General features: G+C 36.8%; 4 protein-coding genes across 10 annotated transcripts; 1 reads left to right on the forward strand and 3 right to left on the reverse strand.

Annotated features, from left to right (window-relative positions):
* Positions 1–5,964: 5,964 nt before the first annotated feature.
* On the reverse strand, positions 5,965–28,547 carry LOC117416689 (phospholipid phosphatase-related protein type 4-like). Its single transcript, XM_034028043.3, has 7 exons — positions 28,035–28,547; positions 24,406–24,591; positions 18,543–18,672; positions 17,696–17,891; positions 13,035–13,092; positions 12,546–12,719; positions 5,965–10,690 (listed from the first exon to the last, which is right to left on the reverse strand). Exons 1-7 carry the CDS (start codon positions 28,110–28,112, stop codon positions 9,347–9,349), a joined length of 2,166 nt encoding a protein of 721 aa, XP_033883934.1. The 5' UTR covers positions 28,113–28,547; the 3' UTR covers positions 5,965–9,346.
* Positions 28,548–31,582: 3,035 nt separating this feature from the next.
* On the forward strand, positions 31,583–79,842 carry LOC117416690 (phospholipid phosphatase-related protein type 5-like). Of its 4 annotated transcripts, XM_034028044.3 has the most exons (8): positions 31,590–32,015; positions 37,092–37,178; positions 51,395–51,583; positions 60,248–60,380; positions 63,918–64,168; positions 73,278–73,454; positions 75,631–75,768; positions 77,583–79,842. In XM_034028044.3, the coding sequence occupies exons 2-8, from the start codon at positions 37,116–37,118 to the stop codon at positions 77,610–77,612; spliced, it is 981 nt and encodes a 326-aa protein (XP_033883935.1). In that variant the 5' UTR covers positions 31,590–32,015; positions 37,092–37,115; the 3' UTR covers positions 77,613–79,842. The 4 variants fall into 4 exon arrangements, with proteins under 4 accessions (XP_058890847.1, XP_058890845.1, XP_033883935.1 ...); XM_059034864.1 differs by lacking the exon at positions 51,395–51,583 and having other exon boundaries at positions 31,583–32,015; XM_059034862.1 differs by lacking the exon at positions 37,092–37,178 and having other exon boundaries at positions 31,589–32,015.
* A 152-nt stretch (positions 79,843–79,994) lies between these two features.
* Positions 79,995–84,527, reverse strand: LOC131739972 (uncharacterized). Its single transcript, XM_059034155.1, has 5 exons — positions 84,473–84,527; positions 82,307–83,298; positions 81,238–81,309; positions 80,578–80,735; positions 79,995–80,172 (listed from the first exon to the last, which is right to left on the reverse strand). The coding sequence occupies exons 1-5, from the start codon at positions 84,525–84,527 to the stop codon at positions 79,995–79,997; spliced, it is 1,455 nt and encodes a 484-aa protein (XP_058890138.1).
* A 6,849-nt stretch (positions 84,528–91,376) lies between these two features.
* LOC117416490 (sorting nexin-7-like) lies at positions 91,377–108,452 on the reverse strand. 4 transcript variants are annotated; one of them, XM_059034859.1, is made up of 12 exons: positions 108,138–108,270; positions 107,331–107,551; positions 105,880–106,059; positions 105,369–105,479; positions 103,861–104,025; positions 103,368–103,566; positions 102,564–102,763; positions 102,063–102,149; positions 96,478–96,630; positions 95,669–95,751; positions 94,329–94,410; positions 91,377–91,618 (listed from the first exon to the last, which is right to left on the reverse strand). In XM_059034859.1, exons 2-12 carry the CDS (start codon positions 107,457–107,459, stop codon positions 91,544–91,546), a joined length of 1,464 nt encoding a protein of 487 aa, XP_058890842.1. In that variant the 5' UTR covers positions 107,460–107,551; positions 108,138–108,270; the 3' UTR covers positions 91,377–91,543. The 4 variants fall into 4 exon arrangements, with proteins under 4 accessions (XP_058890842.1, XP_058890843.1, XP_033883489.1 ...); XM_059034860.1 differs by lacking the exons at positions 94,329–94,410; positions 108,138–108,270 and adding an exon at positions 108,378–108,451; XM_034027598.3 differs by lacking the exons at positions 94,329–94,410; positions 95,669–95,751; positions 108,138–108,270 and adding an exon at positions 108,378–108,450.
* Positions 108,453–144,179: the final 35,727 nt, after the last annotated feature.

The following is a 144,179-nucleotide window of genomic DNA, read 5'->3' on the forward strand; positions in this document are numbered from 1 at the left end:
AAAGAAAGCAATTTACTGTAAAAATGGGGTTCTGCAATGATGACTGCTGTATATTTCAATGTACCGGTTTTGGCAGCGAACATTTCAAAGTATTGTGGGTAAAAATAAATATGTAGGCCCTACAGTACAAACCACATAGTCATTCTTTCGAGGTGTAATATTTGGGGTGGCTTGCTCATTAGAATGTTTTGAATGTATTTTAATTGACAACTATCTATTCATTTTTAGTGAGCATGAGGTCTGTGTGGGGTAGAAAAGGCAGCTGATACCCAATACCAGCTGTTCTAGTGCATGTACTCATTGTCCCAATGCTTGTTGGAGGCTAGTGTACTTTGCAGTATAGAATGGTTTTGTTTCGTCTTTTGATTTTACACACAATTGTCATCTCCATTATCATTCCAGAGCCCCTAATGGGGATGTTTCCTTGTTAGAGAGATCTATTTTAAGGTTGCTGCAGCTCTTTCAAACTGGGAGGTCCTAACTGATTGACATCTGAGAAGACACTGGGCTTCATATACTGCTGGATCATAGCAATCCCATCAGATCAGAGGATTTCTTTTGACAAAGTCCTGGAGGGGATTTCTTGTAGAGACTCTTCTAACTGGAAAAGCTCAAATGCATGTCAATCTGAGTAGCACATTTAAAACTAATTTTTGATTTTGATTTTTGGAAAATGTGTTTAACAATGTGACGCATATATTAACTAAGGAATCAGATTATTTTTAAATAACTACAGCATCAGTGCAGCACTGAAATGCCAGTGCAATTGATCCATGCATTTAATGAGTCCTCACCATGAGTGCCGTGATGCCTTCTGGCAGCAAATGGCTTTCAATAAGGAACTGCTGGGAGGCTCAAACCCCAGTCTCCAGATTCAGAGACCAGCAAGCAGTCTGATAGCAATAAACAAAGATTCATTTACAAAGCAGATACATGCATCTTTATTCAACTCAGTCAGCAACTGGAGAGAGTTCATCAGTAATTGGCAGGGCCAATTGTGTGTTGTTACAATCACTTTTCTGTGCGCAGCATCTTTAAACAATATCATCTGTAGCACTAAACAACATACTGAAGACTAGTGTTGTTTCAAGATAGTTCTCACATTAAAAAAAAAAAAAAACAGAGGCAAAGTAGAAACAATCAATAAAATTGCAGAAGTGGACCAACGTAGGATTAGATACACATGGAAAAAACAAGAATGTGGCAACAGATAAGTTAACTTCTGAAAATATACCTCATGGGAGCTCCATTAAAGGTGAAACAACTCCCATGCTAAATAAGTAATGCTAGCTGTCATGTATAGGCACAACTCCCAGGTCAAAAGAATAAAATAATACAATTAAACTGAAAAAAAGAGTTTTATCCTACAGTACCTGGGTGGAAGAAGGATGTGGTTAAGACACAACAAGGAAGCCTCACTGACAGTATGATCAATTAAAAACTCACAGTATAAATGATTAAAACAACACTCCAATTTCAACACGTCTTTTCAGACCCTGAGCACACTGTATTTCAATTACTGTTGCTTTGTTTGATAAGTGCGCTGCACTTAAGTTACAACCCCAGAGCGTAGATGGCTGTTATACTGCTATTCGTAAAATAACTGGCAACTCAGATTAATAGCATCCTAACGTAACTGAATCTCTGCTACATTACACGCAATGTAGGGCACAAGAAAAATACATTCAGCCCATTAAACATTGATAAGGTCATCTGAGGTATTTAAATCTATTCAGTTGTATAAACCCTCAACTTACCAAAATGCAGGAAGTATATTTTAATGCCAACACATGGGCATGTGAAAGGAAACAATTAACAGCATAACAAATCTAAAGCTATGGTCTCTGAGGGACAAGGTTGTTGATCAAGGTTTAGAATCAGTATATTCTTTGAAACGCATCCTTCACCTGCCAGTGTAAAACAAGCACTGGAAACTACTGATACAATTTTAATTTCCAATGTATATTCCCTTCTTCGTTGTGCTAGCATGTTTTGGCAGTGTCTGCTAATTGGAACAAGCAGACCCATCATTCTGTATCACTGGGGAGGTAATCAGCTTGGCAACTAGTTTACAGGCTTTCTCTGCAGACAAAGTTTAATGTTCTGTTCATTGTGTTCCTTTAAAAAGGATGAGGCTGCATATTAAATTTGATATTAATAGAATATCAGTCAATTATAAGTAAAGTATAAAATACATGTTGATTGCTTTACAATTCCCATCTGGGGGGTGGTGTTATAAAAGGGCTGTACAGGCCACTGGTCATAGGAAAGCCATACTACTTGTATTTGGTAATGGTACATCAAAGCCCTGAGATAGTCTTGAATGTGAGTGTTTTGGAATGTTACTGCTGCGCTGAAGACAGACCTACCTCGGGAGTTGTAAACAAACATTTTCCCACAGAATATTTACAAAATAAGAGAAATGGCGACATGGAAGACACAAGGACCTATTTTCCGATAGATATACATTTGTTTTTCATGTTTGTGATTCAGATGCATGAGACCAGAGCAGTTTAGGGTTATGTTGCCCTTATCATCACCATTCAAGCCACAGTGAACAGCCCCATCTTGTGCCACATGATCAGGGTGCCTGGGACAAATAATTTGAATGTTTTTTTTTTTTGTTTGTTTTTCTTTTGCACATTTTCAATGAATCAGTTTTTTGGTTGCTTTTGGTCCTTTTTGTATATGTGGCCATAATTCCTTTATTTATTATCCAATTTGTTAAAACATTAAGCTAGCCATGCTTTTTTCTAAAAAGCATCTCTCTTTTTCTGTGGTTTTTGTTATCTGTATTCAACAGGGTGAGTTTCAGACTATAATTAATCACTGTGTTTGCCTTAGCAGAAAATAGTTCACTCCCTAAGTATGTATAACCAGCCAACAAACTTGTCTCAAAGGAAAAGCTTTGTGATTCTTTGTCATTACATTTTCCAAAAATAAAACCAGGTTCTAATTCAAATATACTATACTTTAATCAATCTATTTTATTGAAATGTAAAACCCTTCAATTATTTAGAATACCACTATATATTATTTAGAGGTACACATTCCGGCTACCAAATACTTCATTCACCAAGGACGGAATGTTACCAAATTATTTAAAGGAGTATTAGATACTGTTCTAGTTTGCAGGCCTATCCTGGTGTTTCCCTCATTTTCAGTGTGTTCTCTAAGATGATGCTGAACAGGGAAGAGCAGACTGTATAGAAAACTCTTTTAGAAGATGCAGTTTTTTTTTTGACTGGCACAGAAAAAAAAGAAACTTCTATCTATTAAGACAAGAAGCCCTCAGCCTTTTGTAATACTGATAACCAAAATGCAGCATATTCAGAAAAAAAAAACCTCTTTAATAAATTTAAAATGATTAGATGAAAATGATTTTGCCATAATTTCTATTATTTTTCAAAATATTGTTTGTTCAAATTGTAAAATGTCTGCTCTGGATGTTCTGTGGTGGAACAGTCTAAACCTTAGAATAAACAGTTAACATAAACAATACAATATACACCCTACAGCGTATCCCATTCATTATGAAACTATAATTTCCCAACTATGAATGATCTTTATAGAAAACAAATGTCTACGATGGAGCGCCTTCATTTCAATATTTTAGTACTGTTGCTGAAACAGAAGACAAGGCATATACTATCTATTGAGATTACCAAACTAGTCCAACAGTTCCAGCTTCAAAACAAAAGCCTAACAATAATATTTTTTACATTCTTAAGACAGGTGTGTGTATGTTGGAATACATTTCAAAAATAGTGTGTCAGCTCCAGAAACGTTAACTGGTTGAAAATGGTACCAGTGTGTCAGAAAATGACTACGCTATTTAATAATGTTTTTCATTTACAGAATATTATTTTGTCCCTTTTTTTCTGAATAAAACACAGTTTGATATTCATGAAATTTTTCTTTAAAAAACAGACTTTTAAAAACATCATTTAAAGTTGAAGCTTTGTAATATAGGGTCCAATGAGAGAGACTGCTTCACTTTAATGTTGTTTAATGTGATGTTTTATGACTTCTATTGTGGAAACATTTTATCATAATTAATTTTTTAAAAAATCCATTAAAACAGTTATGACAGTCTTCTTCATGCTGTGTGATTATGCAGGTTCTGGCTTAATATACTGTAGATGTCATTGGCACTATCGCAGTGGTGGAATGACCTTCCTACAGATGTCAGGACTGCCCAGTCCCTGACCACGTTCCGGCGCCTCCTTAAGACTCACCTCTTCAAACAGCACCTGTAGAACTCCTCTGTTTGTATCCTGGGACACTATCACCCTTCATGTAAATGTGCTTTATGTTGCTCTTATCTGCCCCCTATTTTACTGCATTTAATCCTGTACTTCAGAATACTGTAATCTGCCAAGTGTTTAACCTGTAGTACTTTGTATTTAATCATATCCTGATGTAACTATCACTATTTAATCATATCCTGATGTCACTATCACTATTATCTGCTGTACTATTGAATTGTGGTTTGTCACACTTGTACTTTGCTTGAACAAAAGTTATTGTATTTCTTGCTCTTATTGTATTACTTGTATTGTAACACTTGAAATGTATTTGCTTACGATTGTAAGTCGCCCTGGATAAGGGCGTCTGCTAAGAAATAAATAATAATAATAATAATAATAATAATAATAATAATAGCATTACCTGGGCATACACTCTGCAGCACCATTCAAGCATGAAGCGACAGTATGTACAGAGTGATTATACTTCTAAGAACCTGCAATCCTAAATGAGACTTCCCTGCTGCTCAGACATGATTAATCAACAGTGGATTGTGAGCTGTCTTTTGGTCTGCAGACAACTGTTTCAGCTAGAAGTACTCTCATGCAATATAGGTCAATCCTGTAACCTACTTTAGTCTTCATGATGATAATTACACTTGGCAATGCAAACAGAACCTTTTTTTGTCTTTTAATTAAAAAAAAAAATCCAGACACTGTCACTATTCAAAGGGTAGTTTTTGATGGCAGTAACTTACTTTACACTTGGTTTGGCAACCATGAAGCAGTATACAAAATAGGCAGAAATGTGGTCATAAACATAGTATAGCTTCTGTTCACATGGTCATCTAAAAACGGAGACAGTGCGCTACAGTGTAATGAAAGAGCCAGGCAGCTGATGAAAAGCAATATATACTTTTAGTTGCAAAGCCCCCTGCTACACACAAAATAAGGGTTTACACTAACCAATCTGACAAAAACGTAAAACAATTCTTCAGATCGAGAAGCTTTTTCCAGATTCCTTTCTACAGTATATTGAAAATACAGCGGCCCGAACAAAGGTGTTGCATCATCCCAAGTGGTTTGTTGTGCTTGGGGGTGGGACATTTACTGTCCAAGCTGGCGAATTATCCTAGTATTTTACAGCTGTTCTGCCCTAATGCTATTGTACATTACTACTATATTACAATAGTTATAATAGTACACTTCTGTGTGACAGTGTGTTTCAGTGTGACAAGGGGGCAGTCGTGATGTCACAATTACCCTTTTACAATTAGTTTGCTACACAGTTTCAAACCAGCTAGAGTTTACATTGGGATTGCCTTTCTCTGTTCTGAAATTAGTATTAAAAACCAATAAATGCATTAAAAGAATATAAGAAGGTATTTACTATTTCTGTATGTATAAGAAAGAAAAACAATAAAAAGGGTGAGCCTTTTTCATCTCCTGTGTGTCTTATATCTCTGCTGCATTATAAAATCCCTCCAGGGGGATCATGAATTTCATGGAGGTTACAGAAGATACCAATAAAATACCGTGGAAGTAAATGTGGAATTGATTATCAGCTTTGAGTGTAAAACAATACTGTCTACATTATTTTTCACACATTTTACAGTTGAATTATCTATATGTTGCACAGAAGGCAGACAAGCTATCCAGTTATGTACACATATTTTTCCAAGCCAGCCCGAAAAGAAGGACCATGTTTTCATTTTAATATCAAACATTTATTTCAATATTCAGACAAAGCACAATTTTGACTTTAAATCCTGAAAGAGCTTTTTCGACTTAATCTTTTATTGTCACACAGATCTAGGTGTCTCGTTCCCCTCCAGGATATTTTAACAGGATTGTGTTTAGTACAGTACAGTGCTCACTTACATAGGCATAGATTGATACACATACTAATCAAGTTAACATTATACAGATGTTCACTGTCAAAACATTGCATAACATTTTCCTACCATACAAACTGAAGGCATTTCCCACTTTGCATGCATAAACCCTGTTTGACTGCATGTGCTGTGTCCATTTGTAGCGAGATCACATTTTTAAATAATTTTCAGATACATTTATTCTTATCTGGCTAATTATAAAGAAGTATTTACAGTGGTATAAATGTGCATTAATTTGTCAATTAATATTATTTGGACTGTTTAAACCAATCATATAATATACCAGAAAACAGGCATCCTATACATTAACAAAAAGTTAGTAACCATTAAAATAGCCTTTGGCACACATATTCAAAAAATAATGATTGAATGTGTTACTCTTGGTACTACTATATCTAAGATAATCACAAAAATAATGAATAATGTAAATTCTCTATAATAAAAAATCTACTGAGCAAAATTTAGTAGAATACATTCCTTTACCATCCAAGTTAACTGAAAACTAGCTTGTTAAAAGCTCGATGTCACATTTTTAAAACAACTCAAGCATCTAAACCACACAATACTGAATATTGTTGTACATGGCATAACCTTTATTCTGAAGTCTTTACCATCTGTTTCATTATAGGGATGAATGTTGCAATAAACAACCAAAAGCAACCAAACAGTACATACTAAATAGAAAGTTGTTTTTATTATTCAAGATCTTAAATGTTAATGCACCCTGCAAAAGCTATTAAATTAATTACATTATTTGGCAGTGAGAGTTCTTAAAAATATATTTAAAAAAAAAAAAAGTTTACATTAAGTAACAGGAGGAACACAACTGCTGTTTCCATATAATTTCCATTGATCAGTTGCCATACCCAGGTAGAATAGAGTTGTGTTTACATGTACAAATAAAATTGTATCTTTATTTTACATTTTAACTTGTAACATTCTGTTTAAATAACCGCACAAAAGAAACTCAATAATAATTATCTTAAACATTTTAACTTCTGTCATTGTTAGGTATACATTGTCAATTGCAGTGTACAATATTACATAGAATGAACTTCAACCTTTATATAACTAAATAAGCAAACTCATTTGTTCTAAGGCAATGCTTTCATATAATTTCTTTTTCCATAGAAAATAGTAAATCTTCATATAATAGTTCATTCTTTTAAGCTGTACATGCATAAAAAAAAAATCTTGTTCACTTTATATAGAATAAACTAAGCCAATGGATGGGGCAACTAATGGTTGATATCTTCTTTCCTAGCCACAATCATAAAACATTATTATGCAGTAAGTGCATTGATCTACTGTAGCGTTTGTGACAGCACACTGAGGAATGTATTTTGTGGCTGCTTTGCACAGCCACGATGCAATTGTTTAATTGTTTTATTGAGCCAGGATGGGAATCACCTGGCACTAATTCAATGAGGGACACCTACCTTGTAATTGGACAGGCAGGTATATAAACCAGGTGAAATGTTTGTTTGGTTATCTGCGTTAAGGCCTGGAGGAAGCCTGTGTGGGCAGACCTGAAAGGGTATTGTGAAACTCAAAAAGGATAAGTGTTTTAAGTGACGGTTAAATTGCTTAGCTGTCCACTTTATAGTTTATGACATGAAAAGATGAGTTTAACACTCCTAGAAGGAGTTAGGCTTTTGTTTTGTGTTTAAAATAAATATACAGGCACCACCCTGTTTCTACCCTGTCTGCTGTTGTGAAAGTACTTCATTTTCACTAGAAGACAGTGCTAAAGGTCCCGAAGCGTCCCACATTCCAATTCTTTATGATTATCTACAGATATTTCAAACATACCGAAATAAAGCTGAACTAACAAACTCAGTTTGCTGTCTATTTTTTATTTTCAATGTTATTTCTGTGGTGAAAGAGAAATGTGTACTGTATGTGCAAAGGAATATTTGTTACCAACTTATACTAGTTTTTGTGTAAAGGCCATTGCTTGAGGATAAACACTTTTACAGTATTTTAAAGTTATTTCTTCATATGTTACAATAAATTGAAGATTAATTAACATCCCTATAAATATAAATAATTCATATTCTGCAACTCATTTAATGTTAGTATCCTGGATTTTCTTGGATACACACATATTAATATATTTTTTTTACATTATTACCTTAGCTTTTTAAATTCCTATCGCTTTCTATATTACAATATTTGTACAGTTATGAACATTCCAAACCGTGCCGTGTCTTACACTAGTAGTTATGCAGTTATAATGTGATCAGCCCTCAACAAAAACATTATTTTTTAAATAATATTATAATATTATATTAAGTTGGGGGGGGGGGGGGGTTATTGTGAGGCAATTTTGCTTTAGAATCTATTCTTTGAAATCAAATAGTCCTTTGATAAGTGATGATGATGCAAACATCATCAAACATCCAGTTAACAACTGTGTTCGAGTTAGAGCCATTCTGAAATAAGATCCCCTGCTAAATCCAGGATACCACCTTTAGACATTTATAAATGCATGAAAATCAACAAATTAACATTTTAGGACTATTCCTCTTTCATTACATGCCATTTAAGATGGCTGCAAAACATTGCCCCTCCCGTTTTGGAGAACTAAAGAGGCATCAATTAATACATCTGAAAGCACTTTTATACTCATTAGTTTTCCTTGGTGTAATAGCACCTGCTGTATAAATATGTATGTTGCACACAACACCATGTAACTCTCTAAATCTCAAGAGTGATTTCCATGATATGAAACTTTTTTAAAAGACCACCCACTGGTGAATATGTAAGGTACCAAATAGTTTAGAACTCTATTTATAAAAGCTAATATACTAAAACAACATGAAATACTTCTTCATGAGCATATAAATTCAGCTGTGGCTTTAACTTTTCAAAAAGTTGGCACGTTTCAACACTATTATTATTTTGTTTCTTCCGGGGGCCCATATGAATACCATATTCAAAAATATGAAAAATGAACAAAATGAAATATATAGAGCAAAAATTGTCACAATACACATGACTTTGTGCTTTTTTTGTATATGTAAAAATGCATGCACAATACAGCTTCTTTTAAAAAGTAGCAATATTCATCCAGTTAGGCTGATGGGCAATGGATTGGCAATACACAAAACACTCTTGATTAACCGTGGGAAAAGGACAGCACTAGCTTCATCCAAATCTTTTAATGTTAGTACACAGAACAAGGCCATACAATGGAATACCTCACTCCTTGAAAGCCCGGGTAGGTGAAGTCCCTTTGTAAAAGATGTTTCTGGTGTTTTCTGGGCTGTTGCCTCTTTCCGGGATAAGAATGATGTTACCTTTCCTCCTGAGCGTAGAGTCACGGCTGGAGGCTATGGACAGGGTCTCAGAAGCAGCATCACTCCCCTCCACCGGGGTCACTCGTATGGTAGTTATCCCATGATGGTGGTGGTGCTCACTACCGCTCTCTGGATTGCCTCTCTTCCTTTCAGTGGAACCATAGCCATCCTTAAGGGACTCACAGCTTTCAGAGTCCCTGTTCAAATCGTTTAGCTCATATGTCTGACGGATGCTGCCTTTCTCCTGTGCCTTCCACTTCCACGAGCCAGTCCCATCGTTTGATGGAGCTTGAACGACTGGCCTGTTATTCTCCGGGTGTGCCTCTACCCTGACAATGTTGGCAGGTTCCTGATCCGTCAATGCTTTGTATCTTATGGATCCTGTGCAGCTGACAGTACTGCCATCCAAACTCTTAGGGCTGCTTTGCAGCATCCCCTGTTGCTTAGACATAGCTATAACCTGCATTATTCTTGGCTGGTTGTTAGTTCTGCAGGCTCCAGTCTTTTCTGCAACCTTGAGCCATTTTGATCTAGCGGAGCTGCTCTTGGGTGACGTGTTGACATGCTCCTGGGTTTCTTCTGGAATATGAACCAGCTGTGAAGAGCCAGGTCGTGATTGGATGGACACCCTCGCTCCTCCTGTAATAACACTGCTGTTGTTAGTCAAAGGAGTGCTGCCAGGCCCGATCTTTAAGTACTGGCCAATAGGACCTTGATGTTCTCCACTGACACCCACCCTGAAAGGCTCAGAGCTTGACCTCATTTCCATTGTTCTCTGTGGTGAGTGGCCAGCTTCGGTCTCTATCACTTGTAGGGACAACTTCCGGCTCTCGTTTTTGTTCTTCCACTGCGAGAGCAGCTGTTTGGAGCGTGCTGAATCCATGGAGGCATGGATGGTGGCATTTCTTCTTGTTGGATCCTCCAGTGCAGGTGTGTTCGCCCTGGGGAGTGTGTTGCTGAAGGTCACCATGGTCTCCTTGTCCATTGGGCTCCGCGGACTAATGATCTCCACCTCAGTGCTGGCTCTCTTCAGGTTGGTCAGCGAGCTGGACTCCCTGTGATTGCGGTTCAGGATACTTTCAGAATGGTGGGAGGAAATCCCGTCACTGCTGCTGCCATTCTTGCCTGGCAGGTGTCTGCTCGTGTCCTGGCTAAGATCTGTCAGAGACCTCAGGGGCTCTCTGTTCTGGGCATGTTGATTTGTACTATCTTCACTAGGCTGGAAATTGCCAACGGCATATAGTCCCTAGAAACAAAACAAACCAAACATCACTACCTTGGAAGGAAAGGAAATATGATCTACAGCTTCTCACATTTTATTGTTAATTCCACAAGCTGTTGTTTCAGTTCCCAGTAGGATATCTTACAGTATGGAAACAGCCTTCCTTCCATCCTTAGGATCGTACACAACCAATAACCATGTAAGCCGATTTAGACTTTCAACAGCACAGTATCACATTGAATTAGAGAGCTATTCAACCAATGTTTAAATTATAATCAACATAATTAAAATGGGACCCATCTGGAAACTTTGCCAAATTGCTTCTTCAATTTTTGTCAGTTTTTCATTAAGTATATGGAAATCTACAAAGCGGTATGTAATTCAATATGTTAACGTAACATTATTCAGCATGTTTCATTCGACTTTATGAAGCAAAGTTAGTTAATTTGTCCAAAAACTTTGTCCATAACTGGATGTCACTCAACAATGATTGCAGACGGTGCCGCCCACAGAAATTGACAGGCCCGGGATGAGTTTTTATGTCACACATGAGACAAAATTATTTTAATGTCATTGCTTTTATTCCTTTTAAAAGCTTGCACACAACAACCACACTTTCTTGGAATATAAGGGGTAATTCATATCTGCATTCATTTTTCCTCCCCTGTGGGTGCCACTGGTTGCAGTATATTCTGAATGTCTTAAAGTCAGTTATGATTAATTAATTTTTTTACTCTTTTACTTCTATTAATGATCCCAACAGGGGTGGATCCCGTCTAAATACTGACACCTTTTAAATTTACAGTAAAATTAGAGTCTAATTAGAAAACTTGATTTACACATTTTTAGATCAGTATAATAGTTAATTTTTATCAGGTAATTAATTGGAAGGTGCAAACAAACCTTAATAACACATGTGCAGTGAAGCAGAGAGAGCACTATTTACAGTATAGTCATGGGGGAGCTTTTTAATAGTGTTATTAACATAAAATATGCTGTATTACAAAATGTGCTGTGAAAACTGTAAGGCTACACTGCTGCCTGGCAGCAAAGCAGAACCAGGCACCAGGCACCTGTAGGGATTTCACTAACAGCTGTCTGTGGACGTGTCTGAATCAGGCATTCATGACAGTAGAAAGCTGGGAAGAAGCATGTGCAGTCTTGGCTAAAACAGTTTACCTGGTTTTCAATTATCTCTAGACTCTCTTGTATACCTACATTATCAGTCTTAGGTGCTGATAAGGCCAAATGCAAATCTCATACTGTAGACAAGGTGATCTTGTTTCTTCATCTCAAATCTTTGACCAGCTCAAAGATATTACACACAAGAGTAATGTATGCACAGGATATGCTGCTAGTTAAAAAGAGATGTCATACATTAACAGTCTGTACTGTATGTTACTGGTAGTGCAGTTTGGCACTTGGTGGGCAATGTACGCCACATCTCTAAAGAAGCACTTTTGAACCCAAGATGATATGTTCTCTGTTAGAACGTGGTTCTTAGTAGCTGGTAGCCTGGTTTGTTAAGTCAAAGTCTTAAAGGATCACCGTGATTCGATATCAACAACACGGCTAGGTAACACAAGATGGCTAAGTATTGAACTGCATGAGAATAGCTGCTGGTAATCATGCTAAACTTTAGGTAGCATTACTAAACATTACTTTTCATTTTATGATTATGACAGTTATATTAAATCCCTATTTTATATAGCATACATTTCATTAATAATCCATATGCAATTAATAATACATCAATAAAATAAAAAAGTACATACTATTGAAAGATAATAAAGCCCAATAGAGAAGATAACCTCACACAATACCATACAGAAAGACCACATTCCATACTGATTCCATACTGATTGTTGATGATACTTACTAAATATACCGCTATTCCCCCACCAAGGAGAAAGCCGCAGTAGACGTCAATAGGATGGCTCTTATACTGTATGATCCGGGTCAGACCACAGATAATTGCACAGATGATGAAGGAAAAAACCAACAAAGGTTTCAGAAGCTTAGAGGAGTCAGTCAAGGTGGCATTAAAATACATCTAAAAAGAGAGAAGAATAACTGTTAGCAAGAACAAAAAGGACAGTTACAGAACATCACAATAATCTGACTTACGTTTAATAAAGTCACAAGCATATTTTACCTTGAGCAAGGTGCACACAACCCAGAAGGTAACATACGCTGATGACTTTATGAAATAAAACAAATATCCATGAGCAGTGACACAGTAATACACTTTGATTAAGAACACATGTTATGGAATAATAAAGAGGTACAACATACAATATTTTGCAAATTCAGAGTTGAAGGAATTCCTTTAACTAGGAACCCTTATAAACAGTGACAGATTACTTACAGAGATGTACACAGCTGCAAATGCTGCGAGAGTGGCATGTTGGGACGGGAATGACTTTCTAAAAAGGAAGGAGAATTGAATTACTTTATTGGTTTAAATGTTTTTAGAGCTCATTGGAGTCTCAAGAGTGTACACTTTCTACATCTAGAGGCCAAAGGCAATTCAATTGATTTTTACAGTCTTTCCAAGTACACTTTGCATTTTCACATTTTGCAAAAAAAAAAAAATTATATATATATATATATATATATATATATATATATATATATATATATATATATATATTGTGGGGCAGTGAGGGCTAATAAGTATGTCAGTCTGAGGCTGACAAGATCTATGCTCCCCTGTTAAGGTGAAAAACTTGTAGTTCATGATAGGCGTCATGGCCGAAGTAGCTGGGGAAACTACATTTCCCAGAAGCCTTTAGGGCTGATGGTATTCAGCCAGAAAAGGGAAACACCTGGCTAATTGGGTAGATAGGGTGTTGATTGTCTGAGTGTTTGCAATTATCTGTGCTATATAAACTGTCCTTTTGTTCTTAGTGTAAGAAGGAGGTGGCAGGAGTGTTGAATGTGGAGAACGTAAGTGCAGAGTGATTAAAATAATTGATAAACTAGATTTAAGACAGGGAAACAGCTTAGCTGTCCTGTGTGAGTTAGGGACTTCAATATAGTGAAGTTAGTATCTTCAAGTGAAGATAGGCTTTTGGTTTGTTCTGTTTGTAAAAGGGTTTATAGTATTTTGGTTCAAATATTTACTTTGTTCCTGTGTTTTGTTTTATTTGGTGAGAATAAAAGTGTGCCAAGGCGCTGAACAATAACTCTGTCTGTGGGTGTTTGCTGTTCCTGCCGCTAGTCAGTCTTGACTGCCCGCCACGCTACCACAATATATATATATATATATATATATATATATATATATATATATTGTCATTTGTCTAGTTGTGCTTATACAAATGACCCAATTTTCCACTGTGTGGCTAATTAACTTCCTTTGTTACATGACAATTTACCACTCAAATACACATGGTTTGGATATCCAGCTTAAATATGTTATCAGAGGCTGTTATTAATCAGTGCACCCTAAAGCTGCTAAACTTACTTTTTATAGTAGTTGTATTGTTTCTATTGATGTTAATGTAACGGGCAGTGTAGTATGGTGGTGATGTTAAAAGCTCTATAACCACAAATGCAGAAGAGCCTCGTATTGTTTGCATAGTGGTTATGAAGCCTGCTTGCACTGTGCGGGGTCGCCAGTTCACACACATCTCTCAAACATACTTCATTTATTTCTAAAGCCTAAAGCGATTCACATAAAACAACACTGTGATCTAAAGTATTAGTAAATGGGTGTTCACTGCTATTTTGTTTTCAGATTTTAAGGATTATTTTTATTTTCTGTTTGACACAAATACTGGCACTGGAGCAACTTTACAGTATGTGGGTTTTGACCAATGGCTAAGTTCTCCCTGAAATGATTTCTACACCAAGAAGATTCTTAATTCTACTGACTGATGGTTTCAAAGAAAAAGTTATATGTACATGGCATTTAATAGTTATTGCAATTGTATGGAATATAAACCAGAAGTAGATTCATGAGTAGATTATGTAACCATTGTCAAAAGTAACTCACAATAGTAACTACAGTGTATATATTTTTTTTTTATCAAAACATACATTTCACAGGGGAAGCCACAGAGCATCCAATCATTTCCACTGCTTTTGTGAAAATGCAGGACATCCTCATTGAAAATAAAAAAGACCTGCAATTAAATACAAACATCTTGTTCCAGAGACTCGCATACTGAGTGACAATTGGAAAGCTAGTATGCATTTAAGTATTTTGTTAATCATAGAAAAACAAGAACTTCATATCTGGATACCACACAAACATATTTTGGGCTCTGTGTCAAATCAACTCATGTATTGCTGTTGTGTCATCTAGAGGTGCATTCAGTAACAAACAAAGTGCTTTATTCAATGGTACTAAGCTACACACACCAGCATCAGCAAAACTGCAAAAGTCCTGTGTCAGCAGCCAATACCCACATATAATCGTGTTCTTCAGTTTAAGAGTTTAAAACTGGTAGCAAGGACTCGATCCGAAGCGTTATTGATACTTATAATTCTTATGTATCCCCTGGGGCAATGGAGGAAAATTGCTGACTCAATAAGCCATCCTAGTGTGTGAAGGGGAAATCACTGGGAGAAAAAAGACTGCAGACGCTACTAGCTATCTCTGTATATGCACACATCATCAAAGAGCAACTGAGTTAACATATGCTATAAAACATTACTACACAACAGGCAAAATAAAAAAATTGCATACGCCTGGCACTATTGCCATTTCAGTATATTTTTAATATGTTTGCTTTTAGTTTAATGGTGTGTTTCATTCTGGGCTTCTTTTTGAGCATGTGATTCTATTTCAGTTTATGTATTATGTACTTAGAGAGAAAGATGGATGAAAAACAAGTGATTGGACAATCAAGGGTGATTACATGGTTTATAGAAAGATTGCACTCTCTAAATTGTAAAGAGAAAGCACATGACCTTTCAAATCCTGGGTGTATCTTAAGAGAGAATGTAATATCAGAAATATTCCTATAAATAAGCATGATATTATATTGACATTCCGGGCTATAAACTGTTTATATTTCACTCTTTAAATGTGGGACAAATGGTGGATAGTTATATTTTGGTATACTTTGTTCATGGATGCTATACATATATATTTTTCTGCCGTTTTCTAGATGATGAAGGTGCAAAAAAAAAAAATGTAATGCATTTTGAATTCTGTTTACAAAACAAATTGTTGCTGTGAAGTTAAAATTGAATCCAAAATCAATTTTTTGCAAACCATTTCTCTGTCATTTAATATTAATTAACCACCAGAAGGTAATGCATTTTCTTCTTTTTTGTAAGGATGACGTTTTGCTCTGGGCTGCTGAGACAGTAACACAAGTAGACAAACAAGAGGCAAAAGCCCCAATATACTTTTAGAAAAAAAAATGTATGAAACTTTCTACAAAATGCAAGTACACTTAGTGCCTAAATGTAAGTATATAAGGAGACTCATAACAATTCCCTCATAATTTGCTCTGACTCACAAGTATAATCCAATCCTTTACATCATCTGTACAGCTATGGCCAAAAGTGTTGCATCACCCTATAGAATTCTTTGATTACATGATGTTAACTAAAAGATCTAAATTATGTTTATATAGATTTTTTAAATGATATCTCAATCCTAAAATTCTAGGTAATGCAAAACTTGTGGACATAGCTGTATACATCTGATTAATGTGATGTTAGGATACAAACTCCCTGCATTGAACACACAATGGCAAACCTCCTCCTGATGGTCAGGAAGGTGCGATTCCAACAATTCTATTTTTATTGTTAGTAGTTTATTTATCTCATTGTGATTATTAACCCTGTAATGCCCATTTCTGTATCACATGATGCAATGCTCAGCCACCCCTCTATTATTATTTTTTAAATCCATCCTCAGAAGCTAGAGTCCTGCATCGGGTCGGGGGCCCGCAAGTGACCTGCAAAACGGGTCGGTTTTGGGTCGGTATGAGAACTTTTTCGAGGTTTGAGGTTCAGGTGCGAGTTAGAAAATGTCCTTTCAGCGTACTCGTCTGTAACCCTTTCCTAAATAACATATTAGAAGATAAATGTATTTCCTTCACCAAAGCAGGAGGTGATTAGGGAGGAGTCAGCTGACTAAGCAGTGTACTCAGTTTGTTTTTACGCTTGTTTTATATGTCACAAGATCCTTTTATCATGTCTGTTTGGTGATATTAAGAATGTCTGTGGACGAGGTGAAATAAAAGATTGCGCAGGGTTTATATCATGTAGTGGATAATAGTTCTAGAGGTAAATCACAAGTGTGGAATTCTTTTGGAATCATAGCGAATTAAAATAATGAACATGTGACTGGATTCGTTGTTTGAGAAACCTGTCATTATGTTTTTGTAAATGAGTGCCACAAAACTGGTACATCATCTCTGCGAAAGCACAGGTGTAGCTCCCTTTCAACTGGTGGCATGAAAGGAATATAAAGGTATTTTATAGTAGAGATATTTAATGTGTTACTATGTTAAAATATATCCAGACTACTAAAGCTACCATGCTGTATAGCCTATTTTATAAACTCAATCTGGGGATAATGGTAGATATCTGTGTATGAATGTGAGAGTGTGAGAGAGTAATAGATAAAGGACAAACACTTGTAGGTTGGAGTCGGGTTGCAGGTCTTATTAAAGCGGGTCAGGTCAGGTTGCAGGTAAGACGACGGTGTTGCAGCGGGTTGCGGGTTCAGGTCAGAAGCGGGTCTTAAAAATTGGACCCACCCAGGACTCTCTCACAAGCTAAAACTTTTCATATGCAGTACATTATGTGTTGCTGGAAAGGGGAAAGAAATGTAATCTAGTTAAATAAATGAAGTAACTTTTCTCATTTCAAAAACACTTGAGCAATACAGGGTTAAAAGTTGACTGAACTATCAGCAGATAACAGTGATTACTTTGTAAACCTTGAATAGACCCTGATAGAATGGGTTTTCATTCTATTGCTGACAGCATCTCTATGTTAAGAAACTAGATAAAAGATGAAACTTTGACACCACTTCTATATATGTACAAAATGCCTTACCTTCCAGCATTCATAAAAACAGAGTCGGCTCCTGAACAGATATCCTCCACGATGAATGCGTTTTCATCGCAAGAGGTATTCAGTGAGGTGTAATTAGGTTTGCACACAGTCAGAAAGTATGGAGCGTGGTAGCCGGTTGACAACTGGATAATATCAGTGATAAGAGCGGTGGCACAGAGTCCAAACACATGAACCCCTAGCAGGGAAAAAAAGGAGTGAAAAACATAACATATCACATTGAAATGATTTACATGCCAGTTCTCATTGGTATTTTACAGGTAGTCGTAATAAATCTCACAATCCCAATCTCTGAATTGCATTTAAAACACTGTAAACACTACTGGATAACTATCATGTACTCTACAATTCTATTTGGATTCATAGTGTGTATTAAAAGCTACCCAACTGGCTTTACAAACTCAACTTGGTTTGAGTTGTCCTGGGCAAATAAGTCCTAGATTAACAGTTGACAGAGGTCCATTAAAAGAAGAGCTATTAAAGCAGTTTGGTGTTCATGTTTTGTTTTAGGTGAAGTACTAACAGAAGTAGGTACACTCAGGCTCAGCTTGGATGGGTGCTAATGTAGCCTCCCTTCTACAAATCTCAAAGCACCTCACTTCTGACCAGAACAATCACCCCTGCTGTTCATTACTGGACCTCTTGCGAGCAATCTGTCAATTTGTGGTGGTCTTGGGTTGTGGAATATTATTGAGATTACAAAATGAATCAAAAGCATTGAATTAAACTACATTCCAGTCAAAGCTTGTGTATTTATGTGATGGTGCCACCAGGCTATCTGCCTGAATAAAACAATTCCAGAAAGTCAGATTTGTTGCTTGAGACCTACCAACAAATCTGACAGCCCTTCTGAGGAATGAGTTGAAGTTACAGCCTCCTGCGTTGATGTTCAGCTCGGATCCAACCCCTTTTCTTCTCTTGGAAAGGCAGCAGTAAAGAATACCCTCTCCAACCATAATCTAATGGAAAAACAAATGGACTTCAACAAAGGGCTGCAGCAGCACCAGTATCAAAGAACCCGGCTGAGGGATGCTGGGATTGCACTAGCTTGAAGGGTCCTCAAAGCCTAAGGCTCTAAGTGCTTGCTCCTCGTTCACTGGTGTGAAGTAAGCTGCCTCTCACTTCACCCCATGGGAGGCTAACCAGGCTCTCCAGCACTAAGAAGTGCGACTGCCTACCACATGTGAACAAGATCAGGCAATTCACCCCAAAATCCAGGCAGGAACGGCAACTCACAGCCTTCTCATGTCGAGGATCAGCACACCATCTGCCTAACATGGTAACTGGAACACCTCTTGATAATATCTAATCAATGCACATACAGCTCTCTGTTCAGTTTCATTCCACTCTTCAGCCTTTGTAGCACTCAGTGATTACAAAGCTTCTTTTGCCTAGAATCCACTGTTAGAGCCAAAAACTGTAGTCTACAATCAAAGGCATCAAATGCTGGCAAGGAATTATCTAAAAACTGCATGCTGCTGACCTTCAACCATTTTTAACAATTCGCTCTGTACAGTACCATTAAACAGCCATACAGTAAAATGTCCTCAATCTGCTAACTTCTGCATCTGTTCCCAGCAGTTCCCAGTAAACAGTATTAGTTACAGTGGTTTTAAAGGGCCCAAGTTTGCAGTGCAGTACCGGAAACAGAGGATTCCTAATGAAAGGAGATACACTGGAGGAAACGTAGGTAAAATATGTTGATGTTTTATTGATGATAAAGAAATAATAATATGAAGGGATTTCTCTTACAAGGATTGAAGGCTTACAGGTAGAGGAAGGTACACCGAGACTGACTTTGATCTAAACTGGAAGACAGTATTTATGGCAATCAAATCTAACTGAAATTGATAAAGCAGCTAATAAGTGTGTTTAACAGGCACGAAAAAAACCTTAGAAAAATGCCCTGCGATAAAGGAGAATGCTGCAACATTTGTAAAACAAACAAGCAAGGTATGAAATAGGGTTTCCAGATATTTGAATTGATAATTACTGGGAAAAAAGTACCATACATTACTTTTATCATACACCATCCTCCAAAAATCAGACAAGGAGGTCTGGATTGAATTATTTAAGCGCTTTAATGGAAAACTACTGTATAGGAATGTATGTATGTTTGTCACCGGTTGTATGAAAGAGAACCTTGTGGTGGCAGTGTCACTTTGAGAACGAAAAGCAGCCTTTCTACCAGTGAAGTTAAAATGCTGCCCTAAAAAGGCCAATAGGTAAATTACAGTTGACACTATAAAGATAACAAAATCTGCAGCAGAGACACAACAGGACAGAAGACTGAAAATTGAGGCTTTGTGGTTCTGAAAAATGTGAACTGATTGAATGAGACACTTACATACGGTGATAACGGTACAGGTAAGCCCAAGTTATAAGTCAGTCAATAAAAATGATCAGTGTCAATTTACCACTGAAACCCACCACTAATTAATAACACTAAATATAAGTATGGTAAGTTGTCTGTGTTACCATGGACAATGTAACTTAAGTACATTTTCACACAACAACCTAAAACTTTAGATAAAGTTAGATACAGTACAACCAAGTCATAAAATGGGTTAAATCCAGTAAAACAGAGGACCGTTACTGCAATATGTTTTTAGAGCAGATTTCCACAAAATAACATGACATTTGGTAGAAAGCAAAGTCCAGAATGCTATTTAAAAGCAGCTGCATCACAGATTTCTACATTAAATTGATAAAATGTACCAAAAAAAGGGGCAACTCCTTTTTAAAGGATAAAGATCCAAAGTGACCTTGACTTGAGGAATTCAATCTGAATCCAGCTTTTGATGTGCTAAAAGCACCCGAACATTGAGATTGGTAAAGGCACTCCGCATTGGAGTGCAGGATGCGCCTGATAGCCTGGACATCGCCGGTATATATATATACTGTATATATATATATATATATATATATATACTTTCTACAGCCTACATCACCTAGCGACTGTAGTCTTTCTTTTCTTTCTTTTCTAACCTTGCAGCTTGCTGCCTGTGTCTATCTTTCATCTGCCTCACTTTTTTGAAAATCAACAGAGAGAAAGATGTTTCCTCCAGCGAGACCCAGCTCTGCTGTGCCGTGAAGTATTCTGGCCTACCTCGGCATGCACGCTCACTGTGCACCGCCTAGTCTGCCCCTACAGGTTGTTAGTTACTATTGAAATTACTGCTTCGCAGTTTAAAAAAAAAAAAAAAAAAAAAACCCTTACACTCCAGCTTGCTGAACTGTCTTCGGCCTTGGGGACCCCGTTCTCCCCCCCTCCACCTGCCTTCGAGCCCTGCGCTGAGCATACCATGTACACAGACTCCAACCCCTCGAGCTCCCAGCCACTCAAGCTCTCCTCCAAGGAGCAGCAAGCGGTCGAGGCATTCGAGGCAGGCCAAGGACATTGATGACCTGAAGAGCCAGATGGCTCAGGTCCTAGAGTTCCTGGTCAGACAGCAGTCTATTGACTCTGCTCCTGCCCCAGCTCCGCCTCTGGTACTTGCCTCAGCTACCCTGGTGGTTACCCCAGTCGTCTCATAGCGAGACGAGGCGATGAGCGTAGGAGAGCACAACGCCATATCCATTGAGGCATCCTAGGATGGAGACTCGATGGGACGTCCAGAACCAGAGGTCCAGGAGACGACCCAGTTTGCCTCAGAGACTGATGCGGCCCCTCCCTCAAGTTCATTTCGGGCGATCATGGAGCAAGCCTGAATTTCCTCCAGGTTCCCTTGAAGTCAGTGCCTGAACAGCCTGAACAGCACCGGTCTATTTACAGTGCCTTGGTGCGAGCCCACCAACACTAGTTGGCAGCAGTGAGACATCCCTCATATTCTGTCCGCTCACACTCCCTCACGTCGGCTTTGTTATACTTTTCCCAAAAGTATGGTTGGTGGTCATCTTCGAATTGAAAGCGAAAGGTTCCCTGAAAGAGAAGACGTCCACCAAACCTTGAGAAGTCGCATCACTTGCATTAGCGGGTTCGATGCAAAAGAGAACCAGATCTCCGCGGAGTGACTATTTAATACCTTGGCAGGCGGGACCGAGGATGTCACTCCACGGAGGGGCCTATCAGCAGCTTTGATGCTCAGTGAATACCTGACCTGTGGCAGGCAGATCCCAAAAGTATTATTATTATTTGTTTATTTAGCAGATGCCTTTATCCAAGGCGACTTACAGAGACTAGTGTGTGTGAACTATGCATCAGCTGCAGAGTCACTTACAATTACGTCTCACCTGAAAGATGGAGCACAAAGAGGTTAAGTGACTTGCTCAGGGTCACACAATGAGTCAGTGGCTGAGGTGGGATTTGAACCGGGGACCTCCTGGTTACAAGCCCTTTTCTTTAACCACTGGACCCCACGGTTGGTGGTCATCTTCTCTTTCAGGGAACCGGGGTTACATCCATATCGATATATATATATACACACAGAGGATTTGCTTTATTTATTTATTTATTTATTTATTTATTTACTCTGGTTATTATTCTACTGTACATTTGTTTACTGTAGGCTCTGTTGACAATGTGCTTGGATAAACAGGGGCAACTCCTCTTCAATCTGTCTCCTTGTTATAAGCGTGCATATCTGTGTGAACACATTGCACTGAATTAAGACCCACTGTTGGAGAAACATGCACTTTAAGAAATGATAAGATTAACTGTTTAGTTTTAGATTGAGTTTGTTAAAAGACAGTTTGGGTTTAATCTTAAGTGATGCAGCCAAATGGCAGATGGCATGGAAGTTCTTAGTGGACCCTAAATTTTATGATAGCTGGTGGGACCTCATCTTTAGAGGGGCATGTGTACTGATGACTGCTGCATTTTTGTCAACTTTATTGATTTGTTGTTATTTGAAATGTTTGCTCAAGAGCTACAGATCGGAATTGAAGTACTGTACGTGCGACTCCAAGCACTGAATGAGTACATGCCATTGACATACACACAGAAGGAGCAAAGGAGTAGAAGGAGAGAGATAGGGGAATTGTACATAAAGGTTTATTTTACTATTTTTGTAGCTTGAAACACAAGAGACACATAACTACCACGCATGATAAATACTTACACATATTGTAATGACCATAGCATGATAGTTTGGACATACGGAGTTCATACCCAGCGAAGAGGACATCGGGTGGCTCGGGGTATCTCGTGGGCGACCCTGTCACGGTAGGACCATCTCTCTTTATTTCTAAAAGTGGCGTATGTAAGATACACGTGTTTGCAGGTTTGTACACTCTGTTAGTTTTAAAAGGAGATTATCAGAGGAGGTATAGTAACTGGTAAATGCGAGATTGCAAGATTTCATTTAATTGCACTGACAGCAACCGTCTGACTGCTGGAATAAACACAATAACACAATCGCACATTGCTGGAGGAACCAATGCACTCAAGAGATAACATAGGTTAAGCACAAAGTTCAAAGGGCCCCACCAAGATAACACCATCTTAGGCAGCATAAAGGACCAAAGGGCCACACCAAGATAACACCATCTTAGGCAGTCAAGAGATAACACAGGTTAAGCACAAAGTTCAAAGGGCCCCACCAAGATAACACCATCTTAGGCAGCATAAAGGACCAAAGGGCCACACCAAGATAACACCATCTTAGGCATTGTGAGGCAGAACCAGTTTTCTTTACAACACAGACATGAGACTCTCCACAGTGAGTTGCCCGGGGTGATTGAACCCACAAAGAGAAGGAAGGAGGATGGGGCTGAGGTCAGTGGCTACTTAATCAAGGTGCACTCAGCTCAGTTCACTTCTCTCTTTCATTAAGACTAGTATTGGAGACTTGTCGATTGAGTCCTGGAGAATCAAACCTACAGTATTGCATTATATTATTTTGTTCTGTTATGTTTTGATCTTCAGTTTTGCACCATGCAGTTTGCATATGAAAGTGTGATCTGTACTGTTTTGCTTTGAGAGTTCTTTTTGTTTCCTGAATTAAACCTGTATATATTGAATAAACCAAATTAATATCTGAAGAAAAGGACTGTGCATTTCTTTCATCAAGAAACAACTACTCACTACTTAAAAAAAAACTTCACCCACAAGCATCTACACAATCTCAAAGTATCATATTCCATATCTGAAAAAACAAAAACAAATAACAGAAATATACGTCCACACCACCAGCTCTTTACAATAAACAAACTATTCTACTATAATCAGCACTCTCTTGGTTTGCAGTGGAAAGCAAGGTATGCATGCGTTAATGGCATAAAAGGAATATTCCGTTTACCAGAATATGAAAGGAATAAGAGAATTCCGCCTGCATGTATATAGAGCATTTGGATTATTCTAGTATTCCAAATATTTAATATTCTGAATTATTGTGCCATGTAAACATACTGATTGCTGGTGTGCTAAAACCCACAAAAAAAGCAAACGTATTTGACTCAAAACCTATTCTGTTGTAGTTTATACTAATAGAATAAGTTGTGAGCATCACTGATGTGACATAGATTCAATCCAGACCTTACTTAACTATGTCATGCCTTTTCATTAACACATGATTACTCATTACACATATTTACACATGTATAGTCATTCAATATTTTTTAACCAAATCCTAAAAAGCTTAATTATTGAAATTATTGTTATAGGAACATCATTTGAAGTATAATTATGGTGCAATCTATGCAAGTTGCTGCAGGGAATTATGATTAATTTAATCAACATGGAGTACACTGACCATGGCTGCAGGTCCAGCGAATATCAGGCTGAGTAGCATCAGGAATGGGATCACCTCATGGGCTGGCTCGATAAACGGCATGCTGAGGCTCCGGTCATTGCAGATGAACCCAGAGCGCACAGGTTTAAACACATCAGTGAGCTCCAGGAAGTAAAGGCTGACGACCGAGGAGGCCAGGATCGGGAGCTGTGAAAAAATGTAAAAATAAATAAAAAAACAAGGATATGGAGTGCAGGATGCGCCCTATAGCTTGGAGATTGCCAGTTCAAGTCCACCTATACGACCGTGGCCGGGAGTTCCCAGGAGGTGGTGCACAATTGGCCAAGAGCTGCCCAGACGGAGAGGGTTTAGGTCAGCTGGGGAGTCCTTGGCTCACTGCACACCAGCGACCCCTCCTCAGTCACTGTAGTTCTGTAATGGTTTAATGGCGGGCTTGCAGTGCAAAAAAAGCAGATGGCTTGTCTTCGTCTCTCCTGAGTTAGTGCGGGGGTTGCAGCGGTGAGCCGGATTGAATAATTGGGCATTCCAAATTGGGAGAAAATCGGGGGTAAAATAATTGGCGAGTCCAAATTTAAAAAAAAAAACAAAAAAACAGGGGTACAATATTCTAAACAATAAACAGGAAGATGAGGCTAGTGTCTACTTTTTAGTATTGTGCATTTTCTATAATTTGTCTTTTTCAGTGGGGTAAATTCTAATACATTTAAATGTAATAGAAAGCTGAACAACTGTGTTGCAAATCTATAAATTATCAGAGCTAACTGGTTCAATTCTTCTGCTCCACTCATTTTTATCATGCAAATTTTAAATTCTCATGCTGCAAGGCAATTATTTTAAAGTGCTTGGAGTGTATGGTTTCCTTAGAGACGGTCATCGCTGGAAATTACAGTTTTATTTTCTCAGTAATAGGATAACGTGTGGTTGGGATGGGGGCGGATGTGGCAGAGGTGTAGGCGGTGCAGGCTGAAGTTTTTATTCTGTTTGTACCATTGCAAAATGTGCTCCCATTTGCACCTACTGTACATATAAAGATAAATAAAATAAGGCCATTCATATTATGGAATGCCTCTAATTGTTTGTCTTGTTAATGAAATGAATTGTACCTTATCTGCATTTTGAAATTCTTTATTATATTAATGTGATGTTGTGTGAGATACACCACAGGAAGTGCAGGAGTGCCACGGACAGGCTGATCCATGCAGGATAAGTGAAACACAGAATATATGCAGCTATATGGTGGTGGTTCATGAAGACTGGCACTTCCTGGAATGCTAGTTTTCCACAGCCACAATCAGCCTCTATCCCAAAACAAGAAAAAATATGCTTGGATTTTTTCTTGAGCTTTTATTGTGAAAAGGTAGGTGATACCAGAGAAAATAGCATGAGTAATTCAAGATATTCATATAATTCATTCCAGAGATGATTAACCTCACTTATATTTGGACAGAAATATAGGTCAGCTGTGCCACCTCAGTAACAAAGTGCCTTGCAGACCTTTCACAAGCTGCTGAACATGTATGCCTGTATTCTTCATATATGAGTGCATAATTGAATTGATACTTAAACTGTTGGCTGCACTTTGTCAATATAAAACAGATTTCTGTAGAGTTGTGGAAAATGTTCCATTCTCTGTGTGGTATTTATATGAATACAGGCATTTTTTTTCTAGTTTCACGGGAACAGATTACAAATATAGACTATTGCTTCGGTCACTGCAGTTCAATTACATATGTATGAAAATGGCAGACAGTTTGCATCAGTGGTTACAAATAGAGCATATGGGCATACTGAGTTCTAAACTAGGCAGAAGTTTTATCCCACTGGATGTAAAACAGATACACCTCACGTAGTTCTTATTAAATATGTCATGTTGTGTATAAAAGAAAATGACATTCAATCTAGCAGAGCCCCCAAGGAAAGCAACGCTTAAGCCAAATGTCCTATACGCTTGATTCACATGATTTGAAAAATGCCTGTACACCAACTCCCTGGGTTACTGGTTAAAAATGGGGCCTAGAGGTTATTACCCAAGAAGGATTAAGGATGGCATTTAGTCAAATTTCTTGTTAACCTTAGCCTTGACTTGAACTACAGTCTTCAAACAATTCCCAGGTGTGCCTTTGATTCAGAGTACAAGAATAAAGCTGCAACCATCTAATTCCAACACCAGGTGTTGTCTGCAGGGTAGAATTCCACTGGAAACCCAAACAGCTGAGTCAGCAGGTCTTCAGGTACTGTAATTACAGCCACCTGCAGGTAATTCTATAATGTAACCCAAGCTGCTTCATGCATAATATAAATTGTGATAGTGGTCGGTGTCTGCAAAACGAATCCATGATTGGGTGTGGTCAGTCTATAGACATAATCTACATTTTTACAAATGATACATGACTTCTACAAAGGCTGCTTCTCTTTGACAATGAGTATATGCGTGTTGGTTGGTGTACAAGTAAATCTGTGTGAAAACAAACACAAACCACTACATTTCAGTAACATAGGCTACATTCTCAAAAACTTTACATCTTACACAGCTAGGATTGAAATAACGCTACATGAAAATGAGGACCCTGCTGAATGACAGGACTCTTCCCATTATATTGTTTTGATTGCACAGAGTTGGTCAAAATATTACCTCATGATGTACCTCCATTGGACTCTATCTGTATGTGTGGAAGCAGTTACCTTGTTCCACTAGTCCACTAGTATGATTATTCAATATTCGTATTACAATAAAGGTTAATGGGGTTCAGGGAATTGGAAACTTTTAAGTATTCATAGAAATACTAAACAAATATTTTGTGGAATTATACACACCTCACACACTGCTCTAAGTTTAAATAAATGTGTTTTAAAAGTAATTATGAAAAATAATGGTGAAAATAATACATTATATAATAGCCTCATCCAAATGAATTACTGAGACCTAGGATGTGACCTAATTAAGGACAGTGAGCTTTTGTCTGTATGGTACATAATTGTTGGAGATGTTAGATCACAAAAATATGTCAAATATGCCATGTTTAAGAAGCAACTTCAAATTCATATAGTGGGCACCATAGTTGCAATACGAATTTAATACTTCATTGTTGCTGGGCAACTTGTTATCAAGAGATCTATTTGCATTTTAGAGTTTAAGCAACATACAGTAACATTATACGGACAGTGGATACAGTATGTTTTAACCATACCATGTTTCAGTCCTTATGATGAAATGCTGTGTATAGTCTTACTTTGTTAAACTTGCTGCAGCCAGCATCGCTATCAACAAAATAATGCGTCTCACAACCAGAGCAAAGATTGGTCATACATACAGGTAATAGAAAGACAGCTTGGGAAGATAGTTAAAACCATGAGTAAGTAGAAAAGGCACAACAACAACATCTGGCTACAGTACTTCAGCAATGCCAACGGTCGTTGATACACATTTGATCATACGTGCTTCTCATATAGATTAAGGAGGTTAACCCTTTGAATCCCCACAAAAATGCTTCAATTGCTGCATCTTCAACACACAATATATCACATCCTTTATATTATTGCTGGCTACGTATCCAAGGTACATATTACCCGTTTAAAAGCAGCAGACCCGCTTGTTTAGCTTCACAGATGCAAAATGCAAGCACACCTACCTCCACGAAATAGAAGCAAGGCAGTAAGGTAACGCTGTCTTTGGTCACCTTCCCTTTTTGTCGGTCCTTGCCCGACATGTTGGCTCTTTCTCTGTCCTTTTTTAACACGTGAAATAATAATAATTACTTTATCCAAGTTGATGTCGCCTGTAGAAATCCAACAATTACAGCTAGTGCTCCATTCTCAAGCGTTGCAGTGGATGGAGTGTGCAGTTTCTCTGCGGCTCACCAACCAACCACTAACCAAGTACAGTGTTTTTCCAAACAAGAGGAAGCCTCTGAATTAAGAGAGCGGTGATGGCTGATTGAGTACAACATGTACGCATGAATCAAACCAGCGGCTATTCTGCATTTCCTGTAGATAATATTTAAAAATCGCTAATCTTCGCTCTATAGAGAGACTTGCTAATTGAACCGTGCATTACACAGGATAACTCAAAGGAACCTGACGTCAGAACTGGGCTGTAGCAGATTCACATTTACACCAGCAAGTTTATATTCTCATACCACTGCACTGTACATAATCGGCATTTGAGTATGATCAGAAGTAGCAATTAATTTTTAAGAATCTGTCACCATCAATCTTGAGTTCTGAGATGATTTGCATAAACAGCCCTGCATACATGATATATGAAAATAACACCTCCTCGTATAAAAAGCTAATTGGCCTGCAGCAGCATCATAACATTCTACGTATATAATATGTTTAAAATGACAGCCCGTTAGAAAACACATAATAACTAGTTTTTTTGTTTGTTTTCAATGCTACTGTGCTTTTTATTGTTAATATAACAGAAATAAGTTCCTTCGGTAATTTTAGTAAAGGACTGACGTCTGACACATTTTTTTTTGTTGTTGTTATTTTTCGTGTAGGTATTATTATGATATAAGCATGTATTAAAATGACTACTTTAACCCTAACCTTGAGACAGTGGTTATAAAGGAATACACTGAAACTGAAACTGTAACTTGGCATCAGTTCAGGTGCACCTCTGTCCATATTAGGTTAAACTGAAAAGAGCTGTGCACAGTCAGTATCACATTCATTTCTACTGCCTCTGAATAAACTTTCTAGGAGGCAATCTCTCTCAGTTGAATGTAAGAGGGTTACAAATAGAAACTTATTATGTTGGTCTTTAGCATTATCTTTAAACACGTATTGTGTCAAACCATGGTAAAAGCATACATAGTGCATTGCGCATATTTACCATAGGATTAAATTGGATTAATAAGAGGTGATGTTTTTACGCGTTAAGCACTGACCTGCCTGTATTTTAAAAGCAACCTTTTTACAATGTTTTGGTAATAGCTACAAGATGATTCATATGATAGAATTGTCAGGTCACATGAGTTCTACATGTTGCTCTAATGAGGACTGGCGTGCCACTGTAGGTACACTGTATGGCAGGGTCCTGTATTAATTCCAAATGAAATCATTTCTAAAACCCAAATCTAATAACTCAGATCAAGAGACAATAAAACACATTACATGAATTACTATAATAAAAAGTCACTTCTACACTTATAGATTGTAATACTGTACTCTATATGGTATAGTTTCATTATCTAGGGTAATAGGATCTTATGACCTAACATCTACAGCATCCTTCATATTTTAAATTAGTTATAACTTAATTCAGGTTATTTTTACTACAGCTATTATTAAAGATTATAATTAATTGGACTCCCACTGGTACGTCTAGATTGATATCCAGTTTGTGTCTTGTACATGGGGAAATGAAGATCAAAGTACCTCTAATTTAATATGTAGAAAATACTCAAATAAATCTGTCAAATTCTTTGACAAATGTTATGACATTGATAACAACTATTTGTGGAAATTTTTGTCAAATACTTTTACTAGTTTATTTTAGTAGGCTTTAATAACATTTTGTGATGGAGGTTAATGCAGGTTCTGATTCTAATATTTGTTGTGTACCCTATGTGACAAAACCAACATCTTTCTGTTGTTCAGATAGCTATAACTATCAGTCTGATGAGTGAATACATTTATTATACAGTGCTATGAAATATTAATAATGGCAAACTGCATGGCTGCTAAGGTAAGGTAAGGTTAGATAATACAGCATCAGTTTTGGTATAGCATGTCACTGTACCTGTATATCACAGACATAAAACAGGACAGCAGTTTTTTGTTTTTTGCTTTTTTTACTGGGTTTCCTAATCCATCATGGTTGTTTTTTTAATATTTGTGGTGCACATTTATATAAATTTACAGTACAGTAATTGTGCACCTAAAATTTGATTTGTTGACCTCTTTATGTTGATTTAAGACATCATGAGGCTGCAGAGTGCTGAATAATATATAAAGACACTGGCTCCATCTTAATGATGTAATCTGTGGCATATATAAATACCTTCACTCTTTAACTGTACATTGCCCCCCTTATTCATGTAACAAGGTGGAGGCTGTGTGTGAACTGGCGACCCCGCACACAGCAAGCAAGCTTCATAACCGCTATGCAAACAATACTAGGCTCTTCTGCATTTGTGGTTATAGAGCTTTTAACATCACCATACTACACTGCCCGTTACATTAACATCAATAGAAACAATACAACTACTATAAAAAGTAAGTTTAGCAGCTTTAGGGTGCACTGATTAATAACAGCCTCTGATAACATATTTAAGCTGGATATCCAAACCATGTGTATTTGAGTGGTAAATTGTCATGTAACAAAGGAAGTTAATTAGCCACACAGTGGAAAATTGGGTCATTTGTATAAGCACAACTAGACAAATGACAATATATATATATATATATATATATATATATATATATATATATATATATATGGTGCATATTGTTAAAAAAAATAATTATACATATCCAATATAATAATGAATAATTCAAAATACTTTTAAATGCACTCACACACTGAAACAGGCAAGGTCTGTTATATAAATTCCTCCTAATTAATTTGCAGTGGTGTGTCTTTTATCTTTTATCCTGCAGCTCTTTTGTTGATTATATAGCTCTGTTCTGTAAACTACAAAGCTCAGCAAATTGAAATAATAAACTCTAAATGTTGTTATCTAGTGGTTTCAAAATCAGTGCAGATGAAAATATTAGCATAATCCTTTAATTGGCAAGGGTTTTTTGGCATTGAAGGCCCAGTGCCTAGTTAACGTTTTTTAAAAGTTATACATTTAAGAAATAACAAGGAGCAATGTACAGCTGATTCACCTAAAACAACCACCAAAGATGTTATATAGAGACACTGGTTCACTCCTAAAAATAGGTGTTTGATGTAATCCAAGTGGAGTCCCTGGTAAATCCAGCTGTAACTTATCCCAGTGAGGTATACGTTGTCGAACCATCATTATTCAATTTAGTGTCTAGTTTCTTGTCATCAATTATCCACATACCCTGCTGTTGTGCTAACATTGCAAGCAGTATGGCATCAATACTATTTTAAAACCAAGGGTGTCTTTATTGAACTGTGTACAAATACTGGTATTGGAACTGTAGGACTTTAAATAGAGATCTGCAGTACTTTAATTTATTATGGCAACATATCAGCGATTTCAGTACCTGTAATTAAGGCTTGGAAGGTTACCGTGCACAACGGGTTAAGCCAGATAACACCAAGCACAAGTATATATTTCAAACATGCATTACAATAATACAAAAGTCCTACACCGGCACCTGTACTTGTTGAAAGCTTTTTGACAAAGTGTGGCATTTTGAGTGGCGCATGCGCACTACATTGGAGAGACCGCACAGCCTGAAGTAATTTGTTAAATTAAAAGAATAACAGGTTTTAGGTGACACACAAGTGTAAGGGAAGTTGTCTGCAATCTTTTAAACAGGTGTGCAAATGTAACGTTAATAATTTTTACTAAGATAGCAGAAGAGTTTGAAACACATTCAAAACAAATAAACAAGTTAGCTGTGCAAGAGGTTTGTGTACCTCCCTGTTGTGGCGTGTGAACGTGAAACGGCTGGCGCTGTCCAAGGTATGGTGTTTCTACTTTCTCGTTTCTTTTGTCGACTTAACTGAAGTAACCATGGTTTTATATCTTGTAACCTCATAATCGTTTGACGACCCCGTTTTAAAAGACGTGCTAAGAATGAAAAAAATACTGCACTGCAGTGCTGTATTTTTTTCATTGTAAAGTAACAATACTGGCGTAAAAAGCGTTTAACTATTTAAATGACGGGCTGCATCTGTTGTAAACAGCAAGTGTATTATTTAACAAAAGTTAATTCATTGGGGATACTGTATAAGGCCAAATACTGTAGATTACAGTTTTAACACAATGTGTTGTATTTTGATGTAGATGTATAAACATAGTTCAATTTGTTAGTTGTATGTTTTATGTACTGTGTCTCTTGGTCGAACTTTTGTGAATGACACTTTTAAACTATCAGTCGTTGTTGCATAAATTTGCTTCGTATGAATTTTACAATTGTTATTGTACTTTCATTATGTTATAACTGTTTTCGTCTTCTTAATCAATTTACATATGCACATTCCAATTAATAGTTATCTTTTATTGCACATAAACAACATTGATTTCTATGTTTTGGGTAATAAATGTGCTAATAGGCTACACAGAATATACAGTGTCCAGTAACCCCCACCCCCTGACAGGACTAGCCCTTATTTTCCAGCTTTAACACAGCTGAACATTTCCATGAATAAAGTACAAACACATTCCATGCCAACTGTAACCTAGAGTGTGTTCTTGTGTTGATTATTGGCTATTGGAACAAATATCCATTCAACTCAAAATGACTGTGTACCATAGCTCATATCAGGAAGATGCACAAATCTGCCAGACCCGACAACTGATACAACTGAATTGTGTGAAACAGCTGGTGATTTACCCCATTGTGCAAAGCCCAGGCACTTCTGTATCATGCAGAGTGCTGTGTTAAGCACCCACTATTTACACCAGCAGGGCTTCTGCCCTGCCACAGTATCACTGTTAGTAGAAAATCCTGGTTTCAGCTGGCCGGAGTTCTGGTATAGATAATGGTGGTATAGATAACTTGCATTTAGTATTTCCTTTTACTATCCTTGTTGGAAGTTATTGTAAATTTAAGAAATACCTTTTATTACTAAAAAATATAAAGGTACCTTTTGTTATTCAGTGCCATTTTCACTGCTCCCCTTACTTGATAGATGACCTTCTCATTTCTAATATATTTGTTTCAAAGGGAGGAGACTTGTGTTCTTTACTTTTGTGTTTTAAATTATTTTAAACTAAGGGGACAGTGAAGTGTACACTTAAGCTAATAAAAGGTATTACTTTATTTACAATAAGTTCCAGAATTTTGCATTACCTAGTGCGACTAATCACAGACAGATATTGTAACCATGGTTCGTTTGCCTGAGAATTCAGTGGCAAGGGCATCAAATATAAATAATTATGTCTAAGTAAATTGTTTTAAAATTCTTAACCTGCTTCAACTTTATAACCTATTCAGTTAAAATATGCAGGGCTTATACACATGATTTTATGAATGCTTGCAACATAATATCATGGTGTGTTATGTGGCATTCTCTTTTGTGAATTGTATGTCTCCTGGTTAAAGTCAGTATACCTTGTAGGTAGTATGCACTAAAATGTGTTGTCCAGTGTGACTGATCTGTTTCACAACATTTATTTTGAATTAAAGCAGTTCAGCTCTGTTTTCAGAAACCACATGTTGACATTTTGCTTCTGTTTTTGCACAGCTATGTTAATTACCTCGTAATTTGTCACCTGTATCTTCTCAACCATGCACACATGTTCTAAGGTTACTTGTAAATCACTGAAACCAAACACTCACAGCCACAGGGTGCCTACATACTGTACATATGGCACTACACAGAAAACAGGATTATACAAGTCAATTGAAAAGACAAAATTGGTGTGCTGCAGTATTGTATTACCTTTCAGGGCAGTCATTTTTACATCCCTTTGTATATACTTGAACTTGAATAAAATGCTTATAGAGATTGTTCCCTATTTTTAATTATGCTTTAGATTCAGTCCTCATAGTTGTATAAATCCTGAATGCTGTGTGAACATGGTTATATCTTCTAGCATATATGACATAACATGAATATATATATATATATATATATATATATATATATATATATATATATATATATATATATATATATATATATCTATATATATATATATATCTATATATATATATATATATATGGTTTTCGCATCTGTTTATTCTTCATGCAAAACTCCATGAAGAATAAACAAATAATCCTTTCAGTTTTAATTGAATCAGTGCTGTGACAAAGTAGATGGGCAATGCATATATAGCTGTATGTCCAAATGTGTTTCTTATCAACCTTTTTTTCCACCTGCAATGAGGTGGCCTAACTTAAGACATTCTTAAATTAGACCGAGGGGGAATAATGACCTAGATGTCGTAATCCCTTTGGAAAAACATATACTTGCTAATTTTTAAATGTTAAGAACTACTGTATGTTGATGATTACTTGGTGGATTTCAATACTAGCACACAAAGCAGTGCATTTGTTTTCATGATTATACTACTTACTAATATCTATTATTCAGAAAGCAAAATGTACATATTGTTTATTTATTGGGGTGTCTGGAGGAAAGTCTTTTAAATTCACATAAAAATACATTTTGTATACATTTGTATAAATGTCAATATTATAAGGGTCAACAACACAATCCACATTGGTTGTATAGCTGACTAAAACCTTTCCAATAATATATAGAATATGGACACCTTGCTCCACAGTTAAGCAGGGTTCCATTTTGAAAACAAGAGTAAAGCTTGTGGAAAAGCTTGTGACAGTCACCTGTTGCCTAATTCAATTCAAGTTTTTATTTGAATACATTGCATTGTGCACTTCTGAAACATGGTCCTATTTAATAAATGTGGTATTTTAATATTTGTTTGAATTTGTATGTCAATAGTGGTACTGGTGCTACATTGCTTTTTTTAAAATCAATATTACAGTCTTGAAATGTTTGCCATCTTGTGGCTGTTTGGAACAACTACAGTACATGGGTTTAGAAAAGATCATTAAACCATTAACTGACATATTGTTAAATACTGGTATTGTGTTTGTGCTCCAAGTGACTGTAAAAAGTAATCAAATTGATGTTCCGTCTAAGTGTAGTTAAAGTTAATCAGTTTAACTAATGAATTAAGCCTAGTGGGGAAAACAGGCAACTGAGATTCACTGTGACATATCCACTCCATGGATACAAAAATAATATAAATAAATAAAACTGGGTGAGTGCAAAATGTCAAAACACCCACACATCCACGGTCAATTAAAATCACTCCACTGTAGTTATTCCTTTGGGTGATAAAATAATCATTTAATTGTTTAAACTGCAGAGAGTGAAAACGTTTTTAGATAGAGCATTGGTAACTTCTTGCTTATGATGATCCAGAAATTCTGGGTTGTTTTTTTTTTCATTTGTATTCATCGAACTTGACTGCAGTTACAAAAAGAATGCTAAAGAGATAATGCCATATTAGAGGTGTTAGTACCATGAGAAAGTAGGTCAGTATGACCCTCATCACATCTGTGATCTGGGAGCATTTGTGTGTTTTTTTTTTGTTTTGTTTTTTTCCAGAGGAAGGCAGGTGCTTGCAATTATCCCCGTCGGGCAACTTCAAATAAGCCTTGGTTCTCAACTGATAGTGCAGCTGTAAAAAAAATGTAGTGGTACATTTCAATTTGGCAAGACCACAGCTTTGCATGATGACTGAAGTAGCTCTGAATGATAATTTCAGACTTATAATGTCATAATCCCTTATTTCAAACCACAAGCTTACACAAATGCATGTTAAAAAAAAGAATACTGAAAAATATGTTTTGCATTATTTATATATATATATATATATATATATATATATATATATATATATATATATATATATATATATATATATATATATAGGGTCTTTTTATATAGTAATCAATTATTATTATTATTATTATTATTATCATTATTATTATTATTTATTTCTTAGCAGACGCCCTTACCCAGGGCGACACTTTTAATAATTGATTCATGTGGCATAATACATAGAGAAAAGAACCAGGTCTCTAAAGTGAACTAGCTTGGAATTACCCCTTGTAAGAGCCAATTTCAAGTGAAAAGCTTAAGGAAGCGGCATATTTAAAACAAAAATGATAAAATCAATTAAAATTAAAAAAAAACATTTTACCAGCAGTTCACAACAAGATATTAACCTAATGGTATTGGCACAACATGTGGGTGAGCACAGAAGTCCATGCATTATATTATTTCCTTACAAGACAACCTTATGAAAATGTAAAATAAAAGAAGATTAAAGGAGCTTTTCAACTGTATCTTGAAGTTTGAGATCTATAGCTTCACAGCTATGTGTGCCATCACGTATATTATTATTATTATTATTATTATTTATTTATTAGCAGGTAGTATACCACTACCATGATGGATATGCATCACAGAATAGATGACAACATTTACATATGTTTGCTTATAATCTACAAGGTTAAAGATTTAAGGATTCACGACTATGGTGGATTCTATGTTTCTATTCCAATCTGTTTTCTTTGCATATTTCAGAAAACAATGCATTTGTACAATCTGTTTTTGTTTCATACAAGAGCTAAGCTACTCAACAATTGACAGCTAGGGGGCAGACATGCTTGGGGAAAAAAAGAGGTAATATTGTCAGAGGATATTGCTCCTGAAAAAATAGTTGATTCAGAATTATTGTATCAAATTCTAGGTACCGGTATAAAGATATTTCAAAATGCCTATTGTCATTACAAACAAAAGCAATACTTTTCCCCTCCTATTTAAGAATCTCAGCCTCTTGCTCTACTATTACATGACCTTGTTCATGGTGGGTTTTCTCTAGATTTGCATGTGTGTATACAGCTCTGGCATTGGAAATCAGCATGCTGACAGGTGACAGTAAACATGCATACAATATGGTTTAATGATAATAATATAAGTAAATGTTGGTATGCAATTGATAAACAGTAATGAAAAAAGCGAATTTTATATTTTATCTTCTTATTATTGCAGGTAATAAACACACAAAAAAGTAAAATGCCGCCTGAAAGGGGATTGCACAGAAGCTACACAATAATCCACTGTTTTGTTCTTGTAGAGGTGAGTTTGTCTTAATTATTCACCCAAGGAAAAAAATGCATACCAGTTTAAATAACTTCCAATAAATACAAACTTCTCTACATTGGGGGGTGAGTGGATGAATCTAAAGCTGCCTACCATTTACTGACACTAAATAGACAATGAATTTAAATTGATGAAATGAACATATTTCTAGTGGGATTTTCACTGACTGGGAAATGTACCTAGAATTTGCCCATAGTGGAAAATTATGGGGAGCGATATCTGGTGCACAGGGTAAAAGAAAGTTATCTGTTTGCTTGCTTTTTATTCAGAAAGCTGTATTTCACTTCCTAAGTAAACATAGTAAAGGCTGCAAAGGATGTCAATAGGGGGAGAGCTGCTAGTTGGTTAATGACATGCATGAATGTATTGAAGGGGAGAGAGCAATCCTTGAAAGTGCTATAACATGTGTTTCTTTCAAAACTGCACATTTGAAAACAAAATAGTGAATGGAAGTGTATGGCTTAGTGCCAGTATTCAAATTATAACAGAGCCGTGCATGACGTAACATGTCAAGAAGTAAGCATGTGTCAAATGTATTTAATCAAGCAATATTCAAATCATTGACTAGTTATTGCAATTAAGGCCACTTTACATAGAAATAGTACATAATAATGTTTAAGTGAAACATTTACAGGAGAAAGTTAGAAACCACTGCCATTAACAGTAATGATGACGCTTTTTATTGGCTACAAAGCATGTCAGTCCGTAGGGGGGAAGCAGCTGGTTGGTTAATGACAGACAAGAAGGTATTGAAGGGGAGGGAAATTTCACTTTCTAGGTTCTAAAAGTTCTATAATATTTGAAATGTAAATAGTGTATGGAATCACTTTAATAAGACTCCTCTTAAAGGGAATGTCAGGGGGCTAAAGGTTAAAGAAAAGGGCTTGCTACCGGGAGGCTCCCGGTTCAAATTCTGGCACAGTCACTGACGCACTGTGTGTGATCCTGAGCAAGTCACTTAACCTCCTTGAGCTCCGTCCTTTGGCTGAGACATAAAACCAAGGCTCTATTATAAGTGACTCTGCAGCAGCAATTGCTAATGCACAGTTCACCTTTTAGTCTCTGTAAATCGCTTTGGATGTCTGCTAAATGACTAATTAATAATAACTCCTTTATACTTTCTTACAGTAAATGTGTTGGTTGTTCGTTGGCTGACGCTACCCAATTCATGCGAGTCAAATGAAACCTGCTGAATAATGTTACGTTAACATATTAAATTACATACCGCTTTGTAGTTTACCATATACTTAACGGAAGTCTGACAACTGCAAAATGTGACATTTCAAAATCTAACATGAAATACTGTACTACTATTATGGCTTACGGTAGACTTTTGCGATCTCATTTTGTAGTTTCTTTGATTACATGATGTTGAAATTTATTTTCTTTCCTTCTTTTTTTTTTTTTAATAATGTCTCAATCCTAAAATTCTAGAAATGTTTGGCCATAGCTGTATATTTAATAGACATTTGCAATCAGTTCCTGTTCTGTGATGTTCCCTCCATTGAACTGCTAATAGAATTTAATGTGACTGCCTTACCTTTCCATAGAGAGCACAACTAAAATGCACTATGGATGTTTGACCCCAACGAGGGAAAATATATCCCTTCCAAGGAGAGCATAGTTGACACACCCCTGTGTACGTATGTCTCTGTTTCAAAAACTCTCATCCTCTTATGTTTTGGCTTTGTAGTGTTATCTTCATAACCATTGCCCTCTGTTATACATTTTCAGTGTTAAAGAAATGATTTGCCCGTGACATGCAAACTCACAACCTGAACATTTCTGTAGCCTCAGGTAAGCTCCCTGAGACCACATTACCAGTTGATAATTTAAACTAAAGCCCAAGCTAATGATTTTTCTCTATTGTTAGAGCTTTTCTACCAGCCCTTCATCTTGTATGGCTTAGTGCCAGTATTCCTCAAATGAACACAGAGCCATGTATAGCTTAATATGTGGAGCATTGTGCACATGTCAAATGGATTTAATCAAACAATATTGGAGAAAGGAGTTGAGAATGTACCTCAAGGCTAGCTAACCATGTGACTTATTAGACCATTAAGACCACTATACCTAGAAATAGTACATAATACTGAAAATGCTTCATTATAATTGGCATTAACATTTAAACTTAACTTAATCTTAATCTGCCTTTCTGTGTCTCAAATCCTGTTTGCAGTATTGTGCACATTATTCTTATTTCAGTTCATCTTGCTTTTTCGTTTTTTTGCCTCAAGTCCATCCTTTCTGTTACATGCAAGGTTCCTGGCCCTTTTTACTTCTGACGGTCCTGTCCCCTCTAGTTATGTCTAGGATACATCTAATCTTTTAGCTGTTTGTAGTGTCTACTCCTTCAACCAGTTTTCTTTTACTTCTCACTGTGTTGTTGTATACTAAGCAGTGCAAATAATGAAGGAATTTTGACAGCATTTGTCTTTTGTAATAGTTCGTTGTTGTCCCTCCCTTCGTTGCTGTCCATGTGCAAAGTTCTTAGAAACACTCTATTGCATGGCTTGCAGGGTTATTGTGTTTTACAGTAGATACTGCATATGAGTGTATCAATTTAATTTCTTTTGAGAAGTGACTTAACAATGGAAGGATAATTACTGACTGTGTTAAAAAGATTTTATTTTTAGTTGCTAGGTTAAAAAGATCTTAGTTGCTAGGGTAAACTCTTTATCAACATATTGCCATTGTGTTTCGTGGCGTGCGTTTTACATTAAAAGACTATTTATTATACTTAACATTTGAGGAATTTAGATTCAACCTTCATCATCTAGGACATAAGGAACCAGTGTTACTGAATCTTACCCCTCCACTGTACTGTCCCTCTCGGGCAAGCACACACATCTGTTGGTGAAAGTATCAAAGTGAGAGCCAGATATACAGTCAGGTGTTCCTATCCATCTGGGGACCTGAAGCACTTAATTATTTGTATGTGTTTATTTAGCAGACGCCTTTATCCAAGGCGACTTACAGAGACTAGGGTATGTGAACTATGCATCAGCTGCAGAGTCACTTACAATAACGTCTCACCCGAAAGACGGAGCACAAAGAGGTTAAGTGACTTGCTCAGGGTCACACAATGAGTCAGGGGCTGAGGTGGGATTTGAACCGGGGACCTCCTGGTTACAAGCCCTTTTCTTTAACCACTGGACCACACAGCCTCCTAATTAATGTATTAGTACATAATTATTAATCCAAGAAACAAAAAACAAAAGCAACTGTAAAGCCAGTTTCAATCAAAATGGTGCCCCCTCCTATTAATATAAAGAACTGCTTTATATTATGCTTTTACTACAGTTCACTATACTGTTTACTGTGATTTTTACCATACTTTATGATACTTGTTAAATGCTTAAAATGCATTATCTTGAATTTACTGTATTGAGATATGTTTTTACCATTGTATACTACAGTAAACTATTTATAAGGGCTAAGCCTAATTTGAGACCAAGTAATGGTAAGAATTCAACTCATGGCTTCTCAATTCAGATGGTTACTATAGCACACTGCTGCTCTGTAGCTTTGGAAATATCAGTTCGCCTAACGTTTCCACAAGGGTAATAATTAACGAGAAGCACAGATGTCAGGCGCACTATTTAAATTAAAACATTTAATGCTGTTGTCAGAGTGCAATGTTCTGAAGAATTGCAATCTGAAATTGCAGATTAAATACTGTATGATTAAATTAAATATGTTGTAATACTGGTTTTGTTTGTTTATGTTTTGTATTATTTTTATTTTGAGTGATATTATTTTCAGATGACAGTTCTTGATGCCTCAAATGGCACGACTGTATCTATTCCTGACTCTGTCCTCTGGGGTTCCACTGAGAAGAGTTTAATCTTTAAAGTGCTACTTTATGTTTCTAATACCAATGAGGCCGTAAACCTCCTGATTAGACAATAATGTCAATTTTATTGATTGTACTTTCACCGTTGGAGATGTGTATTGTTTTAGAGATTCTGTTTTTCTCTTGTGAACTGGTACTGTATGTTAACTATAAGGGTAGACACAAATCAGGATGTCTAACTGCATGAAGGTAAACCGAAAAGACAATGATGAGGAAGAAGCCACCCAATTATAAATGCAAACAGTGTTGACTGCAGTTACTCTGCAGTACTAAGTGGAGCATAACTGTGCTGCCACAGTCCGAATAAAAAGAATTGTTTGAAGGGCTGGATATTTCCCTCGAGACAAATAAATGTGCACCGTGGAAAGCAGGATGTACAGAATCAGCATCCGTGGTTATTTCAAATGGGTCACATCAGCGATTTGGAAGTCCTGCTTGTGTGTGACTGCAGATCATTTGCGATTTGAGTATCTGCTTTTATTGTGTCTGAGAAACACAAGCCAAGTTAGTAGAAACAATTGGTGCAACCTTGACCCCACCGCTTTTACAGTTGTGCCTAACAATTGGGGAAACTTTGCCCCCCCATCGGTCGCGGGCGGGAGAAGGCAGGCAGACTGAGACTGGAGTGGTTGCTGTGACTGTGAGGGCCTCGCCTGAGAAGCCGTGAGACGAACCCGAAGTGTGTCTGAGAAGAGAAGAAGCAGTGAGCGCGAGTGCGAGAAAATAAAAACGAGTGAAAGAGCAGTGAGTGAGGGCATTAGTTTTATTTGATTATTTTGGCGTGAACCCCGGCCCAAACAGGGATTCACTGTTTGTTTTAAGTTCAGTTATTAAAAGCAGCAAGTTCGAATCCCATCTGGTCTCCCTGAGTCTTGTTTCCCTCACAACGCGTTCGCAGTTACAGTATGTATGTTCAATGAAAGTGTAATTCATATCAACTACATTTTTTCACATTAAAAATGTGTTTGTTACACATAAATAAAATACATTTATTTTTTAAAGTTTGCAATATAAACCCTGTGTGGAAATTGAACCCAAGCCATGTGTTGAATGCAGCTTGCAATGCAGACGCCCTAGCTTTCATGCCACAAAATTTGTTCCATTTTGCAACATTTGCAAGTAGTATTGCAGTAAAGTTACAGTTTTTAACAAGTAACGAGACGAACAAGATTTTGTAAATAATGATTATGTATTATCCCGATTGTATTGAAAGCTTTCATCTGATTTTGCAAACTATCAAAATAAGTTTGATCCGTTCATTTAGTGTACTGTACAGTGCTCAAGTCCTGTTACGGCGTTCCTGCACTTTTTTTGGGAGCTGGAACGAAGTTCCACCACTTTTTTTGGAACCTTTTTGAAAATAAATAGAAATCTTTTCCAGCAAATTATGTTCGAATTTGACCACACACATGTGAAAAAGTATCAAAAAATATCACGTTCGCCTCGTTCTGGACGTTGAGACAGCAAACTCACGTTAGTGCGGTCACGGACTCACATCAACCTCTCTGCATGCTCATTGAAAAAGACAATAATGGTGGGTGGGCAATAACAATCAATCTGTTCATGTTTATTTGTTCAATCTATCTGCTCAACTCCACCAAACTTTTATTTACCACTACACCACTCATACTAATGTCTGATAAAAAGTGTACTGGAAAACTGTCTTACTTTTCTGTCGTTAACAAGAAGCCTAAAAACAACTTTGACAGGTAAGTGTACATTACTGTATTTATTAACAATAAATACATAAAAACAGCAGGGGTATAACTCTTACAGTATTGAAGCGGCCGGGTTGTCCAGATAATTACGAGGTCGGGACCACATTACTTTCTGCAAATATCAAAATCTTTATTTTTCTTTTTATTAGTTACAGCATTAATGACCCACTCTAGCAGTGTATCACCTCCCCGAATCCCAGCCTAATTCTGCCCACTCTCCCTATAGGCGTCCTGGCTCTTTCCTTTTTATCCCCCTCCCCCCTGGGAGTCATACTCAGAAAACACCCCTTGGACCCCTAAGCTGCCAATCATCTCTGGAACATTATTATTGCTCAGGAACTAGTGGATCCCCTGCTGGGGTGCTAAAGCTACAGTATGTACACTTTAGCGCTGTATGGTATGTGCATGTTTGTATATAAATTCATGAAGACCTTTTATTTTTAGTTAATATATGTTTGAAACACTAGCCTTACCATATATTAAAGTTAAGAAAAGTAACATTTATTTTGGGTTCATGACCACTGATTTCACCGTGTAACAATTTTTTTTTTGTTTGTTCCTGGGTAGTAAGTGTTATTTCCTAATTGCTTATGCCTCAAAAGTATAGAAAATGGCTATTATTCCCCACAAACTTTGCTTTTGTGACCAGGACAGTGATATTTTGAAATTTACCTATTTTCCAGAACATTCCAGATCGATTCAGTGCTGAGTAAACTTGGAGTAACTTCTAGAACTTTCTAGAACTTTCCAGTAATATAAATAGTAGTATAAATACAGGGGCCTTAAGCCCACCAGTTCAGTTTAGTTCCAGCTGCCTAAGTGGATACATATCTGCATTTTTCTGAGATGGCATCAATGTGACCAGTCTGTTCGAGGCAATCGGAATCGCCTGTAACCAGAATGAGTGGCGCCTCTTCATTGACAGCTCATCCAGGAGCCTCAAAGCCGTGCTGCTCCATAATGGTAACAAGTACCCGTCTCTTCCCCTGGCTCACTCAGTGCACCTCAAAGAGGATTACAACAGCATCAAGACCTTGCTGGACGCCTTGAAGTATGATGAGCACGGCTAGGAGGTCATAGGAGACTTCAAAATGGTGGCATTCCTGATGGGTCTCCAAGGCGGTTTTACCAAGTTTCCCTGCTATCTTTGCCTTTGGGACAGCAGGGACACCAAGGGGCACTACCACAGGCGGGACTGGCCACAGCGGACCGAGTTCTCTGTGGGGAGGAACATCGTCAAGTGGGAGCCACTGGTGGACCCCCGGAAGGTGCTGATGCCACCACTGCACATCAAATTGGGCCTTATGAAACAATTTGTCAGAGCTCTAGATAAGGAGTCGGCAGCCTTCAAGTACCTTCAAGACTTCTTCCCTAAGCTGTCTGAGGCAAAGGTCAAAGCCGGTGTCTTCGTCGGACCACAGATAAAGATCCTGGAGTGCAATGAATTCCCCAAGAAGCTCACTAGTAAGGAGAAAGCGGCTTGGAACAGCTTTGTCGCAGTGGTTCGGGGCTTCCTGGGCAATCACAAGGCCGAAAACTATGTGGAGCTGGTTGAGACTCTGGTGAAGAACTACGGCACAATGGGCTGTAAGATGTCTCTCAAAGTCCATATCCTTGATGCTCATCTTGATAAATTCAAGGAGAACATGGGAGCGTACTCGGAGGAGCAAGGCGAGCGCTTCCACCAGGATATACTGGACTTTGAAAGCCGCTACCAAGGACAGTATAACGAGAACATGATGGGAGACTACATTTGGGGGCTGATTCGTGAAAGTGATTTACAGTATAATCGTAAATCTCGAAAAACTACTCACTTCTAAATCTTTTGTAGTCATTTTTGTATTACTTTAGTATAAATACATGTTAATTTGGATTCATATCTTGTTTTTTTTCTGACTTTATGTGAACGAAAAGACACAAATTCGCCCGTTTTCTCATTGGAAATAGGTAAATTTCAAAATATCACTGTCCTGGTCACAAAAGCAAAGTTTGTGGGGAATAATAGCCATTTTCTATACTTTTGAGGCATAAGCAATTAGGAAATAACACTTACTACCCAGGAACAAAAATTGTGTTACATAATATTTAAAAATTACAAAAGCAAATGTAAAAAAACCCGATAAAATATGAATTTATTTAACTTTTACTCATTATATACTGTGGGAAGAGGGATGTTATTTTTGTTTATATCCTAGTAAGTGCTAACCGTGATTTACACTTACAGTCGCTTCCACATATGCTTCAAGTTCAAGTTCTTATCTGCAAATGCCTGGTCTGGGGTTTCGTGCCTAGTAATTGTTGCCTGCAGATCTTTGCCTAGCCATGTTATATAATCTTCAATACCGTTTTTTTTTTTTAATTCAGTAAAAACATTTTACGTTGTATGAAAAGTTAAAATAGTAAATGTGAATTTATTGATAAGAAACGTAAGTTACAGATTACAGGTGGAACCCTAGTTAGACAGGCTGTTAAGAAAGACGTGATACTGTATTATAGCTTATTTAATTTAAAAAGTCATAAACTATGTTCATTGTTGTTTTGGTGTTGAATTCTCAAAATGTTTGTTTTATTTGAAACTACAGAGAATTCCTGACAAACTGAACAGACAACAAGTCCTGCAACAAAGCAATTTATTTTTGTTTCATACAGTATCGTTTCATGCAGTATTAAATGGCAGTGTTTATATCTGATAGTGAAATAAATAAATAAATATCAAGATAAAGAAAAATAAATGCCAGTATTGACTTTTGTATTAATTTATTTCAATATTTATTTATTTATTTATTTATTTATTTATTTATTTATTTGTGTTTTACTTTTATCAAATATATAGGCTATCCTTCAGCATTAGTTAATTCTCAGAAATTAACGTTCCTTTTTGTCCAGTTGGAACCACAAATAGTGTCACTCTCATCGAATAGTATCGAGAGGAAACCGTACTTCCTTTCGCCAATAGGGACCACAATGAGCGTTACACTGATAGGAAACCAACATTTTTCAGAGATCAAGATCACAGTCTCAGAATGATGATGATGATGATGATGACGATGATGATGATGATGATGATGATGGTGATGACTTGAAAAAATCTCCAATATAAGAGTCCTAAGAATCTCAGCTGACTGACTTCATCTTTCAAAATACTGCTTGTTTTCAACTAATCGTATCTGACAGTTAACACAACATGCTTGCAAACTGCAGGTTATAGGTTCAGATCTAACATATACCTGATCTTTTTTCTAAATGTGTATATATATATATATATATATATATATATATATATATATATATATATATATATATATATATATATATATATATATATTTTAGCTCAGAGCCAGCTGCAAATATTAAATTTTAAAACAGAAATAAATCATGTAATATAAATTATAGAGACATCACAATAAGTGTGTTCCCTAGTATATTTCCATATTGACAAAACAAGTTAATTGTCGTTAAACTCAGATGTCCTGTAATATACATACGTGTGGATGAAAGTGCCTGGGGTCTGCAAAAAAATACGTTGGGAGAAAAAGGAGAAGGACATTTTTACCTTACTTTGGCGACTTATTTCTCTTACTATATGACAGGTATTGACTTTTTTCCTACATTTTACCTAAGAGTGTTGGGAACTACAAATTAAAAGTGAAATTGTGCTTTTGGCTGATTTACTTTTGCTGCGCCAATAACTTGAAAACACATAAACTATCCTTGCTGTATAGAGAGTCTGGCAGTTCTTGTGCTTCGCTGATATTTAACTAGCGTTCCTCTCAATGATCAGACCAAGGTGTCCTTGTGCAACTTGACCATTTTACTATTATATCTCAGAATCTTAAAATCAAATGCTTAGAAATACTTTTTTAAATTACCGATTCTCATTAATAAAAACCCAATATATTCATCAGCACCATCTTTGAAGGATGTTGGTTGTGTTAAAACCACAGTGCAAACAATTATAATTGTATGTAAATACTCATAATCCACAAACTTTTGTAAATAGACATGGGTTATTAAGACTTTGTTTGCAAAGTGTGACAGCTTAATTTGTTTAGGCTCATTTGTGTTGAGCTAAGGGAAAACAACTAATGAGTCACAGTGACACTAGTGTCTCAATTTTTAGAGAAAATGATTTGTTGTGTACAAAGATCGATGTTGCTTTCTTCTGCACATTTTTTAAGCAAATTGATTCTTGCAGACACTGATAAAATATTTTAGATACAATTAGGAAAACTGTAAACCAGGTCAGGGCCTTTTAAAACATCAATGTTGGGACTGATCTATGTTGTTGTAGTACTGGTACATAACTAACAAAAAATGGTTATGTTTGCAATTTTTATTTTACCATTTTTCTTCATTACAGCTTTGCTGACCAAAAAAAACCAAAAAAAAAACCCCAAAAAAACCCATCCCTGTCAAAACTCGTCTCTACATTATAGAAAAAACTGGATTTACAATTGGTTCCGTAAAACTCCCAGAAATAAATGTCCATCAGAAGGTTTTTAGTAGAATGGGAGCTATGTGACCATGGAAGATGAAGACAATAATCTATGTGCTACTGTAAGTGACTGTTCACTTCCTATTAGAGGGTTATTATTATGTATTCCTTAGACTATACGATCGAATAAATGTGGGTTTGTTATTGCAAGGAAAGTGGGGCAATCAAAATATATTTCTTGTAAAGTAAGTATTCCTAATTGCAGTTTTCACAGTTGTTTATCCAGGACATCAGGCTCAACCTTTTGAGTCTTTTCCCCCCAGATGCATGAAAGTAATTTAAATAGTTAACAGAACAATTCAATATTTAGGTCTCAAGTGTGCAGTTTTGAAAGAACTATAAAAAACATGTGTTTTAATTCTCGGTTAAAGAAAACTGGTTGCAAGTCATGCTTTTAGACCATCTAGTACTTGTACTGTACTTTTGTGTCATTTCATTTGAAGAGTGAAACTGTCCCCACCCCTTCACTGACTTCTTTCCTGTTATTTACCAATCCGCTGGTTGAGTGACATGCTAACAGCCAGTAACATGTTTTGACCCAGAAGACACTGCTGAGGTGAAATGACCCAGCTTGTCCAAATGCAATCAGTTAACCCAAGAATAAGGGATAGAGCTTCCTTTAACCTACAGTACTGTAGTTTCAGATATTGTGTTTTAAAATTAAAATACGTGTGTGCTGTACTAACATGTGTTTCTTTTAAAAACAGCATATTTGAGACCTATGTAGTTTGTTAGCTACAGTTACTTTAAATGTGGGCATGTTGCATACATCCCTGCCACATGTATTTCCATGAACTCTAAAATGCTCTACATTTGATTTTATGTATTTATTATTAAATAAGTCACAACAGGGTGTGCACTTCTTTAAAACAATAGCGCACATCTGATGCATTGTGAGACACAATACTATGCAATCCCATTTATAATCCCATAAAAATGAAAAGTAAAAAAACAAATAACAAAAAATGTGACATGTTGTTTGAATCCAAAACCATAGTTGTCCGAATGTTAAAAGTGATAGCTTAATTGCTAGATTTGAGAATGATTTTCAGTGTGCTACAAACATTTTGTTTTTATTACTCCAGAAGTTTTTAAATCTTCAGGGGTATAAGGAACACAGTACATGCATTTCTTATGAAGCGTGACACTAGATAAACCTATGCTGCTTGAAGCCTGCTGCTTTGAAGTTCACCATTTGTATTTTTCCACCCTAAACGGTGCTGCATACTGAAACTGAAATTCTGGATCATTTACTAGTAATGTCTTTATGCAGGAAAATATGGTACTGCTTCTTTGTCATTAGTTCAGGTCAGAACAATACACTGACAGTACCAGTCACATACTCAGAATATCCAGTGGTTCAGCGGGCAAACACAAAACAAGAATTGCAAAAATTCTGTATTTTTATTTAGTTACGTCATTGATAGAGTAGTATAAGTTATGATGCAATATGATTGATATTCCAAATAACATATTTTTTTAAAATTGTATTTATTGGTTTCGCAAGAAATAGTTTGTTATAATAGACTGCTATGTTTGAAAAGCCTGGTTTATTTAGGATTGGTTCCTACAAATGGATACTGAGGCAACAGTTTTTCCGGTCATACCTGATACTAACTTTGTAATGTTTTCTTTGATCTGTATTTTTGTTCATATTTTCTGTGATTTTGTTTGATATCTATGTTTAAAATATTTTATTAACCCCATTAGACCGGAGTGTTGCGTTTCTTTTGTGCATCGGTATTTGTATATATATATATATATATATATATATATATATATATATATATATATATATATATATATATATATATATGAAAGAAAAGTTTTTTTTTAAATGTACACACATTTTTTTTTAAAAGGCTATATATATGTGTGTAATTAAAAGGCAAACGGAAAAGGTTAACACATGAACTAAAACAGTTTCTAAAACATGTAACTGGTAATATTTAATGCAATAGTACATGTATGCGTACAGTAGTTATAGAAGGGTTGTCACTGTTACAAAAATAGGTTGCTCTATGAAACACATGCATTGATATTTGAAATTAAAGGTAGCAAGAATGGTGTTTAGCAGAACAAATTGACTTATTTAACCTTTAATGTATTTAAGGTTTGTAGGGAGATTTCCATGTATAGGACACAAACTTCCTTCTCCATTGAACTGCGATTGTCCCTGCTGTCCATGTATGCTAATCTGTGATCTAAATACAGCAGACAGGCTCCTGCTACTCCAGTGCTAAATACAGCACACAGGCTCCAGCTACTCCAGTGCTGAATACAGCAGACAGGCTCCAGCAACTCCAGTGCTGAATACAGCAGACAGGCTCCAGCTGCAGAGCATTCTAATATCATTTCAAACAAAGGTTGTTTTTTCCCCTTTGTCAATTTTACTGTATAGAACAGCACTGTATTTTAGAGAGAATCGGAGAGATGTGTTTATCCCTTACTTAACTAGATTGCCAGCAGTAAATGCAACACTGTTTATATTACTATTATTATTATTATTATTATTATTATTATTATTATTATTATTATTATTATTATTATTATTGTTGTTGTTGTTGTTTTAAAATGAAGATACTTCTGCTAGGTGAACTCATAGAGATGAAAGCATCTCGTTTTTTAAGGGAGTCTTGGGACACATCAGACTGACTGGAGCTTACTTGACCCACTGCAGTCAAACCAACGTCAAAAAAACAATGTTAACATACACATCTGGGGTTTCAAAACAACCACACACTTTTAAAAAGCCAACAGGGACACTCTGCAGAAATACCTTGCAGTACTGAAGAAAGTACTGAAGACCATTTAAAAAAAAGAATGTTTAGGAGTTGCATAATGTATTAGATGAACTCCATCCCTCCATAGACAACCAAACTAAACACATAGTATTGCAATGTAAAACGCCAATGATACACTTTTGTTTTTATTATCTACAGCAGAACATAGTATATATTTTTTTATCCTATTATTTTACTGGAAGAAAACAAATTCGAGTTTCATTTTCAAGGGGATCTCACCCACAGGGCTGCCCGGGGGTAGTCCATCGTCGTTTGGCACAAGCAGCTGCAGTGTTGGCAAAGCCACTCTGCACTGACTCACCCAACAGGCATGCCTGACAAAGAACCCCCGCAGCAAAAGAGATTGGATAAAGCTAGGCTCCAGGCTGCAGGCACTTTATGGTGTAGCCAACAACACGTTTGTGAAGCATAAGCCATAATGGGAGCAAGGTTGGGAAGATATTTCACAAAGACCCCAAACTCTGTTTGGCTGAAACTTCAACAAGCCTACAAAAAACAAAACAAACAAACAAACAAAAACGGTTTTATGCATTTTGTGTACGTGATGGATTTTTGTTTTTTTATTTAAAATATAAACACGGAGAACAGTGTTGAAATAGAATAAACAACAAGGGTTTATGGGTACAGCCATTGTTCTGTTATAATCTTTTATCTTTTATTGTCACAATGTTTAATAACTATATGCTGCAGAGTTGAAATGGGTGAAATATAAGTGAAGAAATATACATAACAAAGTGGAGAAACTGTATGATTTCGCCAATTTGTCAAAGGGATGTCATTTTAAATTGTCCCATTTTGAAACGATATAGCTTAATTGGATGCAACCTGTGTCCCACCCCTAGACAAACTACATCAGACATTAGTTTAAAGTAAATAACAAACTCTAATCAAATAAAACGAATGTTGATGAAAAGACATAACTATTTATTTGAAAGTCGGGTAAAGCCATTTGGTGAGTTACGACTAAATGGAAGGGGCTGGAGCTCCGCGTGCTCGTCAGTCAATCCTTCTGTGCTGAAAATCAAGTTGCATCTGACATGACTAACAGAGGATCTCTAGTCTAGACCACCGTTTTTAGTCGCTGTGCACTGTTTAGCTACAGCCCCTTTAGCAGTGACGGCAGAAAAGCACATTTTGCAAGGCATTCAGTGTTTTATGGATTAGCTTTCCAATGAGCTCTAGATGCAAAAAAAAGACACGGAGCTGGAGAGAAAAAAGCCCCTGTTGCGTTAGGGGAGACAGTGGTGCCTTTTGATGAGAGGGGATCGTGTTGTTAAATGTTCATTCCCTTTTCGTTAACGATCATGCTTTATTTTCAGCTGGTGATAATGGCAGGGACTGTCATGCTGGCTTATTACTTCGAGTACACCGACACTTTCAACGTACACGTTCAAGGATTTTTCTGCTATGACAGCTCGTACACCAAGCCCTATCCTGGACCCGAGGAAATAAGTGCGATCCCTCCAGCCCTCCTGTATTCAGTGGTTGCGGGAGTCCCAACTCTGGTTGTAAGTTACCTATCTAGCTACTATTTTTGAGTCTTTATGAGTGTCACAATTGTGTCTTTATCAAATGTCATGTAAGTTAACAAGCTTAGTACCAGGCGGTTGTTTTCTGCGCAGTCTTGTTGCCAGGAACCTCAAGCAAATGAGATATGGATCTTGGATCTGCATCTTTGCTTAATTATTGGTATCGACAAATTATTATTATTATTATTATTATTATTATTATTATTATTATTATTATTATTATTATTATTATTATTATTATTATTATTATAAGCGATCTTCAATGGTCCTGTTGTCGGTATACTGTGGTACGGTATTGTATTTTAAAGAAAACATCTCAAGAGATCATGACCGCTTCCTACTTCATAATTTTTAAACACATATTTTAACATGCATTTCTAAAAGTAAGCATCATGCTTTTAATGTACCCTTCACGTATTGAAAATGTATATATTGACGTGTTTTATATGGATGCCGACATCTGTAGATATTATTTTGACATCTGTAGTTGCAGCTGGATTCAATTAATCATAACGATCCTAACCACATAACGAATGTGTTTTACATAGATGGTATGCAAAAAGTATCTGTACAGTAGTGAAATATGGAAATTAAAATGCCAAATACAGTATTCTGTATTACAGTAATGATTAATCACAAGCAGGACTAGACTGTTCCTTGTTATGCTGGTACTGTACAAATTGGTTTCATGTTTTTGAAGCATTCAAATCATAAATTATCCTGCTTTCCACACAGCTTCAGTGTTCATTTTCACATAATCTTAATCATCTTAATTCATTGTGTTTGTATGACTGGGTACAGACAATCCTGTTTATTATTATTATTATTATTATTATTATTATTAATAATAATAATAATAATAATAATAATAATAATAATAATAATAATAATAATAATAATAATAATTTAACTGGAATCACACACTCAACATATACAGTTGCTGTACATTTCTGTACATTGCATGAATAAATGAAATATTGTTGGTGTGTGGGTGATTTTTACTTGCCCACCAGATCTGCTATGGTATTCAATATGCTGCCCTGAAATTATTCTGAACCTGTTGGCAAAATATCAATAGGTTTGTATAACATGTTTAGTATTGATATTGATATTTAATCTCCACGAATAACAATGTCCCAGCCTGGACATGCAAATGAAGAACTGGGTTTATCCTGGACATTTGAATAGGATCTCAAGGTTAGGTACAGACCAGACTAACTGGAAATGCTTCAGGTGTATTGAAACGTTATACACCTAGACTGAAGTGAATGAACCCACAGCAACAACAAAATAACAAAAATAAAAAACCAACAAAATAAAAAACCAAAAGTCCAAAACACCTAGCAAGTGCTTTTCATGTCACTATAACTCCAATGCATGTTTATTAAATCCTGTTTTCATGTCAAATTCTCAGAAAATGAACATGTACAGTATTATCTTCTTCCCCTGAAAGATCAGTGTTCTAACTTTATCTCAATAGAAATAACACCCACACAGTCTCCCCTCCCCACAATTATCTGACTGCCAGCATAATAAAGCCAGGTTAAAGAGAAGTCTTTAGTCCTGATCTGAAGGCGACTTTAATAGTCTTGTGTGCGCTGCAGTTTAGAGCCTGTTCATTTTGGAATGGTTGCTTTTGTATTATATTTCCTTTTATAAAAGACTTCTCAAACATTTGTCAAAATGTATCACTTTTAAGTAATGTACTACTGTTAGCCAGTAAGTCCCTGGACTAAGACAATCAGAGATCTCTTGTTACAGTCTACTTCAGTTTGCTGCGGAACACAAAAAGCAAAGTGCAGTCATAAATAGTTAAGGCATAGAGCACAGCATGATTTTTAAAGCCACTGCTGAATATAATGCATCGTAAGAGCGAAAGAAAGGGAAAATGTTATGCTTATTGAAGTTGTACAGTCAGTGCAAAACCAAGCAACTACAACAATACAGTGTTATCAATTCTTCAAAAAGGAAGGGCTGTAAGGGTATCTTTGCCTTTGCAGGTGTCCCCTAACCTAACCATGTGGAACATTCCCCCTAGGTAGAACACAGACTAACATTATATATGCAGTATATGGGCAGCAGTGTGGAGTTGTGGTTAGGGCTCTGGACTCTTGACCGGAGGGTTGTGGGTTCAATCCCAGGTGGGGGACACTGCTGCTGTACCCTTGAGCAAGGTACTTTACCTAGATTGCTCCAGTAAAAACCTAACTGTATAAATGGGTAATTGTATGTAAAAATAATGCGATATCTTATAACAATTGTAAGTTGCCCTGGATAAGAAATTAATAATATCAATCAAGTAAACTGCAGGAAGGTACCAATGAATGACACTATAAAGAAAGGTTTGTTTTTTTCTGTAAAGGTTATACAGTAGTTTCCACATTAAGGGTGTGATGTAAGGATACACGCAAAGTGATTTGTGGGTGCAAAACCCCCATAATGCTGCCGTAAATTGCGTTTATCAGCTGTAAAGTCTGATTTTACCGGTCGCTAAAAATGCAGCGTATGTAAAGAATGGTGTTCATCTGCTGTTTTGCACCTGCTATCAATTTTGCACTTTGCCATCATGAATCCATTAAAATTATATTGAAATTCATTCAAATTAAGAAAAGAGCATGGAATTGGGCAGGATCTGGATACTAAGCGGGCGCAAATATTATAATTTGATGTAAGGATTTTGCCTTGCACTTAGGCAATTGCTGACCCCCCAAAAACTTTACACCTCTTTTTACAGAGGTGTAAAATAACTAAGAGCTGTATAAAAGCACACACCTGCAGAGACCTGTCATTGGCTTCAGGATGGCTACTGTGGTACACTTCCTGATGCGGTGACACTTAGCTCTGGAGGAGAGGCAGGAACACGTTCGGACGAGAAGGGTAAGACTAAGAAGACCCTGCATATTCAACCCCAGTGTCACTTTGTTTGGGAATGAATGTTATCATCTCACTCTGCAGGTCATCCTAGACCTAATAGCTGAATTGAGGGATGAGCTAAACCCCAATCTAGGGACCACTAACCCTGCACATGAGAAAGTGCTGTGTTCTCTGCATTACTTAGCCTCTGGTTCTTTTCAGACCACAGCTGGAATGTCTGGAGGGATAGCCATATCTTTTTCAGAGTGCTAGGCAAATTTCTGGATGTCGTGCTGAAAGGTCAGGCCAATACATATCATTTCCTACAGATACTAGCATAACTGATGTTGGCTTAGGCTTTTCCAAACAACTCTGTTTCATGCTGAGTGACCTCAGCCGTAAGGACTCTCAGCTCCTTCTCAGAAAACTTTAATTTTCATTTCCGTGCGCCAAGAGGACTTTGCAGCCCTTCCTCTGACATATGAGACCCTCATTCTCATAATTGCGGATTATTATTTGTGTGTGTTGAGTAATTTGCATTGCTCTTAAGCTTACATAGGGCGCAGTGCGAAATAATTGCTTGGCTGCAATGCAATTTGAGTTTTGCATCTGCAGTTATCTGTGCCTATACATACATCACCCCCTTAATGTTATTTCACCACAGTAAAATGTATTAAGGAAATGCCATAACTTTTGTATTTCCTTAAAAATAGAACCATGCAAGCATTATAACTTGTTACCTTGTCATGATCCTGAGCCAATGGAGAGCCAGGGGAAAATGATTTCTGCAGTAGTGTATGTTTCTGACTTAACACTGTAGAGTGAAATTGTCCCCACATCTTCAATACTTTCTCTCCTGTCACTAGTCCACCAGCTACCCCCCAATGACTTGACATGATTTCCAGCCAGCTACCCTAAAACACGGCTGAGTTAGAATGACCCAGAAAAGAGAAACAGCAACAGATTACCTGAAAGGAAAGCATGCAAACCAAGAACTTTCTTTTAGGTGCGTAGTATGTGTCTTTCAGAACTGCACATGTGAGACTTACTGTATAGCAAATGTAAGTGGAAAGAAAAATAAATAAATGATCAAATCTCAGAATCAAGTATTTGTACTACACTCATACAAACATAATATGTATTTTTACAAAAATCTAGACTATGTCCCATCTGGTCTGTTCGTTAATTCTTATCATAAAATTAAAACTGCCTCTAGCTGCTCTCAGCAGAACAGAAAGCTTCCTTGTAAAGATCTGATATTATTTGCATCTGTTCTGTTTTCATGAAGATATCTACAGTCAAACCTTCTGTCAGTGGTGCTAAATCTGTATTTCATTTTAATGGACTGAACAAGTTTATTTAAAGGTAAGACATATACTTGTCAAAGAGAGTTATTTAAAAATAATAATACAAATTGAGAATTAATTCAATTGAAAAAATGTCTCTTCAGCAGATTGTTCACTAACCATAAATCACACTGAACAGTGTGCCAACTTTAAAGACAGCTTGTACCCTGTCATATATATGAATTATGCCTCATATCATCTTTCCTCTCAGAAACAGACCAAAAAATTAAGATCTAAAAAATGTAAATACAGCTCTTGAAGTCTGGCATTCATTCAAATTGTTTAAACATTTCAGTTTAACCAAGTTAAATATTTTTAACCGTTCATTAAAAATGTGGACATGGTTGGTAAAAAGTGCTTGGAGACATAATATTCACATTTTACAGTTTCTGTTTTGTATACAAATTTGCACAACCCACTTGCCTAACGCAGAATCACTTAAATATTAAATATACATAGACAGTCCATACTGTACATATAGTTATGCTTTGTCAATGTTACGTTAGTAACACACCTTTTTAAGACAACTGTTGCATGAACCTAGTTGCTGGCAACTTCCATGCAACACCAGGCAACATTCATTTGTTTAACTTGTGTGTGTGTGTGTGTGTGTTGTGTTTTAGACAGGTTTGCTTATTTATATATATATCAACAAATCAACAGTAGGCAATTCCTTTAAGCCGTGAGGTATATCTTTTAAGTGTACTATTAACTGGTAATGTGCATTGTTTACATGGTCATTTTGCTGATATTGTGTAGCTATAGCTGTTGTCTAGGTAACCAGACCCCTGTGTTTTATTCAAACTGCTCAGAATTGTATTGATTGGCATTCATGATTTTCAAGTCAGTGGAGCCCATTAGTAGATAGCTCTTCACCAGTACTGCTCATTCTTAAATCCAGTGCATTTTTCATTGGAATATGCTTTTAATATAAGGGACTATGGGGTATTGTGACATGTCTGAAGTAATCATGTTTCATTTGAACATGTCTTATATTTTCTTTTATCAAGTGCTGTTATTTAGAATAAAAAATAATAGTTCTGCACACTTTTATAGATTAATGTAACACTTTAAAATTGTGTTCCTTTTTACATGTTTTATTATTGAGCCATGTTAAAATCTCTATATTTTCACTGATGTAAAATATCACTTGGCCAAAGACATTCTCTTCCCCGCAGAGGCATATGATTCTCTCACAACCGTGCACATCATAGCTTATTATTTAATGAATCATCTTTCTGGTCTAATTGAATTAACACTTATTTCAAAATTAAATTATAAAGGATTTGTTGCAATTATCAATATAGTTTTACTGACTGAGATACTGTCACTTATTACAGTTGAAAAACATTTTCACCTAGAAATTTCATTAAACATAGTCAGATGACTTGAAATAAAGAGGTAGTGTATTGTACAGCTAAAAGTTGAAATTAGCTATATGGTACTCGACATTAAACAGCAATTGTAATCAATTCAAAATGTTTAAAAACTGTATTTCCAAGATTGTTATCCATGGATTCCTTTTTTTAACAAACTGTGATACACAGTTTTTTTTAAGGAGATTGGCCATATCATATACAGTACAAAGATTAAAATAACTGAACAAATAGGTAAAAAGGAGAAAATAGTTAGCATATTCAAATTCTAGAATGGAATGAAAAACTATAAAACAAGTCTTCCCAAAGTTTAGCTTAAAGGACAGTTTTTGGTCCTATTTAATCCACGGGACTATAACGGGGCGTGAGCTGGGGGGTGTAAGGATAGGGCAGCAGAACAGAAAGAAGCAGTTAGTAGGATATAAATTGGTCACTGACTGAGGGCGACACATCCCAGGGGCAGAGGACCCAGCAACCAAAACAGGATAGAAAAATGGTCACTGAGGGCGACGATGCCGACACTTCCCAGGGGCAAAGGAGATGAGAGAGAGAGAGAGGTACCCAGCATCTGAGACTTCTGTAAAGGGGCGCTCGTTAAACCACCGATTGGCCGAGACTTCACGCTGCCTGGGACCTGAAATAAGGACAAAGCATAGTATGGGACTCGAGCACGAGTGGCCACCTCCCGAAAGAAAGGCAGAATAGAACAGATCCTCAAGTGAGGTAAGATAAGCGCAGGAACTGCGACAGGACAGAGTGTGGTCGGGGGTCCGCTCTGAGTCGCATGGTGAGAACCCCCCTGATGGTAAGGGAGGCGGATGCCTAACCATGAGGTCGGGGAAGTTAGACTTACTTGCCCCCCCCAGATACGAAGGCATGTATGAAAGGAGGGGAGGAGGAGGAAAACGAAACACTAGACAGCAAGGGTGCAAGTGATCAGGGCTTAAATAGAAAATAGATACGAATTGACAGGAAATTAGAAGTCCCCAGCTCCACGCCCTCTGAACCACGCAAGCTAACATTTAAATTACCATTAAATAGTCTAAAGCGTGACTCTTATGTTAACTCTTCAGGCTGTTGTGACAAACTGTGATAAAGCCTGAATGCCTCTCAGATTCACAGAGCTCATGGGTAGCATGTATACATAAAGAGAAAAAAGGTCCGCACACCGAAGTAGACAAGGTGCAAGTTCCCAAGGCTGACGCTATAAATCAATATAGAAAAAGAGAGAACCGCACACTCAGTTGCGCTCCAAAATTGTATATCTTTAATTCATAAAAACATATCACTGCTGATATGTTTTTATGAATTTAAAGATATATAATTTTGGAGCGCAATTGAGTGTGCAGTTCTCTCTTTTTCTTTTTTTCTATAAAGCATGTATATAGTAACGTTTAGCAAGCGCAGGGTCGCTGGTTAAATCCCTGTCATCTCCATTTGGAATACTTATTTACAAATAAAGGATAATTACAATTTATGATATTTGTTTTTTAAATGAACCCTAGATGGTAAGATTTTAAATGAACCGTAAATGTACTGTATCCTAGATGGAGGGTACAGTACATTTAACATTTTTTAAGATCTACCATTTTATTGTCCTGCTTTAATTATTCATTGTAGTGTAAAAGTAATACATTTTATATGTTTTATATTTAAACACGCTTGGATGAATGTTTAAAAAATGCACATTCCTGTGCTTAATTAAAAAACAAAAAAAACAAGAATGATTTGATGATAATGTCTATCTTTAAAAAAACCTACATGAGCACTGATGAAATTCACTGTACAGTTTTTTTTTTTCCTGGTTATAATCCCTTTGTCTGACTGGAGTTAGAAATAGTAAATAAAAATAGTGAGAGTCAATGAGAAGTCCCCACAAATATTGGAATGCAAACGTGTGTGTGGGGGGGTGGAGGGGGGGGGGGGGTTGCACAGTGACTAATACGTTGTTTTACAAAACTTGTTTTTAGGATTAAAAGTATCCATGTCATCAGAATAAATAAATCTAAAATGTAAGAGGGGTGGGAATCATTATGCAGAAAGTGAAACACACAACTCTGCACATCCATAGGGCAGCCACAACCACCTAATCCAGTTTGTGCTACTTGCTAAATTGTTATCAAATGGTACTGCTTGTGATTTATCATCTAAAATACAGAGAAAAAAAAATGAATTCAGAGGCTGAACAGTACTGTGGAAACTGAAAAAAAAGAAGAAAAAGCGGCAGGAGTTTTGGGCAGAATTGAAATTAAGTTCTGGGAAAACCTGATTCTTTACTGACAGTTAAATACAGATTCAGTGATTATAAGAGACACAACAGCCCACCTCTCATACTCCACAGGGGCACAGATGTGGATAGTCCAGCTGACAGGCTTACAGCTCTGTCCTGATCAGGCAGCCAGGCCAGCTCTAATAGAGCAGTAAGATGCCAAAGAATTACAAGATAAAAGTCTATTTTTACATACTCACGTCCACACTTCTCCACACATTCACATTGACGCCATGCCTTTTCTTTGTATATGTGGCATTATTCTATTATGAACTCATAACACAAGCATATGTTAAGGTCTGCACACATACACAAAGATCCATCATAACTTAGCTACAATAATATAAATGAACTCCAATAATGTATTATAATTTAGTTCCAGTGGAAAGAAAAATATGTTTTCAAAATGTTTTATTAGAATATGTATATTTTTCATTGTCAGCCTGTGCATTTCCATATATTTTAAAATATTTAGACTACTTTGTGTGATTCAATATAATATTATAGATATTTTACTATATGCACTTGTTATACCAAATATAATAGATTAGCAGTTAGCCTAAAATGACGTCAAACTGCACTGAACCTGAAAGTGGATTGAATGGGCCAAACAACCAAAGATACACGTTACTCAGTACTAAATAAATAAGTAAATAAAGACAAAGCTTCATCTTGGGGGTTTCCATCTCACTCAGTTGGATTTTTGAATTAGGGTATCCAAGGCATCTCAGTTTGGTTTAAGTGGAAAATGAACTTGTAAACTTTCTAACTATTTCTTTTTTATTCTTCTTTTTACTAGATCTTTATTACAGAATGCGTGGTGTTTTTCCTTCAGATTGCCACAAAAGATTTTGAAAACCGTGAGAAGACAATAGTAACTGGAGATTGCTGTTACCTGAACCCACTGGTGCGCAGGACGGTCAGGTTTCTTGGTACGATCAAGGAGTTTTTATTCCATGCCTGTTCTTGAACACCACCTTATTTGTACTATAACTGATGCTGTAACATACTGTTAATCTCTATGGTATATTTTAACAATATTTTTTGCTCTTAAAAAACAGGAACTCATTAGTACACTGCACACACACACAAGGTAAGTATTTCTTCATAAGAACACGTAACATCCTTATTGGGAGAGGTAATAAACACTCTAAAAGTCCAGCAAATGAAACAACTAATGTAGAGCCGCAACACTACCAGAGCACACACAGGGTACAGTTTGTTCAATTTGTAGGTTTTTATTTACCTATTTGTCTGGTTAATATTTCATTACAGGGATTTATATTTTTATGATGTCTTAAAATGTACACCAAATGTGTAACAGTTGAATACAGACCATAGAAATGCATGGGATGTTTCTTGAGAAGTCTGCTGTTGGTTCAGTTATTTGTAGTATACAGCAGTACAGTCTATCCTCTTGAGATTTTCATTTGTTATGTGCATAGTTGGGATGGGAATACCATAAGGATTTTTTCTCTGATCCATGAAGGCAGTCTGCTGGAACTGCTGTTGAATCTTTATTTCTTTCACCAGAGTCTCATCCATTTTACACATCCAGATTGCATTTCCCTCAGGATCCTGCCACACAACCATATGTTGAATGAGCATAGAAAGTCAATGTAAACTTCATCCCCACAAATTAATAATGAATTACAATATAAAATAACAGGGATAACAGGGATTCTGTTGAAGTTCTTAGGATTTATAGCCATCTTAGAGTAAGTGTTTCTTTGTTTATATATATATATATATATATATATATATATATATATATATATATATATATATATATATATATATATATATATACAGCTCTGGAAAAAATTAAGAGACCACTGCAAAATTATCAGTTTCTCTGGTTTTACTATTTATAGGTATATGTTTGGGTAAAATGAACATTTTTGTTTTATTCTAAAAACTACTGACAACATTTCTCCCAAATTCGAAATAAAAATATTGTCATTTAGAGCATTTATTTGCAGAAAATGACAACTGGTCAAAATAACAAAAAAGATGCAGTGTTGTGAGACCTCGAATAATGCAAAGAAAATAAGTTCATATTCATTTTTAAACAACACAATACTATTGTTTTAACTTAGGAAGAGTTCAGAAATCAATATTTGGTAGAATAACCCTGATTTTCAAGCACAGCTTTCATGCGTCTTGGCATGCTCTCCACCAGTCTTTCACATTGATGTTGGGTGACTTTATGCCACTCCTGGCTTGTGACCATCCATCTTCCTCTTGATCACATTCCAGAGGTTTTCAATGGGGTTCAGGTCTGGAGATTGGGCTGGTCATGACAGGGTCTTGATCTGGTGGTCCTCTATCCACACCTTGATTGACCTGGCTGTGTGGCATGGAGCATTGTCCTGCTGGAAAAACCAATCCTCAGAGTTGGGGAAGATTGTCAGAGCAGAAGGAAGCAAGTTTTCTTCCAGGACAACCTTGTACTTGGTTTGATTCATGCAAAGCTGCCCGATTCCAGCCTTGCTGCAGCACCCCCAGATCATCACCGATCCTCCACCACATTTCACAGTGGGTGCGAGACACTGTGGCTTGTAGGCCTCTCCAGGTCTCCGTCTAACCATTAGATGACCAGGTGTTGGGCAAAGCTGAAAATTGGACTCATCTGGGGGTGCTTCATCAAGGCTGGAATCGGGCAGATTTGTCTTTGTGAAGGACGCATGAATCAAGCCAAGTACAAGGTTGTCCTGGAAGAAAACTTGCTTCCTTCTGCTCTGACAATGTTCCCCAATTCTGAGGATTGGTTTTTCCAGCAGGACAATGCTCCATGCCACACAGCCAGGTCAATCAAGGTGTGGATGGAGGACCACCAGATCAAGACCCTGTCATGGCCAGTCCAATCTCCAGACCTGAACCCCATTGAAAACCTCTGGAATGTGATCAAGAGGAAGATGGATGGTCACAAGCCATCAAACAAAGCCGAGCTGCTTGAAGTTTTGTGCCAGGAGTGGCATAAAGTCACCCAACATCAATGTGAAAGACGCATGAAAGCTGTGCTTGAAAATCAGGGTTATTCCACCAAATATTGATTTCTGAACTCTTCCTAAGTTAAAACATTAGTATTGTGTTGTTTCAAAATGAATATGAACTTATTTTCTTTGCATTATTCGAGGTCTCACAACACTGCAGCTTTTTTGTTATTTTGACCAGTTGTCATTTTCTGCAAATAAATGCTCTAAATGACAATATTTTTTATTTGGAATTTGGGAGAAATGTTGTCAGTGGTTTATAGAATAAAACAAAAATGTTCATTTTACCCAAACACATACCTATAAATAGTAAAGCCAGAGAAACTGATAATTTTGCAATGGTCTCTTAATTTTTTCCAGAGCTGTATATATATATAAAAAAATAAGGTATATTGACAAAATGTTTTTGGTTTCTTTTTAATCATTCGATCATTCATCCTTGACCATGACACGCTTGAGTGACTATGACTGAAACATATGCACTTAATCACCTAATTAGTGAGACAGTTGATTGGACACTGGATATGGAGTGATTTCAGCTGTTGAATTGCAAACTTGAATAAAAGCAATAAAGAAAATCACAGAAAAAAAAAACAGTATGCCACATCTGTCCAGAGAGAAGCGCCTTCGTGCAATCGGCATGTTGGAGGCTGGACTAGGGCAGCATACTGTGGCGCGCCGTCTTGGGTGCTCACTGCCTGTATGGAAATCATTTTCAGATAAGTATTTTTGGACTGAAGAAACAGTCAAAGGATTTGTTTGCAAAGCTGATTTTGTGAGCTACAACTGTGCTTTATTGCTTTGGAAAAATTTTGATTAAAGCAGGTTAAGGGGTGAAAGGCTTAACGCTTTATAGATCACTACTTACTGTTGCTGCCATCTGTGTATTATGAAGAAATAACAAATACAACTTGTAAAAGATGTCTTGTATCACTCTCCTGAAGTACTGTAATAATAGTCTGTGTTTGTGGGGATTTGCTGCTTTATAAGTACATTGGGTTAAGATGTGGTTAATGCAGAGCAATTATTGGAGCATAGTAACATTATTGCCATAATATAACTTTATTTATTTATTTATTTATTTATTTATTTATTTATTATTCCTATAAGGTAGCAGACCAATAAATAATAATAAAAAATACAATATTTTGATATCATGTGATGTTCAGAAATAGTTTAAGGGTAGAATGCTAAAATAGCTTAACAATATTGCTCAATACTGTCCAGTGCTGTCATTTATACATTCACACATACAGTATGAAACTGTACTATATTCACTGACTGTGTGAGTATTTCACCTATTAGGAACATCATATCACATCAGCAATGATGACACAGTGATGACGGCTAAAGTCTCAAAAAGTAGAAACAGTAGTTGTGTCATTTTGGCATACAGTGTACCACCCTCAAGCTGTGGATTTCACAATAATAATGCTATACATTTCATTACATGTTTTTCACCTTTCTTTCCAGGAGTATATACATTTGGACTTTTTGCCACTGATATTTTTGTAAACGCTGGGCAAGTGGTGACAGGGAACCTTGCACCTCACTTCCTTACAGTGTGCAAACCTAATTATACAAGCCTAGGCTGCCAGCAGACCATTCGGTTTATCAGCAACCAGGAGGCCTGTACTGGCAATGTGGATGACATCATTAGAGCCAGAAAAACCTTCCCCTCCAAAGAGGCAGCTCTCAGCGTGTATGCTGCACTCTACCTGGCTGTAAGTACAACAAACCCTTTTAAATGCTTGCTATTTCCATGTACTGTACATATTTTTAATGTGCACTTGTAAAGCACATCATCACATACTCTTATTAACCGCCCCTCTGTCTCCAGTATCCATGAAATACAGCAATGCTCATCGGCAGCATTGTGACAGCTCATTTTGTGTTTCACAATCTGACTTTGGGTGCTTATGTTTATTGCCTCACAGTTCTCTGATCTTGCATGAACAATCTATCATAGCTGTATTCTCTGTTAAGCTCGGGTGATCATCAAAATGGGATGGCAGTGCTCATGGTCTGGAATAAGTCTCAGAGCATCTCTTTGTCCAGAGTAACGTTCGAAACTTAAACAAATGAGGGCTGGGATCAGAACCCAATCCAAGAGGCAACCAACAATATTATAGATTACAGTTTCTTAATGTTTTCTTCAGTGTTCCTCTATTGCACTGGGAAGGGAATAAACTTTGTCAAGTGTCTCGACATATTTTGGAAATACTGCCATATTAAGCAACTAAAGTAGGTAACACTTAGACCATACACATTTTGCCATGTGGATTCATAGGGACTGATGTAAGGATACATGCAAAGTGATTTGCAGCTGCAAAACACCCATATTGCAGGCCAAAATGCGCAAACCGCATTGTGCAGCCGCAAAGTGGCACTTTAGTGGCCACTAAAAATGTGGCGTATGTTTTTCACCTGGCGTTTTGCAGCCGCAATTGTTTGCACTACGCCTATCCTTATATATATACAAAATATAAGTTTTTAGTAAGTTAATTTTTCAATAACAGATATAACCATTACATTAAAGAGTAAGTACTTACTCTTTAACAAAAGGGACAATATTAGTTCGAACCGTGTAATTTCAAACCCATGGAATATCAGTAGTCATGCTTCCTAAAGATGATGTAATTGAGGGCTGCAGAACAGTTAGCTGTTTAAAACTGCATGATATATGGTTAACTAATTACTATCATATATCTCAGAATGTTTTGAAGTTGTACAATATAATACACTACCCACAAATAAATAAGCTAGTGCTAAAATCAGATGCAAAAAATAAATACATTCAAAATAATGGTATGAAATTGTAAAGGATACTTGAATAGGTAGCCTGATAATACAATTTACATCTGAGCTGCAGATACAATGCCCTTGTTCCTTATGCACCAGTGTCACAGATACTGTTTTTTGCTGTGTAATTTTAAGCGTAGGCTAACACTATGTAAAATTTTAAATGAAGGATGTTATACATTGAATTGGCCTGTAGCTTGAACAGCAATTGCTACAGTAGCTTGCTTCACATCAATTGTAAAATGACTAATAAGCTCTGTGGAGGATCATTAAAATGTGCATGACTGTGAGAATTGGCTTCAGTTCTGAGCTTCCTTATCCTTGACTTCATTAATGTATCTATTTAAAAATGTGACATTAACAAATATATTAGCTTCAGCTTTGGCTTTAGATTATTATATATATATATATATATATATATATATATATATATATATATATATATATATATATATATATATATATATATATATATACAGACGTGCTCAAATTTGTTGGTACCCCTCCGCAAAAAACGAAGAATGCACAATTTTCTCTGAAACAACTTGAAACTGACAAAAGTAATTGCCATCCACCATTGTTTATTCCATATTTAATAGAAATCAGACTTTGCTTTTGATTTTTTATTCAACATAATATTGTAAATAATAAAACAAATGAAAATGGCATGGACAAAAATGATGGGACCGCTAACCTTATATTTTGTTGCACAAACTTTAGAGGCAATCACTGCAATCAAACGTTTTCTGTAGCTCTCAATGAGACTTCTGCACCTGTTAACAGGTAGTTTGGCCCACTCTTCCTGAGCAAACTGCTCCAGCTGTCTCAGGTTTGATGGGTGCCTTCTCCAGACTGCAAGTTTCAGCTCTTTCCATAGATGTTCGATAGGATTCAGATCAGGACTCATAGAAGGCCACTTCAGAATATTCCAATGTTTTGTTCTTATCCATTCTTGGGTGCTTTTAGCTGTGTGTTTTGGGTCATTATCCTGTTGGAGGATCCATGACCTGCAACTGAGACAGAGCTTTCTGACACTGGGCAGTACGTTTCGCTCCAGAATGCCTTGATAGTCTTGAGATTTCATTGTGCCCTGCACAGATTCAAGGCACCCTGTGCCAGGCGCAGCAAAGCAGCCCCAAAACATAACCGAGCCTCCTCCATGTTTCACTGTAATTATGGTGTTCTTTTCTTTGAAAGCTTCATTTTTTCGTCTGTGAACATAGAGCTGATGTGACTTGCCAAAAAGCACCATTTTTGACTCATCTGTCCAAAGGACATTCTCCCAGAAGGATTGTGGCAGTTATCCTTGGTTCTTTTTCTACCATTCGCACTATCCTTCTGTTCAATCTGGGGTTGATTTTCCTCTTGCGGCCGCGCCCAGGGAGGTTGGCTACAGTTCCATGGACCTTAAACTTCTTAATAATATTTGCAACTGTTGTCACAGGAACATCAAGCTGCTTGGAGATGGTCTTGTAGCCTTTACCTTTACCATGCTTGTCTATTATTTTCTTTCTGATCTCCTCAGACAACTCTCTCCTTTGCTTTCTCTGGTCCATGTTCAGTGTGGTGCACACAATGATACCAAACAGCACAGTGACTACTTTTCTCCATTTAAATAGGCTGAATGACTGATTACAAGATTGGAGACATGTGTGATACTAATTAAAGAAACTAATTAGTTTGAAATATCACTATAATCCAATTATTTATTATCTTTTCTAAGGGGTACCAACAAATGTGTCCAGGCCATTTTAGAATATCTTTGTAGAATAAGCAATAATTCATCTCTTTTCACAGCTTCTTTGCTTTATTCTATGACATACCAAAGGCATGCAAGTATACATGATAAAATAGCTTTTAATTTCATCACTTTTCAGGAGGAATGAAGCATTATTTCAATGAGCTGTAAGGGTACCAACAAATTTGAGCACGTCTGTATATATATACAACAGAATAATTATAGAAAGAGAGGACAGTAATGGGGAGTTCAAATAATGTAATATATAGCAGAAAGACCCTAATATTGATATAGCCATTTGAAATTTCTTTGTATCAAATGCAAATTATGTCACTTTGAGATGAGCTATTCTGAATAAGTATTCTTATTTAACTGTACTACTCTCTATCTCTATCTCTATCTCTATCTCTCTCTCTCTCTCTCTCTCTCTCTCTCTCTCTCTCTCTCTCTCTCTCTCTCTCTCTCTCTCTCTCTCTCTCTCTCTCTCTCTCTCTCTCTCTCTCTCTCTCTCTCTCTCTCTCTCTCTCTCTCTCTCTCTCTCTCTCTATATATATATATATATATATATATATATATATATATATATATATATAGTATAAGGTACTGTGCAAGATACAAGCTGATGTTCACCCCATTCAAGGTCAGAGTGGCCTGTAAGGCACTAATGCTCCACTTGGGATGGACATCAATTTGTATCATACAACAACCTATACAGTATTCCATGTATTAGACAGATTTTTCTGAAAACTTTTATGATGGCTTAGCAAGCCTATTCTTGTAGAACTCCTGAAAATGAAATTTTTCAACTCAATAAGTTTACCTGCCAAATATGTTTTGAATGTATTAAACAATTAGCCTTTATTTACTAAATATTGTACGCCTAATTCGGGAGAAAGATCAACATAGCTTTTAAATAATATCATTTGACAAAGCAATGGAGGAGAGCAGAACAAAGTCAGAACTCAGTCTATTACAAAGGGTAATTAAAGGTAAGCTTGCAACATTGTGCAGAGCTGAGCGCCTACGGAAACACTGCAACAAGTAGGAGCGTGCGAGAACTAACTTTTATTAAGACCCATTAAAATTTGCAAAGAATTTATTCACCAGGGAGAAAAATGGCACACTAAAAGCAACTAAGTCTGAGCTGGAGAGATATCTTGAGGAAACACACACAGATTTAAAAAGGCAGGAGCCTATGTCGATTCCTTCAGCCATCCCACCTATCAATCCACCAGAATACCAAATGGAAGACTGCGTACCTAAGTGTAAAGAAGTAGAGCAAGCTGTGAAAAAGGCAAGGGCGTCATCACCTCCTGAGCCTAATGTAGTTCTGTGAAGAGTGTACAAGAGTGCCCCTGGTGTTCTATGAATCCTGTAGAAATTGATGAAAGTAGCATGGGAAAAACAGGTTGTACCAAGAGCAGGTGGTCTTTATACCCAAAGAAAAAGATTCTCAGAGTGTCAGTCAGTTTCACCCTATATCCCTGTTAAAAGTGGAAGGCAAGATTTTCTTCAGCGTTGTTGCTCAGAGATTGTCAGCTTACCTATTGAAGAACTGCTTCATTGACACTTCAGTACAGAAAGCCGTTATTCCAGGTTTACCAGGATGCTTAGAACACATCAGTGTGATCTAGCAGCAAATTCAAACAGCTAAAAAGGAGAGGAAGAAGCTCCATGTGACATTCCTGGATTTAGCTAATACATACGGTTCAGTACCACATGAGCTTCTTTGGGCAGCATTTGAGTTTTTCAGTGTACAGAGGACAATAACAAACTTAGTGAAAGCCCACTTAGGAGATTTGCAATTTTAGTTTTTCAATTCACCAATACATGGCAATGTCTAGAAATTGGAATAATGTCAGGATGCACCATTTCTCCAGTGGTTTTTACCATGGCAATGGAAGTAATGGGTAGTGGGAGGAGAATGCCTAGCTTCTGGCCACCAATTAGTAGGGGTGGGTTAGAGTAAAAATGTAAAGAATATCTCTTCATGAATGTAAGTTCAATATATTGTAGCGACCCGGTCACAGTTCAGGTCGGCAAGACTTTTGTTTTGTCTCGTTTGTTTGTCTTGTTTCGTCTGGTCCTATGCCTTCACGTGATCTGTATTGTTCTGTGTATTGTAGTGTGGGTATGTGTGTATGTGAGCCGTTGTTGGGTGTGGACCATGTCATCTAGGGCCCCCCTCCCCCCGGCCCCTCATGAGTGTGTGTGTGTGTGAAGTGAGCAAGTTTTTAGGATAGACAGCAGGAAGAATTTATTGCTTTTGTGGTGTGGTCCTGACCCAAAAAAGGACCCTGTTTAATTAATAAAGTAGTTTTGTAAGCCCCTGAATCCCGTCTCCGTCTCCTACTTTGAGCCTCAAGACTAGGGGTCGTTACAATATTTTATTCACATATACCACCTTAACACAGCAGGCTGCTGCAGCTCAACCTGGATTCTGTGCTGCGAATGACACACACGCAAGAGATAAACATTAAAAACTACTTTTACAGTGCTTTATATGTGGTAAGTTAAAAAAATAAACCCTTTTATGTTTATGTTCATTTAAATGTGGCATTTCAGCTGTGCAGATGTTTGATATTATGTGCTTGAATAAAACTTTTGAGTTGTATCCGATAGTTGTCTTTCATTTTAATATTGATGTTGTTTAAAATGTACCGTCATAATGACTGCTGGCGGCGGTTTTAGGTATGAGTATCCACAGCGGTTCTAGTGTTAACTTTGGTCATTTTTGTGGTGCATATGTAGAATAATATTGTCTGGCATTAGGTTTGAGTACTCGAGTACCTGAAATTTTTAACGCTCGAGTACTCAAGCACTAAATTACTCGAAATTCCCATCCCTACCAATTAAAGCATACATTGATGACATGACAATCATGACTACAACAGTAGCCTGCACTAATCGGTTATTGGGCAAACTAATCAATAACATTGAATGGGCACGAATGCAATTCAAGCCCACTAAGTCAAGGAGCATCTCTATAATTAAAGATAAATTAGTGGATAAGAGGTTCTACATTAACAGTGAGGCAATACAGTGTCTGAGAAGCCTGTGAAAAGTCTTGGAAGATGGTATGATGGGGACCTTAAGGACACAGTTTGTGTGGGAGAGGTGAGACAACAAGCAGTGCAAGGGTTGAAGAGCATAGACAGCAGCGCTTTACAGGGCAAACTCTGGTGCTTTCAGTTTGGTCTACTGCCAAGACTTCTGTGGCCACTCATTGTGTATGAGGTTTCTTTGACAACAGTAGAGAAGCTAGAAGTGTTAATCAGTTCATATGTTAGGAAATGGTTAGGAGTTCCACGCTGCCTCAGCAGAGTGAGACTGTATGATAAAGGGATACTGCAGCTACCAGTCTCAGCTCTAACCGAGGAGTTTAAGTGTGCCAAGGTCTGATTGGAAATTACATTGGTAGAGTCACATGACGAATGTGTGAGGGAGGCAGCACCTGTGTCGAAAACTGGAAGGTGGGCGGCAAAGGAAGCTGTGGAAGATGCAAAGTCTGCCCTTCATATATCATGGTACAAGTACAGCATGGAAGAGGAGGCTTTGGTCTCAGTTCAGCTCCTCCTACATGGCACAAAGTAGCCCCAGCTCAACGAGGTGCAAAAGCAGGAGGAGAGTTTGAGGTGCATAAATGCAGTTTCCCAGGCTAAGCAGGGAGAATGGATGAGATGGGAGAGTGTGGAACAACACAAGATCGGCTGGTGAGATCTATGGATAACGGAACAGAGCAGGATCAGTTTCCTCATCAGGTTAACATATGATGTTCTCCCATCACCACAGAACCTTAATCTGTGGGTAGGAGAGGATCCATGGTGTCCTTTGTGTTCATCACCAGCTACATTAAGACACATTTTGACAGGATGTAAGGTGGGTCTTAGCCAAGGACAGTTTACTTGGTATCATGACCAGGTGCTGTGATGTTTGGCCTTAGCACTGGAAGACAAGCACAGCATGACCAACAGGTTGCCACCAATGCCAGCAATATATGACACACGAAGAACAACATTCCTCCGTTCAGGGGAGCAACCTCCAATGAAATGTATTAAAACCAAAACATCTAGGACAACTGGAAGCTGCTAGAGACTGGAAATGCTGGCAGATGTTGGGCAACGGCTTATTTACCCACCTGAGATTGCCACCACTAACCTTCGACCTGATATTGTCTTGTGGTCTGGATCAGCATGCCTTGTTCACCTGGTAGAGTTAACAGTTCCATGGGAAAATGCTGTGTATGAGGCATATGAAAAGAAGAAACTTCGGTACGCTCATGGGTTGTCAAGGATTTGTGGCGTGCTCCACAACCCGGTTTCTCAGAGACATCGGATTCAGTGGTCAAGAGTTTCAACGCATAGTGAAGAACTTATCTGAAGCAGCACAGAGGAGCAGCAACTGGCTCTGGTTGAGACGAAAAGATTCTGGTTGGGGACCTCAAGCACAGTAGAAATAATAAAAAAAAAAACGTTGATGTAAAGGAAGGTAAGTAAGCTGGGCTTAGCTGAGTGGGGGTGGAGGGGGGTGATGCTGGGATGCCAGAATCACTGTCGGGCCCTCTTTGAGGTGGTGTCGGCTAGTCGACGAAACACCAAGGATGGAAGGTGTCCACTTGAAGACCCCAGAGAAGTACCCTACTCAGCTCAGTCCAGACGGTTGTCATGCTGATGCGCTAGGGAGACCGCACTGTGGTTCATCCATGGAGCCAGCATTGCAGCCGTTGTCTGTACTGATGTGCCAGGGAGGCAAAATAGGCTGATCTCTGGAGCCAGCATTACATTTCAGCCATCAATACCAGGCAGAAGGATATCTACATCATCAGATGGAAGATGCAGATGGATCACATTAGTTTACAGTAAAATAAGCTATGTCTTAGTTGGTGCTTACCTTGGCGAGAACTGAGTCTAATATCAGCATGAAGTTTTAACACCTACTTTCATGGAAACCATGGATTATTTTTTTTTTTTTAGAAAGACTTGCAGTAAAACCGAAAACACTTTACTAACCTTATCTGCTCAAACTAATATTGTGTATATGTGCTATGTTGTCTTCTTGGCTCAGTGTATTTCCTTTACTTACAAAGATACCTTTTGAAGCAGTCTAACTATGGAATCAGCCTCCAGCCCTTAAGGATCAGCAACTTTGCTGTCTAATGCATACAACAACTGTCTCTACCATCCCCCATCCCAGCAATGCCAGCAGTTACAGCCTCTTACTCCCATTGCACTGAAAGATCACTATCTACTCCATAGCCCTTTAACATGCTCGCCTTTTACCTTTCTAATGATGTATTTCCAAGTCCATCCATCAAAACCAACACAGAATAAAGCATTGTGATTTAACAGTACATACATTTGTATTGATATATATAGGAGGCATTGGTAAGAGCCTATTTTAAGTGTCATTACAATTTACACATGTACAGTGGTTGTGCAGTGACTATTAAGGCAGTCCTAATCATGTATATTACTCCAAAGAGCATAGTTCACAGACTATTACAGAGCTTATTAGGTCAGTCCGAGTACATGAGTCTCCTGCATGAGAGTATAAATCCTTATCAGAAACAAACCAGAAAATACCTTGCATAATCTAACCTTACACTACGCTGGGGCGGAGAATGTGTTGCAAAAACCTTAAGACTAGCAAAATCCTGTCCTTGTGCACAGAATACCCAGTGTACATCAAAAGGGAGAATTTAGGCATTTCATTGTTGAAGGATAGGTAATCCAGCAGTTCATGATAGTAATAAAAAACATGTGTGATATTAGTATCTTCTTTTGTTGTTTTATCAAACCAGCCCATGTCAGTCTGCTTCTAGTTTCCTCTGCTGTAGGCAGCTTATTTATATTTCATTCAGCTTTCCCTTTTTAATTTAAAGTCATCACCAGATGCACTTCTGATTATTCCCATAAAAAATGAATCTTATTAAAACAAGTATAAACCACCTCTATCATTCGGATTAAAGATACAGTATGAATCATTATTGCTAATGCTTTCTGAATGCACTGCTCATTATACCAAGCATCAGCAACTTCTAAATACTGCACTACAGTGTCTTCAGGGGAAAAAAAAGCACATCAGTAGTTTCTTATGAAGAGAATGCTTCAGATTAAAATGTTGCTTGAACACAGAACACAGAATGGAATGTGTTTTTGAAAGCTGATAATTTTTTCCAGCTACAGTCCAACTTTTTTTTTTTTTCAATATAAAGTCACAGGCTCAAACTGTGTTCTATAATATTGTATCAGGGCTTACAGAAATTGTTCCCTTTTTTTTTTTTTTTTTTTTAGATGTACATCACTAGCACAATGAAAGCCAAAGGATCAAGACTTGCAAAGCCTGTGCTATGCATGGGTCTGATGTGTATGGCGTTTCTCACTGGAGTGAACAGGGTAGCTGAATACCGGAACCACTGGTCTGATGTGATTGCAGGATTTATAATCGCCGTGGCAATAGCAACCTTCCTGGTAGGCATCCACCAATACCACTATTTTGTTTGTGTCTGTATTGTACTAATGCAAATACTGAAATGTGTCTGTGACACGAAGTTTATACTTTAAACCCCTGTAGGTGGAAGGCAAGTTGCTTTGATAGAGAGTAAATATGTGTCATGCGTAAACTAACTATATGACTAAAACACCAGGAAATCACCTGCTTTAAGCACTTCAAAATAAAACACATGCTGTGTTAACTGCGTTCATTTAAGCACCCCATGGATTCTGAAATGGTTGTTTGAACTTTTGATCCTTGCCTGAGGTAACACATGTCGGAGGCCTGTACTGACTGGCTTAGCGGCAGTGGGGGCACTGCGTAAGCAGAACCTTTATTTAGTAGTTTTATTACTGTGTTTTATTTTCCCTTTTCATTTCACCTTTTGTTTTCATCATTATTTTGAGCACCTGTGAGTGTGCGAGTGTGTCTACTCTTTACCAGTTTTGGTATTCCTGTGGTCCTGTGTACCATTGTCAGTACCCAGGCCACGGACAACAGCGCCCTCTGCGGGCTAAAAGACAAAATAGCCGAAATAATAAAACTGGGCACCAGTGCGGTGTTTCCAAATAAAACTTCTGTCTCCCATGTGTGTCAGTGAATTGCCCAGCACCCTTCCACATGTACTTATTGATATAAAGTGAAGGCAATTTAAAAACGGACTACATTTGTATACTGTTAGACCTACCTGTTACTATAGGAGTGTAATGTATCCAAAATATTAATATAATCTGTTTGTACATGTGTGGGTGTATGCTATAGGGCCTATTTTGAAGAAGTATACAGAGCTATGAAAGATACTGTCAGATCTGAGTGAATTGAATAGCATCTTAATGCCAGATACTGTGGTGAAATTAGATGCGGAATATGTCTGTTCTGCTATTTAGATTTACTTTTAGCATCCTTGTCAGGCTTCATTTTTATATTCGGATATAAAAAGTCAGTTTATTTACTGTCTTTTTATACTGTATTTTTTAGTTTTTCCCAAGACTAACAGAATTTCCCTGAGACATACATGATTCAGAATACCAAGTCATATATATATATATATATATATATATATATATATATATATATATATATATATATTGTAATGGCCTCTTTTTTCAGTCTTTATCTGGCTGTACATTATTCTGCTACATGGGCTTTAATTTGTTTGTTTAAGGACTAAAGAGGGGAAAATGTTGTGACTTGTCAGTAAAATAGCTCTCTGGAGACTGACAAATTATTTCAGACTTTCAGTCCTTGCTAATAGGGTTTTTTGAGAGTGTACAAACTGTGATGTTCTTTTTGGGTTAATTAACAGGAAGCACCTGTCATTGATTTAATATCATTATGTGAAACCGATGACACTTTGGTACATGTTCAGTAGCAAACCAATTTTAACCAATATTTGTGAAGCATATATTTTAATCAAAGTACTTTTAGGTCTAGAAAATATGATTAAAGTTAGAATACCATTGAATTTGAAAGCAATCGTTACTGAATTACATCGATCTTGCAATTATATCATGTGCAATAAAAAGAAGATTTTGCTTCTTGGTTAGGTGATTGGATTCCCGGGACATGTAAGGAGAAAAAATGAGGCGTGAAGGAAGGTTAAACTGTGCATTGGAGAGGTTCTGCTGATCATGAAACAGTTTATTGCTGATGCATATATTGAGCATGTAATGGAATCTGAAATGTTCTTGCTTGCTCTTTAGTATGTCTGACAGACTGGCACATCAAATTCTCTTTAATCCCAGTTTTAACAGTTTCTATTAGCATTTGTAAGGCTCCTTATATATGTCTGTAATACACTTCCATATTTTCTTTCCTTAATTCAGGTGAATACATTTTAGGAACTGCTACATAAGTACTACTATATTATAGTACATGGTGGACGGTACCTATTGTAACTGCAGACCCCTCTAGAAGTAGAGGAAAGATAACTCTATTCAAAACAGTTCGACTGTAAACTAATCTAACAGACTACTCTGTATCTATGTACATGTTAAATGTGCCCAGTGTTTCTGTAAAGCTACTTCATTAAAAGAGTTAAGGCAACAACACAATAGCAGTAAGCATATATTGTTTATGTGAGAGTTTGTGTTTAAAAACTAATAATCTTCTTCAATCGATTATTTGTTTTTGTTCCTAAAAAAACTTCCAAAGGCGGTGTGTGTGGTGCACAACTTCAAGCGAAGGCATTCAGAAAGTGAAAAAACTCAGCTGGACAGCCTGCGTAATATACCTATGATCAACCTCCCAAGAGTAGAAAGCCCAATGGAGAAATATCCGCCGGCAGTACAGGTAAATCATTATATATATTACAAAAATAAATAAATAAGTAAATAAATAAAAATTTTACTAAGTGAAAATAGTGTTTATTCATCCTGAACATGCTTTTGTATTGAGTGCAGTAGTTCTACTGCTGAAATGTATTTTAAAGTTTGTACTTAGTTTCTATAATGAAATGTTTATCATCTGTGATGTTATGCATGCTGTAGGTATCACACAATTGTCTTAGAGAAACTTCCCAGGAAGAAACACCACACACCAACTCTTTTAAAGTCCGCCTTGCAAGATTATTTTCCTGGATTACTGGAATGAACAGCTTTGAACACCTTCATGACACAAGGCAATAAACGCATGTGCGCTACACACCTGTGTGGAGGACATAGGGCTGCTACCTTTGAATGTCCAAAATTAGAAATCATTTGGTAATCTGGTAAATCCAATTGATTTACAGCGATTAGTAATCCTATCAGTCCCATGCAGGGACAACAAAAGCCATGTGTATTCTTCCAGTTATTTTTTTAAGTAATTGCTCCTAAAAACTGAACAATTCTTTAACAGTCATATCAGGTGGCACCCCTGTGTTTTATAAAGGACAGATATGTTGGCAACTTTAGCAGCAGGTTTTGAGATTATATATATAGCAAAGTCTTGACTGAACGATTTTCTGAAAAAAACTCTCACAAGTTTTTTTTTTGTTTGTTTGTTTATTCCTCAATAAGGCATATTGTAGAATAAACCCATATAAATCCAAAAGGAAATCCTAGGTGAATTAGAAAGAATGATGGTATACTCAGTACAGACAACACTTTTTGTCTGTTCTATTGAAAATAAATAATGATGTATATAATATTTTTTTTTTAAACCTGCATTTAAGGCCTAACATTGGCCCTTTATAAGCACTCAATGATGCAGATTGTATTGTTTCTTTGCTGTGTTTACTTCACCTTTAGTGTGTGATTTAAAACAATTTCTACTGGTTTTGGAGTGTCAGATAAAAAGCATGTACTTATATTTAAGGACTTAGAAGTGTATGCATGTGTGACAACTGTGAAGCCTGCATTGAATTAAAACTGTTTTTTTGTATCTCTAACATAGGGAATGGAGAGCACATACATTTATTCCAGTGTCGTGCTGTGCTTGTTTAGTAAGAGGATACCTGGAACTGAAAGTTACTGTAAAATACCACATGATTAAAATGGGGGAAAAGTTATATAGCACTATTATACTGCCTCTCCCTTATAAACATTTAACACTGTATGTATGTACAGTTTTACTATGCCCTTCTCATGGTTTTACTATGCATTCACCATAGTTTACCATGTTTATTAATATTCTTTACCATACCTTGTTATTCTTTGCAATGCTTACCTATGCTTCACCATGCTTTCACTATGCTTTATATAATATGTTTTCTTGCTGTTTTTAACAGGGTAGACTTTTATAGGGGCTCTGGCATTATGCAGAAGGACAAGCAGGGACTACAAATGTGTAGATACTGTTGAAATGATCCAGTTTATCTATAACAATTACTCAAGGGATGATTTAATATGCACTCAATTTAACATAGCATGTAGACTACTGGGTGGTCATGAGACAGATTAACTAATAAACTCGTACTCCATTGGTCAATTTGTAGTGTGTATGCTTTTTCTGAATAGAAACAAAAACTTTATTATTATTAAAAAATAAAATAAAATTATAAATCCATGTGATTTCAGATCATTTTTTGGAAATACAGCAATACATAATTGAAAACTGGTACTTGCTTCTCTTTCTAAAGCACAGTATGATCTTACATTTCTAAATCTCGTTTCTGTCTGTTTCAGAATCACATCACCTTTGCCGAAGTCACATGACGTTGAAGAAGGAGTCCGTTCTACACATTGGTCATCCTCCCTATTCACCGTTCAATCATCATAATTGGAGTGAAATACTTAACCTGAGGTTATCTAATTGTTTATGATCATGGTATCTTCAAACACATCAGCAAACAATCTCTCAAATTCAGACCGAAAGCTGAAAAGCACCGAAAGAGACTATCTGCTTTTAACCAGTTGTCTACAGAATCATTGACTTTTTATTTTATTCAAACTTCTCCTCATGATTGCTATCAAACATGCCACTTCTTCAGAAGGAATTCAGTATATGGAATTCATCTAAATGTATTGCCCAGCCCCAAAACTGCAAATGTTGTATAACACTACTATACCTTTAGTTAAATGCATTTATTTATTTATTTATTTATTTATTTATTTATTTATTTTACAATTACAATGTGAACAACATTTGGACATACATATTAAAATATACAGTGTATACTACATTTAATAAGATATATCTTAAAAAAAGACTTTATATTCATGTAACACTTGGAATTGAATTAATGGGTGATTGTAATGAATGGTTCTGTGTGAGGTCACATTTTTATCAAACTGGCTGCATATTACACAGCATACAGTAACATCAACTTTTGCTTTAGATGGATGTTCTGTGTAAGCATAGTAACAAATACATAATGTATATTTCATGGTTACGTTATTGCATAAGCTATGCAAGAATATTGACACTCTTAAATTATACTTTCAAGGATCTATTTTGAAAATAAAAATGCAAAAGAACCAGAAAAAAACCCTGTTCTCTCAATCAACACCAACAAGGCTTCTGTGCAGATTGATAACCAGAGACCTTGAAATGAATTTACACACACACACACAAAAATATGATCTTTCTCTAAAAACAAATCTCACATTTCTCCAGAAAGGACATATAAAAAATGATTCTTAAATAATGCAATGTTAGAGTGTTACAGCTATAGCATGTGTCTACCTGTTGCTGCTTTCGCTTTATTCAAATGTTTTTATTTGTTCTTTGTTCTTTTGAAGTTGATCATGTTTCGTGCCAAGTGACATACCCCAATCAGGCACATAAACCTGCTAAAAAGCTTAACTTGCAACTTGATAGTAGAAATACAATATTAGAAATGCTGAAACAATATATTGCATAAGGTTTATATGGATACAGCAGAAGCAATACATTTTGTAAATACTACATCTTGTTTCTTAGCATATGATATTTTGAAAATTGGTCCTTTGTTGTTAAGCTTCTTAAGAATATTATGCAACACAAAACCAAATTCGCTTGATATTATAACATTAATCTGCAAAGCAATAACACAATTTAATTTGCTTCTGTCCCAGCTATGTAAACAAATGCAGGATTTAGCTGAGTTTACAGGATATCAGAATTCCTTGAGGGGTTGTTTGACCAGGAATATAATCTCTTTAATTAAACATATCTCACTAGGTGGGGAATAGAATGAAGACTGCTTTATGGGATCATTAATGCAAGTCTAATCCTTTCTGGTCCTGCTGCTGTATCGTATAGTTCAAGTAAAGTACATATTACAATTATAACATTATATGCAGGTATTAAAAAATGCTTTTGCAATTGTGTCACTCCATATTAAAGTCTTGGTTTGTAGAAAATGGCATTTTACCATTTATTTTCTGTTCTACAGGACTTTGCAGTAATATATTGACACATGCTTTGCTTCTTTTTGAAAATGCAGAAATGTACCTTTTTACTTTCTTTAATCACATCCTTTTATTTTAATACTTAATTGTGGTAGTAGTCGTGAATATAAATCGTTGATTATGTGGCAGCTTGTAATTATGTTATTCTGTGAACACAGTTTTACCTTCTCTTATGAACGTTGTATTAAGACAGCTAAAGCAATAATGGAAAGCTGAACAGCTTGAATTTGAATCTTTAATGATTTTGGTTACTAGCTCAAAGCATTCTTGCAACCTGTTCAGTAACTTTGAATAGCTTAGTTTTGTAGCATCTTCTGAATATTGTTTTCTTACATTATTTAAAACTTCACTGTATATCTACTGGACTTCAAGATTTTTTTCCCGCACTGTATGTATGCTACATGTTTTGGTCCTGAATTATCGTTCATTCAATATGATCCCTTACTCTAAAATTATGCTCAATCTTACTGTTCGTTTTTTACACTGTAGATAACAAATTGATATTCCATAGTTTCAAGACCTTTTTTTAAATAAAAAAGAAAATGTAAATAAACAGATCTCGTCCATTGTTTGTAGACTGAATTCACCTGTAGAAATTAATTGCAAAAACTGATACATTTCCAGTTTATTGTTTAAAGTGCATAGGCCAAAAAGTAGCAGCTTACAGAAGCTGCACATTTAAGTGAATTTTTTTTATATATATAGCTAAAAGTTTTGAATCACTTGTCTTTCTTTACTGGAAACCCAGGCACTCCACAGGCTTTTATGCTTATTCTTGTGGCTGAGGGACAGCATTCTGCTTGTGATGTAGCACTGCTGGTCTGGAGTCATCCTCTTTAGAGCAGGTTTGTGTACAAGTGTATTCTTTACTTTTGCACCTTTCCTAAAATGTGAATTATTATTAGTATATTCATAAACATGTTTATATTGCATTTATTGTCAAGTCACTAGTATGTAAATTCAATAGCCCTCAGTAAAATAAATGTGATCGTTTGCTTTAGACCGATCATTATGCTTCAGGAACAAAAAAACAAAAGAAACAAAAAAATCAAGGGTCAGGCTTTGGAATGGAGTTACAAAGTTGATTCCTGACTCTTCCCACTGTAAAGCTTCATGACAAGTACAGAATTGAACTACAGCACACTTAAAGGTTGCCAGGTTCACCTTCTTTTAAATATCAGAGGGAGGAAGGAATGAAGCTACTGTAGGCTGACTTGAACTGCTGCTAATATAAGATTGCAGTTATGTTAAAAGCTAAGTAAAGAAACAGTGGTAGCAGTACTCATACCATTTGATTTTGACAGGGTTCCTCTCAATGCAGGTTTGACTCAATCCCTCGTCAGAGGCATGGAGTATGGTAGACAATGCAACATTGCCCTCAGTCATTTCCATCACTGCTTCTGGAGGATGTGGGAAGTGTTGGTACTTTGGAGCAGATTGAGTTCCCTGGACAAATTCAAATAAAACAGCAACATATTTTAAAGCAATTGTATTAAGACTTTACATAAATAGACTGTTTTACTGCCAGCTGCAAAACATTTTGGTGCAGCTTACATACCAGTCTCAAGGGATCAAATGTTTGCAAACCAAAAAGGAAGTGGAATTATTATGGTTATTTAGATCATAGTTTAGAAGATGTCTTAAACATGAAATGACTTGTTAAATTGTTTGTGCATTTTATTTTACAGTACTTACAAACTCTGGCCTCATGCAGCCCTTTCTAAAAGATGAGAACATCTGAACAGCTTCAAACAACAAGTGCTTGTTTTGATGATCACATCCCTTGCTGTATAAGACATCACTGTATGACATGTTGCAAAAAGGACTATGAGAAAATACTTTCATACGTTAATAGTACAACAGATAGCTGATATCTTCTATTTGTTGTAGAACAGAAACACATGTTTATAATACAAAAACACATTTTTTTTTTGTATTAACCCTTTACCTTTGATTCTCTTGTCCGATAGAATGCAGCATTCAAAGGGTGTGCTCGAAAGGCAGGGGTATATGCGTGTACCTTTTAAAATGAAAAAAAGTTTAATAGACACCTTCCACAGAAATGCAAGCATAGTTCAATGTATATATATATATATATATATATATATATATATATATATATATATATATATATATATATAGTGACAAACCGGGGTAAGTTTGCCACATGCAGGACCTTTTCATACTGTGTTCTTATAAAAGGAACAGCACTCAGGTTTTTAACAGGACTGGTCTGTATATGTATTTATTTTCACAAAAACAAAATCAAACAAAACAAAAACCTAACTCCTTCCAGGAGTTCTAACTAAACTTTGCAAGTTTTTAACTATCACCGGACAGCTAAGCTATTTACCGGTCGCAAACACATATACTTTTTACGGTGGCCCAAAAATGCTAGTTAGTAGCATCTTAAAAAGTGCAGGCGAATCTACAAATATGCATGTCGAATTCACAGAGAAGGGTGGCGAATACAGAAAAGCATGACAGAAATAAAAAGTGACAGCATTTTTTTTCCAGCATGCTTTTCTGTACGTTTCTGTACTACATGTTTTTTGAGTTTGTATTTCCAAATCATTCTAAGTTTTGGCAGTCACTCAAAGCAATCATGAAAAGCCCTACTGTGCTCAAAACCATTTAAATTTAACTTACCCTTTGAGTTTATAAAAGTGGTTTCTTATTTTCCTTTAAATTAGATTTGATCGATTACCCACTGAGATACTTTTCATGAACCCAGTTGTAAAGCTTGCTTGTCAGCTATAACAGGACTAAATGTATTTATAGACTGAAATAAAGAGAGAGCAACAACCATTTCTGTCTACATTTTACATGTTTACATTTATTTGTGCAAAATGTCCAACAGTGACCTAATGGGGCAGCCCTGTTGGCCTGTGGCCACATGCAGTATAAATGTCCATCTCCTAAAATTGCTACATTTGACTCAGATAAACTTGGAATTTATCAACAAATCTACTAAATGTTACACTTCAATCAGTTCCTGTTGAACTGCAGGTGTTTACCATAGATTGAGGGTGCAGCTCATCCAAGTGTCCTGAGAGTTTCGCTGATCCACGTTGATCTCTTTGCAAAGTAATTTTGGCCACACGATAATTTTGTCGTCTTAATTTGGCACAGTCTGTTTCCAAGTTCTGAAGCAGGTCCTCACAGTCATAGGGACTCTTGATCATTACCCTGGCTGAAGGCAGTGAATGTGATTTGTGTGGAACACAACAGTCTTCTGATGAGGCTTCAGAAACTCCTGGGCTCCTATCATCTGAGACTTCAGTGCTAGTGGGGCTATTGTCACAGCTATACTGGACTCTCCAAGCACCATTAGCATTCTTTCCAGAGTGATCAAAGCTATACCATTGTGTTTTATTAATGGACATGTTCATTTCATTAGTTATTAAAGAGCTGCTTAACGGAGACTTGAAGCATGTTCTATTGGTAGATTGGTTCTTCTGGCTGTCTTTCATCTTAATACATACTGGTGAGGGAGTTTCCTTTCGACGTCCTGGCCTGAATAGTTCAAGCTTACAATCAGCGTAAACGTTTTGACGAAGTGTCACTGTATGTTCAGTTTGTGTGATGAAACTAGATTGTACGTTTTGCTGTTTAAATGTTGTTGGTACACTACCATGTGCCAAAGATATAAGTCGTTTTGATCTTGCAGAATTAGAAGAGGTGCTGTTTTGAGTTTTGCTGCACTGTCCAATTGCAGGTATGTGATTTGTTGACTGTAATGCCTTCTCTTTGGCTACAGTTTGTGGTGTAATGTCTAACTGCTTACTGGAGCAGGTAGTTTTACTGGAAGATAATTGGAATTTGAAACATCTTACAGACTGCTGGACTGTCTCTCTGGTGCCCTTCATGTGAGGAGCTGCCTTGCTGCTGGAGGAAGGATTCATGGTCGATAAATGAGATGCTATCACTATGTTGTTCTTATCAAGGCTTCTGCATTTCTGCTTCTCTGCAGATGAAGGGTTTTGGCTTTCATGGAGATCAATCTCACCTGAAATAAAACGCAGAAAGTTTTATTTGTTTGTTTCATAGAATCACCCAGGACTGGTTTGATTGCACAAGGCTATGAACTTTCTAGCATTAGCATTTTCATAAAGATACAAGTTAAAAACATGTGTAAAGGAATGCAAACCAATGTAATAAAACCCTTTTTTATTTCTCTTTAAGCTCTAGAATCCTTATCATTTCTTCTTTTGAAAATGTAACACTGTAGATGCTTCCTGCTATCTAATCACTTTGTGATGTAGTTCAAACACTCAGATGGTCTAGCCAACCAACAGACCTTGTGACCTTCTGCACAGGTACCAGGATGCAGAAAAAAATAAAGTAAAAAAAGAGGTGAACCAAAACTACTATATATAACTTAAACATACTGCATACTTTTTGACTAACTCTATCAATCAAAAGTTAAAACTCTGAATTTATCTTCCCCATAGCACTATTTCTGAATACTTTATCCTTTTAGAGCTATAGGGTTAAAGGATGGCAGCAATTCTTTTCTAGTTCAGAGGAGTTCCAGAGCAAGCACATTGGAACTGCTGAGCTGGGTTTGCCTTGCCAAGGCCATATCAACCAGAAGCCATAACTAGAAATGTCAGATCCAGTAACACCCCAGTAGACACAGATCAACAGATACTGCCAGCTGCCCTCTAGTGCATTGACCCCTACTGTTATACATGAAAATTAAAGAGAAACATATATTCTCAGAATATAATAGGAATGTAACATGCAGTGCTGTAGTTTTTTTTTTTTTTGCCTATAACATAATACATTACAAATGAAGACTTTCACATATCTCTGGTAAACGAACAATATAAAAATGTGTAGTGTAAAATAACTGTATTTTTGTATACTACTGTGTTATTTACATATGTAAAAATATCACAAATATTCACTATTTTATTTATTTTACATAGAGGACTTAAACAATCTGTTAGTGCACCATTTACATAAATTTTATTTAAGTGGAATTATAAAAATGTAAAATGTTAACATTCAAATTTGATAACATCAATAAGGGCAAGCAAAGACCAACTTTATGTAATGCATGGCTTTCACAGAGATCTAACCAGAGTGCACCTGCTTAGAATATAAATGGATCCCAATGAATTAAAACAGAGAGATATTATGTATTCCAACCAAAGACAACAGTTTTAATGACTCACCTATGGAATCAGTAATATTCTTTATCTTCCATCCAGTATACTGAATTGTATCCATTCTGTAAACAGATTAAACATGTTTTTCACTTCTTCACATCATACATTCTATTGCTTTACTGCAATGGTTTAATAAGCAGCACATCTTTATTCCCTTGAAAGGAATCCAGTTAACCCTGCCATATTATTAACAATACAATACACGTATGTAATTTCCACAAGGCCATGCCATTTGGATCTCTTGCACAGCTCATAATACTTTCCCTTAGCCAAGTCATGTATCTCTCTTGCACCAGTGTGGTGGTACCACTGTTGGTAGTGTTAAAGTAAACTAGCACTGTTATACAGAATACCTTGGGGGGGGGGGGATTGCATATCCACAGTGATTTTTAAGGTTCATATCACATTATTATAATATTGGAAACTATTATTAGTCAAAACCTAATACAACTATGGATTCTGAATGAAAAAAAAATATTTAGTAAACCTAATTCCTGTATTCTCTAAGATGAGGGGAATGAAGACAAGGTTATTTATATTATTATTATTATTAGTAGTAGTAGTAGTAGTAGTAGTATTGTTATACTAAACCATTTTAGAAATACCAAAAAGGAAAACACAACCTTTAAAGCTACCAAAACACAAATAAAGAATGTATGAATGTATTAGTTTTAGATTTGCAAGGGGTGTTTTTTTTTCTTTTCATAAAAAAAAAAAAAAATCAAGCTAATAACATTATGTAGTAAAAAGAGGCCCAATGTGTACTACAGGTGTTGCAGCTAGAAGGCAGGTACAATCCTCAGTTTCAGAAACAGAAATATTTCATCAAAATCAAACTGCCAAAAAAAATAATAAATCCTCTGAAGCTTAAAATGTTATAGTTCAATAAATTACTAGAAAAATAAAAATCTCACAACAGTTTGCAAAAGTATTTTAAATGTTCAATGCTTTGTAGCAAGAGTAATTCAACACTTACAGTAAACATCTTGCTTTTAGACAGAATGTCACTTACAGTTCCGTTGCAATTCAACACTATGTTTTGCTGCAGGTCCTCTTCTGACTAATGACTACTGTCTCCGCTTGATTTAACATTTCATAATATTTGCATGCACATGAAATATTTCCAAAATATACTGTACAATAGATTTAAAAAAAAAAATCGAATTACAATTTAACAAGCGATAAATTCTCATTCTCTCTCTCTCTCTCTCTCTCTCTCTCTCTCTCCTCTCTCTCTCTCTCTCTCTCTCTCTCTCTCTCTCTCTCTCTCTCTCTCTCCTCTCTCTCTCTCTCTCTCTCTCTCTCTCTCTCTCTCTCTCTCTCTCTCTCTCTCTCTCTCTCTCTCTCAATCATTTCAAATCTCCACCAGTAATTCAGACCCAATACCGTTTAAGTACAGCAAACAATTGACCAGGAGCCTTATTTTTTGCAGCCTTGTGTTATTTATAACATCCACCAGGACAACACCTCAAGTTATTTCACCTAAAATATATTGCATTAGTAAAAACAAACAAAAAAAAAATCCCAAACAAGCCTATGCTCAATTTATTCCAATGGGCCAGGGTGCAAAAGCGCCCTCTCACTTTAAATGAACTGCATCAAAATCCCAAGAATCCCACAGCACAAGTAGAACAGGAGTACCTGTTTGGTGCAGATGTCAGCATTTCAGTATAGAGTCTCTCCGCCATACCCCTTGCTCTCACCAAGAAGAACAGGAGAGTTACTACATCTCAGCCATATGAGCTTGCTGTGACATTGAAACATTGTTTTTGCTCCCTTGGGTGTAATTAGTACAGTACACAGCTGTACCAGGAACTTCGATATAGTTCACTTCATTGACTAAACACCATAAACAGTGTGGAACAAAGACCTTTCCACAATGGTAAACAAGACTTTTCACAAGTTTTTCAAGTAAACTTGTGTTATTCAGGTAAATAAAACAAAGATTTTTTATTTGCACTGAAAAATTGAGTGATAAATATAAAACACGCAGACATACACACACAAAGTGGATTTATTTATACAGAAATAACAGAAATAACCATTGCTTTGATATTGCCAAATAAATACGTCTGTATTTCCAAGAACCTTGTTAACTTTTTATTTGCTTATCTTTATTTAGATCTTAGTTAAGACTCATTAGGCAGCATGTTACTGTGGCTACTGTTTATAAAATGCATCATGAACAGGAAAGTAAATAATCTAATAACATACTTTATTTGTATAACTAACATCTATGTAGCTAACACATTGATACTGCTTTTCAAATGTACACATAGGGCCCTGTTTTGAAGCAAGTGCAAAGTCAAAAGCTACTTTACTGAAAGGAATAATTTAGTTGTAGGTATGAGCAGTCAATTGGATGATCAGAATAATTGGCCTTTTCAAAGCTTTAACATAGAGCCATAGTGCCATGTACTGTAATTGTGGGCCCAGTTTTTCATGCTTTCTGTATGAACTGCTTCACAGATACTATACCATATTACAAGAACATTGATTAGTTCATATACTGATAATGTTGGATGACGTAATAAGCTAAAATTACAAATGTAAAGGTTATCCAGTACAAAATCTTGGCCTTATCTACATTTTTTAAATGTATTTTTGTCAAAGGAGATATTTCTAGCCGAAGTTCATGTAATGTGTACATATATTTCATCTAAGCACTGGCTGTATAGTCAGAACTGGCGAAAGCGTTGTGATTTACAAAGCTGTGTCATGGAAATGATGGACCTCTTTAGGGTGCACTTATTTAGCTTATTTAGCGAAGGTTAACGGCTCATTTGTCAAGGGAAAACTACATACAGTAAGACATTATCACCAAAACAATACTGCATTGAGTATTTTACTCTAACATAAAAAGGAAACTTAATATTGCATAATCAACTAATTATAATGTTTTAGACCAGCCCTTTTTTTGAAGAATATGTTATGTTTTAGATTGCAGTGCATTTCTATATATGAGAAGCATGGTTGTTGAATGTGCTGGAAATGTTGAAAAAGACTCAATCTATCAACCTCTTATCTACAAAACTAAACCTAGGAAACTGAAACAGGCTAGTTTACATCTGCATAGACCAGGTCTTTTGGCTATGCAAACTATGCTATGACTGCACCCCAATTTGACACAAGGAGTTGACCAAGGTTAGGGAACTTGATTTTATACTCTGATGTCTGAGCAGATTTAAGAGTTAAGATGATCAGACATCCGGCAATGACCATCTTTATTCTTCAGAACAGGTAGAGGTCTGTCCTTATGGATCTTCAATATTTTGGTGCTATTTAACTTATCAAATCCTTTTTATCAATTGTCAGTGTTAAATACATTTACAACCTACATGAAATCAAATGCAGGTTACTCTTTCTGATTAATCACCCTGCAAATTTTCATACTTACTTGAATAACAATGCATTCTTCTCTCCCATCGGTTAGCATAAACATTTTCTCTGGGATCAGCTTTGCAGTCAAATCAGCTTCTATACGAACACCCTAATCTCCACCCATGCTGCCAACCTATTGCTTTGTTTTCCAGACAGTTACTGTACTCAATTTAAACTCATTCACATTACACATGTGATACATGTGTAACTGCTCATACAAATAATATGATACAAGTTTTAACCTGCAGATTCTGACCCCGATTTCTCAAAGCTTTTACATGCTGCAACTGCAGCTTTGTTTAATGTTGTGTTAATATGAAATTTGATGATGTCATGGAGTCAGAAGCAAAACATGGCCCCATCTGCCATATGAAGGATTATTATTATGTATCATAATAATAGCCTATTTATTAGATAACACATCCTCCGTTTTGCAATAGACTAGCATTTCATTGTAAAGAAATAAAGTCCTGACAAACATAAGCTGGGAATTCCATAATTGTTTTGCCTAGCAACTAAAGGCAGGTCTCAAAGACAGCAAACCTAGAACAATATGTAATGATTGAAAACTGAAAGCAATCCCAACAGTCCTTCTGGGAGAAGTATATGTACAGTATAGCTTCCAGGCTTACATGAATTTAAAATCAAAGTTTCAGCATAATCACATACCAAGGATATCTGTACTCAGGAAAAGCTAAGATTTCAGCATTCATGGATACAAGAAACCCTGATGCAAAATACTTCATAGGCAGAATTCCATGGGAGTTATTTTACCTTAAATACAGTGCCGTGAAAAAGTATTTGCCCCGTCTGATTTTCTGCATTTTGGGATATTTTTGACACTGAATGTTATCAGATCTTCAACCAAAACCTAATATTAGATAAAAGGGACAGAGTGAACAAATAACACACAAATGTGATACATATTTCATTTATTTATTAAAGTTATGCAACACCCAATGCCCCCGTGTGAAAAAGTAATCGCCCCTTAGACTCAATAACTGGTTACGCCACCTTTAGCAGCAATAACTGCAACCAAACGCTTCCTGTAGTTATTGATTAGTCTCTCACAGTGCAGTGGAGGAATTTTGGCCCACTCCTCCATGCATATCTGCTTCAACTCAGTGACATTTGTGGGTTTTCGAGCAGTGGTTAGGGCTCGGTTCAATCCCAGTTGGGGGACACTGCTGCTGTACCCTTGAGCAAGGTACTTTACCTAGATTGCTCCAGTAAAAACCCAACTGTATAAATGGGTAATTGTATGTAAAAAAAAAATAATAATGTGATATCTTGTAACAATTGTATGTCGCCCTGGATAAGGGCGTCTGCTAAGAAATAAATAATAATAATAATAATAATAAACTGCTCATTTCAGGTCCTGCCACAACATCTCAATGGGGTTTAGGTCTGGACTTTGACTAGGCCATTCCAAAACTTTAAATTTCTTGTTCTTCAACCATTCTGATGTAGACTTGCTTGTGTTTCGGATCATTGTCATGCTGCATGACCCAGCTGAGCTTCTGCTTCAGCTCACGGATGGATGGCCTGACATTCTCCTGTAGAATTCTCTGATACAGAGCAGAATTCATGGTTCCTTCAATGATGGCAAGGCGTCCAGGTCCTGATGCAGCAAAGCATCCCCAAACCATGACACTACCACCACCATGCTTGACCGTTGGTATGAGGTTCTTACTGTGGAATGCAACGTTTGGTTCGGTAATCTCCATTTGCATTTATTAGTATGTCTTACCTCCTTGGCATTCCTCAAATCATTATCAGAATTTTTTTGCTATGTGTGCACATGCTACCCCAGAGGACATAGTCTGCATAACACAAGATCAACAGACTTCTCTTACATTGTAAACAGAACTTTATGTACACAATCAATACCAATCTTGCTCTTAATTGTATTAATACTTGTACTGTGATTCTTGAAATGTATTTTTGTTTACGACTGTAAGTCACTCTGGATAAGGGCGTCTGCTAAGAAATAAATAATAATAACAGGTTCAGATGTGCAACACCCTCAGTTTAGCAAGGATAATATTAAATACACCACAATACCCTTCCACCAAATGATAACACTACAAATGCAAATGTAAAAACTACAACTTTGTATTTATTATTTCCCTTTATTGAGTTTAATTTGTAAAAAAAAAACAAAAAAAAAACAATGTGTGTAGTTGTCAGTTTGATCTCTGGCAATGAAATCAGTAAAAAGTCATTAACACCAACAATTGTACCTATCTGCGGTTGTAAGAGAATACAAAAACAAATTGTAAATTGTAGGCACGTCCCAATACAGGCATCTCATCCCCTAATGCGAATTAGAAATTCTGATAAGATCAATTAGTTCAGGCCTCCAAGTAATCCACAATTATCAGTTTAATATGGAATGTGTTTAAGACACGTCAGTAACATCCTTGTGGATTTCGCATCCATGATGTTGTACTCGAGCTGTTTGTTTGTTTTATTTCCCCAGATGAACAGCTTATTTTCAAACTAATATCAATTTAAGGCAATTCTGACCTTTGTTTGCAAATTTCAGGCTTTCATTTAACTTATTCAAGCACTGGACTGTTCTGTCTTCAGTTGCTGTTCTAAAACAGTCCAAGGGAATAAACGGTAAATGACCCTGTAATTTTAACATTAGCTGACCCTTAAGAACATGCACGAATGGAAAATTTAAAAACTCATAATTACACACCAGACTGACATGCATGGGTACTTGTGCTTTAATTAATTATGAATAATATGGGCAATCTTAATAAGAAAACATTATCCATTAAGTGCACTTCAATTAAGGCTTTGCTAAAATGTTGGCCCTTAATCCATCTAGGAACTGAAATCAATCACGTAGTGTTTTTAGAATTTATAATGGGAACGGCATACAAGAGCTACAAACTTGTCTTACTTGTGACTAGTCCATAACCTTACCTAAAGCTGGTATTTCTTGCCCCCATTCAGAACAGCAGACACTGTACAAGGTTTTCAGACTGGAAAGTAATCTTCACTGGGTTGCAGGGGGTGGAAGTTGACATGCAAAGTTCCTGGTGCCATCTCCAAGGCAGATACTATATAATGAATTATGTAATCATCTTCCTGCCTTCTGGGTGTATTTGTTAACATATTTATTTCATTTGTTTATCAACATTTAGATTTATTGTTTGTTTATTGCATGTTTGTTGTTGAAAATGAATCCCTCCAACCCCCCCCCCCCCCCAAAAAAAAGCGGAATGCTTAGAAATACATCAACAGAAAGGATAAAGGATAACTATTAGCCACAAATAAGACACTATTATCTTGTATTTATCTTGCTCTTATTGTATTATTACTTGTACTGTGATTCTTGAAATGTATTTGTTTACGACTGTAAGTCGCCCTGGATAAGGGCGTCTGCTAAGAAATAAATAATAATAATAATATATTTGCTCTTTACATGCAGTCGCCACTGACACTCTACATATGGTGTGCAGTTATTGAGATTTACTGATGGGAAAACATCATCTTGATCCAATGTAAATATAAATGATTGCAGAATACCCTGAGGTTACTTTATTTAAAGAACAAATGTTTGGCATCACCCTTAATCTGTAATATTCCATTAAAAATACAGGAAAAGAGATCAAATTCAGTTAAATAGTCCTCAAGTAACCTGCAACACTTCTTTGGTCAGTTGAAAACCAGAATGCTGTTCTAGGAATCTGTGTCTTTCTCCAAGTAAACATCAGTCTTCTGTGAAGTTAGGAAGGACTCCCATATTGCAAGGCGCTGTGATTAATAAAAACAAAACAAAACAAAAAAAACAACACATCAGTATTTATAAAAGGATTCCAACACATGCAATTGTCTCAGTACAACCACACAGTTCCATATCTCATTTGCCTCATCACACTAACATATTATAACATGTTCTATGAATTCATGGAAACAGAACATTATAGTGATAAATATACTGTATATCCTTGTAACCTAGTACATATGTAGGTACATGCAAAAAATAAAGTTCCTCAGTCATGACACTCCCTGATCAGCAGCTTCATTTAAAAACAAACCACCACCATTATCACTCTTGCTTCAACAAGCACAGAACAACGGAGAAAAAATAAAACATTCAAAATAGACATGGGCATCCAACCAAACAATGATGAGAACTCTGAAACAATGAGATTCAGACCAATAACAAAATAATTTAAGGAGACATTTTCAAGAGCAAAAAAATGAAAATACAAGGGAAAAATAGATTTGCAGATATAAACGTCACAGTCATATTTGAGAAACACGAGAACTTCACCAGATACCTGAAAAACACCTTTCATATTTCATCTTGTCAGTAAAAAAGAAAATGGGGAAGTCTTTGAACAATGTCTATACTTAAGCAATATAACCTAAAGAAGAGGGCTTTACTGTTGTTTTTGTACTTTACAGGCCATGTTATAGGCACCTGTGCAGCTTACAGAACATGCACAAAGACACCACAGCTTTCAGGGGCTGGGCCTCGAGCCTCACGCACTGGAGGCTTGGGATGTCTCACTCCTACTGCACACCTTGTGTGTTACTGTAATGTGATGGAGGTGTCACTCCAAGCAGTCAGCTTTTCTAGCTAAGCCTTGTTACAAATCGCTGTAAATGTGTATCTTCAAATACTGTTACATAAAATCTACATTTTCATAACAGTTATTATAATGCATCACACAATTGACCCTGCAGACACAGTGCTGTCTATCTGGATATAAGTTTGTTACTTTCAGTCTTAGATTATTATAAAACTAGACTTCTTGCAAAAATTCACCATTAGCGGAGGCTCACCCCTGATTTAAAATACCATTCCCTATTAATGTGTCAAAGGAACAAAACGCTCTTCTTTATTAAGTCAGTCATCCAGCTACTTTCCATTTAATACCCAATTTCATTCACAAGCTCAGGTCTGCCCAGAGCAGGGTGTTATTTATTTGTCACTTAGCCTGGATTTGATTAATGGTCAGACTGAGCCCCACAGCCCTTCACTGGCACCACACATTTTCAGGCTGTTCAATCTCTCAAATCCTGAACGGACCCACAGTGAATTCAAAAGCTCACCAGCTGCCAAGCTGTCAAAACAGTTTAATCAAGATGTCCATTTATCACAAGAACTGTGCCCATTACAGGCTTTTACCTCCCGTTTCTGGTGATGCCTGCTTTACATCAGTTAAGATTCCCATTCTGTTTTCAGCAGTAATATAATATATCATTTTGGCCTTTTCAACCAAACACAAGATCAATGAATTGTAAAACAAGTTCCCCCAAATAATGCAGTAAAACTAAATGGAGAGACTTTGCTTGAAAGTAGATCACAAAACAACTCACTATTATTTATATTATATATTATTCTGCATTTGCAAACTTTTTAAATCAAAGGCAAAAATAGCATTGATACATACACTATTCAATGTCACAACCCATCTACTGGACTATACAGTTTTTAATCAATATCTTAAAAAATTAATTAAAAGGTAAAGCAAAATTGTATCGAAGTGCCTTTTTCAGTGTTCATTTTTTCTGTAACTGAAGATCGTATATTTGACAGTGTGTGAATGACTGCAAAATAACCTTTAATACAATTTTATTATCTTATCATAAAAATATAATGAAAGTTTTTTTGTCTTTTTTTACTTGTAAAGCCCTTTCCAACATCTGATCTTGTCTACCACAGAGCCATATGGAGGTCCAGCTGCTTGAAGCCTTTCAAGTTTTGAGTTTCAAATGATCAAAATCACACAGCTGGAAAAGGTGCCTCACCTTCATTAAAAATGACAGTACCTAATCATCCAGAGATGTTGAGCCTGGGCTTCAGATGTCGTTTCACGTTTTCAAACTTGATGAACTAACAATTATCCTAAAGCCTTTTGGTCCTGTTGATATATTGAACCATTGGTTCAGCTTTCAATAACACTGACCACAGCTTCTCGGATGGGAAGTAGCATTTACCAGTTTTTTGCACAGACCTGAGGGGATACTTACTGCCATTCTTCTCAATGGCTCAATACATTAAACCAAAGTCAACATTTATTGGGGACTGCTCAGCAGGAATATTACTAAACTTTTGGGTACTATATTTTGAACACACTAGATGGGGTTCAACAGATATATGAATAAACTTGTATACCATTTACCTCTTTACTATTGATCATAGCTGTATTTCAAAATTTGTCCCACAAATGCCTTTAGTTATCCATCTTTATATCTCACAGCATTTAGCTGTCTGTGTCTTCAGAATCTCCTTTGACAATCATGCTTTTACCTTTCCTTGAGAACAATCTATAAGCCGTGTGTAGCTCTGCTTCCAGAGTTGTGGCCATTAATTGTCATGTCGCGTACCACTAAAAGGGTAAAACATGCTTTTAGGAATTTTCAGTTCCATTTCTGGTATCAAACTGCATTAAAAACCAAGGGTGTGACAAGCCTGCTTTCTTACATATCCTGCTATGTCATTTCCAATCACCTGTGTGTAAAAGAGCTTCTTCAGCAGGGTCCAAGAGTTTTTCTTAGTCTTCTTCCAACTATAGGCCCTATATTTGTAATACCTGTATTGCCAAAGGTCCAGTAAACATGGAAAAAGCAAATTAAGAACCCTGTTATCAGATTGCCTGGATCTACAGTATAAACATCCCAATATTTCACAGGTGTAAATATAATTGATAATTGGGATATCATCAATATCCTAAGACTGCATTTTTCTGGGACAGCATTTCACTGTATTAAAAAGGACATTATGTTTCCAAAAACTGTATAAATCCATTGTCCAGAGATACCAAAATGGAAATCTGAAAAGACAATATTATACTGATTAAAAAAAAGAAATGCACCAAACACAAGTAGAGCACAATCAAATACTCAAGGCAAGCAGATGAACAGTGTTTATTAAATCTGATCTTTATTAAGAGGGTGCTTTTCTTCTGGCAGCATCCTTGTTGCTATGGAGAGTCTCCATGGCAATGCCCCATAGCTGCTAGTATATATAGAGGCTGCACGTACACTATGGTGCTCCTGGATCACACACAGAATATGGGTTATAAGAGTTTCCAAAGTATCTCTGAAGATTTAGGAAAACTACAGAACACTATACAGATTTTTTGTTTTTGTTTGATTTCTAATATTTCAGCTCTTGGCACAAAGAGCTGCCACTGCCTTGTCGCCAAGCCTAGCTGGGGATATTATTGTTATGACAGTGGCATAGGCATAGGAACAAATTATAGATTTCCTTGAAGGTCCACAAAATCCCATGAACTATGACACTAATCCAAGATTATTCACAAACAGCACACCATACTTTTATACTGGGGTCACATCAGCTTACATCAATAACCTAATGCATAAAACCAAATTATTACATCAAAGGAAAGACTCCCATTACATAGCAGTTTGAGCCATGGTGAACTTCTTAGAACTAAAGACCTTCTTCAAAACATATACATATTTATACATATCTATATATTTATAGTAAAACATTTTATACTCATTGTGGAGAAATCTTGTTCGACTGGTTGAAGAAACAAATGTACAGTAGACCTGAGTTGGTATAGTCTTCAATGTAGGCTTCTCTGGAGCACTAATGCCACACATAAGCTGTTTCAACCACTGGAATAACTGCCAAGGAAACAATACTTAGCCCAATAGCTACGGCGGTTGCCTTTAGCTTAGTAAGCCATTTTAAAGGATAAGTGACCAAAATATGTATAACTGTACAAAAATAGGGCTGAAATGACAAAAACTATTTTGAACAGCCACATGCTGTTCACATACTAGAAAATGTTTAAGAGAATCCTAAAGATGAGCACTAACCTAGTCGTCCATTTCAGGTTTGCTAAATGAATTACCACACCTCTTGGATATTCCAGAAAAGTGCCACATACTGAAAACTTTGTCTGGAAATGAAACAACAGGATAGAGTCACCTTGTGGTCAACTCATAAACTGCAGTCATATATACTGTGAAACTATCAAAAAAAGTTCTCACAGTATGGAACGACATTCCACAAAGTTCCACATATTATTTTACTGGTATCCAGGACTTTTAAATACAAAAGTAATTTAGCTTAAATCCAAACCTTATAGTGTACAAGTATTTTGTATTCCAGTCTAGTAACTATTCCATTCGGTGGCTCTCCTGGGTGAAAATGATTTGACTAAATCATTACATATGATAAGAATATTTTAAATTATAATAAGCCTGATATCTGCTGAGCTGCAGCTACTATTTCATGTATTATGTTACTATCATGTATTATGCACTTTCCACTGTATTTAATGTACTATTTCAGGTATTATGCTACTATCATGTATTATGTTTTTTTTTTGTTTTGTTTACTGTATATCATGTATTATGCATTTCTGTGTTTTTAAAGTGTTATGGATTTTCTTGTTGTTACTGCATCTTGTAAAGCGCTTTGTGATGGTGGTCCACTATGAAAGGCGTTATATAAAATAAAGATTGATTGATTGATAATAATAATCTTTCTAAATTACACAGCAGTGCCTCAATACACCATTTTCTTCAAATGTAGATACTGGCTTAGATTGAACATCATGTATTGCTGATGCTTTTTATTCTTTTGACTGAGAAGAAATACACTTTTTAAATGTATGTCTCACCTTTTTGTAATAATTCATATTTGTGTCAGCCATGTCCACAAATGCTGATTTGACATCACCCTGCATGTTTCTTTTCCACCTTTCCCAGTCCACTTTCAGAGTGTTGTTAGCACACTCCACTTTATCTTCCAGCCTTCCAATCTCTTCCTTGAGCTGGGTGGCAGAGAGAAGAAGCTTACATTGTACTTATTTATGAATGCATGTGTTTGTTAATATATTAAAAACTGTTAGCATTAGGGCATTTTATAAAGTCAGCTTGCTAACCCAAACCAAACACTATACACCCATAATAGAGCACTGGAGGAAAGAACAGGAGATGGAGGGAGAGCCATGGTTAGCACACTGATCATTAGTTTTGTTAGTAAAAAAAAAATACAAAAATTCTCTATTCAATAGAATAACATACCTTTGTAGTTCCAAATGCAGCTAGGGTATTTCTACACCTACAACTATGCATCATACAGAAATGCTTCTATAACACTAACGACCATCTCAACAATTACCCTTTACTTTTTTTTGCAGCTTTATTTAGACAAGGTTTAAAACAGCTATGCATTAAAGCACAAGCAGCCAGAGCATTAATACTAGTCTCTGAAATGGAGCAGCAGACCATGCCCAGATACTGATAAATCTTGCTGCTCCACTGGATGGCTTAGATTGTTTTCAAAATCCCCAGTGGAGGAAACACTGTCAATTAGTAACAGTGCTTGCTCAGGACTGGCAAACTAACAAACATGCCCCAAAAAATATAAACATTAGCTCATTTTCAATTAACTTATTATTTGACTGTGCCATATTCATAAAAAAAAGTACAGCACTCACCAAACACAGGCAATCATGTTTGCATGTTTTATTTACAAAAAAAAATTCAAAATAGAAAATTAAAAACAAAAGCTGAATAAAAAAATAAAAAAAAAAGTGACAATTCCAGATCAAAGCTGTTTGGTGAGTGCTTGGCATTTTTCTACTTTGATTTTTTTTATTGATATATTGTGCCTTTAGCACCCCCCAAAAAACGTATTATACTTATATAATACTTATTATACCACACACAATGTGAACTGCCACTTAAAATAAAAATTACACATATGAACTCTTAACACAGACAAACCAAAATATTGTATGTGCAGCCATTACCGTAATAGGTGTTGTACAGCTATGGATTTTAATAATAAACAACTAACACATGCTTATACATCTCATTAAGTAATTAAATCAGCTTTAATTTTTAAAGCTGATAACAGATCATTGGAAAGTGATGTAAAGAGAAATCTCGTATAAGACTTAAGAAAACCCTGTACTGAAACTGGTGTAGCTTTTTTTTTCAATTGCTGTGCTAGGGTGAGGCTTGGCTTTGATCGAACTGCCATCTAATGGTTACCAGTGTTATAGCATGAAGAAGAAATACCTACAGCTCATGCTTTCTGTTGCACCACTTCTTTATTCAGCTCTTACTGACACTATGGTCAATTACACTTCCCTAAATGTGGGTTCAGAAAAGACTCATTTGATTCTTTAAATATGAATACATTAACTGAGGCTTCAATAAAATTAGTAAGACTGTATACAATTAGTGGAACATAAGCAAAAGACACAAAACAAAGACAAACACTAAGCTAAAGCACAACACTTTCTACCCAAGAATACCAGCATTCAAAACACTGAACGCAAGGTAACAGCATGCAATAGTGATATGCTTATTAACCTTATGTTCAAGATGTTGGGTAGTCAAATCGTCTTTAAAAAAAAAAAAAAAAAAAAAAGTTAGTGTAGTTAAGCATGCCAATACCGTACCCTCAATATACTTCCATGGGAGTTACGCACAAGTTAAAGTCATTCAAGTTACATTTAAAGATTCGATGCCAGATTTGTATTATAGTACATGTCTTTGCTCACTAAAAGATCTTAAGGGAAAGCTCACACTGCCCTGTGGACAAATTCATCACAGAAATGAATAAACCACAAGTGAATGGATTTCCTCTCCAGTAAGCCACTGTCTTCTGCATTTGATCACAGTTAGCACAGATTGCTTAACTTAGCTTAACTCCATTTTTTTGCAGATAGGGCTCTTAGTGTTTTTGAGTGATGGTAAGACTAAGGTTTTGACAAACGTCATATATAGTCAATAATCAAATCTTACAGGAGTAGAAAATGCTCCCCATTTTTTATATATATATTTTTAGAGTTAGCACTCGGATATGCGTTACCCAGATACAAGTCAGTCAAGTTTTACTGCCTTTGTAATCAGAATAAAATCAATCCCCATTATATACAGTGCCTATAGAAAGTCTACACCCCCTTTCAAAATGTTCACCTTTTGTTGCCTTATAGCCTGGAATTAAAATGCATTAAAGTAGGTTTTTTTTCATTTATCTACACATCCTACCACACAACTTCCAAGTGAAGAAAATATTCCAGAAAGTTGTAAAAAATTAAATTAAAAATAAAAACTGAAATAGCTTGGTTGTATGTGTCCACCCCCCTTGTAACAGCAATCCTAAATTAGTTCAGGTGTAACCAATCGCCTTCAAAATCACACACCAAGTTAAGTGGCCTCCACCTGTGTTAAATTGTAGTGATTCACATGATTTCAGGATAAGTTCAGCAGTTCCTGCAGGTTCCCTCTGCTGGGTAGTGCATTTCAAAGCAAAGACTCAACCATGAGCACCACGGCACTTTCAAAAGAACTCCGGGACAAAGTTGTTGAAAGACACAGATCAGGGGATGCGTATAAAAAAATATCAAAGGCCTTGAATATCCCTTGGATCACGGTCAAGATGATTATTAAGAAGTGGAAGGTGTATGGCACCACCAAGACCCTGCCTAGATCAGGTCGTCCATCCAAACTGGATGACCGAGCAAGAAGGAGAGTGATCAGAGAGGCTAACAAGAGGCCAATGGCAACTTTGCAAGAGCTACAGGCTTTTATGACCAAGACTGGTCAAAGTGTGCATGTGACAACAATATCCCAAGCACTCCACAAATCTGGCCTGTATGGTAGGGTGGCAAGAAGGAAGCCATTACTTAAGAAAGCCCACCTTGAATCCCATTTGAAGTATGCAAAAAAACCACCTCTGTAGCCATGTGGCAAAAAGTTTTGTGGTCTGACGAAACTAAAATTGAACTTTTTGGCCTAAATGCAAAGCGTTATGTTTGGCGCAAACCCAACATAGTGCATCACCCAAAGAACACCATCCCTACTGTGAAGCATGGTGGTGGCAGCATCATGTTATGGGGATGTTTCTCATCAGCAGGGAGTGGGGCACTTCTCAGGATAGAAGGGAAAATGAACGGAGCAAAGTACAGAAAAGTCCTTGAGGAAAACCTGTTGCCCTCTGCAAGAAAGCTGAAACTGGGACAGAAGTTCACCTTTCAGCATGACAACGACCCAAAGAACACAGCCAAAGCTACACTGGAGTGGCTAAGGAACAAAAAAGTAAATGTCCTTGAGTGGCCCAGTCAGAGCTCCAACCTAAATCCAATCAAAAATTTGTGGCATGACTTGAAGATTGCTGTCCATCAATGCTCCCCAAGGAACTTGACAGAGCTTGAACAGTTTGTAAAGAAGAATGGTCAAATATTGCCAAATCTAGGTGTGCAAACTTGGTAGAGACCTATCCCAACAGACTCACAGCTGTAATTGTTGCCAAAGGTGCTTCCACCAAGTATTAACTCAGGGGGGTGGAGACTTATCCAATTATGATCTTTCAGTTTTGTATTTTTTATATATAACTTTTTTCCCCTTAACAGTGTGGAGTATGGTGTGTAGATAAGTGACACTGCAGCCAAAACAAAGCGAACAAGACAAGCTACTGTAATGTAAAAGTTAATCATAAACAGTCTTAGATACTGTGATGCATGTTTTTTTTAACTCTGTAATCTTTAGTTGCTTTTGTATATTTTCATTTGTAAGCAAACTGTGACATTAAGGCCTCGTCGAGCACTATATTCTGCAATTTGGAATACTGACTTTGGATACTAATTCTGGAAACTGGTGTTTTGTAATCTTTTGCTAAATTGCACTGCCTTTTACGTTTTACACACTTCTGTGCATGGGTAACATTTTGATTTATTTTTGCTGTTGGGTCGTTAATGGGGAATTTTACATACTGCTACAATACATACCAGATTTAAAAGGATGTACTGTATTTCAGTCCATGTGTCCACAGTCGTCTCTTTTGGCAATCATATCGTTCTGAATTAAAATACTTATGTTGAAAATATAGTATTATACCAAAAAAAAAAACAACTACAGTACATCTAAATGGAAGCCTGCCAGTCCTTTCAGCGAAGTATTTTTGACATTGTATCTTTGTGTTCCCTGGAAAAACGTACAAGGGTTGAAACGGGCCAAAATTAAATAATCAGATATGCGTTACACTCATTTAACCGTCACTGAAGTGAAAATTGTATAGGGTTGGATATGTGAGTACTGACTGTGTATAAGTTTTACCATCTTCAGTGTCAACTACGTATATGAAATTTAAGACAAATGCTGCAGCTGTCCAGCAGGACTTTGAGTGTCGCCGTACTGAGTGTGGTGTCGCCGTACTGAGTGGTGTCGCCGTACTGAGTGGTGTCGCCGTACCTCTCTCATTTCACAATCAAGTCTCTGCTGCTTCTGCTGTTTGGCTGCTTCTGTGTTTTTGCCAAGGAAACCCCCAAACACAAAGCTTAGATCAGTGTGCTTCAGCTAGTGACACAGCGGATGTGTTAATCTTTAGTAACAGTGTAAGCTGAACTGATTTATGTATAAAGTAAAGTGTACAAGGTGATAAATAGGTATGACAGTTCAGCAACATGGGGAGCAAATACAAAGGATAGAAGAGATGGGTAAGGTGGGCACTTGACATGCATCAGGGTCTTTTTAACAAAGCTTTAACCTGTCATTTATTTTATAAAAGATAAAATACAGATCATCACAAAACTGGTCTAGACTGCCGAATTCTTTATTAAAAGTCTAGAACATTTTAATAAAAAAGAAAAAGTACACTTTCATTTAAACATTTTGAAAGAACTTTAAATAAAAAAAAAAGCTTTGTGAATAGTGTCCACAGTTCTACTGTATCTAGTAGTGTCAGATTGGTCCGTCATGTAACGTTAAAGGAGCACACCTAACAATCACGTGTAGCCACTCATGCTGCTACAGAATACTTTCGAAACTCAGCTTGTTGAACTGCTCTGTCATTATCATTTTTTTTTTAAAATCATCCTGTATACACATATACACACACACACACAACTGTATAGTTTTGCATCAAAGTATTTGGTCACCTATTTTAATAATGATTTTTTACATTAAGGTTATAAAAGTGACTTCCCACTTACTTCAAACAAGTTATCACAAGTGGCAATATATATGATTTGATTGTCCTCTACAAGCTATGTAAGAACTAAAAAAAAGCAGAAGGAAAATGGATATAACCGTGTTTTTTGTTTTCTGCACCTTAAAGTGGATTTTTAAATTAAGCAGCGAACTGGACCAGATCCTATTACCAATGTGATGAATGTGTTTGGATTTGGTGACGTGGGCAACAGATTCTGTATAGGACATCGGAATTTGGAAAAACAAAAATAGAACTTACATTTTCCTTGTCTGCTTTCTTATTGGCTAGAGCATCAACTTTAGATTCGTATTCCGCTTGAATGAAGTCTCGTCTTCTCAGTACAGCCTAAAAACTGAAAGCTTGTTACCATGGGGAAAACCACTTGAGCAAATCGGAATAAGCTAATTGTAAAACTAATTGTTCATCATTTTGTAGTTCGAAATATAAACCAAATCATTTACAATGACATAAATACAAGACACATATAATTATGCTGCATTTTAGTCATCATAAGCAAAACTTTTCCATTAGCCAATGCGATTGCAAGTGCTGATAAAAATCTAATTTTCCTAATTATGCTCACAATTAAGTAAAAATATTACCAGAGGTATGCATAACATTTAAATTGGACTTTAGTGGCAAGATCTCATTCCACATTAGTACATACGGGTATGCATTAAGACTAAGTTGAATATGCAGTACATTCCCATTCATACACTATACAATGGATACACAGCTTTACCAACAAAAAAAGCCTACCTTCAAGGTCTCTGCACAGAGGACATACTCGTGTAGGATGGGAACTTGGTTTTCAGAGAGCCCAGCCACTTGCTCCTCTGTCACTTTGCAGCAGTTGTCAATGCAGCCAGCTATAGCTTTAAGAGGCTCCACTAGTTGATCTTCAGAGCCTGACCACAGGGTGTACACAGGACCACACTCCTTCATTCCCTCCAGGTACTCTACAATATCAGTGGACACTGGCACTTTAAAATACAATCTCATTAAAGCAAATGTTTAAGATTTCCACCAGTAACTTTGAAATGTGCAAATTAGACTACTAATTGAATTACACATGGCAATTACATTCCTCTTTTTTCAGTTTATTGATGTCAGAAGTTTCCAATGTGTTGTAATGTATTCTTTAACAAACACACCCAAATCAGCCAGAATAGATTACACTTTTAAACAAGGTTGTGAATTTAAATCCTCTCCAAACACAAGCTTCTGTATTTTAATTTGTAGAAGTGCAGCATAAATAAAAGTTGTTTTTTCTTGTAGGTTTGCTTAAACAATTGGAATGGCTTCATTTTGGGTAAACTAAGAAATGTGATCTATTCAAATGCAGAGTGCAGTGATCTGACATGAGATCATTGTCCCGCCTCTTAAATCAACAACTTAAGAGCGACTACATCTTCTCGGGTGGAATGTTGTGGATCACAAATTAAAAATGTCTTTCAAGACTACATAACCAGTGTATCATTTTTAATTTCTGAGTTACATTAGCCTGCTTATTTCTAGATCAAATAATGGCACAATCTAAAACTCAAAACTCAATTTTCCTACCCTTTTGTTCTTTGACAATTCTCTGAGCGATCTTATCCAGCATGCCCATTTTCTGGCCGAATGTCTCCACATAGTCATTCATAGCAGTAAACTCCTCTGGGCGGTTCTGAACTCCTCGGACTGAGGCAGCGACTGCCCGCACAGTCTCCCCCATCCTGCTGAGCAAGCCGGGGCCCTGCTTCTTGTGGGAGACCAGCTCCTAGATGAACAACAGAAAGCGCAAGAGAAAGAATAAGTGATCATGCTTTTTGGCATTGCGATTTCTGGTTCAAGTTGTAGAAAACCAAACTGTAATTAAGGGATAATGACATTGCTGTGCCGTGTGACAAAGTGTCATGTATCATTTTTTGCTTTGTTATTGCAAACATGAGGTTTTAATTACCTACTTACCTCCAGGTGGCTTTATTGTTCTTTTATGCTCTCATAATCTCTATTATTCACCACACTTCAATAGAAATCAGAAAAGATACTAAGGTTTCATTCATAAATTTACCCAGGCTTGAGCTGTGAGAAAAACTTTGAAGTCCTCATTAAAAGATAGAATAGGATGATCTGCAATTCTGTTCACAAATTTCTGAAGTGCTTTTCTGCGTGTCTCAATGAAACCATCATTAAATCGTTCCATCATTCCCTTCATCACAAACTTCTCTGGCAATGGCTAAAAGAAAATGAAACAAGTAAAGTTAATGCACAGTACACGGTCATTTTTACTTATACTGCAAGATTAAAAGTTGTCAAATGCATGAATACAAATGTAACATATTGTGCAATGAATAACCGCACTGATATAGCTTAATTATGATAAAAAAAAATTCAAACAAACACATAAAACATATAGTAGCCATTTTCATGAAATATTGTCCAATACAAGTTAGTTATATACAGTGGGTCCCATGAAACATCCCCCCAGTACCGCGGTAGGCACGGTAACTGATACCACAGTGTGTCAACTACATTTGTGAAGAACAGCCAGGAGGAGCATTTTTCTTTAGAACGTAAAAAAATAAAATAAACCCTGGCTGGACACCAGATGGTGTCATTTCATATTATGCACCGAACACTGCATCACATTACTGGTCTCATGTTCTAGGGCCCCACTATACCCACGTCCAACCCTGGAACACGAATTAGTTCCGTAACACCTGTCTTCAAAGCAACAGTGTGGGAGGTGAAATCACTTTATTTTACCTCCCACAGGCTGGGGTGAGGCATGGTTTTGGGACGTATACTTGCATAGAAATTATGGGGATTAAAAAGTACTGCATTGATCATTACACAATACAAATGTGTAGACCTTTTTTTATAAGTGTATTCTTTTGTGTATTGCAGCATTGTACCAGCCCTTGTCATTGCATCCAATTTGAATAGAACATTGTATGTCTAATTGTGAGACACAATGTTGAAATTTCAAACAAAAACTGATATTGAAGTACTCTGGTTTGAAAAGAGGCTGTTATAAGGTACATAAACTAAAAGCCACCATGATATAACAAAGAAGCAGCTGTGAAGTATACATTTTATAAAGCAATACAGAAAATTCATTCAAATTGGCATCCACATTTACAGTATTTAGATTCTCAAAACAACACAGAACTAATCGCATTCTTTCTCTTGGCTGCAATTCAAACTGGGCAGCCTCCTTATCTAGGTTCCTTCAGTACACTGTTACAGATAGAACTGGACAGATACACTAGCTCTTTTATAATAAAATGTCTCTCTGGCACTGCTGGAAAAAGACAGTATCGATTTTACACTGCAAGCTACACCAGATTATAACCACGGTATACTGCGACGCACCTCGAGTTACTGTGAGTTTACCACGGTACCAGGGAGAATTTCCATGGGACCCACTATATATATATATATATATATATATATATATATATATATATATATATATATATATATATATATATCAGTAATTCTTTTTACAATTAAAACAATACAGCAACTAAATATCAGAACATTTGTTTTAGTAAGTTCAGTAAACTGTGTGCATACATTTATAATTAAAGTAGGATGTGCCTCTTCAAGTTTGCCCTTCAACCAAAGGAAATCTTGATAACGTCTACGAACTTCATATTCACTGGAGTCAAATTCACTGCGAGTTGTCTGTAACAAAGGACAGTGATATTTAGATAAAACCTACCATAGTGCTGAAGGGATTATGAGATGCTATACAGGAAATCCATATTTAATTACAAAGAATGAGGAAAGTGCAAATAGAAATGTATTTTACAAAGCAATCTCAAGATATAGCACATTCACTTTGACAAACTTTTTAGCTTGAGGAATTGAGATTAAAATAGCTTTTTTTTTTTTGTTTTTTTTTTTTTAATCGAACTTATGCATATTACACATTTAAACATGGCCACAAACTGCTCATTGGCAGAATGTTTGTTTTTTTAGGGAAAAGTTATCAGCCCCACAAACACATCTGACTCAAAATGCTGTACATAAACAATGCACAGTTTACAAAAGCCTCTGCAGGTAGCTATAGTAACAGTCTTACCTTTGTTATAACCCTGTAAGTAACGAAAGTCTCTATGGATGTGACGTGGCTCTCCGGGCAGTCTACTGTGATGAACACATCTTTAATGTCTTGCTCTTCAAGCTTATACTGGTTAATCATGGATGCAGGGGACATGGGCATAGAAGCACTAAAAGAGCTGGCATCGGTCAACGTGGCATCCTGAACATACACAAAGACAACTGTCATGGCTATCCAACTGTTAATTATATTTAAAAAGAAAAAAAGTTACATTTTCAATACATTTCAAATCAACAGATTTCATTTCATGGATGCGATTCTACAGCTGCTGTACTAGCTCATGGATTGTGCATTACAGCTGGTATGCCTGGTCTACAATCATTAAAGCACAGAGATAATGAAAACACTCCACTGGGTGCAGCATGAGATAGCAAAACCTGCCAATTGTCATATCCTTTTGTAAACATCAGACCATTTAGCCTACAGCAGCACATTCGTAAATGGGTTAGCCCTGCATGGAGTGGATACTACTGTATATATTTTTGGCATTTGGTTGATTGCAGAACACTTACAAAATATATCATTGAAACTGCACACACATTTAAATTGGATGAAACCCATTCCTTATACTTAATATAGTAAACACACTTATACCTACCGCTTTGAAAACAATGTGCCACTTGCTTCACAGGCCAACCTCAGAAAATTAATATTCTGAAGCATTGTGCATCCTTTCTTCTAAAATATTACATTTTTTCTATTATTATGCATCTCTATACAGCAACCAATATTCCTTCAAAAATGAGTCATTGTTCAAAATAACACATTGATAGGCCCTACCTATATAGTGCTTGTAATTAATAATCTTTCTCAGTTGAAAGTCTATCCATATCTTAAATTTGAGACATGTATTACGTAAATAACGTAATCCAAACAAATACACTTACCAAAATAAGTCAGCAGTTATTGTTTTTGGTTCTTTTAGAATATATGGTAACAACTGCTGACAACGTTTCAATGCGAAACTTTTACGTGGGGAAATGACAGAATCCTCTTACGCGTTTCTTAATTCCTCAGACTTGAAACAAGGGCGGAGGTTACAATGCAATAATTTTGACTGCTGCTTTCAATACAGCAGTCAGGTTTTTTTTTATCTCTGTTGTTGGGGTGCAGATGAGTATGTTGACATATTGATGAGTGAACTTTATGTGCTCTGTGTATGTTGTCTGCGCGTGACAGTAAGAGCGAACTTTCAACAGAATTATATATTTTTTTGTATTGTTTTATTATCTCTATATAAAATCTAATAGTTCATTTCCCAATACTGCATTTAAAAAGAAAAGCCCTGTGTACAAGTCTCAAACGCACAAAGTTTATAAACAAAGATGTTTGGGTCGTGGCAAGTCTTTTTAAATGTGAATCATTAACTCTTGTTTACAAAAAAAAATATATACGATATATATTTCATCTACCTTACTGAAAACTTCCAAGTCGTCATCTTCGTCTTCGTCTTGTTCTAGCATGTGCCTGGACAGGTCAGTTACAGTTTGTGCAGGGCTACCGCTGACCGAAGCAGCTGAAGATGAGCTTTCACTCTCCATGCCTGCCCGCTTTTTGAGTGTGGCAAGTTAGTACTGTATGTATAAACTTCAGGGTATTGCAGCTAGCCTGTCTCACTGCGCAACAGCGGAAACTTCGCAGACAGGAAAGAAAAAAAAACAAACAAACAAAAAACAGGTCTTGACACTGTAACACAAACCACAGTGAACATGCTGCTATAAGAACGGGCTGCTGAAGTTATTGAATTAAAAAATAATGTAGGCTTTGTTTGTTTTTTATCAAATGCAAGTGCAAACTAGGGTAACAAAACATGTCATACTTAAATTTTTGATTCATAACCTGAGCAGTGGTTACCATGTAGTCCGTGAGTAAAATCCAGGTGGTCCGCAAACTCCTAAAATTTAGCTGTGCAAAAGCCAATTTCTACACAATTACACGTTGTTCTACTACAATATGTATTACCAACCAAAGCAACAAACAGCTTTAACCACACTGTATATCATTATAAGATGTGTGTGTAGTCTGCATTTCCCTCCTTTGTGTGTTTTCTTTTATTACGTGTGTGTTTATAAATTAATATATATTATACAGCTCCCTTTGATGCAAGCATCGCCTTCAAAGCCGCCATTAACTGAAACAACTTTCTTATGTGAAACAAGTACAAACTAAATAACTGTTACACGTTATGACGGCACATTTGTCTTGTCAAAATTACATACTTATTTTTTTGTAGCCAGTATTATTTGGAAAAGCAAAATCGACATCTAGCACTCGCGTAAATGCACATCTTTCTAATCCGTGCACATTCTACTGCTTGTTTTCAGCGTTCGGGGGGGAATCTGTCTGTCCCGGCGTTTCCGCTTCGCATACAAGTACCGCACTGCATCCTAACTCGGTTACAATAACTAAATTAAAAGAAACAAACAAAACAATAACCATTAAAACGTTAGGTTACTTACCGTAACCCTGGTTCTCTGAAAGAGAAGACGACCACCAACGACAGTGGCGGCCCGTCCGATTAGGCAACTGAGGCACGGCTTCACTAAGAATTAAACGGTTCAATAATTCCAAAAGGTTAATATGTTCTGTGTATATTTTATTATATATATATATATATATATATATATATATATATATATATATATATATATATATATATATATATATACTCGTCTCTTAGTCTTATAATGGCTGGTGAGCTGGGAGGTCTTCAAGCCCTTATTAAAAAGAGGCTCCCCAAGCTCTGTTTGTGCACTGTTTTACCAACAGACTGAATCTAATTCTCCAGCAAGGGGCACAGTGCGTTAAAGAAACGTGTTGCTTTTTTGCAACATTGCAAGGCTTCTCCACTTTTTTTTACACGCTCTAGCAAACACATACAGCTACTGGACCAAACTGCAGTCAGAATGATACCTTCTCTGTGTGCAGTAAGGTGGACATCTAACAGCAGAGTTCTACATGCAGTTGTCTCTCAGAGAGAGAAACTATGCAAAGTGTTTCAGGAGGTGAACGATGCCACAGGTTGGGAAATAGAATCACGGTACAAGCCTTTGGATACCTTGCAAAGCTTAAGGACTTGCAGTTTCTGTTCTTGGCCTTCATCAACGGTAACATCTTCAGCATCACTGGCATTCTGTACGATGTCCTTCAGAAAAAGATTGTTGATGTAGACTACTGCAGTTCACAAATTAAGTCAACAATTGCGAGGATTGGTGAACTGCGTGAAGAACAGCAGTTCAAAGAAGTGTTTAATTCTGCAGCCACTGCCCTCGCCGACTGCCCTACACAAAGGCCAACAAGGAAAGGATCCTCTGAAGACAGTCGGAACAAGTTTTTGCCACTGTACTTTGAAATCTTCGATAACATCATTGCCCAGCTTTCTTTACAGACATCAGGGCCCTCCACTTCCTCGAGCTGTCAGACTCAACACGATTGTTCTCCAACTCGTACGGCAGCTACTGAAAAATGAGTTTGGTGTGGTCTTCAGAGGTGATCAGTTTCAGAACTGTTCAGTTGGTGATATCCTGCATTTAATCAACGAAAATGGACTGCATGAGGTGCTGAAGGAAGCATACCGCTTTTTTCTGTTTAGTTGCCATGATACTAGCAACAGTCAGTTGTTGTCTCCACCTTGCGCACTGAGATACCAAAGTACCAAGGGCTATGCGTGCGCTGCGGTACCGAAGCACCGGGGGGCAGCTGTGCAACTGTGCCTACCCTAACCACACGGTCACACACCTGGTCAGCGCATAGCATGCACCAGGGAGACAAGGGCCAAAGCCGCAGTGGGCAAGAAGTAGATAGGGGAGAGCACACTGTTTGTTTACAAGGCCTGACTCACCGAGGTGGGCGGGCCTACGCAGGCGGTGAGGTCTACTCGACAGTGGGGATGCGGCAAGGCCTAGCCCCGTGGAAGAGAGCACAGATGAAGGAGTCACTCAACAGTGGGGATGCAGCAAGGCCTAGCCCCGTGGAGGAACTGTGTACTCTCAAGAAGGAAATAGACAACCACTCGCAAGGGTGACTGCACAGGCAGTCGCTCACACACGACAGACGGATAACAAAGAGCGGCCTACCATGCAAGCGAGGAGGCCACTGAAAGACAGAAAGGCGAAAGGTCTTGGTCTTTTCAGAGTCGTTGATTCCGGGAAAGCGGCGAGCCAGCTTTCAGCACGAATGCAAGGGAAATACAATTGACTCAATTCGACTCGAAGCTCTTTTCTATCAACACGCTCAGCTCAACACAGAGGTCTTACCGTACCATCCTGAGAAGGAAAAAGAGAAATGGCTTCCTCAGGATGATGGTTTTAATCCGTCAGTGGGCCGGACCGAGTGCATCATCCCAGGAAGGGGCCTATGGGCAGCTCTGGTATAGAGAGCTCAGCAATTACCTACCCATTGGGCAGGCGTATCCCATACATAATGTCGTTGGTGGTCGTCTTCGAATTGGAAGGGAACCACAATTAGTACTTTTCATTTTCAACAATATAACATATATACTAGTGTTTCCAGGGAAACAGGAATACCCCTACTGTTTCCATAGTATACGTTTTTTGGAGAGGTTTGCTGCATATAGTAACAGAAGTTAATATGAAACAAAGAGGCTATATTTGTAGCTTGACTTCTAAACTGGTCCTTGGTGTGAATGATCGATTTCATCTCCATGTTATTATATGTGTTTATTTAGCCAGGTTTAATATCTTACAAGACTATATGCAGGGGTTCAACATCCCCCCCCACCCTTTTTTTGTGTGCTAGGATCAATAACAGTAATACTTTGAAACAAAATTAAATTAAAAAAAGACTGACATCTAAGATCCTTGAAAAATTGATTTATGAATAGATTGTGCTATCTGAAGGAGGTGGGGCTCAGACATGCAAGTGAATTGAAATTAGATAAAATTCGGGCTGAAAACATAACACGGTTGATTATTGAGACGATCGCAAATGGCATGCATGCAACACATTTCAATTGTGGAGGATACCGGATTCAACTTTAATGTATTTTTTTGTGTGAACCAGTATGAAGCTGTATGGAGTTGTTGTTTAACATATTGCTGTACAATGGAAGGATTTTCCACCCATTTAACTGCCATGGATGTAAGTAAATAAAACATTGTTTCTGAAGTTTGAAAAGTCTATACGCCTGGAATTATTCAATCCGAAATAAAAAGTTGAACTAATATGCAAAGCACAGTAACTGGATGATGCATCATAATGTATTAGCAACCTAGACTACAAAGTACTGCTTGTACTGTACCAAAATCTCCACTTCCATATTGGTAAATTTCAGTTTTTGCTTCTGAGCATCCTCATCATGGCTAGTACCAGGCTGCGGTCTTTGTGTTTCATTCATTTTCTTTGGGAATGTGTAGCCTACACACGCAGGGTTGACCCAAACCCGCTATTCATTGCGAGAGGTGAGTAATTCTCCACTGCTAGTTGCGGTGAGGGGTATTTAAATTGGTTGATTGCGGAATCGCCTGCTTCACCTAATTAGTCTTATAAAATAAGTCGTTATTTTGACGCTGAGTGCGGTCGTACTGAACACGCACATTACGTGGCCTTTTGCGGTCGGTTTTTCCTCCTTTATAAATTTGGACCTCCGTTTTATAGTTACTGTACATCTGTAACTGCTAACAAGATGGCTACCGGAAATTAGAATTATGAGGCAGTGCAGTGATTTCGAATATGTGACAAAGCTCCAACTGTCTGTATTCATCCAGTATATGGACAGCTGGAACCTTGCTCGACCAATCACATGCTTGTTTCATGTTCCATTGCCAGCCCTGGATTATAATGTTAAACTGGTCAAATTGCTAGTATCGTACTAGATGAAAATCACCTGCATGGTGTCTGATAAATCTGTACTGTAGGACTGCATTGTCCATGTTTGCATTACTTGAGGCACGGAGGTGATATCTAAATTCAACGACATTTCTGTAGTATTGAAACTTGAAAAGCAATATTCTGTTAACCCTGAAATCTGCAAGTTTAATTTTACTGGGGGTTAAGTAATTTTCTTCAACCTGGGGAGTTCTTGCAAGCTTTCAGAACAATGGTTAATGTCTTGGTGTTTTTTTTAAGTGTATTTCAAGCATTCAAAATGAGACACGATTCGCTTCCATGCTCAACTTTATTACCTTTCTTGGTAAAGCAAAAAAGAGCAAATACCATTAAAGCAGGTAATCAGAGGATAACTCAAGAAACCATTCTAACAGTTTAATTACACCTTTTACACCAAGATCTAATTTAAATAAGCAGTAATATGAGTAAAAAAAAAAAATAATAATAAAATAAAAAATTAAAGAAGCTTCTTCTGATCACACAAAACCAATGACTTTGTGATGCAAAAGCATTAGGCAAATCCTCTTCCAAAGCAGTTTCAATGGGAACTAACATACATGCAAATGTTATTATGTTTACATGATTATATTCACTATATTTCAGTCTGGATAAATTCTGTGTTTATTGATTAAACCACGTCTTACACAAAGTACTGTATGATTTACTATATACTGTAATTAGGTTTGACTAGGTGAGATGAGGTCTGTGCAAGGGCCTACTGCCCAGTATATCATATATAACATCGCTGCATTGTGTAGAAGAACTGTATTTGCATAATGACATAAGTAAACAAATCTATTTGGAAAACAATAGCCATCCTTTCTTCCTAAGCAAAGTAAGACCCTTTGTCACGTGACCCATAACTGCAAGGTCCAAGTCACCCATACAGAAGTGTAGAAACCCATTGTCTTTTGCTTTTGTTTGAATTTCTCAGCATATTTTAGCACTCTTTATTTCTACCATGTTGTGATGCCATGGTGTGGTTGGATACACATTGTAAGTCCAGTTTTGATTTCATTAATGTTTACCACGTATTGTATTGACACCATGTGGTTTCAGACTATCAATCATTCACCATCCTTGTTAATTATACAAACCTAACATGTAAGACACGAGTTGCACTAAAACTGCTCACTGCATTCTTCTCGCCAACGTCTTCGACAATACCTAACAGTGCTTAATAGGGTTCAGAACTAGAGATGTACTGGAACATGGACATTTATTGCATTCAGCTCTGGAGAATAATATTGAGATGCATTGCTAGTGTCAATACTGATGGACACCTCTGAACATGTTTTATATTGTGTTGTTGAGTCACAGCATGTAGGCTGTGCTTCCTGTGATGGAACACATTGGACATCTGCTTTAGTGCTACTAAGGAAGAAAACAAGTTGCTACATTAAAATAAAAATAAAATAACTAAAGAGCCGAAATCAATAGTTATTTTAGCTGACATTGATTTTTATTGTTTCTATGGGAACCATGAAACAGACTTTGCTGACAGTGTCTCTGTGTATGAGAAAGAGAGAAAGGAAGAATGAATATCTGTATCTTTTGAAAGCCCCTCTGCTCTCTATGGTATAGGTACTAAAATGAGAGCAAAAAATAATAATCATAAAACAGAAACTCGGGATTATAATAGCCAGAAGTTAAATAATAAATCTCATTCAATCCAGTTCACAAATTCTACTTTCTCCAGAGAGCAGTTTTAAACAAATACTATACATTTCAATAACAGGTTTTTATTGATCATCATGAAATCACATCTTCTAAAGTCATGCCAAAAAATATGCACTATACTTCCAATAGGTATAAATGAGGTGTGCTGCTGTGATCAACTCTTTGTCTACATCAAGCAAAAAGTAATGTTGCAGTACTAATGCTAATGCAAAGTTCATCTTTTTTAAGTCGGTGACCAACCAAAAGATGTCACTGTTGTACAGACAAAGATTCAGTTCAATGTATTTATTTATTTATGTTTTATTTATGAATTGGTAGGCCTAAATGTAAGGGCTTTTAACTTTTTTTGAACATACTAAACCACAAATACATAGCTGTACGCCAAAGTTCTTTTTCTTACAAAATTGAAACTGAACATCAAAATGTATACCTATTGCTCTGACAATTAAAACTTCAGAATGTATTATAACTATGCATTTACTGTGGAATCCATCCTTTTGTTATTGTTTGTACCATCTATATTGTGTTGCCCTGAATACCTGACTGATCCCTGGATAAACTGCTGAATTGAATTATGGGTCATCAATGTAATGTTGTATACTACTATTGAAAGGTCTTAATCGCTACATTTTTAGATAAGAAAAAACACTATTTATTTAGACATTTAAAGTAATACATTCATTTGAAATAAAAGTGTGAAGGAGCAATCATCATTTTGTAGTGAAATGCATGATAGAAAAAGGGTACAAGTGGACATAAAAAGATAATTTCATTACTACCCAGCATAAAGTCCTCTGTCTGTGCTGAATGCGAAGGTTAAATATTAATTGAATTTCAGATCATTTAAAATAATGCCCATGTGCAAGGTATAAGGAATGTTTTGGAGCAATAATGGAAAAAAAGAGATAAACACTCAAAATACAAAGAACCCATTTCCAGTTTCATGCATGAACCTTTTTGCAAAGTGTTCATTTGATACGTGAATAATAATGTAGTGGAGTGTGAAGATTTTGATTTAAATGCACACATATAAACACATTCCACATAGATATTCAGTTGCTGGTGTGACTTTTTTGCAACCTTTTACACAAACTGGAAAACCTTGTTTCACTGTTGTCCAGATTTGACAACACTATTATAATTTTACAAAGGTCAGGTCTTTGCTATATTCATTCTGGAATGGTCTTGCATTGCCCAGAACAATGAAAAGGTAATTTCTAGCAAATTGTATTCTTTTTCCAAAATAATTTATTTGACTGATTGATTTAATTGTGATATTCATTAGAAAAAAAATACTTTCATTGCATTTTTTTGACAAATGTACATTTTACTGAAATAAAAGTGTGATAGAGAGCTGCCTCTTGATTATCCAAATGCATTCCATGTTGTAATAAAATATTTAAAAATAATAATACCTAGCATAGACAGTGTTTACCTGCCCACTATACAGTATACAGGCTGCTATATACTTCAGCACTACTGAAAACACTCTAGCTGCAATATTCTTTGGGTCAATGCCAACCCACCAATCATTCCCACTCAAACATGTCAGACTTACGTATTTTTAAAACTTATGTAACTACCTTTTAGGTTTCTAGATTTTGGGTTGCTGAGATACTCTGCAGCCTTTTTGAAATAACAATTTTCCTTTTAACAGGACATGTAACATTTTCTCTATTTTAGAAAGTGAAATTAAACTGTTCCCATTATTTCTGTGCACTGCTGAAAGTTAGTATTAAAAAAAAGGTTCAAAAACTGTCCCAATGCTAATTTCAGACCTTTAGCTCAGCCAAAATATAAGGCCAACATATGTCTTGTAGCCTATATTTTTTTTTATAAAGATACAAAATGTTTTGGTGTTAAAATGTTAAAAACATACCACCACTGATTGAAATCTAACTATATTCCCAAACGGTATACCGAGTTATTCTTCATCACATACATTACAATTAGAATATATGCAAGCTCCCTATCACTTCAAGTGTTCAAAATTGATAGATAACATCTTACAACAATACACAGAAGCAGAATGTAATAAATGTGTGACAAAAGGTAGTAAGATGAATGCTTTCCTGCCAGAACTATTGTACATGCCAATAGTCAGTAGAAGCATCATGAATCCTGCGCAAAACACTCTTGGTTTAGTTCATGGCACAATCCCAAAATCTGTCTCTGGCAGCCACCGAGTTCTGCTGTTCCATCACTGACAGTTAATAATTAGATCAACATTACCCCTCAACAATAGGTTACATAGATCAGCTTCTTTCAAATCGCATTTCCTTCCTGTTAGGTCCATTAGCGTTGCAAACCAGACTGCCTTTAGAAAAACCCTTATTGCTGCTGTTTTTGAATGCAGCTCTTAAAACGGATTATGTAGGGCACATTAAGGCCAAATATACCAAAACTCTCTAGTGATCACTTTCTAGACCCTTTACAACAAAAATGCATCAAACTCCATGGCCGCTACACTGTATTGCAAAAAATATCTGTATACATACAAAAAAAAGGACACGGTATTTCTTATGAGATTATAAAAACACCTACCGGTATTTTCATAAAGTCAGAGCCCACATTTTTTGCAAACTTCGTCAATGTATGTTTCACAGAGCAGTAACTTTTATAACCTCATTGTCTTGTGCTACTACTTGAAATTCTCTTTACCCTTTCATTATGTTATTATCCTGCTGTTTTGCCTCTTCTTGTTCTTCCTCCAATGGTTTTCTCTTGCTGTCTCTCCTTGCCTGTCCTTTCCCATACTGTTTTATGTCTCTCTCAGTTGGTCTGCTATTTTCCCACTGAGCCCTTCAGTGACAGGAATAAAAAACAGCATACAATAAACAAAACAACAACTTTTAAATTGACCATATTATATATATATATATATATATATATATATATATATATATATATATATATATATATATATATATATATATATATATATATATATATGTATGTGGTATGTAGTTCCACAGGTCACTTTTACCACTATTATTCAGAGATGTGGTACTTTGTCAAATGTTCAATGAAAACAGCCTCTCCCTATTTAATCTTTTGAAAGGTAAAGCCTAGGCCCCATAATGCATCCTGCAAAAAGCAAGGGAAATAAACAAGCACACAAATGAAGACATTAATAAACAAGCACATAATAACAAACACATAAATGAACACATGTATTTAAATGAATCGTTGCTCCATCAACCCAAAGCCATAATTGAGTTTCACAAGCATGTAATCTAGAAGGCCAAGCACCATCCACCACTGTTGTTTTGTTGACTGAAAACTCACTATATTAATAATTAACTACAACGTTGTGACTTGCGCTTTGTTCAGATAGCATGGTAGAAATAACGAGGTAGACTGATGTTGCTGCAGCCAATTATTAAAATAGTGACTTTTCAAGTTATCTTATTTCTTCTTCACTAAGTATTTCTAGTGTTATTTAAATTATATATATATATATATATATATATATATATATATATATATATATATATATATATATATATAAAATAATGTGTGTGTGTGTGTGTGTGTGTGTATATATATATATATATATATATATATATATATATATATATATATATATATATATATATATATATATATATATATTAGTGGCAAAGTGCCCCGCCCCTGTGCGAATTTTTGTGCTATATGATGCGTGTGGTGTGTTAATGTTGATTGCTCAATCACTTCACGTGCAGATAAACTATGTAATAGTATGTGAGCACGGGATTGCACAAATTAGTCCACGTGCTGGGATTCAAGTGAATAATTGATTGGTAATTGAATCCCAGCACAGCTGTATAAATAGTTGCACAAGTCGCTCACCCAGGGTTCTGTGGTCAAGGGCGAAAGAATGGGAGAGAGAGGAGATAAAAATAAAGAAAGAAAATAACAATTGCTATTGTGCTGAAGGGCCAGCACGATACTTGTGTGTTTATTGTTCGTGCCCTGGTTGTTAGTGTCTGTTCGTTTTGTTTGTCTGTTTTGCAACCAGCGCAATTCACTCACCAGTCCTGTCTGTGTCCTGTGTTCTTCCTGGCCTGACGTCACCACTACTATATATATATATATATATATATATATATATATATATATATATATATATATATATATATATATATATATATATGACTTCAAGAAAACAATGTCGAGGTCTTGCCGTGGCCAGCTTTTTCTCCTGACCCGAGTCCAATAGAACATCTGTGGGACCAAATCGCCAGTGCCATCCACAGGAGACAACCGCAACCAGCCAACCTTCACCAGCTGGCTGCAGCTGCACAGGAAGAGAGGCAGAACATCCCACAGCAGTCTGTCTTGGCTGATCAGGTCTATGCATCAACGCTGCCAGGATTGTGTTAATGCTCAGGGGGGACCCGAGTGTTGCGTTTCTTTTGTGCATCAGTATATTGGGCAGCTGGCTCTTTGAGCAATATATATATATATATATATATATATATATATATATATATATATATATATATATATATATAATAGACACACACACACACTACATATATCCCATCAACTGTAGCTTTAAGTATAGTATTTTTTAGTACTGTTTCCACAGAATGGCCTTAGGACTGCGACATAATCAGTACACATTATTTGTCAGTAAAGACATATTGGTACGTGACAATTCACCAGCCGAGATTGTTAAACTAACTGAGTGCTGGGTTTAATATAGATGTACTACAGTATATTGCAAATTCACTGTAATGCAGATTGGCATTTTACTAAGTGTTGAAGAATGCTGTAGTAAATAAGAACAGGAGTTTAACTATTTCCTGCCATGTTATAAATAAATAACCCCGTAATAAAAATAAAATAACAATTCAGCCAGCTTTGCTTACCAAGTGACGGCACTGTATGCTTGTTACTCATACTGAATATTTCAGCTATTCATTGCAGCCTATTTTGTGATAGTATTTAACCATTTTTCTGAACAGTCTTGCATATTGAATCTACTGTACATACTGTGCAGGGTGTGGTCCATTTATTAGGAATTATTGTAGTGGTAAATAAAAAACTCTAATACAAGTCTACTGCTGTAAACTGTGGTAAAAGCATAGCAATATACAAATGTTGACTGGAATTGAGGCTTATAGTGGTAAATTATTGCCCTGAGTTGAAAACCCAAGGTGCATTTTCTCCACTATAATGCAAAAACTCCAGAAAAAAGACAATCGTGTAAACTACACTGTACAACAGGAAATATGGAAAAAAAATGTTAACTGTGGTAAAGGAAAGTTAATGCATTGTAGGGCAAGCATGGCAAACTGTACGATTCCCATACAGATATACTGTGTATGCACAGTCAATGTAAAAAAAATAAAAAAAAATAAAACTTGATATGAACAATGTGTAATTAATTTATTTATATATATATATATATATATATATATATATATATATATATATATATATATATATATATATATATATATATATATATACACACAGTACTGTGCAAACGTTTTAGGCAAGTGTGAAAAAAATGCTGTAAAGTAAGAATGCTTTCAAAAATAGACATGTTAATAGTTTATATTTATCAATTAACAAAATGCAAAGTGAGTGAACAGAAGAAAAATCTACATCAAATCAATATTTGGTGTGACCACCCTTTGCCTTCAAAACAGCATCAATTCTTCTAGGAACACTTGCACACAGTTTTTGAAGGAACTCGGCAGGTAGGTTGGCCCAAACATCTTGGAGAACTAACCACAGTTCTTCTGTGGATTTAGGCAGCCTCAGTTGCTTCTCTCTCTTCATTTAATCCCAGACAGACTCGATGATGTTGAGATCAGGGCTCTGTGGGGGCCATACCATCACTTCCAGGACTCCTTGTTCTTCTTTACGCTGAAGATAGTTCTTAATGACTTCCACTGTATGTTTGGGGTCGTTGTCATGCTGCAGAATAAATTTGGGGCCAATCAGATGCCCCCCTGATGGTATTACATGATGGATAAGTATCTGCCTGTACTTCTCAGCATTGAGGAGACCATTAATTCTGACCAAATCCCCAACTCCATTTGCAGAAATGCAGCCCCAAACTTGCAAGGAACCTCCACCATGCTTCACTGTTGCCTGCAGACACTCATTTGTGTACCGCTGTCCAGCCCTTCGGCGAACAAACTGCCTTCTGCTACAGCCAAATATTTCAAATTTTGACTCATCAGTCCAGAGCACCTGCTGCCATTTTTCTGCACCCCAGTTCCTGTGTTTTCGTGCATAGTTGAGTCGCTTGGCCTTGTTTCCACGTCGGAGGTATGGCTTTTTGGCCGCAAGTCTTCCATGAAGGCCACTTCTGACCAGACTTCTCCGGACAGTAGATGGGTGTACCAGAGTCCCACTGTTTTTTGCCAATTCTGAGCTGATGGCACTGCTGGACATCTTCCGGTTGCATGATGTGTCTTTCATCTGCTGCAGTAAGTTTCCTTGGCCGACCACTGCGTCTACGGTCCTCAACGTTGCCCGTTTCTTTGTGCTTCTTCAAAAGAGCTTGGACAGCACATCTGGAAACCCCTGTCTGCCTTGAAATTTCTGCCTGGGAGAGACCTTGCTGATGCAGTATAACTACCTTGTGTCTTGTTATTATTATTATTATTATTATTATTATTATTATTATTATTATTATTATTATTTATTTATTTCTTAGCAGACGCCCTTATCCAGGGCGACTTACAATTGTTACAAGATATCACATTATTTTTACATACAATTACATGATTTTCTTTACACATTATTTTTACATACAATTACCCATTTGTACAGTTGGGTTTTTACTGGAGCAATCTAGGTAAAGTACCTTGCTCAAGGGTACAGCAGCAGTGTCCCCACCGGGGATTGAACCCACGACCCACGACCCTCCGGTCAAGAGTCCAGAGCCCTAACCGCTACTCCACACTGCTGCCCCAGTCTTGCTGTTGGTGTATGACTTTTGACAGTAAACTGTCTTCAGCAACCTCACCTTGTTAGCTGAGTTTGGTTGTTCCTCAACCAGTTTTATTCCTCCTACACAGCTGTTTCTGTTTCAGTTAATGATTGTGTTTCAACCTACATATTGAATTGATGATCATTAGCACATGTTTGGTATAATTGTTTAATCATACACCTGACTATATGCCTACAAAATCCCTGACTTTGTGCAAGTGTACCTAGAAGAATTGATGCTGTTTTGAAGGCAAAGGGTGGTCACACCAAATATGGATTTGATTTAGATTTTTCTTCTGTTCACTCACTTTGCATTTAGTTAATTGATAAATATAGTCTATTAACATGTCTATTTTTGAAAGCATTCTTACTTTACAGCATTTTTTCACACCTGCCTAAAACTTTTGCACAATAATGTGTATATATATATATATATATATATATATATATATATATATATATATATTATATATATATATATATATATATATATATATATATATATATATATACACACACACACAGTGCCTATAGAAAGTCTACACCCCCTTGAACTTTTTTCACATTTTGTCATGTCAGTGCCTCAGTTTCATGCATTTAAATGAGGATTTTTCCCACTTATCTACACACCATACTCCACACTGTTAAGGGAAAAAAAAATGGAGAAAAAAATCATATAGTTAAATACAAAACTGAAATATCATAATTTGATATGTCTCCACCCCCCTGAGTTAATACTTGGTTGAAGCACCTTTGGCAGCAATTACAGCTGTGAGTCTGTTGGGATAGGTCTCTACCAACTTTGCACACCTAGATTTGGCAATATTTGACCATTCTTCTTTACAAAACTGTTCAAGCTCTGTCAAGTTCCTTGGGGAGCATTGATGGACAGCAATCTTCAAGTCATGCCACAAATTTTCAATTGGATTTAGGTCGGGGCTCTGACTGGGCCACTCAAGGACATTTACCTTTTTGTTCCTTAGCCACTCCAGTGTAGCTTTGGCTGTGTTCTTTGGGTCGTTGTCATGCTGAAAGGTGAACTTCCGTCCCAGTTTCAGCTTTCTTGCAGAGGGCAGCAGGTTTTCCTCAAGGACTTCTCTTGCTGCTGATGAGAAACATCCCCATAACATGATGCTGCCACCACCATGCTTCACAGTAGGGATGGTGTTCTTTGGGTGATGCGCTGTGTTGGGTTTGAACCAAACAAACAAACAAAACTTAGTGCAAAATGCAAAGTTTTGCTGTAGGTGTCGAATCATCTTTTATAGTACTGTAAGTCTAAACCACTTGGTTGTTTCAGTGCCTGCAAAGCCATGCACTGCCATGTTAAAACCCAAGAAGCACACTGATGCATGAAGGTTCTGGGTAAGAAACTTTTACACGTCTACATGCTGTCAAATAATGTAAGTGGCATAGTGAACAGTATATAACTGTACACGTTTGAAAATACTTTAAATTATATAATCAGATTGTCAAACTGCAGCTTTTTCCCCCTCAATTCACTGCTTTTGTTTTAATGAGTGACAGAAGGAGGGGGTCAGTGTGTGAGTCACAGCAAGCAGACAAGAACCAGTGAACAGACGGATCCTGCTGGATCCATCCAGACTCTAATCAGCATTGCATTTCCAATGCGGGGGGGGGGGGGCTTATTTAAATAATTAGGCTTAAGGTTGCTATGCACTGCACATTCGTACATTCTCCTATTATTTCTTCACCTTTTGCCAAATCCTCCCACTTAAAATATTTTTTTCAGATTCATAAACGCACTTCATGTGCATCATCTTAACAAACAGCAATGATGCCAGACGTTTTTTTTTTAATGAACAAATTATTCTCCATCTTATGTTCTGTATTAATACTTCGGATTTAAAATATTCTATATGAGTAATGAATATAATTATAAAAAAAAATGTTTTTAATACATTTAGAAAAGTACAGAGCCTTACATTTCTGCATGCACTTTTTTCCGGAATGCTAATGAAAAAATAATGTTTGATAGTTTTCAGATTTTTAGTTTTACACTATTGTTGTGCTGTGTACCTTTTGTTTTGGTACCTTAGTGTGTTCACATGTAACATGCTGTCACCCTAACCCTTTCCCTGGTAGGTGTTGAGTTGACAAAGCAAGAGGATCTGCTTGAACATTTGGATGAGCTACACAAAAGGAAACATTTGCTTGGCTGGTATGCAATGATGTCAGGTCACAGCCATGAGTGTCATTGAAGCAAGAGCAGTTTTCATTTTTCTGATCAATTGTATATGAACAAATACAAAACAGTATGAAACACTCCAAAAATAAATGCTGAGGGTTTTTTATATTTTTATTTCCTTGTTTTCTTTCAGATGAAGCTCTGTATAAATATCCCATTGATAATGTGGAGGGTCAAAAGGACAGTGACATTCAAAACCATAGGGATTACACTTTTTATATAATAGCATGACCACGTGCCTTCTTTTAACAGCAGTAGTGGAATAAAAATATGCTGCACAGTTTCAAATCAAAGTTAAACAATAACACCTTAAAGGTGAATTCAGTTTAGCCACAATATGCAATTTTGTAGTTGTTGCAGTCACTATAAACAAGAGAGAAGACTGCAATCACTTTAAATTGCATACTGTAAGTGTAGCGTAGAATCAGTTAGCACCAGCTACGAGAGCTGAAGTTCGTGTATTGTGTTGTAGTCTTTTCTAAACAGAAACCTAGTGAGATTATAAAACAAATGAAAAAGAACCAAGGGGCCTTTAGTTTGAGTTATTAAAACAGTAATTATTAAACCCACGGTATGGCCAAAGTACCTTTACACAGTCAGCCTATAAATCTGCACCCTGAAAGTGATGTTTGTAAGTAGGATGGGAGTACCATATGTATATATCAGCATGAGACTGGCCTGCACTCTGACTTGTCTTAATATTAAACCTCTTCAGGTATTAAGTCTTGAGCAGTGCTTGTATACTCCATGCTAAAAGTGTTTGGATTTAAAATTGCGCTAACGTTTTGTAAAGTATTATACGTTCCTTCTTTCTTACCTTCTTTCTAACAATGTAATGACCTTTTTAGCGAAAAGGTTCTGAAGATTATTTCTCAACTGGCGGCTTTAAAGGGTGAATCCCAGGCTTGTAAAACAAAGCTTACACACTGAAATAATTGAATTGAATAGCCAGTTCTGGGTTAGCTAAATTCCCTCTTGCTCAGGATATTCTTCAGTCTCTTCAAAAATGTGATTAGATATTCTTGAAAGTGTAAAATAACTTTGGTTAACCCTATCTATACTATTCGAATGTTTCAAAGGTTATGCTACAGATAAGAGATTACATTGTTTTAGCCCTTCCTCGTAGGTTATAAGTCATGGGATTCACCAATTGTTTGTTCTCTCGACTTTCTCAAGGTGACCAGAAGTGTATTGCTTTCTATATGGGGTTGAGCTAGAGTTTTATATAATCTGAGCAAAACATGTTGCATGTACAGTATAAGGATTAGTTGTAAAGCCACAAGGTTCCTTTTTGTCGGCCATCACATGTGGTAGAAGTTATTGCTTAAATGTTGCTGAAATATATTTTTAAAAAATAGCCTACTGCTGACAGTTCATTCCGTCCATGAAATCAAACCACTTGTGCTAAAGTCTTTAATGCAAAGAACTACATGTGTTTCATTATTATTATTATTATTATTATTATTATTATTATTATTATACAATGGTTGTGGAGGGAATTAATTACAAAACATGGTAAACAAAAGTGCTAGTTCAAACAAAGTACATTCCCCGATATTAAAATATTATTTGCAAGTGATGTTAGATTAGGGGTGTCTAACATAAGAATGAACTTGTGTTTCCGCAAACAATGAGAACATACAGTATCAAGTGAAAAATCCCCATCAGGTTCATATATTAACAAAACCATTTTTTAAATTTCAATTCTGTATTTTTTTGTTTTAGACTTTTCTTAATTGTTCTATTTTTACAAACTAGCTGTTTATCTTAGTTTTGAAAACAATTTTTGGGTTTTTTTAAAAACTTTTTTTAATATAAAATGTTGCATTAGACTAATGTTTTTTTGGAGGGGAGGCACTTTGGGACCCTTGTTATGAAAGGCACTACAGAAATGTGAATTGTAATTGTGTATTGTATTGTACAGTATATTGCTGTTCTTTCTTCCTTTTCACATGTACTCCACAAACTAATATACCAAACCCCAGCTCAAATGTGTCTGCAGCTGTGGAGGTTTTCACATTGCTGCTTTACCTGCCCCCACATGCATTATGTAGATTGAACATTGCAGCAGCACAGTGGAGTGTATGACTACAACACTTTGTTTTCCTAAATAATTAACAAGCAGTGTTGATTTACTGTCTAATGTAATTCTTCTGCATCTTCTTGAGAGATGGGCAGCTGGCTAGGATGTGCTTGATGGTCCCAGACCCTTGAGTGTGAACAGAGCATTGACATTTAAACAGTGCATTAAGAGACCATAGTGAGATTTCAGTAAATAGAGCAAATTCAGCAGTAATGCAATGATAGCACTGAATTACTATAATGAGCCCTTTTAAGGGAATCATAATTTCTGTAGATTTCTTAGCAGTGTTTTTCCCCAATGGTATTGATTTAAACTTAGCCTCTAATTAGCATACATCTGAACAACCATAAACTGTGTTGGGTTGTCTCAGAGTGATATTAATCTACATCATAGAGACCTTACTTGTCTAGAGGTGCTTTTCTTTACTGCAAGAAATCTTACATACTGTCCATTAATTAGTAATCTAAAAGATTCTATCTTTACCAGATGCAGTACTTTCTCATTTTTATTCTTTGATTAAAGCAACAGTTTTTGGCCCCTATAATTAATTGTATTACCATTTACTTGAATGAGAGTTGACACATTGTTTTATAGGCCCAGTTGCACATGCCAAGGCCAATTTATAAAAAATAGTAATTGACGACTGTAGCGACTAAAGGTCACTTTTCATCCTTGAGCGTAGTGTTCAAATTTGTTTAGCATTATAAACAACATGGCGGCCAATTAGATCAGAGAAAAATGATAAATCTCTCAATATTTGTGAAATACACTGTACAACTTGAAACCATTTGGAATACACCCACCCCTCGGTATATAGCACCTCACTATACTGTGATCCCGTTATATTGCGGCTATGGAATTGGCTCCCCTTTTCAACAGTCTTTAAAATATAAATCGGTAGAAACTAACTGCATGCTTCTGGATATTACAGAGGCTGCATTATTGAGAATCCAGCCTTGCCACGTTTTAAAGTCACTGGTTCACAACTTTCCCAATGCAAGGCCTCCGCTAGACCTCTATTGTAAGAGTCTGTTTTTTTGGTACTATAACTTTATGCAAAACAAAAACAAAATTACTATGGATTGTGATTCAGTAGCTGATTTATGTACACTGAAAAGTAAAGCAGTTTTGAAACAAACAGAAGGGACATTGTTCCCTGAGAAATGGAGTTGGGAACTAAGCTATGGAAGGACAATGACATCAGCTGCCAGAAGTAGGAGCTCCTGTTGCCCTCTAACCATCACACGATACACTTGATTTGGCAGAGGTTGTGGTTTGCTATTCATTGACTTTGGGTTATTTTTAGTGTTATTGCTTAACTGCTGCTTTTAATGACAACACTAAGCAATTATAAGCTTCTTGTGCTAGTGTTACTGCTGTTTCTCATCTGGTGGACATTCCTTCAGCGCATTCCACCTGGCTTCTTTTTAAAGGCTCTTTTTTTTCTACATATTCTCTTGTTGTTGGACACAGTGTATTAACTCTACTGTTTCATTTAAAGAGGAATATTTTTCCTGACAGAGCAAAGTCAATCCATCTTGTTTTCTGGCAATGGCCCTCACCTCTCAGTCAGGCTCTGACTGCAGATCAATGGGAGAAAAGCTTTTTGAAGGCGCTTCCAGGTCTTGTGGTGAGGGAGATGATCAGAAAGCTGCCATAAGCTTCAGCATTCAATTGATGAATGAAGAACTCTGCAGCTCTTGCTGTCGCATCAGTTACTATCACTAATTAGTACTGTTTCCCTATTAAAGTGTTCACTGCATTAAATACCAATTCTGTTTATTGCAATTAGTTTATCCATTAACTTGCAGTTCATAACGCTAGGCTATCTCGGATGGAAATGTTTAGTGCATTTCTGTGCAATATTTATGAAACAAAGCAGCCAGAGAGATTTGGATGGTACTCCACTGTACTTCTCTTCCTGGGCTTGCATATAAATCATTCTAAAAGCAATTTTAGCCTTTTAGCCTAGGGCCGCCTTTTCTCATATGTGAACGCTCCAAAAAAGAAAAGGCAGCCCTGGGCCGGCCTAAGTTTCAATGTGGCCCAGGGCCTGCAATCCGAGACCAGGGCCGGCCTTTACATATTATATATATAACAGCTAAGCAGACTTGGGCCGCCTTTTCGTATCACATTACCAATTTGATTTTCTATGATAACACGGTATTCAAGTTCAGCGTTGAATGAGGCTTCAGTTAGTATGCAGAGCTGTTCAAAGATACTGAAAACAATAGCAATCACCCCTAAAGATCGGATCAACGAGTTTGGCAAGGACGAATTTCACATGGATGGTAATGTGCTGTTTTGTACTTCATGCAGCAAGGCTCGTAGACAGATGATTGTAGAACACATGGGAAGTGCTAAACATAAATTAAATGAAATGAAATGTAAACAGCAGCAAACTTGGGATTCTTTTCTGAGCTCAACGCCAGCGTCTCACGGCAATCTGGCTGGAGAATACTGCAGCTCTATTTTACAATAACCGGATGACGAAGACTAACTCTGAGTTGAGAACATTTATATATATATATATATATATATATATATATAAAATATATATATATATATATATTTACAACAGGGAACTATTTGTAATATTTGAAGTAAAAAAAGTTTGTTTTATTGATTAATGGCTCTGATAAATTTGTAACTTGCTTAGAATTTGAAAGTGTAACAATTAGTATTTTCACTGTAATATTTCAATGTCTGTTATTGTGATTGTTAATGTTGTTCTACTGGTGATAGAGTAGTTTATTATGTATCATACATGTTGTTGAGCAAAGTACGTTTGATATATGGTGTATTGCTACATTTAGATTAGGGCTCTTCCCTTGATGAAGTTGCCGTAGCTACACATGGAACAAGGGTTTTTTATTATAGCCATATGTTGGGTAATCTTCCAAGAGGAGGGGTAATGTTGATGTTCAGTCTTTACTTGTAATGGTTTAGGACTTGAGAATAATAATAACAATGATAATAAGAACGAGTAACGTGTTTGTAAACAAAGACGGTATTCATGCAGGTTAAACAAATATGTATAACTGAGAAGAAACATGTGTAATGTCGATTATATGAATGTTTATTGTAAATGGAATGAATGTAAAATAGTTTTATTTTTGTATAAAATGATTTCAGGTGTAACTGGTTATTGAATAATTAAATACTTATTTAATTACGTGTCTTTCCTTAAGAAGGAGCAGTAGTATTAGGTGGTCAGTAGTGAGCTTGTCTTGTATGTACAACCCGTTGGTCATTTGCAATCCGAGTGAAGTATCCATTACAAAAATAAATATTTATACCTGTGAAAACTAGCAAGTTGCTGTTTCGTCATTCTAAATACCTCCGTGTTCTTTCGAGAATAATGTGATTGTGGTTGGGGGTAAGCTCAGAACGTGACCCCGTCACACACCATAACATTAAGTCAAATATGTTTTTTTTTTTTTTTTTTTTTAAATATATACCATAAAATTGATACTGTACTGCATTGAAAAATCTATATTAATAAGAAACATCTGCTACAAAATCAAGGATTACTGTATATCCCAGTAGCTCTTCCATTCTGAGTGCAGGCTATCATGCCATTAAAAAAAAAAAAAAAAAAAGTAATTCGCCACATTTTAGACCTGCTTTTCAGTCACCTATGTGAATGCACAAAGGTGCCTTAAACCACAAATGTGATCGGGGTTGCAGACCTAAATCTGAGGCGGCCCTGGGCCAGCACAGTAGTGTGAACGGGGTCCAAGACACTGAAGATAATCTGCATACAATTGATCATCTTTACTTGATCTACAATACATTTCTTTTGTTCACCAATTTTCTATGTATTTAAATGGTTTCTACTAATTAAAAATACCAGCAAATTACTCTTGTTTACTTTTTACTTGTTCTTCAAAGAAGGGGTTAAAGGCATTAAGACATTGTATATACTATATATACACAATATGGCTTTTTTGTTTGTTTGTTTGTTTTTGTGGACTCCCAAATTAAATAACAGGTTATACTGATACCATAGGCTAGATTCTTATGCTATTTACTCCGCAATTATTTCAGAAAGGAACATGCACCCAATAAATTACCGAACCGGAAATAAACAACATGTAAGCAGCCCGAACATGTTTCTTGCTCCTTGTAGATTAGTAACTGATTTCAAGAAAAGTATTTAGATTTAGAATTACTTCTAATTGTTTGGATAAAAAGCTTTGAGAATACAAACAAAAAACTGCCACCACCAGAGAAAGTTTACATTCAAACCAGTACCATATGAAGCAAGGCTGTTATGCATTTGTTACGACAAAAAAAATCAAAGCAAACCCATTTTCATTCCTCTCTCTCTCTGTGTTGCCCCTACTAAAAGCAGAGCTGTTTTTTACCCTTGCAAATGATTGTATTCTTATGGATCTCAGAGAGGAACACACTGTCACATTAGATCCCTCCAGGTGACTCATTTCCAGGAAACAGGCATATTCATAAATGTCTTGCTGTTTGTTTAATTCTGTCACAGAGTTTATTTGCCAGAGCTCCTGACCAAATACATATTTTAAGGAAGACTTATTTATTTGTTTCTGGTCCCTTTTTCGAATATACTTATTTTATGTTGTGTAAATATTAATCAATCAATGGAAGTAACTGCATTTTCTTATTCATCATCCAATTTGATTGAAAATGTTTAGCTGTAGATAGGATTTAATGTAATATTCTGGTATAAAATGTGAAAAATAAAAATGCTACATTAGATTATTTTAAATGCATTCAGAGTCTTTGTTCCAGTCATGATTCTCATGGAAAAGATATTCTATCTACACAATAACGATTTATTTAAACTAAAATGTAGAAATTGATTAAAGAGATGATGAGTTTTTCTTCTGGTGAATCATGCTTGCATATTATGAACCTCCACTGGAAAGCTGCTCTGACATGAACATTTTGACCATCCCATCCCCCCAATATCGTGCATCAAGAGCGTTTACTTAAAGGTACAGTAGCTAAGCAATTAAAATACATTTGCCATTACACTTGTCACTGAATCCTAATTATTGTGCAGCTCAACTTTTCATTCCTAATACCCTGGGGTGTATTTTAAATACCTAAATACCACTATCCTTTATAATAATTTGACTGGTGTTTCCCCTTAGGGGTGATTCATTGGCCCCCTTAATATAACTAAATATAACAAAAATGCAGTGGAAAGAGGTTCACAGTATAGCAAGCAGTATACTGTATTATAGGTCCCCAATACAACATGTACATTTCACTGAAATAGCTTATTACCTGTTTCACAGTTCCAGTAAAGAGACAAGATACAACACGCAAAGGGACTCTTGGTCCAGAAAATAAAGCTGACCAACATGGTGAAGTAGGCTGTTGTATAGCCCCTCAGAGGCTTATCAAAGCGTAATGCCATTGAAAATTAAAACAGAGATTTGTTACAGATGTATCTTAAAAGATCAGGGGCTGATTTAAAAAAATAAAAAATAAATAAATACATTTAAAAAAAAAAAAAACTGATTTTATTTTAAAACCTTGCCGCTTCTCTCTTTAATCTGCCTCCTTGCAGGCGACATTGATACGTTACAGTTCAGTGTACACTATGAGCTGTGGAATTGCTGAAGCATTACTGATTCTAAACATCTAGGAGACCAAAAATACTGTACAAACGTGTCAGGGTGTCGCAGTGTAGAAATAGCTCAGCTAAAAACACATAGGGCTCAATTTTGATGACGTGGAAAACCTCTAACACCAAGGTAAAAGACATTTGCCCCTGATTTTGATTAAAAAACTTGCCACTAATGGGAGCAAACTGCCTTTCCCCTGTAATGCAACTTTGGTGGCACGTTTTGCCCCGTTCTTTACCGTCTGAGTTAATGCCAATGGTCAGCATAACTTTTGGGGTGTGGCCTAATTTGCATGTTAGCTTTGAGTGATTTCGATGACAGCGCAAACGGGGGCAACTGTCTCAAACTAACTAGGTAAGGGGAGGTTTATTTGATATGCAGGCAACCTATGCCATTACTAAAAGGGAACAGCACATGGTGAAGGAGAAGGAGCATGAGAGAGAGAGAGAACACACTTTTTCCCAAATAATGTTTTATGTTATATGCATTTCTTATATTTTAAAATAAAATAAACACTAAATAATTTGGCTGTACAACTGTGATGTGGAATGTGCCTTCATTAACCTAAGGGCTGCTCTGACAAATATATAGTGAGCTGGTAGCTCAAATAATTGGGGTATTCTGACCAATCCTTGCACAAATGAGACCCGGATACCGTAATTCGATGAAACCAAAAAGGAAAGTTTTGTTGTGATAAACAATAAAAGAAGCAGCGAAAGAGAAGTTGCGGGCTTCTTGCTTTCGAGTCCAGATAAGTGTAGTTTATTGAAGATAAAAGTTCTAAGTTGCAAAGTTACAACCAGACATCTTAAAGGTTACATGGTAACAGTTTGCAGGTATCCTCTCTCCAAACACGGGTGAGAGTAATACAAAGAACATTGAGCATTTTCCAGTTTAAATGTGGTTTCTTGTGACATCATATTTTTCCTTAAAACCCAATCACAAGAGAACACATTTCCAAGTTTTTACAATCCTTGCATCAAAAGATTCACATCCTACATGGTCTGTGCATCTAATTTCAAATGGTATCTTGTCCTTCTTCCTAAACTGAGGCCTATTTTCTTAAATCTTTGATGGGAGGAAAGAGAGAGATAGCTTCCTGGAGTTCTTCAAAGTTTCCACCATGAGAGACACCTATTGTGTCAGAGGTGTCACCTCTCTGGTACACCTCTACAGGAGACAATAGTCATAAAACTGGTTGAGTTCTTATGGAAGTAGCTCTCACAGATCTCCATTTGGCTGTCTTTCCCACGATTAACAAGAAACATTACTTCATTCTGTACTAAATCTAAAGTCTAATCAATTTACTTTCTAAATAAATGTATTACTACAAGTTTATTTACAATAAATAAACAAATGGCTTAAGTACTGAAAAAATAATAATAATAATAATAATGATAAAAAGAAAACCTAACCCAATTTCAGGTATTCACTAAACTCACTTCTTGAGCCCTCAGTATTCTGTTCACTAATAAAAATCCAAACAATATAACATGGACTGGAAACATAAAAGTTTGTTTGGGAAATCTCCACGTGATTTCCCCTTTGGATTCTTCTCCAGGTAAGTATCTGTGTACAGTCCTTGTAACAATTATAATTCATGGTTTTGTGTCATCTCCTTTTAATCCACCTCTTTCTTTCAGGTCTCTAGATCGACAGTTAAGTTCCCAGGTTCAGCTAGAGACCATCGGTACTGCAGCCTGTGGTCCTGGTCTGTTCCAACTTCAGACTCCCTCTGCTGGACCACCCTGTGACTCAGTACAGTTTAATAAACCCTTGCCTATCCTGCTTTTACTGATTCTATCCTGATTGTTTTCAAGCCTTTGTAATTCTACTGTATATATATCACACTTCATAATTACTGGAAGAAAATTATTCGAAAGTGCTTCACATTTGAATATGCACTTAATCTTTTGCTGTGTGGGATCTTTTGGAATTTGCCTAAGTTTCAAACCCCATACAAAAAATACATAATCTGGAATAAATAATGAATTATGGGATTCACATTATTTAAGGAATTTTTCAGTTAAAACATGAAGCGGGTATACGTCATTCTATCTGTACACTGTACGGTGTCAATTTGGAGACGTCGTAAAAGCTGTATTGGAAAAATGTGATTGATACCTAAGCTTCAGTGATGCTGTGAAAAGTTCATCCTTTCGTATGATGTATTGGATTAGCAAATAACTGAATTTATAATGATGTCTGCAGGACACAAAGTTCACTGCCCCCCTGATTGGGCACACACACAGCATTGTATGGAGTTGGCAAATGGAGTGACCCTAGTTAGATGTTACTAGCATTTTCAAAACCTATTGTATACAAATAGCCGTGCTTTTGAATTCCAATGACTGCAGCCTTTCAAATAACTGTATTTATAATGATGTATGCCGTACAGAAAGTTACGCAATTTTGTTAGTTTACTCCATCTCTAAATGATCAATTACTGTATCACCTAACCATATTTCAGCATCATTCAAAAACAATGATATAGGCAGGGTTGGGGTCAATTCCTGATTTTCAATTCCAATTCCAATTACTAATTCCTTTTTAAACTTAATTCTCAATTCCAACTCCCAAGTCCAAGTCTTTAATTAATTCCAACACATTCTGTTAATTATCTTCTCAATTATGTTTGTCAATTAAATTGGCTTGAAATGACAGCAGTTGAATAATTAATATGTCTCTAAAACATCCTTTCCCATTCCAGTTCCTCCACATGACCATTGGCCTACATCACAAAACCAACAGTGTACTGTGCCTGTTTCAGTCAATTCACCTGGTTTTGTATGTACTGTCTTTGAGATACCTCAGTGCATGCAAATCACTATATATTTATTTATTGTTCGTAGAACCCTGGTGTATTTCAGGAAGCATCTGTCAGTCAACATTTAATTACCTGTCAGTCACCCTATTTAAACCATAGCCAGCTTCCGAATTCTCATCTTGCTTTTCAGTTTGCGGTTACAATGCAGACTTGCAGAACCAACCTTAAAACAAACCTTTGTTTTAAATCAGGATCAAATGACTACTCATCTGAGGCAGTTTTCGTTTTCATCTGACTCAGATGAAGAATTTCTCTCCTTTTGGCGGTCTTCCTCCAACAAATAATCCACCGAAAAAACTTTCAAACAAATCCGCCAATCCCGCTTCTCCTCCATCTGACAATGCTGCTGCTTCAACCTCCGCTTATCCAGCTGTACCCTCTATCATTCCTCTTTGTTGCTCTAAACGCATCAGAATTCAAGATGATTCTCCAGCTCAACGTTTTTACAAAGATTGGCCCATTGACAAACTCCTGAAAGCTCTGTTTAAAAAAAGGATTGTCCATTGAAGTAGGAAGCGATCGGGCTGCTTTATTTATTTCACACTGCAATTCCATATCAGCAGAGTGGTTAGATTAGTTAAATAATAAAATACATAAATACACTGTAATTAATCAATATTTGTAATTAATCGCTAACTTTCTTTTCTAACTAACAATTATCTCTCTTCTTTGCATTTGCGGTGCAGTCGCGGGGAGCTGGGGGTCCTCTTTTGGGGTAAGTGAAGCTCACTTCCTGACCTTAGAGGCCGACTACGTCACATCGCCCTCTGACAGGAAGGTTCCTCGCTTGACAGAGGGGACCCCCAGCCAAATAACTATATTTCATGGGGCAAGAGCCGGGGCTGGAGTGAAAAGTTGTTACTTGGAGAGGTAGTTTGAGGAATGGCCTCAGGGGATAGGATAGGAAAGGAAAGGAAAGAGGTTCCCGACTGGCAGGAGCCTTCTTGGCCAGAGGAGAGGGGGCAGCCTCGAAGGCTGGCTGTTCAGCAACCTTGGGAACCATTAAACACGCAAGATAGAGTGACTCGGTGGAGCCCATGACATGCTCTGCGATGCGGAAGTCGTGTAGGAGGAAAAGGCTCTTGCACTGAAGAACCTAGAAGAGGAATGACAGAAGGAGCTGGAAATAGAGCCCAGTTTCATTTTGAGGAAGATAAAGAGCAGGAGCTGCTAAAGAATAGAGTGTGTGTGGCAGTGGGTCCCCTCGGACTCATGTGGCGAGAAACCCTCCCCCCCCCCCCCCTTGGCGGAGGTGCGTATGGCGGCGGCCATAGAGGTCGGGGAAGTGAGCCTCACTTACCTTCAAAGGTTGGACCCACGGCTCCCCGCAGAACCACACACCCATGGGACAAACAAAAGTTCACGTGCCAATGCATAACATTTATGAACAGAGGAAAAAACATATGAGACAAACAAAATGGGTTAGATTTTTTTTTATTTACAGGACAAAATAATTGGTAGAGTGAAACTATGTATTTACCTGCGGCAGTGGGGAGGAACCCCCCCCAAATTAGTGGGGAAAACCTCTGGTGGACCAGGTAGCACCCACTCTGGGCATGATAACAATTTTTTGGTGAGCTACAGCAATATCAGAAACAGATGTGCGTATGTAGGATTCTACTGCTGAGGAAGACCAGCGCCCTAGGTTCTTAATTAGATGCTGGTTAATGTTGGCTTTGGCTGCTGGGGTGGCTGCTCCGATTCTGAAGGAGTGAGGAGTGTAGAACTGAGGAGAAAGCCTGCTTTGGAGATGAGAGAGGCGAGGCGAGTTGAGAACCCATGTCTTGTAAACTACTGCATGGGAGGAGGTGATGAACAGTGGATCTGTCAAGAGGAAAAGCTTCTTGCTGTAGATGGATCTGGACATGGCGGTATAGGGACATCATGGAGAATTCATCTTCGACAGTTGTATAAATTGACCCTGACGAAGCTGATCTGTCTTGGAGATGCAGAGCATAATTAGGAACTGAGAACCTGGAACTAAGGAGATGTCGCTGTAACATATTCCAAGAGAAGGGAATCTGGAAAGAGAGGAGATGTCGCTGTAATGGATTCCAAGAGAAGGGATGCTGGAAAGAGATGGGACTGTATATTTCGGAGCATCTGAGGAATCCAAAGAAAGCAGTTAAGCACATGATGAGGAGATTGTCAAAGGGGTTGAAACAGCCTTTTCATAAGATTGACACGAGCGAGAGTAGAATATCCGAAGATATGGGAAGCCGAGATGGGAAAGTAGGAGCGGAGCCCTTAGATATGCCACGGAGAGTCAGGTGGACTGCTGGAATGGCCAGAAGAATCGGAGAGGATACTGACGTAAGACGGTAATAGAACTGGATTCCTGAGATTGTAGAAACGGAGCCTTGATTGTAGAAGCGGAGAGGTGTAGACACTGAAATCCAAATGAGGCGACATAGTAACTTCATTATAAAGGGGAGAGGAAGATCTTCCTTTATTGATATGGACTGTAGATTTATTGTCACTGAAGAAAATTATACATTTTCTTGACCATCGGAGGTCCCAGATATGAGCAGCTGTGACAATAGGATATAATTCCAGGATCGTTGTGTACTGCCAGTCCTCCATTATTTTACTATTGTCAAGTAACATTGGATTTAGAAATAAACCACCATTTCACCAGTATTTTGTTGTTTGTCATGGTCTTGAGCACTGCATCACCTCAACACCTGCGCACTGCAAACCAGTTTGCCATAGAAAGCAATTTTGGTCTCCGGACACAAAGAAGTGGAATGCGTAGTTGAGACTCAAGCTGCACAAGCATTAGCACAAAGACCGCTAAAGATACTGTTAAAAGGTCAGGGACCAGTCAATACCAGTCAATATCCGTGGCTAAATGGAGGCTGCTTTGGCAGAAAATGCTTCGTGATATTCAAAGAACACTGTTCCTCCATATCTGAGAGAAAGCTCAACAATGTATTGCATGTATTGATCAAGTTCCTGATGATGTCGGGGGTAGACAGAGCACAATACATCCCTGAATACTGAAAATGCTGTGACAATTTCTCCCAAGGTGAGGTTCTTTAGCAAACGAGAATCACGTGATTTTAAAGTGGCAGATAAGTCTCCACAGTCAACAACGCGTGAACTCAGAACTAGCAATGAGAATGGAGACAAGATTAACATCTTTACCTTCTATAATATTATGGTGAATCTGGGTAGAAAGACAAGCTGCTGTGGTAGAACATTAAGGAATGGCGGCTGCTGTTGATAATACGAGAATGCGGTTATCAGTATCATCAAGCCTGGTATTAATGGAGGCGATGGCGTCTGCTACTGGTTGCATCAGTTCTCATGTCGTCAAAAAATTCCTGGCAAATATCAGCAGAATGATGATGCCTTTTATAAAGGAGCAGTTTGGTGATGGGCCAATCTTTAGAATGGAGTTGTAATGGATTATGTGAGCGGGGCCGCTTGGAGCGGAGTTACTGTAGAAGCTACAGGTTCTGGATTTGGAGATGCTGAATCGCCTGCGAGATCATCGGAGCAGGCAAGAAAAGCAAGGGCGACCACGGTATCATCCGAGTCAGAGGAAAAAATGAAAGCACAAAGTTTAGACATTGCAAAGCGCTGGAATCGAAGGTTTGCAGAGAAAAAACAAACTGAAAAAGCTAGACAGTGAGCTGTGCGAGATTCAGACTTAAATAGGAAATTATTTTGTATTTCTTAGCAGACGCCCTTATCCAGGGCGACTTACAATTGTTACAAGATATCACATTATTTTTACATACAGTTACCCATTTCTACAGTTGGGTTTTTACTGGAGCAATCTAGGTAAAGTACCTTGCTCAAGGGTACAGCAGCAGTGTCCCCTACCGGGGATTGAACCCACAACCCTCCGGTCAAGAGTCCAGAGCCCTAACCACTACTCCACACGGGAAGATTGACAGGGAAAGCAGGGTGGAGCCCCGAAACACGCCTATAGACTATCCCTACGTTTTTCATTCTCATGCTAATCTATTCACTTGCACCCGTGCCAGTCTCCCCCTTCAGAGAGCAAAGCTTGCTCCCAACTTTTGAGCTAGTCATTTGACTGAACTTATCAAAGGTGGCTGTTTTAGTTGGGCGATGGGTGGGGGGAACCTTGGCCCTCTATCTGTTTATTTCTTATTCTCTTTTCCAGCGCTTTTGTTCTCCCTGCGTAGATCGCGAGGCTCTCCATGCAGCCTCGGAGTGTCAGCCGAGTCTGACCTCCCTCGACTAGACGACTCAGTAAGCCAGGGAGACCTTGGTTTGTCCTCCTATCCTTCCTTAATTTCCCCTTGGGGGAAGTCTGTCGCTTCCCGGCCTTGGAGGCCAATTGGTTCCGCGAGGGCGGTGCTCTAAGTCACAAGCACTGTGTCTTTATTAGTAGCCCCTTTACGCAGGCCTGGCTTACATTAGACCTGTGATTTTAGGGAATAAATATTCCTAAAATGTATTTTGAAATAAATAGAAAATTAATATGTGCAGTGTCATTCATTCATTTATTCCTACAGTGCATACCTACATATAAAACAGATTTTGTGAAACATCTATTACAGTGCCATTTCATCTTAGGCATTTTAAAATGTTAATGAATCACTGCTTTCCTGAAGGTTGTTGAGAACAGTGTTAGCCATAAAGAACACATTGAGACCAATTCAAACACAAAGGGATCCTGAAATGGCAGAAGCAGATCCAAATGCATCATTTAATTGTGAGGCAGTTGTGTTAGCCCCCAGCCGAGGAAACATTAACCTGCATCCATTAGTAATGTTTTTTATTGTCATTTTAATGGTTTTTCTAGTAGAGAGGATCAGGGAAGGCCTGGACAGCAGCTGGTATTATAGCATTGTGTAATTGTCAGCAGGCCTGACAAGTTAATACTTGGTCTGCAAGCTGTTGAGACACCCAGCTGTACTATCAAACAATACTTCATGATCTTCAATACAGCCACACTCAGAACCAATAAATATTACATCTGACAGGACAGATACTGATAGCTTGACAAAATGTATTTTCTGCTTGACAAGCGGGTCATTTCACTGTGTACTTGATGCATTTGAGCAGGAGCTCAAATGTGAACTTTGTTTAGAAAAGCAATAGAATCTGTTTGTTATTTTTTTCCTGTATCACATTAGTAAAACATTTTAAATCACACTGCTACTGATGAGATTGTCCCAAGGCCTAAATGAATCCACCTATTTTAAATGCGTCACTTTGTTTCATTATGATAATGATGAGGATGAAGATTATTAGGCTTGCAAGCTGGCTTGGGAAGCCTATTGTTATTGTAAATCCTGTTCGCACGCAGTGTAACCACTCAACATGAAACTTGGCAAGTATCATCCCGTGTAGATTACAGTTCAGATGCCAACAAAAATTGCGTCGAGCAAGATGGTAACCTGACGCATTTCTTGGAAAAACCTTTCAAAATCTTCTTCTTGGGAACCGGTGAACCAATTGATCTGAAACTTTTCATATGTCATCAGCAACCAAACCCACCTCAAGTTTGTGATAAATTTTACTATCAAATTGGCCGCCACCAAATTCGCTAAAATACACCCCAAACAAACTGCTTCTGTTTGCAAACCGTTTAACCAACTAACTCTTAGCTTTGTAGGCATCCTGAGGACAATGGAATTCAAATAAGGAAAAATTGTGTTTTTTGTAAAACCACCAGACCTACATTTTCTTCTTAAATTCAAAACCTCTTCATTTGAAAAAATGGTTTATTTGATTAAGTCCAAAGTTGCCAAGCATCATACCTGTGTCAATACAATTAACTTTTTAAAAAATGGTGTTTGTATGTAAACCAATATGGCCACCTTTCAAAATCTTCGGTCAAATGTAAAACTAGCTTATAACTCTTTACAAAGCGCAGATAGGTTTCTGGTTAATATGGAACACATATAGGAAACCATATATGCTCTATTAAAAAATGACCTTGATCGTGACCTTTGACCTCTCCTTAAGGTTAAATGTAAAATGAGCTTATAACTCCTTACAGTGTGTAGATAGGGTCTCTGTTACTATGGTGTTTAAAGTTATAAAGCATAGTGAGATAATGAACTAATGCAGTATTTTGAGTTGAAACTGCTCCATAAAACTGATCTGTTGTTGACACTTGTGCTGCAATGCTACAGCTTGCCAAAATTTTCTGGTACTGAGCGTGGAAACCGTAAAACTGCCTGGCAGTTCTAGTTATTAGTAGTAGTACCAGTAGTATTAGTATTATTGTGTTCAGCAACCATTAGTAAATGCAAACTTATGCTTGATAATAACTTTTAGTTAAAAAATCTGGAAGTAATTAGCAGTACTAAATCAAAGCTATTCGGCCACTTTCCAGTCGCCCTGGGTAAGGGCATCTGCTAAGAAATAAATAATAATAATGAACATTGGCCTTCAAATGATTGAATGACACGTCAAGGCCATAACCCATGTATTTACTTGGTCTAAATGTGTACTATATAAGTGTTGAAACTAATGACTTGACTCATTATTTTTGTTTTTTAGTTTACTAAGACAGTTTCCTCAATTAAAAAGTACCATTAAAAAAAATACAATATTTGCTCCTTTTTATTAAGCTTTAGGCTTCAAATCTAGTTTTAAATGCTCAAAAGGAAAACACTCAATTAGAAGTCATGTAATAGCTATTTAAATGGACTTGTAAATTAAGTACAGTGATTTGAGTTTTTTGAATATTTTCAGGGCTCCTAATAATGAATTCATAAGATTGCTTAGCCCTTATGATCTGAAACAGTATACAATATATCTTTTCTTTTTTAATCCTTGAACAATCTTTGTTTCAGTTGCTCAGCTACACTACTGAAACTTTAGTTTTTTGATAGAAGTATCCCAAAACAACTGGTTTATATACTGTATATTTTGCTCAATGACAATATTATAAAATACAAAATGTTTAAAATGTGCACCTCAATACAGCGGAGCAGCTACAACAGAATGCATTAATATGAGGGGGGCTCCTGAGTGGTGCATCCGGTCCAGGCACTCCGTGTGGAGTGCAGGATGCGCTAGGTCGGCCAGGGTGTCCTCGGCTCACCGCGCACCAGCGACCCCTGTAGACTGGCCGGGCGCCTGCGGGCTTGCCTGTAAGCTACCCAGAGCTGCGTGGTCCTCCGACGCTGTAGCTCCGAGGTGGTTGCATGGCAGGCCCGCAGAGTGAAAGGAAGTGGACAGCTGACGGCACACGTTTCGGAGGACGCGTGTGTCCATCTTCGTCCCTCCTGAGTCAGTGTGGGGGCGGAATTCATGAATATGGGCTGTCTTATAAAACAGTGTTTTACACTATAGGTCATAAAAAAAGAGCAATGATATCAGAAAGCTGGTGATCAATGAGGTTACCAGGGATAAGGGAGATGTTACATACCCATAAACAAAGTACTGTTTGAAACCATATGAAATATATCAAATTTGCTAGCCTAAACTAAACTACAGTCTACACACCACATGCAACCTGAATCTCTATCTTTAAACAATAATGACCTCTTTAGGGTCTACTTGAATGCTGAACAACATTTTTGATAAAGATTGCCTAAAGATAATATGCAAAGGAATCACAGTCTGGCAATCGACTGTAATCCCATTGCCACCTGCACAGCTGATGTGCTGTACAGACAAAGCAGCTGTACTGCAGACCTGTACAGAGATTACCTGCAAAAAAACTCACTGCAGTCAAGATGATGCTTAATTGCAGAGTAGGGCAAATGGTAGCCAGACCCAGTACACATTTCCACACCAGTTTTATTGAGCCATGGAGATCAAAGTACAGTACGTTTAAATGGTTGTGGTGTAAGTGTTTCTGTTGTGGTGGTAATGATAATGGTGTGTGTGTGTGTGTGGAGGGGGAGGGGTTTTCTACAGTGTATGCTGTAGAGAGTTAATATAGCACATAAACCAGAGCTCTGAATATACTGCAATAGCAGCTATGCAATATATAATGTGACTGGAAATGTGCAATACTGTAATAATGCCGGACATGTTTTTAATATTGTATTTATTAGACCTTGACAGCCTGTATGTTTGAAAATGTTATTATATATATATATATATATATATATATATATATATAATTAGTAAAATAAGGCTGTTGGTTTTGTATTTTTTATATATGTATTTACATTTCTACTTTTCCTGAATAAGCAGTACCTTTGTGATAAATACACATTAAACAGGTAGATATAAAACTGCTTCCTTCGTAATAAAAAAGTCCCTGAATTGAAATACCTAACCACATGTACATACTATCTTGACACGTGTTTATTATATTTAAAAATAGGTTGAAATTAACAGGAGATTAAGAATGACTGACCTTTATAGTTCTGACATTCACAAAATCCATGTAATTAACATGGGACAGCCTTTATCTGACCTTTTGTTATTCAAGCTGTCAGTAACAACCTTTTTGGGTTTATTAAATAATCAGTGCTCGTCTTGGCAAAAGAAAGTTAAGGAAAGAAAGAAAGATAGTATTTGTCACACAATTTAAGGGCCAGCAATTCAATGAATGTGCACATATTTGCAAGTCGGTGAAATTTGCAGAGAAATTGCTAATATCACAACAATTAACTGAATAAACAGAAATTTAATTGTATTTTCTCTTTACTTTTTCTTGTTGCTGTTGTTCAGTCTGCATTCAAAATATACATTTTAAAATGCTATCTTGATTAATTACAAACAGTCACACACTCAAATCGCTCTTTAAATAGTATTTTAGCTTGTTTACACATTAGTTATTTATTTCTTATCAGACTTATTTCTTCCCCAACATTGTGCTTTGTAGAAAGCATATTTATTTTAATTTTGCAGTGGACTTGCATAATTATTCACAACTCCTTCTCCAAAGCTGAGGAAAAAAACAGATGCGATTCACAACTCCCACTTTAAATTTCACTTGCAGACAACTTCTCAAGGGGAAAAATCCCAGCAACTGCCCTTGTGAAACTTATACAAATATCTGGCTCACTATATTTAAAAAAATAATAATTGACGACATCACAAATACAACTAGCCATAAGATTTCAACAGAATCATTTTCACAAAAAGATTTGTGCTGATGGACATTGCAGGATGATGTACTGTGTGTAACCAAGGGAAATGGCACGGTTTCAGAGAGCTCATGTAACAGTAATATCCTGTCTAAATGTAATTTACAAAACAATCAGGGCCATTAAGCTTCACACTGAGAGAAAAGATAACGGTATATGGTTCTTAAATGAGTAATTCACCCTCAGCCCTGAAACATCAGCTTCCCCTGTAATATTATCAATGTGGAACTGCTCTGTGCTCACAGGTCTCTTGAACCCTCTGACAACTGTCCTCTGAAGACCCCAAAACAGGAGTACAAGTGCAATGATGTATAGTTTTCACCCTGGGTACCGCACAGTTGGTCGCTGGAGCTTGATGAGATAAACTAGTTATTTCCAATGTTTCTCTCTAACCATGCATGAGCACAAAGACCAGTGTAACACTGCCTGGGGGTCCCCTGCAATGATCGACAACCTGGCATGAGCGGGATTCAAACCATGGTGGCATAACTGACCCCGCATTCCTAATCAAACTGCCCCCCCCCCCCCCCCCATATTAAATGGTTTGCTTTCATATAACCAGGGCCCACTTGTATTTAGTGGGTTAAATCTTTAATTTTTTTCTTCAACACAAGTGTGTTTAACACAATTTGTGTATGGGGTTTGGAGATAAAAAAAATAGAAGTAAAGGTAAGGAAAATTATGCGTCTTTAATTAACCATAAACATCACAACAATGACTCCGGGAGCTACACTGAGGCCAAAGTGGTTCTTGAAATGTCATACCCATACCAAGTTGCTCCTTTCCTCTAGCTAGCCATACAATATTGCTAGGCTAAAAACTGTACATTTAGCATCATTAATTAATGTCAGTATTACAGAGCAGACATCCTTGTTAAACCTATTTTCTTTCTTATTGCAAGCTTTTACTACAATGTACAATGTCTAAAAATATCATCTTTGGCTAAGAGAAATGACAGTGTGCAGAAACCAAAAAGAAAATCAAATAAAGCCAAAACAGCATTATTGATCATAATTACACTACGGAATACATTTATTTAGTGAACGGTTTGCTTATGCTGGCTTTCTTGAGGGGAAAAAGTCTGCTAGTTCCTGTTTGTGTAAATAAGTAAGTCTTGTGTCTTTGAAATAAAGCCTTCTAAGCACTTTCAGTATACATGCAACCTACAGTTTTTAAGAACATCAACTGATGGTAATGTTTAAAACAATTGATGATTTTATTTAACTCACCCTAATGCTTGCCTAAATTTAATACTGGCAATTTGACAAGCCAGACAAATAATGGAACAGAATTTTAAATAGGATATCTTTAATACATCTTCATGACGACATGATTACCCCTAAAGCCAGTTGCTCTTTGTCAAAGTGACACACCACCAAAAGGCACATCTAGGTGCAATATGACCTTTTGTATGATGTTTCGTTTAGGAACATTTGATATATAGTAGCATTGAAATGCATAGCTTATTCTCTTTGTAGTACGAAAAATGCCCTGGGAGCAAAAGGGTGGACATTGTAACCTATTAATGATGGTGTAAAATTGAGAGAAACTAATGGCAAATAAATATATCGTAATCATGTTATGGACTTGGGTATTCCCTAAATTTCATGAACGCCAGTTTGTGCTCTTTTGAATTTGTCAAAAAAAAAAAATACAAGTCTGAGACTTCTGATGTACAGCCGAGAAAACTTGACGCATGTCAACTCGCATGAACAGAAAATATAAGTAAGAAACATACATATCTCCCACAACAGACTTAAATCAGAAATGATATTGACCAGGAGTGCTGTTCCCCTGGGCTGTGATCACATACACGTATATTAACATGTTCTCAATAGTTCAGGGCTAACGACACAGAATGTGTAACAAATGGTATTTATTTGATGTCTTTGGATTATTAGCATACCATGAAACATTTGCCCTCAAACCCACTTGGTTTGAGGGTCTATCACCTGACCATTTGGATGAGAGGTTAACCACTGGGTAACTGAAAAAAGCTGGCAATTGGGGGATTCATTGA

The sequence above is a fragment of the Acipenser ruthenus genome, chromosome 12, assembly GCF_902713425.1.
Source record: "Acipenser ruthenus chromosome 12, fAciRut3.2 maternal haplotype, whole genome shotgun sequence".
Taxonomy (NCBI): Eukaryota; Metazoa; Chordata; class Actinopteri; order Acipenseriformes; family Acipenseridae; genus Acipenser; species Acipenser ruthenus.

Excerpts from the sequence above, each read along its gene's own strand:
- LOC117416689 (XM_034028043.3), bottom strand. The coding sequence starts at position 28,112 with ATGTCGGGCAAGGACCGACAAAAAGGGAAGGTGACCAAAGACAGCGTT. Across the intron at positions 24,592-28,034 it reads CTTGCTTCTATTTCGTGGAG|CTCCCGATCCTGGCCTCCTC; the intron begins GTAGGTGTGCTT and ends ATTTTTTCACAG. Across the intron at positions 18,673-24,405 it reads TCGCTGGACCTGCAGCCATG|ATTATGGTTGGAGAGGGTAT; the intron begins GTCAGTGTACTC and ends TTTTTCCATTAG.
- LOC117416690 (XM_034028044.3), top strand. The coding sequence starts at position 37,116 with ATGCCGCCTGAAAGGGGATTGCACAGAAGCTACACAATAATCCACTGT. Across the intron at positions 37,179-51,394 it reads ACTGTTTTGTTCTTGTAGAG|CTGGTGATAATGGCAGGGAC; the intron begins GTGAGTTTGTCT and ends CTTTATTTTCAG. Across the intron at positions 75,769-77,582 it reads AATATCCGCCGGCAGTACAG|AATCACATCACCTTTGCCGA; the intron begins GTAAATCATTAT and ends TGTCTGTTTCAG.
- LOC131739972 (XM_059034155.1), bottom strand. The coding sequence starts at position 84,527 with ATGGATACAATTCAGTATACTGGATGGAAGATAAAGAATATTACTGAT. Across the intron at positions 83,299-84,472 it reads GAATATTACTGATTCCATAG|GTGAGATTGATCTCCATGAA; the intron begins GTGAGTCATTAA and ends GTTTTATTTCAG. Across the intron at positions 80,173-80,577 it reads AACCCTGTCAAAATCAAATG|GAAAGGTGCAAAAGTAAAGA; the intron begins GTATGAGTACTG and ends TTCACATTTTAG.
- LOC117416490 (XM_059034859.1), bottom strand. The coding sequence starts at position 107,459 with ATGGAGAGTGAAAGCTCATCTTCAGCTGCTTCGGTCAGCGGTAGCCCT. Across the intron at positions 106,060-107,330 it reads ACTTGGAAGTTTTCAGTAAG|GATGCCACGTTGACCGATGC; the intron begins GTAGATGAAATA and ends GTGTATGTTCAG. Across the intron at positions 103,567-103,860 it reads TTCTCACAGCTCAAGCCTGG|GAGCTGGTCTCCCACAAGAA; the intron begins GTAAATTTATGA and ends TTGTTCATCTAG.